The 140,947-nt window shown below is 41.4% G+C and overlaps 12 protein-coding genes and 1 long non-coding RNA gene across 17 annotated transcripts in view; 7 read left to right on the top strand and 6 right to left on the bottom strand.

The window, feature by feature from the left end:
* The first annotated feature begins 36,901 nt into the window (after positions 1-36,901).
* zc3h12aa (zinc finger CCCH-type containing 12Aa) lies at positions 36,902-44,417 on the top strand. The gene is made up of 6 exons (XM_076152739.1): positions 36,902-37,084; positions 37,620-38,062; positions 38,729-38,868; positions 40,407-40,641; positions 40,784-40,890; positions 41,061-44,417. Exons 2-6 carry the CDS (start codon positions 37,698-37,700, stop codon positions 42,092-42,094), a joined length of 1,881 nt encoding a protein of 626 aa, XP_076008854.1. The 5' UTR covers positions 36,902-37,084; positions 37,620-37,697; the 3' UTR covers positions 42,095-44,417.
* Positions 44,418-55,354: 10,937 nt separating this feature from the next.
* On the top strand, positions 55,355-70,954 carry inpp5b (inositol polyphosphate-5-phosphatase B). Of its 4 annotated transcripts, XM_076152674.1 has the most exons (23): positions 55,355-55,633; positions 56,076-56,155; positions 56,453-56,550; positions 56,676-56,705; positions 56,795-56,905; positions 58,340-58,483; positions 62,298-62,391; positions 62,882-63,052; positions 64,316-64,417; positions 64,679-64,793; positions 65,452-65,568; positions 65,928-66,115; positions 66,405-66,516; positions 66,619-66,728; positions 67,228-67,363; positions 67,646-67,756; positions 67,888-68,053; positions 68,318-68,553; positions 69,127-69,234; positions 69,707-69,791; positions 69,886-70,013; positions 70,128-70,239; positions 70,520-70,954. In XM_076152674.1, the coding sequence occupies exons 1-23, from the start codon at positions 55,577-55,579 to the stop codon at positions 70,627-70,629; spliced, it is 2,721 nt and encodes a 906-aa protein (XP_076008789.1). In that variant the 5' UTR covers positions 55,355-55,576; the 3' UTR covers positions 70,630-70,954. The 4 variants fall into 4 exon arrangements, with proteins under 4 accessions (XP_076008789.1, XP_076008790.1, XP_076008791.1 ...); XM_076152675.1 differs by lacking the exons at positions 55,355-55,633; positions 56,076-56,155; positions 56,453-56,550; positions 56,676-56,705; positions 56,795-56,905 and adding an exon at positions 57,650-57,991; XM_076152676.1 differs by lacking the exons at positions 55,355-55,633; positions 56,076-56,155; positions 56,453-56,550; ... (1 more) ...; positions 56,795-56,905; positions 58,340-58,483 and adding an exon at positions 59,236-59,346.
* Positions 70,955-71,231: 277 nt separating this feature from the next.
* Positions 71,232-82,789, top strand: mtf1 (metal-regulatory transcription factor 1). The gene is made up of 10 exons (XM_076152633.1): positions 71,232-71,318; positions 72,840-73,360; positions 75,727-75,965; positions 76,489-76,620; positions 76,857-76,930; positions 77,098-77,231; positions 77,465-77,542; positions 77,637-78,341; positions 78,664-78,733; positions 79,021-82,789. The coding sequence occupies exons 2-10, from the start codon at positions 72,905-72,907 to the stop codon at positions 79,521-79,523; spliced, it is 2,391 nt and encodes a 796-aa protein (XP_076008748.1). The 5' UTR covers positions 71,232-71,318; positions 72,840-72,904; the 3' UTR covers positions 79,524-82,789.
* Positions 82,790-82,837: 48 nt separating this feature from the next.
* On the bottom strand, positions 82,838-83,651 carry LOC143002464 (uncharacterized). The gene is made up of 4 exons (XR_012963801.1): positions 83,607-83,651; positions 83,200-83,255; positions 83,019-83,120; positions 82,838-82,941 (listed from the first exon to the last, which is right to left on the bottom strand). It is a non-coding gene; the product is annotated as an uncharacterized LOC143002464 (long non-coding RNA).
* Positions 83,652-84,135: 484 nt separating this feature from the next.
* yrdc (yrdC N(6)-threonylcarbamoyltransferase domain containing) lies at positions 84,136-87,101 on the top strand. Its single transcript, XM_076152741.1, has 6 exons — positions 84,136-84,359; positions 85,161-85,356; positions 85,444-85,558; positions 85,695-85,814; positions 85,918-86,048; positions 86,237-87,101. The coding sequence occupies exons 1-6, from the start codon at positions 84,209-84,211 to the stop codon at positions 86,304-86,306; spliced, it is 783 nt and encodes a 260-aa protein (XP_076008856.1). The 5' UTR covers positions 84,136-84,208; the 3' UTR covers positions 86,307-87,101.
* A 933-nt stretch (positions 87,102-88,034) lies between these two features.
* On the bottom strand, positions 88,035-96,680 carry LOC143002578 (glycoprotein endo-alpha-1,2-mannosidase-like protein). The gene is made up of 4 exons (XM_076152742.1): positions 95,864-96,680; positions 94,508-94,617; positions 89,587-89,663; positions 88,035-89,113 (listed from the first exon to the last, which is right to left on the bottom strand). The coding sequence occupies exons 1-4, from the start codon at positions 96,384-96,386 to the stop codon at positions 88,477-88,479; spliced, it is 1,347 nt and encodes a 448-aa protein (XP_076008857.1). The 5' UTR covers positions 96,387-96,680; the 3' UTR covers positions 88,035-88,476.
* A 3,454-nt stretch (positions 96,681-100,134) lies between these two features.
* lin28aa (lin-28 homolog Aa) lies at positions 100,135-107,967 on the top strand. The gene is made up of 4 exons (XM_076152731.1): positions 100,135-100,144; positions 101,048-101,220; positions 104,998-105,182; positions 107,748-107,967. Exons 1-4 carry the CDS (start codon positions 100,135-100,137, stop codon positions 107,965-107,967), a joined length of 588 nt encoding a protein of 195 aa, XP_076008846.1.
* Positions 107,968-111,663: 3,696 nt separating this feature from the next.
* mecr (mitochondrial trans-2-enoyl-CoA reductase) lies at positions 111,664-114,746 on the top strand. The gene is made up of 10 exons (XM_076152638.1): positions 111,664-112,005; positions 112,551-112,648; positions 112,850-112,981; positions 113,087-113,230; positions 113,469-113,571; positions 113,848-113,950; positions 114,035-114,108; positions 114,208-114,268; positions 114,355-114,427; positions 114,513-114,746. Exons 1-10 carry the CDS (start codon positions 111,797-111,799, stop codon positions 114,674-114,676), a joined length of 1,161 nt encoding a protein of 386 aa, XP_076008753.1. The 5' UTR covers positions 111,664-111,796; the 3' UTR covers positions 114,677-114,746.
* A 695-nt stretch (positions 114,747-115,441) lies between these two features.
* Positions 115,442-118,054, bottom strand: smpdl3b (sphingomyelin phosphodiesterase acid like 3B). Its single transcript, XM_076152595.1, has 8 exons — positions 117,690-118,054; positions 117,344-117,557; positions 116,998-117,089; positions 116,774-116,917; positions 116,455-116,624; positions 116,150-116,327; positions 115,904-116,037; positions 115,442-115,819 (listed from the first exon to the last, which is right to left on the bottom strand). Exons 1-8 carry the CDS (start codon positions 117,754-117,756, stop codon positions 115,442-115,444), a joined length of 1,377 nt encoding a protein of 458 aa, XP_076008710.1. The 5' UTR covers positions 117,757-118,054.
* Positions 118,055-118,786: 732 nt separating this feature from the next.
* LOC143002478 (nuclear inhibitor of protein phosphatase 1-like) lies at positions 118,787-132,050 on the top strand. The gene is made up of 16 exons (XM_076152596.1): positions 118,787-118,938; positions 119,119-119,210; positions 119,462-119,563; positions 120,025-120,138; positions 120,393-120,467; positions 121,339-121,455; positions 121,726-121,851; positions 122,065-122,159; positions 122,744-122,830; positions 127,916-127,951; positions 128,415-128,475; positions 128,740-128,893; positions 129,270-129,487; positions 129,681-129,825; positions 130,003-130,067; positions 130,195-132,050. Exons 1-16 carry the CDS (start codon positions 118,926-118,928, stop codon positions 130,546-130,548), a joined length of 1,854 nt encoding a protein of 617 aa, XP_076008711.1. The 5' UTR covers positions 118,787-118,925; the 3' UTR covers positions 130,549-132,050.
* Positions 123,308-126,774, bottom strand: themis2 (thymocyte selection associated family member 2). Its single transcript, XM_076152634.1, has 6 exons — positions 126,617-126,774; positions 126,275-126,415; positions 125,769-126,194; positions 124,432-125,657; positions 124,083-124,197; positions 123,308-123,942 (listed from the first exon to the last, which is right to left on the bottom strand). Exons 1-6 carry the CDS (start codon positions 126,720-126,722, stop codon positions 123,839-123,841), a joined length of 2,118 nt encoding a protein of 705 aa, XP_076008749.1. The 5' UTR covers positions 126,723-126,774; the 3' UTR covers positions 123,308-123,838.
* A 734-nt stretch (positions 132,051-132,784) lies between the features above and the next one.
* Positions 132,785-138,094, bottom strand: LOC143002505 (cytochrome P450 4B1-like). The gene is made up of 12 exons (XM_076152637.1): positions 136,908-138,094; positions 136,591-136,735; positions 136,451-136,495; positions 136,211-136,338; positions 135,970-136,094; positions 135,707-135,861; positions 135,413-135,519; positions 134,752-134,942; positions 134,525-134,658; positions 134,084-134,148; positions 133,767-133,849; positions 132,785-133,544 (listed from the first exon to the last, which is right to left on the bottom strand). The coding sequence occupies exons 1-12, from the start codon at positions 137,097-137,099 to the stop codon at positions 133,367-133,369; spliced, it is 1,548 nt and encodes a 515-aa protein (XP_076008752.1). The 5' UTR covers positions 137,100-138,094; the 3' UTR covers positions 132,785-133,366.
* Positions 138,095-138,198: 104 nt separating this feature from the next.
* The window catches only part of LOC143002503 (cytochrome P450 4B1-like), a 6,442-nt gene continuing 3,693 nt past the window's right edge, over positions 138,199-140,947 (bottom strand). For both annotated transcript variants that reach the window (XM_076152636.1, XM_076152635.1), the window contains exons 11-12: positions 140,894-140,947; positions 138,199-139,240 (exon numbers count right to left, since the gene is read on the bottom strand). The exon at positions 140,894-140,947 is cut by the window's right edge and continues 29 nt beyond it. In XM_076152636.1, coding sequence (XP_076008751.1) covers positions 139,063-139,240; positions 140,894-140,947 — 232 coding nt within the window. In that variant the 3' untranslated portion in view covers positions 138,199-139,062. The remainder of the gene's footprint in view (positions 139,241-140,893) is intronic.

Here is a 140,947-nt window from a genome sequence, read left to right on the forward strand (position 1 = left end):
CTCCTGGTGCTGAACCTGGTGTTACCTGTTCATGCTTGAATCCACGCTGTACAGCTACATTGCAGTATAAAGCATCATTCGCACGACACACAATGTAAGATTTGTTTTCATGGCTGCACTTTGTATTTATAAGTAAAATATGCCAGTTTGTAGATAACATATATGTTATAAAACTGTGCTACACATTATATATGCACATCCCCATGTGGCAGGCGTGCCTTCTGGCTCAATTCCCTGCAAGAATATGAATACAACACTGAAGAGACTAACATGGTAAATGTCTTTGTTTCTCTTCATCAGTTTGATCAAAATATTCTGAATCATGTGTTATTTTTGGAAAGTACCCATTGTTATTTTTCCAGTTGCTGGGTTCAAACTGGGAATGGAAGCATCAGTGTAGATAGTGAATACAATCCAGACCATTGGACGTTTCACTGGCCTCATGCTAGACATTTTATGATAAATCGAAGATAAAATAATATTTGCTCTGGAGGAGTCAGCAGATTAGTGATACTGAGTGTTTGGGAATGACTCATGATGGGGCTGTAAAACTGCCGCACAGTGCATAGTCGCCACACAGTTTAGTGGATTAAGGAGTGCCACAGGCACACTCACTTACACAACTGTGTCAACAACAGAAGCATCTCCCAAGACATTGGCTAAATCAATGCACTGCACGCTCTCTGGAACGCTTTAGAGGTTATGCAAATGAACAAGGCAGGGATGTGACATTTTGAAAGCCCTGGATGGATCACCTCTATTAGCAAAGGCTTTGACAGATCTTAAAAGGTACTTCCCTTTGCATGATGGGGTTTATTCTGCTCTCTCACTCTGCTTTCAACATGATTTGTGGTCAGAAGGGTCAGCGGTGATTTTATATAAAACAAACACTTCTATAGGGGGCCCCACCTATGAAATGGGAGCATGCAGCAAAGCCACTGTCAGAATTCAGGAAGCTGTGAGCAAATAACGGATTCCATGTTGCATCACACTGAACAAATGTAGCAAGAAACGAGGGTTACCGCAACTAAATCTGCTCTGCTTTCTTATCAAGCTATCATCACACAACAGCAATTCATGCAGATTATGCTCATGGAGTAGAAATGTCCTGAGCGGTTGATAGAGGGGCATTCCCACTGCAACAGTCAAAATTGTCACGACTCAAACATGCACCAGAATGCATGAACAAAGCGTCCAATTTACTGTTTCCATTTATAGGTGGACATTGTTTGCACAGCACCAGAATGACCTTGCAACCTTTGTTTAAATTGGATGCAGCACTTAACTCATGAGATGACAATAGACAAAGAGCACATTATTGTAGATGAGGCTGCAATTATCTGCCTAAAAGTCCTCAAACAGACGTACTCATGAAAGAGAAATGATTATGGTGCTTGCCGTTTCCAGTGTAGTTCCATCTAGATTAATGAACACACACTCAGTTGGGCATGTCTCTGTCCATCTCTGTTTACCGTGATGTACTGCATGTCATTGCTTGATCACTTAATTTGTATATTTTCATTATTGACATGGCAATTGAGTCCATTTTTACTTGCCTTTTACACTTTGCTTTATTATGTACAATTGTACTTTGTTCAATTAGATGGTGAGATCTGATTATAAGAAATTATCTCAGCATAATTGCATGAAATACATTCACTGTTCATTTATTTGGAATCAGTCAAGCACCTGCAACAATTTGACTATTCCCCTATACCTCTGTCTGAAATTCTAAGTTTAATTCTTAAATACTGGCTGAATTGAAACACTGAGGACTGGATCTCCTGGCTCAGCAGTGATCAGTTGTGATTGTTTGCCTCTTGGTACAGGAATCCATGTTGAAATGGCTGACAAAGCGGAAGAAAATACTAGTTTCCATGGTTTGAAGTGAGCATTGACTGAAATACTTGCCATCGCCTATAACTGCACCAATATGTGCAGATTATTTCTTTGAAAATACCTTTTCAAAGAGGATTCTGATGATATTTTCGATTAAGGAGGACACAGAGGCTGGTGAAATGTGGAATGTTGGGCAGCAGCATACAGCGAGTATCACCGTGGTTACAAACAGAGCAGGTAAGCACGTGTGCAGCACTGCAACCTGAGCTGTTTGCATGAAATTGCATTTAATGACCTCTACTGTTCTGAATGAACATTATCTGAATGTATGTTGTAATTGTTGGACACAGTATTCTAATAACTAATCACCATGAAGTGTTAAAAATAATAATAATAATAATAATAATAATAATAGAACACTAGCCATTTCTGAGTAATTTCAGGGATGCCAGAAGTCTTGCTTTAGTTTCTGCTTTCAGGTAATTGGAGGAAAGAGATCAGCAACAAAAACATGCAGTCACTATTATTACAAGGGGATATGAATAGTCTTTTCACTCAGAACAGAACGGGGGCGTGAGGTCATTAGGGACTTCCTGATACTTGTGACACGCGGGCTGACTCATAAATATTTAAACGATGTCACCAGATGAAAAGTCTAAAGGTGTGGCAGGTATTATTGAAGCTGCTTTGTATATCACACACCTCCTTTGTGTGTGCAGAGACAATGATGAGAGCAATCCTTTTTTCGTCCCTCCATCTGTCCATCCATCCATTCATCCATTCAAAGACAAAAAAAATGACTTAACGTTCACATTCACACTTCACCTCCATTTTCTGCACATCTTCAAACTATAGGTTGTAGCAAGATTCATGCAGAGAGATAACAAGCAAATCACTGCTTATCATGGCGTCCAATGTGCTAGAAATGTGCCCGTCTGAGTTTTAGGTTTATTTATCATCCAACTCGAACAATCCACAAAATAGGTCTACTTTTCAAGATATATTGAAGATTACACATTGCAAGCTGAATTCTCTGAGTACAGGCTTCTACACGGCCACTGTGTTGTGTTTCAATGTTAACACTGACCTAATTATGTACAGTAGTGACCTGAGCGGCACAGTCTCACCTGAAAGCTACCTGGACCAAAATACAACCTCCTACAAGCTTCACTGAGGCATACAGAGCTACATTCACCATCAAGGGCATCGTGTCACTGCAGGAAGCTGAGAGCACTTCTTATTATACCTCCATACATAGACTTTTTTCCATCCAGGAATTCCGCCCAGTGACCTTGTCAACCACTCTCTTCTCCATCCATTAGCCTGCCATCGTGCCATTAAATTGATGACCACTGCAACTACCCCACCTAGTGTTGTAACATAATGTGCTGTGATGTGAAGAACTGTATTTCTGTCATTTCTGTTTTTCACTGTCCATTCATAAATTGATCCCCATGTCTTCATCACGTCGTAGAGGACAATCGAGTCCTCTTCCAGGACGTCACACAAATCTCTATGTCAGAGTTTGACACCTAATCTAACCTTGTCCACCCTCCATTTCTCTTCACTGCTGGTTTAACAGACTATTATCTTTTTAGCATGCCTTAAAGCGTCTCTCCACCGCTTTCGGTCCAGGGAGCTTCCTGTATCTTATTGAGCGACTTCTCATCAAGACAGGATCCTTGGTTTGGCCATCGCTATGGGTGTCAGGATGCCCCATAAACCTTCAATGAGACATTTATTTCCTCTCTCCAGTAGCTTCCTGACCAAATCATGTCTTCCACAAGATTTCCACCTTTTTCACCAGTTTGTTTTCCATATGACTTGGCCTGAAAAGAGGCATGAGGCAGGACAAACAACAGGAATACTGCAGCTTCGTGTCAATGTGGTTTAGTGGCAATGATACAGCTCAGATCTGTGATTAATGTCTTCATATAGATTAGCGTGAGGAGTGTCCCTTGGATGCTTCATTGTTACTTATGTTGTGTTCTTTTCTTAATCACAATTCTCATATGTTGCTTCAGGTGAAAACAGCAATAAACTAAACGGACTGCACATGCATCATTTTAACCGCATCCCCTCTGGTGACAAATCTATTCCCACAAGCATTACCCAACATTAAATTAAGGTCGAAAAAAAGCACTAAAAATAACATGCATTTTAATTCCCTCTTGCTAGATTAATTTTCTAAATTAGCCAAACCATCATCCCTGTGTTTTTCTACCCTTGTTCCTACATAGCCTGAATGTGACTTTTAACATGAAGCTTTTCATAAATATAATGGATAATATTAAAGAGCAATGTTGGCTATCATTTCAGAACAATCTATTCATTTCACTCACAGGCTTTTTGGCTTTTGGTCCCACAGCAATGTTCAATACCTGTGTTACAGAGATGATGAAGTCATGTGTTCAAAATCGCATTAGCATGGCTTTGACCAGTTTTACATAACGCATCCCCGGATACCCCGACTCCCACTGGGATGGGAATGAAGCATAATGACTTCTGCAGCATCTTCCTGTTCTAAATATCCTCACTTTTTTTAATAAATGTGCAGTATTTATCATCTGGAATTCTACCACAAAGGGCTCAGTATATCACGGGGGGAAGAAGAGCGAAATGGCAAAGGGAGCACTGGAATGAATTATTTGCAGACAAATCTTTTATTCCAACAGTGAACACAGAAAACAAGTGTGCCAGCTCCCCCAGTAATTCAAGAGGTACTTTTCTTTTGTTCTTCCCTTTGTTTTCCATGCGAAAGAGGAAACAGAAGTTGCTAAATAAGCCCCCTGCCTTCCCCGTTTCCCCCAACAAGCTCCTCTCCTTTCACTCTGTCAGCCTCATTCAGGCACTAGATTACATGTTGTTTACAGTGACTTGTGTACAGAGTCAGGTTCATAATTTAAATTGCAACTGACAAAGTCCAAACATGGAGCTGGAAGGAGCAGACCCTCCCGTGTTTATTAAGTTTGCCAATTCAATAATTATCTGTTGTGGCCACATAATTGAGTTGACCTTATAGAATAACAAGAGGGGGGTGGCTGTGATGTGGCACACTGCTGCCATCCGTGACCCTCGCCTGCTTTGTTAGGACTGCATCCATCTTATTAAAACTTCATTAATGTCACTCTGTCGATATCTCATTCTGCATTTGTAGAAGCAAGTTATAGAGGAGGAAATACTAAGGCAGATGAACTGAAGGGATGTAAGAGAAAGCTCCTTTATCCAGCAGAGCTCAAGGACATTTGACTGCAGATTGATGCACCATATGATGACTGACAGCTCTAAATTAATTTACTGTATATTTGAATTAAATCACAATGCAAACATTTGTGCAGTGTGTTTAGTTTCCACTCAAAATGACTTGAACAGATGAGAAACATATAGCAAACCGCTCATTGAATAATGTACTGATGTCATTTTCTGACTTTCTTTACTTCAAAACTACACTGCAAAGACTGTTCACCAGTGAGCCACATTGCAGATGATATTTATGAGTGTTACCAAGTTGAGTTTCCTACACTAAGTTTTCAAACTGACTATCTTTTACTCCCATCCCCAATTCTCTAACCTTAACGCTGTTTCAGCTCCATGACTCAGCCAGACAATGGCGGAAGACTGCAGTATGAGTGGCTCCTGAGTGAACAGGTCTTCTGTTCTGTTCTGTTGTTCTTTAGTAAAGCGTGTTCACTCTGCCCGCTCGGTCTCTTGATCATGTGGAGCGTTGCATCAATCTGAGAGGTGCTGCGGTTTCTCCAGGAATGTTTCAAGGCCTTTCTTATTCCCCCACTTGGGCTTCAAGTGCAGGCTTGAATTATTGATGGCCCACAGGTGCAGACAATGCAGTAAATGATACATATCCAGCATCTAGTCATCTACACTGAGTTAAGAACTGTTTTTTAGAGAGTGCTGGGTTATATACAGCCTGAATGAGTGTGTTGAATACTGTAAATGACAAATATTAAAAGGAAGGTTTTTACTATGTAGACATTCACTTTGGGCATTTGTGATTTCTGCCAGCACAGAAACGTTTCTGATATTAAACTCTATTAAAGCATACACTGTACATACACTATACAGTTATACTGATCCAGAAAATACATTACTACATTATATTTCTGTATCATAGTTCCATTGTTATATTGTGTTTTGGCCACTACTTTACAAATTGATGTGGAGTTTTGTAATCTGTAATCTGTCATCTGTAATCTTGCCCTACGCAAGATTTTCCATATTGTCTCTGGGTCAGGAACTGTTGTTGCTGCGGGCCTGCAAAGCTTTTGATATTAGAATACACAATTAAACCTGATAGTATTTGTAAAAAAAAAAAGAAAAAAAAAAAGGATGGTGCAATCATGTGTAAGGAGGAAGCTGTTTTCTCTCCAAATAAGTTTAAATATGATTAATTAGTCAAATGTATTTCCCACTGTTTCTCTCTGGCATTTAGAGCTGCCCGTCTCCCACGATTCACACTTCCCCAAGGTCAATTCTACAAAAAAAAAAACTGAAATAACTGTAATATTTTGTAGCACTTGACGCATTTGTCCCTGTATGTTAACAAAGAACAGAGAAGTGCAGGTAGAAACATCTCAAGTGTTATTTCAAGGATCACAAATGTAAAGACGGAGTTTTGAAGCACATAATTGTATTGCTCGCGTGTGTGTGAGTGTGAGTGTGTGTGCATTGGCGCATCCTCACTTGCTCTTGGCAGGGCAGCCGAAACCAGACAGAGGAAGATGCAGTAAGGAAGAATTTACACTATAAAAAATAAGTGAATACTTTTGAATGTATAGATAATGCTGATTTATTTTGTTGCTCCTGCTGGACTCAGACTGCAGCAGGAGGAGCTGACATTGGCCAGAACAGAACTTTACACGACCCAAAGAGTTTAATCTACTGGTTTTCCTTTAAGTACCAGACCGAAAGAATTGTGGAATTGTGTGCGCTCATGGTTGTAAGTGTGTCTGTGTTTCCTTTGCTGTACTATGTGCTGCTGTGTGTATATCGACTATACTGGTTCTTTGCCGAGTGTGTGTGTATGTGTGAGTGGAGAGAAAGAAACAAGAGAGAGAGAGAGAGAGAGAGAGAGAGATCTTGAGATAGCTGGCATTGCTGCTGTCTCTGTTTGTTTGGCTTCAGGCTCCCAGACTGTCAGTGCAAGGACTGTGTAGTGAAACAAAACATGCTGTCATCTCCGTAACAAGTCTAGCCGCCGGGATTCAACACACACACACACCTCACCGAGACGAGGTGCTAAGGCACAGCCTCTAACTTTGCCCATCCTGGCTCCAGCAGTTGACACTTATGACCACAGCTGCCATGGGGATAGTGGATAACTGAGAAACACTCTTCTGTTTCTTCATATTAACTCAATATTTATGCAGCTGGGTTACTTTGTATCTGTACTTTACATGATGTAATCGTGACACAATGCTAACCCTGCATCTGCTTGGGAAATAGTTTGGGAGATAAGGCGTTATATAAGTTGACGTGGAGATAAACACAGTAATCAAAGAGGAGGTGAGTTCTTTTATGAATTGCATTTTTTCCCCTCTTCTACGTCAACTCTGTTTGTCTTTGCCCATCTGTTGTCTAAATGCCACGCTCCTTGAGGCAAATCAGCCCCGCTCTGTAAGCTGTTACAGACGGGAAGTCAAGCGCCTCTTTCAATTACTCTCTTATTGGCTTAGACCTCCCTCTGGACGGGCCAGGCCCAGTGTCAATCCTGCTGGTAATGAGAGGAGATCTCTCCCAACGGAGGAAGTGTCTCTTTGGGTTTACGTTACGTGTCCTCCCACTCTACCCCAACAAATAGGAAGGATAAGGGAGGAGTGTGTGGAGTGTATCCTCCACATGCAACATTTTCTGGGGGTCCAAGCCGCTTCAAAAAAACATATAATCCTTTGCTCAATCTCCAGCCGTCATCTGAATCAAATCTGATACCGACTGAGCACCAATTCTGGAGTCACATTTGACATTTTGTTCAACAAAGCACACTGGCCTTTGCTTGCCAGCTGTAGCTGGCCAGGGCTTAATGGTGCTATCGCGCAATAACACCAGTGCTGTTACCCGACAAAACTTTCTTTGCCTTTCCCCAACCATGGCAGGCATGTTATGTGTATGTGAGTATGTGAGTATGTGAGTATGTGTTGGTGTGTGTATTTCCTAGCCAGACAGCTGTGCACCAGCCCAGTGTGAAGGTCAGGGTACAGCCCGACGAGCAGCAGGAGATGTCACACCAGGACAAGCCATGGCAGCCATGCACAAAATTGCCTCAACAGATCACAGACCTTCACCCATCTGCTGTGACACCAGATTGGGGGGTTGCGGAGGGCCGAATTCAGCGGTCGGGCTAATAGCCCTCAGTGAGATCGCCACAGTGGCGTGTGGACTGATTTGTAAATTAAGTGTTTGGTCCTAGTGAGATTTGTGAATTAATGAAGTACAGTTGAAGTGCTCTGTGATTGTCATCAGGGTCACGCTGCTGATACAGGGTGACCTGTGCATGGTGATCACTGATTGCCCTTCAGCATGTTAACTGGCCTGTTTACACATTTAACTGCCATCCAACTATTACAAACCGGGAGTAAGCAAACACATTTTGAGATGTTACAAAGCTCAATGTGAAACAGGAAATCTGGAAATCCATATGCTGTCCTAAATAAAACATCTTCTGTCAAATAAACAATTTATTTGACAGATCCAGGTTCTTGTCTATACAATATCCAGATTTGTTATGAAATAGCTTTTTGCTCTACAGCCCTTTCAAAATAAGTGGTTGAATTGTGTATAAGTGGTTCTTTCTGATGAATTAAAGATCTAAAGGGACCAAAGTTGAGGAGGAAATACACTTGCTAAAGGCAACCCAAAGGCTATTTTTACTATAGCTTATTACTGATCTACAAAGTCAACATTAGTTATATCTTATTCACACTCATGTTAATGTGGTAACAAGGTTCTTCAAGTCTTTTGTGGCCTATTAGTGACCAACACGCCTTTCATTTCATTTTGTTCAAAGGTGATGACGTCTGCATTTACCCAGCAGCAGATTCAGGGCGTCATCACAGATGTGGGATAGTTGGTACACCACCCCTCATCCTGCTTTACTGCCTGTCTGAGGTCCCTTCTGGCAGGTTGGCAATAAGACCACCTGGCAGTTCACCTCGCAAACCACCTGTGATGTTTCTGAGGGAGGCAGTAAAAGAGAAACTGAACGACAAATGTTATTCTGTCTAGCTTACAAAATATAAAAATAGAGCTGTTTCGGGGTTTTTTTAAGGCTGAGGGATTGCCTAAATGCACTTTAAGACGACAGGTAGTATTTTTGTCATTAAGTGATGCCATGGAAACGGAATAAAAACATCATCCACTTTGAAGGATCTTCACAAATTCCAAAACGTGTAAACACAAACATCATCCAGTACACACACACATACACACACACATGCAGTACATCAGAAAAATGGAGATAGAAAACAAGAAGACTGAACTGACAAAGTGCAGTGACAAAGTTTCTGCGTCCAAGTTTAATTACATTCTCATAGCGGGGAAATTATAAAAGTGCTGACCTCTGAGAGAATTTGATGGCTTGCAGTCACACTGCATAGAATATGTATTATTATTATATACAGCTTTGAGATTGGTTGGGGGAGGGGTGAACTGAAAGTCTGTGAGCAAGCTCCTTTCTGTCGGCAGTTTCTATTTCTGTTTCCGTTCCTTGTGGCTGATGTGTCCCATCTTAGAGAAGTCAATCTTCCTCACAAAGGAGGAGCCTCCCTTCCCGGGGGACATCGTTTATTCATGTATCAGATTTATTTTTTGCTGCCACGGCCTCCCAGGATTCACACCGCATTTATTACAGGGGGGTAATGAAAATTGAATTCATATGGCGGAGACCCACATGCATTGTGTGACTGGGGTGCAACGTGAAGGTCTCCTCCCATCACTACAGCTGACTGCAAGCACAGCGCCAAAGTTGAGATAACATTTGCAGTTTAGAAAAAAAAAGTGGAAGTTTCCAAGGAGAAAAATGGTGTCAATTGGAAGTGAAGATGAATATTTAAGGGTGAAAAGTTTGTTTTTGTTGCTTTTTCTTTTCCAGTTGCAGTTTGCTGTGTGTGTATGATGGAGAGAGAGAAAGCGAAAAAGAGAACTGAAGGGAAAAAGCTCTGCCGCTGTTTGGCAATGGGTCATACATCAATATGAAATAATGGACTGTATTGATGGGACTACTGAACCACCAATCACCTCATATTTGTTCTATTCCAGACAGCACCACAACACGATTTTCAAAAGCTTCTATAATGAAAAAACAATCATTTCTACACGTGCTGTGATGGACTGCGCACGCTCTCTGGCCTGATTTGAAGTGCAATTACTATCAGCCATGTCAATACAGAAAAAAGTGTTTCAACCTCCAGCGATCATTACAGCACAGCGTTATTACAGACATATTCAGCTGCTCAATTCTGATGTAGATAGAATTTATTTTGTTTGATTGATAGAGTTTTAAAGACGTGGGTGAGCCTAAGGATGGCTGGAGGGATGACGGGTGATGGATGAATGATGATTATTCCATCAGCACACATTCTGGAATCTGTCTGTCCTCCCATCTGTCTGTCTGTCAGTCAGATAGTCGTCATCTGATTTGGATCAGGTTTGGCAGATATGCTACGGTATGTATCTAGTTTTTAGTTCTGCCTGATGGTGGCGCTGTCACCACTGTCACCACTGACATTTAAGTTTGGTAACATAATAACTTTTGAACTGTAAACAATAGAATATGTCCCTTGTATCCCTTGGGTCTTTGTGGGTCCTTTCATCTTGGGCCATTAATTGTCACAAAGTGTTACACAAACAATGTCTGGGCTTAGCTGGACAGTTTGTTGATTCCTTACTGTTTTTTGCTACAACTTGCTGCAAAGTTGAGTGGGCATGGCACATTCTACAAACTGCTACAGTATATATCCTGATGGGGACACTATAACAACAACGGTAACATTTGGTCCATGACTTATGAAACCTTTGGCACAAGTGAAGCTTCTCTCTAAATGCAATTTAAGTTTTTTGTGTGGTGTTAGATAAGAACAATGAACTTATGATAAATTGACACTCCGGTATAAAATTCACAAGGTCTGAGGCCAAGTGTGTATATTATGTTAACTGGGCATGAGCCTCAGTCACAACATGAGTGGTGTTGTTCACCTTGTGTACTCAATCTGGAGGACTAAACACCAGGGGGCAATTGCAGGGCTTATATATAAATCACCACTGCGCTGCGACGGGGCAACGTCCTCTGATTTAACTTAACATTATAAAGCGAACCTGGCAACAATGGAGGAGATCAGCATCTGACTCACACAACGCAAAAGAAACAGCAGCGCCCACAGAAATGGCACTGCCGTGAGGCCGTTAAACGAATCCCCCCATGGTCAGCCTCAGCTCTCAGCTTTCACTCATTCTGCTGTGTGTTTGCACTGCTGAGGTGACAAAAGTTGAAACGACTGATCCCATTGTTTCTGTGCACGTTAAACAAAAGCAGGATATAGATCCAATGCACACAAATGCATATTTAACATCATATATTTGATACAACTGGCCGCACAATTATGAAGTGGCTGCCGAGTTAGATAGTTAAAAATATCCCACTATAGAGACGCATCAGGCTGGGACAGGACATCAGCCACCTTTTCCACCAAAGGCTCTTAATCTCCGCCTGCTTCATCTTCATCCCTTTCCTTTCAACTCTCTGTGATCGTTTGTCTCCTTTACCTTGAGTATATTCTTCTTACATTCATCTCTGCGGTGCCTTGTGCTGTGCTGTGCTGTCCGCCTGACAGGTTGGCCTTTTTAAATGACTGTTTGTCATTGTAAGAGGCATCACGTTATTTGGCGGGACATTTGCCCTCAAGTAAGGAAGAAAAGGACAAGTGAATGAATCAGGAAAGAGGGGAGTGGTAGAGAAGGAAATGAAGAGAGGGGGAGGACATAGACGAGAGGGAGGGATAGGACAGAGAGAGCGGGGAAGAATGAAGGATGATTTGAAGAGATAGTGGTAAGAAGTAAATCCCCTCCTCCCTTTAAATGAGTGTGTGAGAAAACATTTTCCCACACCCGACTCAACACCACAATTATGAAAGCTAATCTCTGGGGTGAGTGTGTGACACAGTGATAACTTGTGCAGGTGGACTGAAATCCTACATCCTCCAGAGCAGTTGTAAAGCTACCTGATCTTATCAAACATACCTGATGGGTCTCTCTCTCTCCCTCTCTCTCTCTCTTTCTCTCTCCCCCTCTCTCTCTCTCCCCCTCCTTCTCTCTCTCTGTCATTTCTGTCTTACAAGCTCACTGCGCCTGGCCCCCACGCTCAGGCACTGCCGCGTGTACAGTTCACACTGCTGACAGTGCCAATTCATTAGTGTTCACTGACACGGAGCAGAACACTAAGTCATAACTCCACAAGATATTGCATTTCACTTTTTTTTCTACATCCTTGCTTTTCCGGGGTGGAAGAAGTCCTCAAGTTCTATATGGTAATATAGTAGAAATATGGAACACAATGGAAAAATACCACTGCATACTCCAAATACTGCATTCTGAATGCATTCTGACGTGTGTTGTGTTTTGTTTATGTCATTTTCCCTCATACGTATAGGCAATATAGCAGAAAGTGTGTGTTGAGTAAAAGAAGTTAGCCAAACCCATGGATCCTGAGCCCCTGAGCTGCCATGAAAGCGTCATATTTGATTTGTCCTTTACTTTTGTAACACGTTGACATCCACATGAAATGCACCAAAGCATTACAAAGGTTTCAAAATAGATCCTAAATGGAAAATAACATGAAATTCTGTGTAATATTGCCCCCTTTAAAAAGAAATACACACATTTTCAAAGCAATTGACACTCATGAGAAGTATCCATTACAAACAATGGGATACCAAAATACATGACTATATATTTTCATGCAAATTTCCAAAACAAAGAGGAGAGTAAAATGAAAGGTTGTGAAAAGGAAAAGGACAAAAGAGAGACAAATGGAAATAAGCCAAAATGGACAGAATAAGGCAAAGATATAACAATAAATGATCTGATACAAGTAGTGGAGGCAAAAGTACAATATATTTTAGTCAATATATTTAAAGCTCCAAAAAATCTCCCAAAATCTGAATAATGAAAAGCCAATCATTTAAACTGAAATTAAATAGTGTTCCATTTATGTTCCATTCATGTTCCATTCATTCACATCGATGGCCTAAATCTATTAGGTGGAGAATGAATGAGAATGTGAGCAAAACAAGCCAGAGCATCTGAACTGCTACAACCCCAAACACACCGCAGGCTCATTTGTGTGTAGCTGCCTTCCTCTGAGCCCTTTCAACACGTTAATTAAATTGGATCTGCCTCCTAATTATTCTAATTGATAAATTATAACTTGATCATGTCACATTAAGGCCCTGTAAATCTAAAATGCTCATTTGCTTGACAAATGCAGCAGTGTCTACCATGCATTTGAACTGAACATGGGAAAGATTTGGCCGCACCGTGGGGGACATACAGAGCATTCAACATTTTCAGCAGTGAGCAGTTGTTCAGGGTTGGATAATTATTTGTCTCCTTTCATCACCAGAAGTCCAATCAATTATAGCTCTTTTCATTTTCATTTCGCTAACTAATCGGGGAATTGGGGCTCCAGACTTTTTAATGCACATGTTGTAATTCTATCCAAGATGTACAAACCCACTCATTTCATTCTCACGGTGTGTTTGCTTCATTCGTGGAAATGGCAGAACCTGCAAATGGCTTATATTTGATGGCATTAGATATACTGAATGTGATGACAATGTGAATACACATGAACGGAGATCTTTGAGGTCATAGTTGCTGAGGCTGCTCACTACAACGAGGATTCACCGATGGAATGCACTGCTGTGAATAAAAAGAATGATGAGCTCCAATCAGCAGTTTAACAAAAGGCAATTGAGGCTGGTTGGTCTGTTGCCCTTTGCAAACACCAATTTAAAATAAGAATTGAATGAGCGATAGGCTTTCCCAAGATGTCTGCTCATCTTGTAGTCACCTTTGACCAACAACACGACCCACAGCGTGAACACGATTGCCTGCAGCTATGAACGCAGCACATGGAAAAAAATGAGTGGGCAGCTAAGCGCGTGTTTGTGTGAGTGTGTGTGTGAGAGAGAAGGAAAACAAGATTGAAAGAGACAGATCAGTTTGGGGATTATGAACCCTTAGAGACCTCAATAACAGCAGAGTGTGTGTTGGCTGTCGCAGAGACAAATGTGAGCGAAAACATTTGTATTTTTATTGAAACTGGTTTTCAGTGTTGAATGACAAAAAAAAAGCTGTGAAAATGTGACAAAACAATGAAAAATATCTCAGCAAATGTATCAATCCATCCATTCATCCATCCATTCATCCATCCATCCATCCATCCATCCATCCATTTATGGGTCACATTGCAGAAGCAACAGGCTAAGTAAGGTATTCTAGATGTCCCTCTCGCTCGCCCCCGTCATCTGATTGAGGATATTTCGTTTTTCCAGGCCAAATGTGACATATAATCCCTATGTGCATTCTGGATCTGCCCCATGCTTCCCTCCCAGCTGGATGAGCCCAGAATGTCATTGTTTGCCCGTGGACAGCAAAGAAAGAATCATATATGCCACCATCATCTTCTTCATCTGCTGTTCGGTTTCATGTTGAGTTTTTGAGCAAATTGCATTTCTTGCTGCCACTAATGATTTCCTCAGATGATATAATGGTTTTTGCATTAGTTTTATTTTATGATTTACTGAACTGTCTATAATGCAGATGATGGTGAACAAAGTGTTTGCGCAGGATTTAATATTTTTTGCCGCTCACTGCAAAATGATTGCATGATTTATATTCAGCATGTATCAAGTTCACAAGTCTGGAATGTCTCATGAACATCTTCTTAGAGAAATTGTGGATAGATGTCAGGATGTAAATTGTCTTTCCTTAAGTAAAGTGATGAATTTAGATCAGGGATAACAAATGTATCCACAGCGCTTTGAGTTTTGATTTCATCCCTTCCTCTACAAACTCATTCCAACGACGTAAATCTCACATGGTAGAGATTTGAGGCCAAGGACAATATTGAATAGCAAACTGAGGTGGAGTGACAGATTGATCTACCGTGAACATGATACAGATGTAACCACGCTATTCATCTTCTCACTCTGTCAGTGCATTAAGATGCAAGGTGTGTTTGCCATGCCCCGGTAAATAAGCTTTTATTGCTTTGAAGCCTCCGGGACTCATCTGAATATTTAAAATCCAGGGATGAGTACACTGATTTTGTAGCTTTGAACATCTCCCTCAGGTGCTGATGAGAATTTACACAAGTCAGGTTCAGTTGATCGTCATTAATCTTTGAAATGACAGGAAGAGATGTTAAATGAGGAGAGCGTGTCCATCTGAGTTATTGTATCTATAGAGGAAAGAGACAGACATTCATCTATCAAATGATTTATGCAAAAAGGAAACAATGTTATCGTTTCTAAGAGTTATCACTAAAAACGATAAAATTATGCTGTTTTTTCGCTCCATCCTTTTTGTGCTTCGGCTGTATATTTTTAAAAATAAACGCTGAAGTTACAGTCCAGTGTTGCACACCGAGCATGCATTTTCCAGCGATGGTGGGTTCAAAGCAAAATCAAAACCTCAATCCATCATTGAGTACCTTTATATCTCTGAAGAACCCACATGAACTGAGGTGGATATTGATCAGCATACAAGCACACACGGAACATCTGTGTGAGGTCAAGAAAAAAAAGATCCCTCCCAGGGACCTCCAATTCCCACAATCCCCAGTTAACCCAAACATCAGCACAAAGTGAAGCGGCTCTCAAGGTCAGAGCAGGCACCTCTACCTACATAAATCATGAGAGGAGTCATCACAAGAAAAACTCCAATGCCCATAAGCGTCACTCAGCCTCAGTGCTGTAAGCATTTTTTCCTGTTTCCTCACAAAGGCATCCATCAGATTCCTCTTTCCTTTTTACCCTCTACTCTTTCTTTTTCTGGTTTTTCATGATTCATAGGATTTCCCCTTCATGTGTGTTGCAAGCTATCCGGTAAAGGTGAATCTCCCCGTCTTTGTGTCGTTTCTAACTTCTATCTCTCTCGTTTGTCTGAAGCCCCCCTGTGGCTAAATGTTCACCTTGCCTGGAGCGGAGAGCCACTGCCATTAAAGCTTGGGCGACATTCAAAGGTGAAACTTTCCAAGGTTTACTGTCTTGAAAAGGAAAGCATGCAAAATAATTCAAAATTGCCAGGTTGTCTGTATTGGAGGTGTTTAAAAGAACACCCAGTAATCTTGTTGCTGTTGTGTATTCAGATGCACACAAGAGAACCAAAAAGTCTGCTGGGAAAATAACAAATAGAAAAATACATGATGTGTCTCTCTCTCACAGACATGAAGGCAGGATGAGTTATTCTATGCAGTATAGCTCAAAGCTCAAACTGCATACTGCCCAGTTTGAGACAAGACCAAAGTACAATTTAATCCAAATCCAAGTTTCTCCACAAACTGACCCAGAAAGTTGCAGGTGACATAAATGTCCTTTCATTGTCTGGCTCTATTGTGGCACAAAGGAATGTAAGTCTGTGTAAGTGAGATTGGAAAGTGGACTTTTAAGACTCGTATTTGAGCATCATTGTGATTCACAGCAGTATGATGTTGAAGATGTACTTTTCCTGTCTCGTCCGACCAGTTCGCTCATCACTGCATTGTATCTGGGCTTCACACTAAGGCCCATTTAGCGCTTCTTTCTCATGAGTCTTTGATGCACCTTTTGAGAGAAATGGCTAATTAAATAGTCAATACCTCTTGCAAGTCCTGGAAATTTGCTTATTATTGATCCACCCTCCATCTCTCCTGCTGTGAACCAGATGCATTTCTCTATTGATCTCACATCAGACTGTGCAGTGTACTGGCACAGTATTTTTAAATCTCAGGCTATTATGTATTGATTTGAAAAAAACTTTTCATTTTTTTCTTCAAAATACACACAACTTAGAGGTGAGTCACTTTCAGCTCAGAGACAATATCAGCCTGACAGCCACATTAATTGCCAAACTTGTAATTAGAAATTCATTCATTTCAATGAATGCACTCCAGGTGATATCACAATGTCTCTCTTCTCCTTACTAAAGGCTTCCCTGGCTTGTTTTCCAAATAAATTCTCTCCACAGTGTCATTTTTTGGGGGTGTTTGAAATGTTTGAACTTAACAGCCCCCTCAGTGTTAATCCATGTCTGATTTACATGAATTCTATACTGTATATGGCGCCTACATCAAGGTGCACCTATTGTGGTTTTGATATGGAGCTGTTTTGTTTATTTCTGTCAAGCGATAACCCTCTGCAGTCTTCTGGGTGTCAGAAGTTGAAATTACAAGACAAAGAGGACTGCCAACGTGCTGCAGCTGTCTTTTGACAGCTAAATGAAAAATAAATGGCAGCAACTCAAAATAAAATGCGGGGAGAGTGCAGACAAGATGTCCACCATTTTTAAATGACAGCATGGGCTCTGTCACTTACTCTTTCCGCTGTATTTCTGTTGTTGCTATGTTTTGAACAGGCCTGTATTTTGCTATTTTCTTCACTCTTCCTCTCTACACTGCACCGGTCTCTGTCAGCTTTTGTTTCGCTTTACATCCATCCTGCTTAACACTTCAATTCCAGCTTATCGCCAAGTAAGCAACTACAGCATGTGTAAAGCTCACAGTAATAAGGTGTTGTCAAGAGCTGTAACAAGGTTAACGTGTATAATCCAAGCTTCCTCTTGTTTCACACATATTTTTCTTCTTTTACTCTTTGATTGTAATTGGCCATTCATCTTTAAATGTACGCAAGAACTACGATCTTAATTACAAGATACTTATAACAGGATCCCATTTTTTAATATCTGACTCTCTGAAAATGATTCACTCCCTCTTTTCAGTGTTCTGTTAAAGCATAGAGTGAATAGTGTATGTATCAAAATCCCTCTGTATGAATATGCAATGGAAATACACAACCTCAACCATGATTATGATTCATGAATATGCATTTTTGAAATTGTGAGACTTCCACTTAGTTTGGGAATTTTAAAGATAAACTCATTGCAACTTTATTGGGGAAAACAATGGATAGAGCTGCAATTAGAGGAATGCAAAATAAAGACTGTCCCCTTCACTAAAAATTAAAATGTACACTTGAAAGCTTGCATTTATTTTTTCTTTCAATACCCATGTCTATTACTATTTCAAACAATAGCAACAATAGCAATAGTGATAGCAACAGACATAATGCAATGTTCCAGAATTCAAAGCTTACATAGGAGTGTTCAGTGTATTGATGATAACTACTTTTAATATAGGGCTATGCAATACAATCAGTGTGATTCAATGTTTTATAAGAAGTCGTGCAAATTCAGATTAACTTTTTAATTAAGAGTTACTATTGAATTGAACTTGCAATGAAATCTCTGCAATATTCCAGAATCCAAGTTCAAGCCAATTCAAGTGTTTTGTGTCTATCTATCTATGGGTTCATGTTTCTGCTGCGACACTGAGCAGAAGACACATTTTCCTAAGGAGACAACAAAGAATGTATTATCTTCCAAAATGCAAATTAACTTTTCTTGTAATGTATGTAAAAGTTAAGGAACACAACTGTATTATTCACAATTATACACAAATGACATTGCCAGAGATATTGCATGTTCACCTTTGTTGGCACAGAATGAAAGAACATATTGACATGTCTTGGTTGGTATTGGGTTTTTCTTTGTGGTCCATTTTTTGTATTCAATCTCAGAACAGATCAAATCTCCATCAAGGACTTCCAGGTTTCCTACGCTTTTTCTTAAATTTAATCGACCATGTATAGAGCAATTTATAGTTCTCATTTTGTTTATTTTTCTATGACTGAAAAGTAAAGAAAGAGCAAAAATAGTTCGACTAAACAAGTATTTTTGAAGACAGACCAAGAGACTAACAGTACAAGATATGAATTGTCTGCAGATCTTTTTGCAGCTCTCTCTCTCTCTCTCTCTCTCTCTCTCTCTCTGTCTCTCTCTCTCTCTCTCTCTCTCTCTTTCTCTGCATAAGTGAGTGAGAGACCGTGGCCGATACTGTGCCCAGGTGATGAATGACCAGCGGTGGATAAAGTACACCGCAATAACCTCCAGGCAATCCAGAGCACATTCGGGTACAGGCCAGCAAATTTATCATTCAATTGTCAGAGGGTTTTATCAAGTGTGCTTTCTCCCATGCCTTTTGATTTATTTTACAATTTATAACAGTCACTCTGAGTCAGCATTCGACAAGTGTCATTGCCACAGCAAACTTATTCACACAGAAGAAACGATTCTCAGCAGAATGGTTGTTGTCACATACAGGAAAAGATTAAAACAATGAATGATGACCCAAAACCAAAACCAATGATTGGCTGTGATGTAGGATTGTTCTTAATAATTTCAGTCAACAGTGGAATTAGTATGAGAGCCACAAAATAAATATTGGAGTGGTGCTGAGGCCAACAGTAAGCTACAAACTCCACAGCTGACCTTGCTCTCTCTCGTCTCTCTGCTTAGACGAGTGGAGTGCGTGGGATTGGGCTGCATGGTGTAGGAGGCCCAAACCCTGCTGAGCCCTGTGGGCTTTGAACACTCATCAGCACATTGAGTGCACTTCACTGTCTTGAACAGAAAATACATGCTCCCCCATTACACAAATGGGTTTACAGCAGTGGAAAAGTTGTCTCTGTAAACCGCTTGTTTATTTCTCTTTCACTGCTCCCTCTCTTGCTAATTGTTAATCATTTTCATTTTAATTGTGGTGGCGGGCCTGGACTTTCAATCTGCAGCACCAGGCCTCCCATGGTTCACCACAATGGTAATGTGCTGTTCGGTCTCCGTGTTTAGTCTTGTAGCAGCAGCCTGTCCCTCAGCAGCACTGTGCACAGCGTGCAGGCCGCTCTGAAGGGACATTACCAGGACAGCCTCTTGGAGGCGTAATATGTAAGCTGCTTCTCTCTGGAGGCAGGGAGTCTGTTTCCCTGTCGTGCCCGGATCTTGCATCTCTCTCTCTCAGGGGGCTTGGCAGTGCCCGTGTTGGGGTGGCAGTGATTGATGGTGCCCACTCCGTTTAACACACTGTGGAAACCCAGCAGCAGATGGGAATCTACACATGCACGCTTGGCTGCAAAGCCACACAACCTCAGGTCTTGGTGGTAGCTATCTGTGCCTCAGTACGTCATTATGCTGATGTACACATCAGTTGCTCATGCTGCCATCTCTCTGCATATAGATCATCTTCTTGAACATGTATCATCCAATATGGCGCACGTCAGAGCGAATGGTAACTACTGATTCAAACTACTGTATAACTCTTAACTATGTGGACATTTTTTCACCCATTTGATTTGCAAGTGTGACATTTAATGTATAATACTTGTGCACAACTATTACAGTACGCAGTGATTGAAGTATTATCACACTCCAGTCATGTAGTCTGGTGCCATCTCCAGACTGCATTTGTCCTGCAGGCTATCATTTCTTTATTCAATAGAAATTTGAAACACCATTACCTCCACAAGTTTAATTTGACATAATTGTCTTATCAACTTGAGAGGGATGTAGATGTTAATATCTTAAACATTCTAAAGTTATTTCCATGCAGCCAAGGATAGATATTTGAAGGTCTGTTGAAGTGGGATGAAGTTCCATTTAATTGGATTTTGATGTTCGGTGTTGTCATGGCACCCAGAGCCTTACACGTGAATTGAAGTACTGGTATGTACAATTGTGCAGGTCTGTGTGTATACATGTATGTGTGTATAAGACAGAATAAGAGGGAGAAGTAAGATCAAAAGGATGTGGAAGGGGAACAGAGACAGAGATACAGATAACTTGACGGGACAGGAAATGAGGTTCTACAGAAAGCGCTGGGTGATGGCAGTATAACCAGCAATATTGACTGATGAGAAATAAATGGACTTGACCATTTGTCACTATGGGCCCAGGCTACAGCTGGTTAAGTGGCCATAGTTCCCTTCACTAGTGGCAAGTGAAATTGTAGCCAAGAGGTTAAGTGCATGTGTAATGAAGGGACACAAAGTCCATCTGCATCTCAGTCTGCTCAGATGATTTGATGTGGCATGCGCGCTGTCTCATCTTCCCTCCAAAGGCAGCTTCATAAACCCTCAGATTAGTTTGACACACACATCGTTTGTGTGGGATGAGGAGCACAAACACAAAAAATATGGACAACATTTTTCTAGATACACATATTTAACCGTTGAACATTTCCACTTTAAAGCAACAACCTGCTACCCCAACAATTACACAAACTAGTGCCTTGCTCAAGGGCCTATAAGTAAATGTTGATGTTTATTCAATTTTATAATTCAGATTATCTTGGCCAATATGTGTTTCAAATCTATAACTCTACTTTGCTTCTTTCCTGTTTTGGAGGGTTGTTTTGTCTCCTTACCTTCACTATTCCATGTAAAGGTGGTTGATAAATATGCTGGGGGTCAATAACTACATTATTGAAAACTTTGAGTAGCATCATCACTGGGTTGTCATACAATGCAATGAAATACCTTCCGGCACATTCACAATTGCTCTACTGCCTTGTTTGCTCTTGAACCATTTTGAACGATCAATGTTTTTCATTTGGAACTTTGCAGGAACTCAGAAAGAGATCTCGTATGTTGGCCTTCATGCGTTCCCGCAGAATAACGTCTTTTATCCTTGCACTTGCCAGCCTTTAAGAATCAGCTGCATAAAATGCTGCTTGTAAGTAATTGCTCACTTTAATGTCCTTGTGCTGATTCACAACCAAAATACTGTCGCAAATCATAAAACTCACAAACATTACCATTGTTAGCTACATTATATGACCCAAAATATGTTAATGACTATTGAGATCAGGTGTTTCAGCCACACCAATTGCGGGTGCATAAAACCAAGCACATAGCCATGAGATCTCCTTAGACAAGTATTGCTAGTAGAATTTGTCCACTGAAGAGCTCTGGCACTGTCATAGGAAGTCACATTTGCAGCTACATCTGCCCTGGTAAGGCATCTGTCAGTGCTATTATGGTGAAGTGGAAGCATCTAGGAGTAACAAAAGCTCAGCCTCAAAGTGGTAGACCATGGGAACTCACCGGGCCGGGCTGAGTGCTGAAGAGCGTAGCTTAACAATCGCCTGCCCTCTGTTGTATCGCTCACTACAGAGTTCCAAAGTGCCACTGAAAGCAACATCAGCATATGAACTGCACATCTGGAGCTTCATGATATGGGTCTCCATGGCCAAGCAGCTGCACACAAGCCCCAGATCACAATGCGCAATGCCAAGTGCCGTCTGGAGTGGTGTAAAGCATGCCGCTACTGGATTCTAATAGTGAAAAGGTGTTCTCTGGAGTGATGAATCAGGCCTGTCAGGTGGATACCAAGAGAATGCTGCCTCCCATAGTGCCAACTGTAAAGTGTGGCCGAGGAGGGATAATGGTCGGGGCTGTTCTTCGGGGTTTGGACTCGGCCCTTTAGTTCCAGTGAAGGAGAATCTTAATGCTTCAGCACACAAAGACATTCCAGACAATTGTGTGCTTCCAACTTTGTGGAATCAGTTTGCAGGGTAAAGGGATAACTTCCCAGACAATTCTGACCAATCACAAATCAGTTTGCAAGAGCCTGCCGTCTGTTTGCTGTTAAGTGTTACTGTGTGAAGTCAAATCCAACCAAGGGCCAAGTGGAACAAAGCAAATAAACTACAGGTCTGAATACACCCTGAATATCTGGCTTATGTTAACGTTGCCTTACCAACTGATCTAGTCAACGTTTGTGATGATTGTAATCTTGATGACGTGTCAGAAAAATTGGAATGCCTAGTGACACAAGAAAATAAACAGTATTCTATGCATATTGTTTGTTTTGTTTGTCAATCTATTGCAAATATAAATGAAAAGAGTAAAAGTTGTGAATAATGGAACTGAAATTGTAGAATTTCCCACAAAATTCAGGAAATCAGTGACGTTGATTACAACACAAAAAGGTGAAATCCTGACGGGACAACAGCTCACAATTTACAATATCTTTATTCATTGTAATGCAAATGGAAACGTGGCTTGTGTGTATTTACAGCACACTAAAGAGTTCCTAAAGTAAGCTAGTTAAAAGATACTAAAGTTTTTTCCTTTGGTAGACAAGGACACTAAGTTTTACTATTAGAATGCCAAAGTAAATGATTCACCAAGAGAAAATGAATTGAAAATGAAATAATTGCTCGTCCCACTCTACAGTAACAGGGTTGTCGGTCTATAAATCCGGCCTGTTGCAGGAAATATTACGAGCAGCATAAGGCAAGATTAACCGTCCGTCCTGAGAAGTACCAAAATGAGTCACAGTTGTGTGTGAGTGTAAACACTAATATTGACATGGGGAGCTCTTGTAGTTTAACTGAGCACAAGGGAGCTGTAGCCAATCCAGTCTCTGCCCCTCTCTCTCACTCTCTCTCTCTCACACACACACTCACACACACACACATCCATCTAGGCTATGTCATACACTAGAAAGAGTGTGTGGGATGTGATGTAATTTGGCACATTTGCGTTTATCAAGTGACATCACTGTTTAGAATAGAAAAGTACTGTTATATTGTATTTATGTTGCTTGTATTCTTTTGATGAAGACGGTTGTTGAGAAATCAAATTGACTCTTGCTATTGACTGTGAATGATAGATTGTGACACTGTGCACGGGGCTCTGGTTGGAATCATGTTTTCAAATCAAATATAAGATGTCAAAAACAGATCAGGAAGCACTTCAGTGTTGTTTGTAGCCTTCAGATCCCACAACAATACTGACTGTAATCTAGAGCATCCAAATTTAGTCAAACGCAATTCAGGGTTAATCATCTCGGATGCACCGCACACACTCAAACATCTGTTAGATAAAGTGAGAGCATGATGGCTTGCATTGACAATTCATTTGCTCTTCAAATAAAGAGGGCGAAGAGTGGAATTACTTTGCAATCTCTGACTGGAGAAGAAACAATAATTCATTTTCTCTCCAAAGCTAAAAATAATGGTGGAGAAAAATTGGAGCTGATGAATTGTCCACAGTGCGTCTTACACCTGATTCAACAGTGGATCAAATCAGAATCCATTACGGCAAACTGGGCAGCTGTTCCTTTCTCATTTGCTTGTACAGTAAGAAAAAACTATTGTATTTGTTGTCAGAGCAGACTGGAGTTTCAAGAGCAGGGCAGCTGAGCACACAAAGGTATGAAGACTGTGTAAATGTTGTAGGTATTAACCTAGATCAAACGAAGGCTTATTGCTGGCCAAGCGATCTTAAGTGCCTCATAAAAATCTCAAATATTTGGACTTCAAATCTGTGGAGCTGCAGACATGAGATATCAGCTCTGCTGCACTACAACAGGCTTTTGTACTGTCTCTGGTGAGAGGATGTATTCCAGTCTATTCCATTTTGTTCTTGGCTGAAAGGTGCATCGTTGTAAACAGTTAGTTTGGAGGAACACGATGTATCTGAGACACGGTTAGAAAGCCGCTTTTGGAGGCTAATTCACGACTTTATGCCGTCATTATATCTAAACTGTTGTGTTATGGCGTAATTCTGTGTCTTTTGCATCTTCACTTTACTGTAAATGTGATTTCTTGTCATTTTAGCCTGTTGGATTTTTTTGTTATTATCTTTATATTCTCTCTTCTTATGTCCTTTTTTTATTAGTTGTAAAGCGTCTTTAAACATTTATAAAAGCATTCTAAACATAAAATGCATCCTGGCAATTGTATCTAGTAGTTGACTGACTGACTGTAACTGCTAATAACTATAACCAAGCCAGAAAAGTGAAGAGAGAGTAAAACAGACTTCACTCAAAAGTTTGAGACCTGTGGGGAAATGCATGGCCATTCATCTTTAATGTATCTCAACTTGTGCTCAGCGGCTCAGAGGCCTGACGATGGAGAACAGACAGAGTTGAACGAAGAATAGGAAAGGGAAAGGGAGAGTTTGGACGCAGAAAAGAGAGGACAAGGGGGCAGCTTACTGGGGAATAGGAGTATACTGTGAATGATTGATGAGCAGGCAGAGCTACTGGTGCATTCGCCAAACAATAAAAATGGACTAATCCATCCTTTTCAGTCCCTAAGGATCATATCACCACAGCCGTCACTGAGCTGGTGGAATTTTTGGACCTCTTCACTGTGTTCACTGACCACTTTTCAAGAAGCAAAAACACTGGAGGAGTCAGTGCCAAAATGGAATCCAGCCCACTGGCATCTCTCCATCACCTCCCTTTTCAATCTTGTTTTTTTTCTTTTCATTTCCCTCATCCTTCCCATTGCTAATACTGTCTGTCCGTCCATCTGGCTTTTTGTCTTTCCGTATACCTGTCCACCCGACTGTGGTTTGGTTAATTTGCCTGGATCAATCTGTTCTCCCCAATATGTCTATACTCATCTCCTGTGTCATTTCCCCCTTGACCACCCACTCTCACCAGTGTAATTTCCCCTCCAAACTCACCTTCGTTCATGCTGCATCCTGATTACCCTTTTCTCCCTCTTATCACTATTTTTCATAAGCTGTCAGTCCTTTTCAACAAACACAGAGTGACCCCTGTTGGTGGAATTTAAACTAACAGGCAGGCATTGCACATCATTCTCCACTCTGGGGGACATCAAGTGTGAAATCAGGCTGGCATTGGCTACACTGTGACAGACCCTCTGTCTCGGGGCCATATTTGCCCCCTTCTCTGCCTCCTCACTTGGGAAGTAGCACCAGTGAGCAGGCGAAGTTCGTCTTCTTGCTTCCTGTGTCTCTAGCGTTTCCTTTCTCTTTAACCAATTTATTAGAAGTCTCTAAATTTGGACGCTGTAGGGCAAACAGTGCCTCCATGTAGCAATGCAAGTGTATGAAAAATGGACAACAAGCCTAGAATACAGGAAAGAGTCTTTTCTCCCGGATTACTGCATTGCATGACATTGAACAAATGTCTAAACTCCCCCTAAGTTTAATTTTGATCATTTAAATGTCTCACTTGGATAAACCGTAATTGCATAATATATTATTTATTGCAAAACATTAGATAAACTGTAGCTTGTAGAACATATTATTGATTAGACTATAAGTGATCATGTCATCCTATGTTTGTTCAGTTTAAAGTCAAAACAGATGTGCCAGTGTATTGGCATGCCGTTGTGTGGGCCCAACATCTATCTCTACACAAATTTAAACTGATTACTTCCTTTTTGCTACACAGGGACAGCTGCCTGAGAAATGAAGTTAATATCATTGCATTTGTCTGCTGGAGCTCTTGGAAGTCAAAACAGGGAGAACAGAATCATCTTAAACTTGCTAAAATGCTTAAGTAATGACATAGCCAGTGGATATTTCCTTTGAAATGTGTGCAGTGCGCCCGCCGTCCAAGGTGTAATTGGCTTTCAGGGTAGAAAATGTCCCGAGTTTGACTTCTGGTTCAATTTGCTTAGAAAGGAACAGAATGAATAAGATGTATGCAGATGGGAATGTCAATATGGACTATACCATTTCTTTGATTTTTTTCTATAATTCTCTAATGGCATTGTGACATTGCTAGTTTGGTAAGATGAGACTCGCTTTGAGAATTGGATGGAATGTTTCAAATAGGTGATGAAAGCATGTCGCACATTCTACTGTATGATTGAGGGAATATTACTCCTTAAGGAAACTGGTGGAAAGATGCACATGCATGTAACAGGGATGTAATTGAATACAGATACATGCACGTTCATGGATCTGGACAAATACACTGTAAAAAAAAAAGAAAAAATCCTGTCAAATTTACAGTAAAACACAAGCAGCTGTGGTTGCCAGAATGTAACCATAAAATTAAGATGAAAACATAAAAGATATTGCAGTATAAAATAAGAATGATTGTAAACTCATTTCATATCAGTGAATCACATATAACAGGATTCAACAATAACAACAACATGGTTTCACTGTAAAAAAAAATTGCATTACAATGCTGCTATTACATTCAAAATCCCTGTACAATTTACATTTAATTTATGCTTCCGTACCATTCCAACCCATTCAGTTCCCTGGACATTGTTGTGGCGCTCAGTGGAGAATTAAGACAAATAAACTCTCACATGAGATTGATTCAGGGCTTGGTTGCTTTGTTAAACACAAATGAGAATGTCACATATCCAACATAAACGCTCACTCAGGGTGGCAACACAGCTACGCTAAGACTTAAAATGATAAACTATTACAATAACACATTTTTTTAGATTAATTGTAATAAGCTATAACTTCCAGGATAAAAGTTGAAATGCAGCATGCATTTTGAAACTTTGTATGCTTTTCTATCTCATTTTTATGAAGGAATATAGGAGTATATATGAATCAGCTGTTGCACATTGTCAAAGTTGCCAAAGCTGCCAAACTTGAGGTTCACCACTATTGAAATACATGCAGTACATCACACCCATAGATCCTGACCTGCCCTGAAAGCTTTGTTTCTTACTTCCAGAACACACTTGTGTACACAGTGCCTGTACTCAGAGAGACACATCCATGAAGAATGAGGCGAGCAAAGGTGTTTGACCAGCTCAGGCCTGATGCTGGCTGAGCCAACCTGAGCAGGCTTTACTGGAGGGGCCCTGATAGAGACAGAACCTAACATATTGTGCACAGTGGTGCTGCAGAAGGGAAGTGTAGAAGTGGAATGATGTGTTAATATCATGAAGTTGAGGTGTCGCAGCAGGATGCAGGATTTATTTAAATCCAATTCGAATATGAAGAATTACTGCACAGGTGCACAACAGGTTTGCAACCTAAGTGCACACAACTCATCAGACTCATGGTCTCTAATAAAATGAGTGAAAAGTCCAGGTAGACTGTGCAGTTGGTGTGATGATGATGATGAACTGCAGGTGTGGGTAATGATCCACAGCTGATTACTGGAAACGCTGGTGACTGAGGTGGTGTAGAGCGGCGTGATTGAGAGGAGGGGGCGGCGGATTAAAGCACTTCAAAATAGATCCCTACAAGAAAATAAGATTCTGCTTTCTATATTTCCTTCAAAACAGAAATATGGCTTTTGACTAATGCAACTCCAGATACAGATATTAATTTATATTTCAGGTATGCAAATATTAATGAAGATAGTGCTTTTGCTTCACACTTCTCGTAGATCATTTATTCAAATGGTGACCTTGATAGAAACATAACTGCATCTGGAGTCTCTACATGTGTTTGGTTCTATAGAGACTTCATGATCGTCATGATGGAACCGGCCACCCTCACACTCTACAATCAACTCATATGATTTATTTCAGATTCCATTTGATGAGCTTGACCCTTTGCCTCAGCCATAGACAAGACTGGGGTATGCAAGATTTAGATTTCGGAGGATAAAAGTGATTAAAGGTAATTGGGGAAATGTGTCAAGGTGGCTTGTTTAATTAGGCTGAACCAAGCATTCATTTAAATTTGCCTGAAAACAGCGTGGCGGGTAACTAACACTTCAGGGCTCGTATGTGTGGATGCAGAGCTGCTTTATTTACTTTGCAAAAATCCCTGTGATGACCCCTCGGGAAGATAATTAAGGTAGAATCACCATTTCATGCTTACGTGATGAGCATATCAAGACAATTACGCTATTCTGAAAAGGGAAATGGGGGCTTAGTGAAGGAGGAAATGCTGATAACCAGTGTTAAGCAGGTTTAAATTGTCCGACAGTTTTGAGTATTCAGATGCAGCTTATTCGCAGGTTGCCGCTTACATAGGGATAATTAGGTCCAGTGTATTAGCTGGAGGAGTGGGAGTGAAGGATTCAGTCAGCCAGTATGTTTTTTTTTGCTGTATTGTTGAGCACTTGAGCTCTTCCCCGATCCTGTCACTTGGGAACTAACAGAATGCTCTGCCCATCTGTTTTAGATTTGTCAGGCACATATTCATTGCCATTGATTTATGTGTCAGGTCATAGTCCTCCTTTGGCATTAATATATTCCATCATTTCCTCCGTATTCAGAAAGAAGGCAACCAATGAAGTGCTTGCTTGCCTCCTGCAAAGGTTGAATTGGGTCATATCGAAGACCCTGCAGGCCATTTCTCTTTGCATAAGTGTTCCTTGATACCTTGCCAGTTATTGTTCAATGCTGATACTGAAGCCAAGTTTTATGCAAACTGTTGCCCTTTTTTTCCATGGGAATAACTAAGAGCACATCCAACTAATATCTATGATATAAAAAATATTATTACCAGTTACACTCTGAAATGATGCCTGGCACGGTTGGAAGGGATCTGCTCCTCTGCAAAACAATCATGTTGTGAAAACACACCTAATCATAAAAATACGATTTCCCATGTTTTCTTGCATACGCACGTGTACACACGTGTACACACACACACACACACACAATGTATAATTGCAAAACTAAATTATAGTGACCATGGGGAAATATGAATTATTTTATGTGTGCTGTACTCATTTCACGCCTGATGGACTCTCACCTTTAACCAGGAGGTGCATGCCTCTCACTGCAGTTTCAGGCATGGGTATTCTAATAAAAGAATAATGGAAGCATTCTCCCTTTTTAATTGGACATTGTTAGAATGACATATCAATCCTGCTGCAGAGATGCCCTTTCCATGTATATTGTAATTGAAACGTTATTTCCCCCACAGTCTGCTATAGGGGGCTCAGACTGCTTATGCCAGGCACATCTGGACGGGCGGCTTGGTTACAGTTGTTGGTGTTGGTCGTGTCATCGTATCCGTTCATTTCTTATCAATCCTTACAAACAAATCTTGATGTCAGTTTGATTTATTCCTTCTCAATTTGCCTACTGTTGTATTGCAGTAAATGAATTGTTGCTTTATGTGTTTATGTGTTGCCATAACATACATTATAGCAACACATCAGTGATGTGACACATCTGCCTCCGTAGGAGTTATTTTCTACTGTTTCCATTTTCAAAAAGCTTTCTTTTCTATCAGGATTTTCCACAATTATGCAGAAATTCTGTTAAAGTGCCTGGCAAAGAAATTGCATAAAATTATGCCCCTATTAAGCCCTCAAAATAAAAAATTAAACCATGTGCCTAGCATTGTATAGTAAATATTTGGAGTGGAGAGAAAATTATGAATTGCTACCAGTGTTTAACCACTCGGAATTCCATTTCAGGTATTCATGCGGCGGAGCTGACAAGTGAACTGAAGCCGAGCAAATAAAAACTGGCAGACGTTGGATGAATGGCTGCATGTTTGGGCCACGATAAGGAAGAATTACATTTTTTACACACCACTGAGGAAAGGAAAACAAAGCCTGGTGCAGGGTTAAAAGCTCTATAAACTGTGGGAAAATAACCAAATGAAAATCAAGCATCGTTCTCTGATGCTGTAGCGGCTTGGGCCTTTTCCTCAGTGGAAGATATAAGTGATTTAAAGCTCATCAAAATCACACAAGATGGCCCCCAAAGCACACGTAGTAAAAACCATGATAGTGGTCCTAAGGGTGGGTAAGGTACTGTATCCATCTTTTGGGGGCGTTCCTAATGGAGCTATTACACAGTCGGTTGTCATATCCAAAGAACTTCATTAATCATGACAAGCAGGATAATGTTTCCTCATTTAACACTATAACCAGATCCACTTTCATTTCCCAGGATTGAATCCAACACTTGGAGCTATTTTATGGATTCCCACCAAGCCATGCGCCCATTGAAGACTTTTCTCTCATTTCCCGTCTTCCCCTGCTGAATGTCACCTTGAGACTTCATACAGTGATATTTTATGTATCTCTGGGAATCAGACAGAATTTGCAAGTCATAAAGAGGCGCAGCAGAGTGCCAGAAACCTGTGGCTAAAAAAGGCAGAGCAATTAATACTGATATTAGGTCACACTGAAGTGAAGGTGAAATGGTGGAGAAAGTTTCTGAATCCTCTACTCAAGTCAAGTCAAATTAGAAATATTGCTATAAATACTCCAGAAATGCATTCAAGAGTTCACTTTAACTTAGTTATCTCACTAAAGTATCAAGGATTAAAGAGAAATGTTCCATTACAGCTGTGAAATAATTTAATATAAGATATAACAAGAAATTAGCAAAGCATCAACGACTGAATGAAGGAAAGAAGGAAAGTCTGATGAAAATGAAAAGGCAAATAAACAAAGAAATTGATGAAGGCAGAAGCAAAAGGGTTTGTCCACACCCGATCCCTAGGCTCCATCTTCCATGGCAGACCCTCCACACCCCCGTCCTTGCAATTTCTTTCTCCCCAACTAACCTCCCACCACCCACATTGCCAAGCTGCCCCCTGCATCATCATCAACTTACCTGCTTACCTGGACTGCTCCCCCAACTACCTGCATGAACTGTTGGCTCAGTGTTGTGTTTTTATCCTCCCTCTTCCTCTCTCTCTCTCTCTCTCTCTCTCTCTCTCTCTCTCTCTCTCTCTCTCTCTCTCTCTCTCTCTCTTGTTTCTGTCCTGCATGTTGTTTCCTATTGCATGACTGTTTGTGTGTACTGCTTTGCATGCCTTTTTTCATACCTCTTTATAATCCCACTGTAAGTTCCTACTGCACACCAAGCCATATAGAGAGGGACTCTCTCTCAGAATTGCCTCACCCAAGGTTTCTTCCTACAAAAGAAGAAAAGGAGAAGAAAGAACAGTGAGGAAAGTGATGTTAGTAAGTGACATTTAATACGTTCATAATCTCTGAATCTGATAACCATGTTAGTAAAGTAAATTTGAAAAGTGTGAAATTGAAGTACAGCATTACTTGAAAGTACCTCCTCATATAGATGTTGGTGTGAGAAAAACGGTGCAGAGACACAAACGCTTGAGAGAAAGAAGAGATTCCATTTAATATGTGAGGACAACGAAGTGCACAAGCTTTATGTTTTCCAAGCCAGTTTGCAGCTCGGCTCCGGAAAGTCTACTCCCACTGGGTGTGAATCAGAATCTAACAGCTAATGGCAACAGACGCCCCATGGCAGTGCTACTGACAGCAAACTAATGCCCACACATGGAACACAAGAGCTGTCAACTCCCCACCATGACCCTATGGGTATAAACTGGCAAAAAAAAGAGAAAAATCGTCCTCTGGTTGAAATTGATGACTGCTATTTCTTTTCCCAATACCTCTTAAGCACACTGCAGCCTTTTAAACGAAATGCTCCAAGTCACATTTAGCACAGGAGAATTGAATATATGGAATGGGACAAAGATAGGGGATCGTATAGTCAGAAGGTTTTGAGATTTGAGTGTGTATATGAGCAAGTCTTCATGTTTGGAGATTCAAATCAGACTTTAAAACAAACAAGTCATTTTCTGCAGTGCTGATTTGTATTTGTATTGTTTTATTGAATTTGGATTCAATTGTTCTTAAAAGGTTGCACACTATAAGGATATCTTACTGGATAGGACAACATATTTTTGGCTGAATATAAATGCCTCATTTCACCAATTAATTCTACATGTTTTAATTGATGAAAAAGGTAATTGATAGGAGTGACTTGCAAAGTTACAAAATTGTGAGCTCAGCATTTTGAGGTTCTATGTGCCATTTTGTTTTTCAAAAAAAAATAGTGAAGCTCGTAAACTTACTCAGTGAAGGATGTTTTTGTTCTTCTGGGTTTATTTTTATATTTTTCAAATTTATGACTTTAATATTTTCAAAAGTTAAAAGCTGGTGAAGCTCAGTGTGATGTGGTGACAAAACTTTATAGCCTTGTATCTCAAAACGGGTCTGGCGCTAGAAAGAACCGTATAAAACTACTATCAATCAAAACTGTAAACATAAATACACTCGATTGTTGAGAGAGTTACAGGTTTTAGTGTCAAAATACAAAGACAATTTTTCAGTGAAACTTTGTACTGTTTCAGATTATTGAGTTTTAGTAATACAGTGTTGTGCACCTTCTAAGCCACTAGAGGGCAGTGCGTGTTTATGTATTTCTCAAGTTAGCTGTTTATTGATTATCTTTATTATTTGTCATCTTTTATCATATAAGTATCAGAATTGTGAAGGAATTGGGACGTATTTATACCAATATGCAAAAGATAGCTAGCAATACATTAACACAAATTGTTACACTAAGGTTCTGTTTAGTATTGCAAAGTTGTCTGAGAAGCCCTGAAAGTACCTGCATGTACCACCCTAAAGCAAGTTCATGGGTCAGTATAAGCCTGCAACGGTAGCGAGCGGCACTGTCAGTACAGTGCAACTGAGTCCACCTAGCTATGTGGGTCATCACCCCCACAATGCTAGAAGTAAGATACACTTTGTCAAAGAAAGTATAGGTTATATAGATTTGTCCACTGTGAATTTGAAGTTGAAAAAGGTGAAATGAAAGATTTGAATGCTGCATATGCTTTGAGTTCATCCAGGTTTCACACTTGAGTTTTCTGTAAACTGACCAAAAGCTAAGAATGTTTTCAGCTAGAAGTCATCATACAATGTGATTTTTGTTTTTCATCCTTTCATCCCATAATTTAGAAATCCAGGATGGCACAGGTCCAGAAATCTGCACTGGTAAATATAGTCACTGACAACTGAAACAGCAGCTCCGTCTGAACAACACACAGAGCATCGGTGCAATCTACCTTGAGCAGCACATGGTACAATGTGAGACCATCATGATTTTCAATTTTGATGCATGTTATTTTTCAGTGTTGCCCCCTCGGTATGGACATTGTATGACTGAATGATATAATATGGCAGAAACTCCAGATTCCTTCTCTGAGATCCCAGCAGAGGGTGAATTAATCATTACAGCCTCCCTTCCTATAAGTGAAGACAGAAAGCAACAGCTGGGGAGAGGAGCTTGGCTTTAAACAGTACAGACTGCAGGAGGTTCAGCCATCACTTCTTGTTGTGGATTCTGACATCAATAGTAATGAATACCTTGGAGCACTGCCTGACTGTGTGAGCATGAATTGCTATTGCACATGTGGCTGGGCAGCATCAGAGGGGTTTTTTGTTTGTGTGTCTTTGTGTGGGCTGCTGACCACGTCTGCAGTTCTGTGTGACCGAGTGTACCTGCTCTGTACCCGTTTGTCAGCATGCATTTCTGGGAGTGTGTGTGCCTTTGTTGGGGCAGATATGAGTAATATGCAGAATAACAGGTAGGACTAAATGACCTGGTCTGACAGGGATAATTAATCAGAACATTGTTGGTGCTCTTGGATCAGGCCGGGCCTTCATGCTGAGGTTACACCTGCGGGGGCCAGAGCTGCACAGGGATCCAATGCACCTACACACAATGATCTTTCTATGATCCGTGGTTGGCTGCCCCACTTTTATTTCAAGTGTGAAATAGAAGCAAGTGTTTGCATCAGTGTGTGTGTTCATATATACTCATTTAACAGCTTATTAGGTAGAAACCAGCGCAAACCAGGTCAATAGCCTTGGAATAAATTGGATATTTGTTAAAGCCTAGGGTCATTTTGTTATGGAGCTGGATTGCGTTGCAGTGACGTGTGTCTGTAATGTTCAGCTCCCCTTGTGTTTGTAAATTGCATGAACCATAGAGCTGAATGGAAAGAAAGAAGGGAAGATTTTAAACAGTAGATTTATTTAAAAATGTATTTCTTTATTTCACATACATGTGTTCATATTGCTGTTTTTATTAAGTTAAGATTGTGTAACTAACTTATTATGAATGCCCCTTTATTTGGCGGTTTCACAACACAGGGAATAAGCTGCCTAACTAATATCTTTAATAAATAAACAACAAACGCACTGGAACCTGTTAATTAACTGCTGACCAGTAGAGAGGATGACAAATTACTCTCATACATTCTAATTAGGAGAAGCCAAAACAAATTACTGTACATGATGTGTAGATAAATACAGCTGCTTCCAGTGTTTAACTTAAGAGCAGATGTCCATCAACTGCAAGCTATTGAAATTCTACTCCCACATGCAGCTTGGGGAATTCCTTTGTCGCTAATCAAAGGAGAACTAATTAAACACCAACTCAAAATCTGGGCCCTCTTGATTTTCCTGCTCTTTTGTCCAATTTCGTATCAATGCCACCATCCAGGCAGTTTGGAGCTATACCTACTCTGGAGTCACACACAATGCCAGGAGGTCTTTGCTTGCTGATCTATGTAGGACAAGCAGTGGGTTGTCTGAAGTAATAAATGAACAAGATGAATGTGGGGGATATGTTGATTTGAAAGCTCTTGTCAGAGAAGGTTTGTCGTCAGGCTGCACAAAGGGTGGAGCCGTCCTGCCTGATTTACTTTAGATTCAAACCATGGCTAAATTGGAAATCGTGAATCACTCTGACACCATTGGCGTAAGATGGATTACTTCAGTTACAGGCTGCCTTTTCTTTACTTTGCTTCTTTTTAAAGAAATCATACAAAAATTATTTTTTCTGACAGACAGCTGACCCATGCAGTCAATGAAAGGAATAGCAAAAAGGGGCCAGCACTACAAACCAGGTTTTATCAGCTCAGCACCGTCCCGACCACATCCAGCAGCTCTCAGCAGCACAATGAGCCTGGCTGAATATTTGATCAAGTGTCTCAGGTTTAACAAGCCCTGCCAAACTACACCTGCCTGGAGGAAGGAGATAGGCCTTTGAACAGGGGAATGTCTCCCCCAAGATGTTAAGGAAATATGCTTTTGATGTTCACATTAGCCAAACTGCACTAATCTCATCCAATCTTGGCCACTTGGATACACAGCGAGGTTGAAGATTTGCATTACAGAACAATAGCTTTCTGGATGCCAATAATGCCTTCCAGTATAACCCAACCATAAATTACAAAACAATACCCCCAGCCACAGCACAATATAAGCTAAATGGTGTGTTTACAGACTGAATTCAATAAAATAGTTTAGAGCTGTCTGTCATGCTGATTTTGCGGGGAAGTCTCGAAAAACTGATGGGTAGGGAACCTGTTCAATACTGTGGATGTGTGTGTGTGTGTGTGTGTGTGTGTGTGTGTGTGTGTGTGTGTGTGCGTGTGCGCGTGTGTGTGTTTGTCCTGTATACTTCTGTCTTTCTTTCTGTGCTCGGATCTGTGTGTGCTTGCCCCCTACTCATCGTCTCTGGCTGCAGCTCATTGCCCTGCAGTAATATCAGGCCCGGCGGACACCTGGGACCAGTGGTGTGGGCCCTCAGAGGAGGCAACCGCCTAGCAACTGGCCCTGATTACTTTGTCCACTCTCCGGAACTCAACTCTGTATATGCCATTAACCAACTCCACGCAGTGTGAGCCCAGCTCGACCATGCCATTAATCCTGTACACATAGGCTTGTGTACAAACACACCCACAACTCCACAACTTAACCGCCGGCCTGGTGAAGCCATAACCATCTTCCATGATCTCCCCTGGTGCGATGGTGAGAGATGAGCCTGTATGCGAAAGAACATGGAGCAAGAGTGACATCTAATGGGCAAATATGATACGGCAAAAGCTACTCTAGCCTCCTTCAATATATTTAACACACTGGACTGGAATAAAGAGCTACTCAAGTGTGTTTAAATTGAGGGTTTCCATTGTTTTGGGGACAGACTTCAATGTTATTGTCAGACCAAATTTACGTTACGAGTTACGATTCAGCAGAAAATATTAAACTTGTTCCTGTACAATATTTATCTGACGGCTGTGTGGTTGCTAGTTATAAGGGAAGTTAAGAAAGCCCCTTAAATAGGCGATTTGGTCATAAAGTACTGCTGTTGTGAGGTGGAAATCTCAATCTGCAGAATGTCATTCTAAAACTAACCCTTTTGATGACACAATCTATTTTGTGCGGTTTTGTGGTATGAATTATTTTTAATAACATGCAGGGACATAATAACATAATATAATATAATATAATATTATATAATATAATAAAGTTTGAATCCTAACTTTTCACAGCTCTTATTTAAGTATAGGATCTGAGCTCTTGCTAATTGTGATCATTTGCATAAACAAGCTCCATAATTAACGTAAGACAACAAAGAAGCGCTGTCTTGAGCCGCGGCTTGACTGACAGCTTATCTTCTCACATATATGCAAATGTTCTCCATGGCTCTGCCCTCAAGAGGAAGCGAGGAAGACATTATTTTCCAAGAGGGAGGCGCTAGGAAGTCACAAGCGTGTCAAAGTCACTGTACTTTGAAACAGTAACGATAGCCATGAATGAGCCGTGCTGACAAGTGGAACGAGAAAGAAGAACAGCTGAGAAACTGAAGGTGAGTTGTCGAAGTTGTCGATTTGTTGAAAGATAGTTGAAATGTCAGCTTGTAGCAGTTTGTACTGTATCTCCCTCGTTGCCGAGCCTTGTTACCTGTGATCAGGTACATTCTGTATTATTTCCTGAAGTACGGAGGGCGATTTTCCAGTCCGACGTACGTCTTTTACGTATATCCAACAAAGTCCGTGCGTAATGATCGCGCAGCTCGTGTTGATTATATTGATCCGAGGAAAAGAGCCTTTTGACCCGCCATTGCGTCTCTACTGTTACAGTCAGCTCAGCGTCCACCGACTGCAGTTTGGTTTGGTTAGTTTAGTTTACTGTAAAAAAATACATTTGACAGGGTTACCCACTTAAAACTGGTTAATATTGTGCAAACAGGACACGTTTATGCTGCTGTCACTGATGTATAACATGAAATGATTGCAGAAGTAGCCAAATGAAATTCACCAGGTATATATGTAAATATAAACAACTGAGTATTATTTAAATTGTCTAAAATATCTCTGTAATTCACTGTTGTTTCCTTTTAGTCAGTGAGTGTGAACCCGAGGCAATAAGTCTTCTATGCTACCGACCCAAGTGCAAAAAAGAAGGCCAGATGCTCCAGGATGGATCAGGCACGTTCCAGCCAGAGCTCGGCTTCAGTCCAGCTGGAAGCAGATAGTGAGGAACTCCAGCTCCAGGTCGACTTCTTCAGGAAACTAGGTTATTCTTCAGCAGAGGTGAAGGCTGCGCTGAGCAAGCTGGGCCTAAGCACAGACACCAACTCTGTGTTAGGAGAGCTGGTTAGGAACAGGGCCAGCGCTGCACCCAACGGACCCAATCCGGATAGTTACGAGAGGAGCGCCAGCCAAAAGGACCACCTGCCCCCTCCCAGTAGAGCCAACGGGCCCCTCAGAGACACAGCAGACAAGAGGAATACAAGCTCAGAATTGAAAGCTGTAGTCATCGATGGCAGTAATGTTGCAATGAGGTAAGAGCGATTGCCAAAGTTTGATGAAGTACTAATGAGATAATGGTTACTACAATTATAGATAAATTCAGCATAATTAGAAGGGCTTAAGGGTGTCTTAAGCATTCCCAAATCCAGCACAAAAGAAACACTTATTATGATTGTGCCGCTGTCATGTTATTGCAGGAAGCAAGACGGCTGTAAAAAGACACGTTCCGCATCGCCACACGTCATTGTCCTGTTGTGCTCGATCTCCGACCCTGAAACATGCGTCTTCATAAACTTCCTTGTCACTCGAGTTTTCCCAAAGGGCGTTTTCACCTGTCTGAGCATGTTTGTGTAAAAGCTCCTCATACACTGTATGCAAATTTTGGACACACCTCAGAATCTACGTAGAATCGGTGTTGATAAATGATGAGTTCATACAATGACACCGCCTGAGGGGAAGTTCACCCTGTGGGAACATTTCAAAAAGTGGATTGGTGACTAGAACACCTGCATTTTCACGTTTCCTTGACTAATATTCAAATTGAAGCAACCTGTATTTATTTCTGTGCATTTCATTCACTAGTATCTTTTTTCGACCACTTAGATTAAGTTATTATTGTAAATAAAAGTCATAGTATCATTAATGTTATTGTTATTACACAAATGAGTACTCATGTGCCCTCCTCTTCTTCTTTGCAGTCATGGCAACAAGGAAGTGTTCTCCTGTCGAGGTATACAGCTGGCAGTGAACTTCTTCCTGGACAGAGGTCATACCTCCATTATTGTGTTTGTCCCCTCTTGGCGCAAAGAGCAGCCCAGACCTGACGCTCCCATAGCAGGTAATCCAAAAGCAAGCACCGTCACGGTGATTTTTCTAGACCAGTTTAGTTACACATACATTTCTCTGAGAAAGATTAATATCAACAAATGCCGCTGTGTCAGGCAGCCTTTACAGTCGTAACCAGACGACTGTGTGGGTGTCGTGTGTTTCGAAAGATTAAGCTTATCTATACTTTAAGTTTGTTGTTTTTATGGCAAAACTAATTCTGGAGAGCGTTTTCAACACTGATGCAACATTTCATCATTGTGTGCACAAAAGCACATGCTGAACTAGAAGAGCCTTCAGTAGAGCACATACCTTCACCCAGTTCATAAATGACGTCAGATAGATAGTTAGAAGTATCTGACAGTAACTTTCAGTATATTTGGGTAAACAACTAAATACATTGTCAGGGCTTCACTACACCAGTAGAAAAATAGCTTCCAGCAAGATATGGTGCAAATAAAAGGATGCATCATCATCATCGCCTTGTGTTTCTGGCTTTCATGATTTCCCTCACAATGCTGGGTGGAGCAATGCAAAGGCTCTATTTTCAATATGCGTACAAGGAAGTTAGCAAAAAAAAAAACAAAGTAAGCCTAGCTTCATTCTTGGGAAACCTCAGATCAGGAAGTACAGCTGTGTTTTTTTCTTCTGTGCCTGCAACCATGTACTTTCACAGTGTACTAAGTGCTGACTGAGCAGTGAAGTGACACTTATACTGTGACTTACCTGACTTACATGTTATCTAACCTTGTTTTGAACAGCTTTCACTCTTATTGTCGTGTGCGGTTTGTTTGCTTTTGTTCACTTTGTACGCGCAGTAAGATGATTATTATACCGGTATTTACTGTGTTTGTACAGGTGTTGTACTGCCTATTGTGTCCAGTGACCGATTGCTGGGTCTCACTTCATGTTTCATAAAGCTTTGTGTCTTTTGTAGTTTGAACATTAGATTCTTGATTGCTATTTGTTTTTATTGAAGCAAACATTTTTCATGACATTGCACATAGGATATTTTGGAGATCATTCTTTATACAGAAAGAGGGGAAAAGGGAGAGAAAGAGATGGAGAGAAAGAAGAAGGTTGTATTATTATTACTATTGTTGTTGTTAAACTTTATACGTAGACCCTGAGGTAGAAGACAAGTAGATTGAAACTGAAACAGCCAGGCCACTGCCACTGGAGGTTGTCAGAACATGGCAGAGTAGTAACTAACCCTAGTACAAATCGCATCATAGGCTGTGGTAAAGAGAAGGAGAGACGAAAGAAACAAAAAAAAACAAAGAGAGGAGAGCCAACCCAACCCAACCCCGCAGTCACACAATCCCCGCGTCCATACAACCCCGTCCTGAACATTTCATTGAGAGTGATCAATATTTGCCACGTTATGTAATTTGTGTTATCATACAAACACCTCATGCTTCAATGATACACGTGACACGATAGGGTTTGTTTAACCAGAGATCTCATTAAAGGGTTATATTAAAAAAATGCACACCATCAACACTATCTTCCACGTTGATCAGAATAAAAGATGATTGCTTACACTTCCAGATCAACATGTCCTTATGGAACTTGAAAAAAAGAAGATAGTGGTCTTCACTCCATCCCGTCGTGTTGGGGGTAAGCGAGTGGTCTGCTACGACGACCGCTTCATCGTCAAGTTGGCGTATGAGTCCGACGGCGTGATCGTATCCAATGACACCTACCGTGACCTTCAAGGGGAAAGACCCGAGTGGAAGAAATGCATCGAGGAGAGGCTGCTCATGTATTCCTTTGTGAATGACAAGTAAGAAATGAGCCCATTTCTCTGCTAGAGCCTGCAAGATTGCTGTAGTATCTTAGGGGCTTTTATCACGGAAAGAGACCGTGTCATGATGGAAATGTAAATGATGGAAGTCAGACATCAGCCTGCTCTGTGTTCTGTCCAGGTTCATGCCTCCAGATGATCCGCTGGGTCGCCATGGCCCCAGTCTTGACAACTTCCTCAGGAAAAACCCTTTGCCTACAGAGCAAAAGAGGCAACTCTGTCCTTATGGTAAGATATGACTGCCACAGGGCTCATCATAGCCTTCAGTTATTCCTTTCTTAAAAAAACAATTACAGATTAATCCTTCTGTCATGCTGTTTTGAATTTTTACCACAGAAGAAATGTGATCCAGAATGCTCTAACCATCTGTTTCGGTGTTTCCTTTTTGTTTACTTTAGACAAAAAGTGCACGTATGGCATCAAATGTAAATTCTACCATCCAGAGCGGGCAAACCAGTCCTACCTGTCCTTGGCTGATGAATTGAGAGAGAAAGCCCAGATTTCCACAATAAAAGAGGAGAGAACCTCCAGGCTATCACCAAGTCACCTCCAGTCTGACCAGCTTAATGCCTATTCCCACAATGTAAAGTTTGACATGGAGCATATGATGGACCAGCAGAGTTCCCTGCATCCCTGTCAGGTTAGTGAGAATAAAATCCTTTACTGGGATGGACCCAGAAACACTCAGAATCATTTACATTTTGCCGCAGAAGACCAAAGTCAGAAAAAGTGGCCTGGCCCACAGCCGATGCCCAGTCACAACTATTCCAGCATCTCTCATGACTGCCTGGATTCTGGCCTTGGTTCTTATGAGAGCCAATACTCTGACATTTCCCATTTCCCCAGCAGCTCCCATAGGCCCAAGCATCAAACACAAAGCGCTGTGATTGGACCCAGATACACTTCAGTGCATTCTGAGAGAATTAGCCCCGTCCAATCCTGCAGTTGTTCCCATGTAGTGGCCTCAACAGATGACCAGCAACATCATAGTAACTCAAACTTGGAATCCAATTGTCACCCCAAATATGATACCTACCCTCCTCATATGTTCCCCCCTGTTATGCCACACCAGCACAGCCTTGCCAGCCATCTCCAGTATAGTGTAGCTCACCATCATCAGCAGAAGTACTGGTCAGATCCATTTCAGATGCTGCCCCAGAACAGATCAACCTCTAGTCTCCCCATGTCCCTTCATTCCTCACACCATTCCAGCCCTTATAAGGGTGATCAGTACAATTGCTGGGACCAACAACAGCCGTCCTCTGCTGCTCCAACCTTTGATCCCCAAAGGTTGGAGCTCCGTAAGAAACTGCAAGCCATCTTCAATCCCCATCAGGTGGATACAGTCATGAAAATGTTCCCACATCTGACAAATGCTGAGAAACTGGCTGCAGAGATCTTCAACCTCAAGACTCAGGGAGGAATATTCTGATGATTCTGGGATATTCTGTGTAAGAACTTTGTGTTCTCAATATTATCATTCTGCGGACCTCAGTTATGTCTTAAGTAAAGGTCTTTCTTGTATTGAAAAATTGTTTCATTTACGGAAGTGCAAAAAGCCTTCCTATGGATAAAAGATTAAGATAATCTTTCTGTTGTGTGACATTGTAGTCAAATATAAGCTTATCATCCTTGTTTCTCTAGAATAACAGATTTCTAGAGTTATGACTGTTGATGCATATTGTGTCAAATGTCATAGATTTTGTTCTTTGACCAAAATTAAGTTTTCTTTAAAAAAAAAGAATCATTATTTAAAGTATTACTATTTGTCATGACTTTCTCTTTGTCTCTATATTGGACGTTTCTTTTTACAGTAAAGCTTCGGTTTATTTCAGTATAACCAGTACTCATTCCTGCAGAGGATCTTTAATTACACACAGTATTTATAGTATAACAGGGAAACGGACAGAGACAGAGGCATCGACAAATATATGTGCCTCAGCCTTTTCCTGTTTATGCAATATCACTTCACAATAAGCTTTGCTGTAGCATAACTGTACCGTTTGAATGAAGATTGGATAACAATGGACTTTTTAGTATTGTCTCTGTTTTACTGGGACATCTGTCTATTACACACACATGTGTGCCTCAGTTGTGGTATAAGGTGGTGGACCAAATGGAATTTAGGTCTTTTTTTTCTCTTTTTTTTTGGAATTTAGTTCTCATGCACTCTGTCTTATCACTTTGTGAGGAATGTGAATTTGTATCGGTAAAATAAATATGTATATATATAAATAATAAAAATATCTGCAGGACTGCATCCACTGTCCCATAACTTAGCTTTAGCTTTATTATGAGCTAAAAATCAAATAACAACAAAGATTTCACAGACCTGCTCGCCAATTTGCCCCTGTACCCAAACAGAGTACAAATGTGTTTTTAAAACTATATGTACTATTCTACAGTTGACATTGAACAACTGGAACAAATCAGGGACCTTTTGTTTTTCAGGTGTTAAAGTGTCTCAGGGATAAAGGTCAGGCTGTGTTTGTGTTTGTGTGTGTGTGTGCGCGCGCACGTTATCTCCATGGCTATTCTGAGGTTACTGTTGGACAATAATTGTAATCTTCTAAATTTCAGTCAGTGTTTCTGGTCATTTATTGGATACGAATACAACATTCTATGGGGATAATGAAAATCACAGCACCAATGTCAATATTGAACTGATATAGATCTGAATGTACATATCCTGACCCCTGATGTTTGTCCTTATCTGACACTACATCCATGTGTTGTGATCTGTACTTTGACTCATGTGGCAGGTCTTACCCAATATGGTCATCCTCTCTCGCTAATCTGACAGAGTTGTTTCCAGTCCCCATTTTACCCATAAATCAAAACACGAGACACAATCTTTTGTACAGCTGCCTATAAATAACCAGTATGTGTATAACACAAAACATTTGAACAGGCATGGAACTGTCAGGAACTTAATAATAATAATAATAAACTGCATATATGCAATGCAATTCCCTGACATCAGAATAATTTGGGAAGTGGAATGAAAAAAACAGTACTCCAAAAAAAGTAAAGGATTAAGTTGTTGTCAAACATACTTGTTGAACAGTGAATATGCCAGGTTTTCTGCTGTCACGAAAATCATGGAAAAGTCATGGAAATGTTTTAAATGTTAACGTTAACACAACTCAGGTTTTTTATTCCCTTGAAATCTTCTCTCGTGCTGTCTTAACAAACCAACCATGACTAACTATGAGATTTTCTGTTTACACATTTACTGGTTTTGTTAATGTTCACTGGTCTGGAGCATGGTGGCAGTTACTAACTGGAGTGCACACCAGTAAAATGTACTTCTAATATCAGCTGGTAATCTGCCAAAAAATACAAATGATCACGAAAAGATAGTTGAAGACACAGAACATGCAAGTTTGTTTTCCTTCGTGTTGTAGTTCACACTTAGACTTATTTTTACAATGACATTGAAGCTGTAGTGGCTTTGGGTTAAGCTGGCTGACTGTCACTCAAAGAAAAGGAAATTGTGTTCACATTGCTTAACTGGTTCTTCACACCTACAAGCATTATTATTAAAATCTTGAAACCAAGCAAAGCTGACCTTTTGCTTATAGTCATGTGAGTCACTGTAAGCCTCAAATTCCTTGTACACAGCAAGAAGAACATTGGAACAATGTTAAATTAAGTACTGTAGTATATTATTGTGAGTAATACTTTTCTAGGCAGAGTATTTAAAGATACACATTCTATGCATGATTTGTTTGCGTTGAAATGTGTTCAAACACTTGGATTAGATCATTGACTTGATTTAACTGATACTGTTGTCTTCTTAAAGTTCCCTTGCATTGAAAGGGAAACCTAATAAGTTACGTCTCTGTTTTTATTATTCCCAAGTCATCAGTAGTTTGTTGAATGGTACAAAGGCACCATAGCCAGGTTTGCTGCAGAGGATAAAAACAGAAGAAACAGAGAGGTCATTTTGGGTTTAAAATATAAACTAGCAAGAAAACTATAAATTACAGAATGCACACATGAATGTGGATTACTCATTTCCAAAGTTGTTTGTGTGTCACGACACGGGTTTATGAACAAAAGCTAAAATGGGAAACAAGTCACATGGAATGGTATAATCTGATCCTAAAATTAGATTTGCAAATTTGCATGTTACGATCAGCATGTGAGAGATCAAGTCTAAATTTGAATTCCTAGCCATTGTGTAACTGTGAGATGCCAAGGGCCTGGAGAGTGACATCTTCATATGCAATGCTGTCATTTAACCCTTGCCTTGTGTAAACAATGAATTCACAGCTTTAAATTCAATTGGAATTGCATTCAAACATACACTTCCAAAGTCTATGCAGAGCGATTGCACAGTCTTCTTTGTCCACAAAATACCTGCTTAAGCTACTAAAACTATAGAATGTTGAAGTCATCCTCACTAACAGTGCATGTTTTTAATAACACTTGATATCAGGTTGCACATCCTCAGACAGTTCCGGAAGCTGCCTGTTGTTTGTCTCTACACAGTAAGGAAATGAGATCACTTACCATTCAAAGTAACTGTGTCCCCTGTGGTTGCCATCATGCAAGCCATGATCAGGTTTCTGCAGCTCCACCCCAAGGTAGACTTCTGGCTCCCCCTGTAGGTAACCCAGGAAACGGATTGTTCCTGTGCTGACGCGTCCAGACGGTAGCATGATCCTGACCTGGTGACCCAACTGCAGGTCCATAGGGGAGTGGGGTACAAAAACCCGGTGAGGCCCTGGGGAATTTTCTCTAGAACACACACTGAAGTCAGAGAGATGGTTCAATCATCACAAGCCGCACTGTTTAGGATTGCAATGATACATGAAACACTAACATGATGACAGCAGTTGAGGTATATACAGAACTGGGAACTGGGAACTGGGGAAATCATGCAGTGTTCTTCATTTGTAACTTCAAGTCATATACAGTATATGTCAATATTTTAGTTAGACCTAATACAAACACAAGCAATATTGGAATCTATTTTGAATGCTGTATGTATTGCAGTTGCAAATTCACTTTCATTTGATGACTAGGAATTATTAGATACATCCACATGTTGGAAAGATGAACTTATTCAATTTGTTATTCATGGTGTTAGTTAAGATCCCAAGCTTCACCTGGTGACTGGAGCCAGGGCAGAGAAGGGTCTGGAGCTCAGTGCTAAAGATGATGATAACTTCCTGAGTTGGTTGAGAGGTCTGGCGATACCGCCTGATAATTTCAGAATAGCAGTTTACATTATTATCTAATTTAAAGGTGTAAACAAATATCAAAATCAGAATTCTGAACTCACCTGAACACTCTTCAAATACTTCAGCATTGTCAAGTCCTGACTCTCCATCATCATAACTCAACACTTTCACCATTATTCCAACTTCTGAGGTCATCTGAGTAGAAGGAGATTTGTTATCAATAATGAAGAGATACACACAAACTCAAACAACACTCACCCACGTGTACATGCACACCTGACGGTATAACTCCTCCTGTCTTCTTTGCAGTTCTGTAAACCTCCTTTCCCATGATGCTCGTTCACAGGCTATCCTAGTCTTCAGAGACAGTACATCCTTCTCTGTCTTTGTCAGCCTTGTGTGAAGGGCGGTTGTTTGTTTGGGGCTCCCTGGTATGGCTGCTATCCTTTTATATTCAAAACCTGAAAAATTAAGTGAAACACATCAAACTGAACATATCTATCTGGATGGGGATTGTGGTATTGGTTTTGTTTTTTAATAAATTCTATTAAATGCTTACCAACAGGTTGTTTGATTTGGTGGTGTCTGGTCTTTGTAGTGCATTGCTCCCATTTCAAAAATGTGATTGTATTGTATGGACATATCTGCAGTGTGGAAAACAATATCACTTGTATTTGTGTGTTTTGCGTTCATCAACAGTGGTCAATGATGGACAAATTTCAACTCAAATGACAATTTTGATGTCCTTAACTCACCCAAAGGAACCTGCAGGTATAGAGTAGCCCCTGAAATGTCCATGTTAATACAGTCCACAGCATATATGCCATCATGTTACAGCATCTTCACCTCACATTGTTGAATTCTAACTGGGAAATTAATGTTAAAGTGATTATAATATTACTGCTCATATAGCCCCTCTCATTATGAGTGTATCAATGGTGATTATTGAATAAACTGTAATCTAATGATAGCAATGCTAGAAATTGCAAGAAAGACAATGGCTTTCTTACAAAAACACATACACATACACATGCAAGCTTGGATGGAAATTGGAACTGACCTTTGACAGACATTTGACCGATGGATATGAGGAAGTAATTCCCTGTGAAGTTCTGAGCAAACAGTTCCTGTTTCTGTTCAGCAGGCCAGTAACCTAGTCCATCATGAATGTAAAGTACACAGCACAAAGTCCATGTGAACAGTGCTGCTGACGACTGCTGGGTAGGTAAATCTTGCCTAATCTTCTTAGCCATGCTGTCACACAACCCAGCTGCATCCAGACTGTTTCATTCAGTCTACAGAGTCCCATCTATAACCCATGTGATGAATGTTCCAAATGCAATACAAAGTTATCCCTGCTGGACTGCAGGAGGTTTAAAGAATGAATGTGTGTCTTTCATTGACTTCTCTGAAGTTTGAAGTCTGTTTGAATATTAGAATATAAATGGCATTTCATAGCTGATTTTCCATTAGAAATGCAAATCTGTTCATTGTGCTGATCAGTATCAATGTGAATGTTACCCACACACATGTTGATATGTGTAAGACATTGGCTGAGCATAGCTTTGGAAGCACAGCTGATATAAATTGTGTTTTTCCCCCAATAAACCTCAAAACCCATGTGAATTTTTGGCACAGTGTAAACAAACATCAAAACATGCAGCTGGACTTCTGTCACCTGAGTTGCTCAGGATCTTTTGTGTTGAATTCAAGAATTCTACGTTCTTGAGGCCACAAAGAGGTTATTGTAGTGGGTGGGGGCTTTATGCCTGGCAGAGAGAGGAGGGGTTTGATTTCACATTGTGTTGAACAGAAACCAATCACCTCACAGGCACTGAAATCTCATCCCTACCTGTACAGGCCCAGAAAGGCTTAATCCAGGCAACTATGTTAGTAAATCTTTAAATGCTGGGTGCACATTTTAAATGAACCATTATCAAAGCAACTTAACACTCCATTGTGTTATAATTATAATAATTTTTCCTGTTGCAGTAATTATTATGAGACAAGGAATCATATTTGGGTGGATTTAGCATGTCATTTGTAGTCTCTCACCTTCATCAAAACTCATCAGCATGCAAAGGGAAATTCCTGTTTAAAATGAGTCCTGGTTGATTTGATGGACTGGTATGTGCTTGCTCTCAACACATCTTTCTGACAATATGCTATAATTCTAGGAAAATGCATCGATTCTTTGGCATCACTTGTAGCACCGCCCAACAGCAGCAGGTAGCCCCCTCCTTTCTCACTGGCTGAAGAGTTCTGGCTGAGAGTTTCTACTTATGAGGTTGCCACTAGAGAACTGTCAGTGGGAAAAGGAGGGGGTGGGATGGGGGAGGGGGACCAATAGAGAGTGAGAACACCACAAAGAGAGAGCTCATTCACTTCAACCGCAGCTGACACAGACCCTGCAATGTCTCCTAAGAGTGCATCACAGGTGAGCAGTGTTTTGTAGGAATATTAGCGATTATAAATGATTCATATTGTGCACTGGACTTAGTCTAAACTACAGTATAGAAGAGGTTTGGAATTTGTGTAAAGGGAATCACTACGTGAAAGTCATAAACAGTGAGTACCGCTAAGGTCAGGCGGGGACTAACTGAAATGTTTTGACTGTTCTGTCGTGAGTAATAGTGTATTGAATATTAATATTCATTTGCTTACCAAATCATATTTTACAGAAACCGATCACAATTAATTAATTCATATTAGTTGTGTTTTTTATCAATTGATCCACTGAAAATGTACATCTACTATTTTACAAATTGATTAACAAAGCAATGTCAGGTTTTCTTCTTGCAGCATGAAGTTACTTTCTAAATGTAGAATTCCTTTTCGTCCAGATTGTAGTAAGTGTCATTTGATTTACAGTATATTTATATAGGATTTTCTGATGTGCCACAATATTCTAAGAAAATTACAAAAAATATAGATTTCAAATCCTCATATAATCGGTGAGTAGAATCTGAAAAGTCAAGTTTAAAGTTATTTCAGACAGACAGAATGATGGCCTGATTTTGAGCACATTTAGGAAATACAATGAAAGGGAGTGAAACTTTCATCTTCCATTTGAAATTCATATTTTGACCTGGGTTTTAAAATGGCCACTGTTGTCACCCAGTTTCCAGGGTGTAGAGCCCATAGGAGGCTGAGCTGGGATCCAAGGGAGAGGGGAAAAAACAAGCCATGCCGCTTAGTGATGCTCCCAAGGGGCTGAGCGAGGAACAAACACATTTTAATTGTGTTCAACCACTGCTCAGGCACTTCATGATAGAATTGTGTGGTACTTCATCGAACTAACCTTAGTGGGGATGTGATCATAGCCAAAATTGATCTTAATGCACAAACTACAGCTCTGAACTGCAGCTCCTTTTCTGTTGACTCATCCAAACAATTATCAGATCAGTTTCATCAGAACAATTAGACAATTGTTAAAAAAGAAGAGAACACAGATGACCCTGGTCTCACAGATCAAAAGAATTGTCCAGGTGGACAGGCATGAATGGACACGGTTGTAAGTCAGCTACCTATTGACATGCATAAACAGCTTTGATTGTGTCTAACATCCATCATATAGCTCTAATATCAACACACAAATGGAAGTTTGTTACTGGTCAAGAAATTCTGCAAAATGAGGTCATTTTGTCTCTGCAAAGCATTCATTTGTATTATTAATTTGTTGTGGTTAACAATGTTTGTTAACCCTTTCACGCTTGTTTGACAGCTGATATCATTACACAGTGGACAAAGAAGTGTCTCCCTTTCTGCCAACACGATAATGGCCTCCACTGGTTTTACAAAAGGTATGAGTGATATGTTCAAAATTGATGCTGGGGTTTATATCATTTGTGCAGAGTGAGTTACAAATTACTACTTTATTTACTAAGCAGGTAGTCATTTACAATCATACTCAAACACACTTCAGTAGGTCACATGGGCTGCAAGCTGAGATCATCTATGTATGATGTAGCCTCTTCCAACCACTAGGCCAGAGGCCACCTTGCTGCCTCATTATAATGTGCCTGTATCTTAATATACCTCTATACCACATATGCAATCTACACCAACTCTCTGACATGTAATGTAATGATAGTAATAGAAATCATTGCAATACATAAGTATTCTGGGAAAAAGTTTGGGAAAAAGTTTGGGAAAGTGCACAGATTGAATTCGAAGAACCAGATGAAGCAGACTGAAGGGTCGATATGAAAAAAAACTGCTGGGCGGGAGGTCAGCAAGGAGGCAGATGGTGAGCAGGATGCAAAAACAACAATATGTTTGTAAATCAGGCACCTGAAATAAACTCTAGCACTAAAAACATTGAAACCAAGGAATTCCCCTGTCACTGTACCACATGAAAAGCAAAGATGTCATACTGTATCTCTCTCATTAATAGAATCGTGACACAATACATGTTGGCATGGTTACTCCACACCAGTGATGCACACACTGACACACCCATATACACAGGGTGATCAAAATTATTACTGCATACCCTAATAACTGAAGTTTTTTTTCATTTAGTTAAATGGCAATGTATTACAAAGTTCAAATTGTACTGTTGTAAATGTATTTTCCATTGCAGCTAATATTATGTTTGATGACAGAAGAGTTCAGTCTTTATTTAATTTTGTAACCTATACTCCATTTTTGCTTTCATACCCTAAATTGTACTTCCCAAAATATTTACACAGGTATCCTATTACTCCTCCTTTTGGAACTACTTCTACCATCAGCATCAATAGCCCCCGTCACGTCTGCCACCGTCACGTCTGCCACCGGCGCGTCTGCTACTGCTATGTCTACCCCCCCCATGTCTACCACCGCTATGTCTACTACAGCTATGTCTACCCCCGCCATGTCTACCTCCGCCGGGTCTACCACCGCCATGTCTACCACCGCTATGTCTACCACCTCCGGGTCTACCACCGCTATGTCTACTACAGCTATGTCTACCCCCGCCATGTCTACCTCCGCCGGGTCTACCACCGCCATGTCTACCACCTCCGGGTCTACCACCGCCGGGTCTACCACTCCCATGTCTACCACCATCGGGCCTACCAACTCCACCACTTCATCTTGGGCCACTACCAATTCTACAGGTATATTGTCTTTACTGTAAATAGAAGAAAACAATTGATGTTTTGTTGTAAGTCTGGTCGTGACACATGTCCTTTTGACCAGTAGGTGGTACTTCCTTGAACTCAACGAGCATGGTAAGGCATTCATATAGAATCTTAACAATATCATAACTATATATGTTAACTATATGTGTTCCTTATTCCTCGCTCTTCCTTGTTACTTGACCCTTTCATGTTTATTCCCTCTCTTTCAAATACAGATATCCTGCCCATCTTTCACCTGTAACTACTCAGACTGTTACTCTATGTACAACAGTCAGATTGCTACTCCATGTGCCCCTGGTGTTGCCTGTTGTCAGGTGGGAATCAACTGATGCTGACAAACTATTAGAGTATTCGAATGTATGTATTGCTTTTAAATTCATTTTATATCATGCAATTTAATAATGTATTCTCTATGTCTCCCTGTCATGTATCAGCTGTTAAGGCAGACAGACAAAGTCTACATTGCGAGCTGCATGGACTACTGTGCTCAGAGCTGTTACAATGCCTCTCAAACCAACTGCTCTGTGGGGTGCTGCAATTCTACAGGGTGCCTCAACAGTTCTTTTGCATCCATGATGATGGTGGGTATGGCACCATCAACAACAGCAACAGCAACAACAAAAGGTAGATAGACTCATTCCTCATCTCCACCACTAGGCTCAGATTGGTTTATTTAATTTATTATCCCCAAATACATTCAAGGGGCAGACGGAGATCTTTGCAAGCACTTGACATGTCCATTTTCATTGTTTTCATCCTCCTCAGGGTCTGCAGTAACTACTCAAAGTGTCACCACAGCAGCTACCACCAAACCCCAAACAAGTGCAGACACAGTAAGGGCAAGAGGGTGTGTGTGGGGACGTGTGTTTGGGTGTCTGCTGTCATGTGTGTATGTGGTGAAAGAGAGGGGTGACTCATTCCTTCCTTGTTTCCTCTTGCCTTGATTTTTGCACAATCGCAAAACTGGGATCTGTTGTGAGATTAGTGTCATCTTTAGACCTGGCGTGATACAATCACTCATGTCTGTCTTGTCTGTCTGGTCTGTCTCTGAGTACATTTCTGGTTTCTCTTTAAGGGAAACAAATGCCATTTAGGAGTATGTAGTGACAAGGTGGACTGCTACAAAGCCTTCGCCCTAGCAAAACTCCAATCATGTTCCTCAACACATACTCACTGTCAGGTAAGAAATGCCAAACACATGAAAAGACACAGCCCACCTTACTTAAAACCAAGATTCCTCATATGATCATGGTAACAAGTGATATATCCTCACCACCGATTCTGCTATGTGTTATTTAAGACAAGTATTTTAAACCCTAGACATGTAGTTAGACCTGTTATGTAGTCTTTGGTTTTTCTGTCAGACCAAGGAGCGCACCAGCTAATTTTACTAATCAGTGCACCTTCAAACAGAGAGGAATATAATCAGCTGGTTTCGTGTTTGGTTGGACTGAGAATCAGCAGAATGTTGGCCTCTCCAGGTTTGAGGCTTCTAATCTAAATAGTGATGTTTCAATCAACAGTTGAGAATTTGTGTGTTGAATTAAAATCAATTCTATAACTTGGGGGCATTTGCTTAAATAAGGTTAAAGAAATGGCTGTCGTCCTCAGCACTGACGTGAAGTAACTGGTGTAAAATCAGTGGATTGCCTGTTTAATTTCATATTTAGGGCCAGATTTACTAATCATGACACAAAATACCATCCTGCAAATGTTATCGTTAGCCTAAATCTGGACCCATAGACTTCAAACCACTTATAGATTCCATGCATCCCTCTTCTCACATGTCCTCAATGCCTTTGCAGCTGAAAATGGAAACTGTTGGTGGCAAGGTGAAATGGACAGCAGGTTGCTCCACCAACTGTGCTTCCAAACCTGGGTGCGTCGCTGCAGGGACAACATCATGCCATCTAGAGTGCTGTACCGCCACCAAGACCTCTTGCTTATTGCTGACTGGCAAGCTGAATGGCTTCTCCTTTGCCACTAGAGGTCAACCAGTCAACACAGAATTGATTGCACTGTTAGTTTCCTTCCTTGCTATAGGTTTGTTGATGTGAATCACAGACACACACAAACACATTGCTGAGCCAGTGTGTGGGTCACAGGGAAAGTAGAGCTTTGCTGACTCAGATTAAAGCTTATACATGTTAATAATACTTTATCTACACCTGTTTATCGCACTGGTTTTGTGTCACATGTCAGCATATACTGTACGAATGAGTGCATGAAAAGCTTCCGTTAAATTGTGAAAGCTTGTTTTTCTTTCTTTCTTTCTTTCTTTCTTTCTTTCTTTGAAGAAATAACCCAATTGTTTTTGTACTTCTGGTTCAAGACCAACGCTACATGGCTTTGAACAGTATTTACAATATACATGAATAGGGTATATGAATGAAAAAGATATGAATATGAATTCAGGACCAACACGTCGGATGAAGCTTTGTCAATCCCCTACCAAACAAAGAAAACAAAAAAAAAGATTAAACGTTGTTATTATTTTTAGCTATAACCTTGCTCAAACCTGTGATTGATCTGTTTAATGCTCTGTTATAGACGTTTCTAATAGTGGAGATTTTGACTCATTGTGGCAAGAAAAGCACAGACAGATGGCTTCAGTCCATTTCGATGTATACGTAAGCCATGCCACTGAGCCAACACGCACAATTAGGCCTCTGGCTCTGTGACACAGAAATGGAAGGTGGAGGCCCTGTGAATACGTACTATATGAGCTCAATAAGTCAAAATATTTGCTCTGAGAAAGATCTATTTCCAAGCTGTTTTGTTTTTCTGAAAGGATTTGCTGAACAGATTTAGTTTCCCCATTCACACTGATTATGATTGTATACAACCTTTACTTTTGAATGAGTGACGGAAACTGTATGTGGCATGCCTAACACATATTTACAGATGTTCTATATTCATATCCTTTCCTAGATTTTCGTAAATACAAGCCATTGCGAGCAGCTATGACTCTGTACGCACTTTAGGAAAAATGAATCAGCTGAGCTGTTACAGAGTATGAATGAAGGTTTGTTGAAGTGTTCCGGGAGATGAGATTATATAATGCAATGTGCAATACAATACTTTTTGGCATCATTTTGTCTGTTTTGTGAATCACGAGATGGCCGCCTATACTGTAAGGATTGTTAACCTTATTTTATTTTATAATGATACCATGTAAATATAACATGAAATCATTGTAACAGAATTGGGTTGATTTATATTGCTCTTGTCTTGTACAAAATGATAACTGTGCCTGAAAATATAATATACATATATCATTCAATATTAAAAACTTTATAGAGACTTTAACTGGAATCCAGTTTGTACTTAAGACGTGTATTTATTTCAATAAGACCTAAATCATTTTCTAGATCAGGACCAGCCAGACACACTCTGGCCAATTTCCAGCAAATATCCTTAGAAAGGTCATCAATACTCCTGCATTACCAGGAAGATGGTGATTTAAAATAATTTGGAGCTTAGAATGAAATATGCAGATGAAGGCACGTTGTAAAGATAACACATCTTTGTTAGGCTTCCTCAGATTTACACAATCCCCAGTCTGTGGATTTGGGCTGCTATGCTTGGAGGTAGTCATGTCTCATTCCAGTCATTCCAGCTCTGCCACTACCAAACTAAGTAGGGATTCTTCTGAGCACATTATACACTTTGTTGTATTGCTGTTGTGTTTGGTATAAGGCATGTTGTCCTTCGAATTTGCCATTTGTCTTCCATAAAGGTTACTGTATACGCACTGCATATGGTGGCATTTATTCTTACACAGAGGAAGCCTTTGTTCAGCCCTACAAATCCTCCCACTGAGAGTTCTGTGCATGTAGCTGATGGTGCCATTGCTCTTGCGAAGGCTTTTGTCACCTTTTCCTCTGGGGATTGTCCCTGACAAAAATTGAAATTAATACGTAACCTGTCAACCTGTCCCTGGGCAAATATGCAACATAAAGGCCCTGGAAGAGTTCAGGTGTGGACCACAAGAGACACTGAGCTACTTTCCTCTAAAAGCTTTTTCACTTCAATTTAAATAATTGATTTCCAGGGTTTTCAAAAATGTTATTAAAACAGCTTTGGCTTTAAATGGGGCAAATACTGTTGATGTTTTAAGGTGGAAATCAGACCTATTTTGGCTCATTCGCAATGACTAAAACCATAAAGTGTTACACATCTGTTATATTCATTATGTTTTCAATATATTTTCCCTTTGCATTACTTCATCTAAGTGTATAATCATAACCACTGCTCATCAGATCTCCAAGAATATCAGGAGCACCTGCAGAAATCAGAATAAATGTCTATTGTAGACCTAATCCCACCCAATCTGCACCGATGACAGCCTACATGTGACGTCACATGGGTTCACAGAGTAACCCAGAATCAGTGCGTGGCAGCCTGGGTCGGGCTGGTCCAGCAGAGGAAAGAGAAACCAGCTGGACAGAGATGTCAGACTGCATGGAACCGTTAAATGCCCCCTCTTGTGACTTTGCACTTGGCCTGAGAGAGAAGTAACTCGCGGAAAACGATTCGGAGGTGTGGAAGTAACTTTGGAAGCAAGACGTTGGAGCAGAAGTTGAAGTCTTCAGTATGGATCAGTCCGTCGCAATTCAAGAAACTTTGGGAAAGAGCGAGAATTGCGTCATAGTATCTTTTGTAACTCGCGCTGTCTTGAGTTTGACGGATTTCTGCATCAAGTTGAAGTAACTCGAACCGTGTTTAGTTCCATTTCGCTGCAGCTCATGTGCGACTGGGGCGAGGCCTGTAAAATGAGTCTCTGCCACATGGTTTTTATCTCTTTGAGAATCTGCTTAACATACTTGTGCTTTTATTTCGTCGCTGCCGTGTATTAAACACGCACTTTTCGTTGTTACAACACATTCAGTCGGGTGGGACTTCCAGGGTGGGATTTGTGCCAACTGTTGCAGTAAGACCTGTCATCCACACGATGGCAGCTTTGTCTCACAAACTCCAGATTTCAGATTGCTCTCAACACAAAAATAGTTTGAAATTAATATAGAATGTACAGTTGCACATTTTGTGTCTTTATTTCACGGATACGCACACTCCTTAACTAAGCTGCGAACATGCTGTCCAAAGTGATATCCTATTTGACAACATCTCTGAAAGCAAACTGCTGGGATTGGTGGAGTCGGCAAAAGAACATGCGTGAGTCCTTTTCATATTAAAACATTAAATGTATGCATTGATCCAATTTTGTCCTGGGGGTTGGGGGAACAATATTAGGTCTATCTTACATTGTAACACAGTCTAAGACAACACCAAACCTCTGCCTCAAAGATTGCTTAAAATTGCATCACTACGTGTCAGACTCACTAACAGAATGTATTACAGAGGAGCTGCATTCCTGGCATAATGTTGTACAGATGTTGTTTTGTCTGACCATTGTTCATTCACACTGGTTGTAGTAATATTTTTAATTGTGTTGTGTTTAATCTCTTGCAGAATTTTTATTTACACCCATCGCAGGATGGCTATCACTGCTGATGATGTGTCTCTGGAGGACATCATACCTATCTCCCTGGACTTTGCTGTTGTGGAGGGTAAGCACTTTTATACATACTCACAAAGGGGTAATGCTTTTCAGATGTTATTGTTAAAATAAAGACTTAGTATAGTAAGCAGTCTAAATTTCCCTAATGCATTTCCTATGTTGCAATCCCCTTAGTTTCTTCACCAGAGGAACTTGCCGTTGTTGGTAAGTTGTCTTCCTTTCCATCACAGCATATTGACCTTATGCCACTTTACACACCCACAGCATGAAACTGAACACGTGTCTTGCTCTAGGTGCCGATACTAGAGTGAGAGTCAGCTACCAGCAGGAGGAGATAGAGCTCAGACTCCCATTTGGCTCCCACTCAAGACTCTTCCTCAGTGAGGTCAACAAAGCCTGGAGTGGTAGGTCAGGCTGATCGGTTTCCATGAGGTTATTTGGTAAATGCTTTTATTTTGGGCTCTGGTACTATGAAAAAGAATGAATGGCTATTTAATTGTGATTTGAGCAATATCACAAATGCTCTCAATTTCTCAAGTCCTCAACGAAGGCTGTCAATTATTTGGATCTGGATGACGCCATTTATGACAAAGATCAGTAAATGGTGGATAGTCACAACACATGATGATGTTGTGACCTTTGTGATGATGGTTTGTGTTTTCATTGGTTGTTGTCTTGTAGTGCAGAAAGAGACAGTGTATGTAATCTATCAATCTTGCTCTGGCCTGATGCTTTTTTTAGTTGTCTTAGCTTAAGGCTAGCTTTTTTTCTTAGTCATTAACATAATTTATTTGTTTTTTTGGGGGTTTTATTTTGGTTTTGCCATGGAAATGAGTACCAGACAAGGAGGAAATGCAAATAACATCCTCCCACTGTCCCTGAGGGAAACCTGTTTAGCCAGTCAAAGTGACAGTATGTGTCAAACCAGAAAATACTCATATTTACAATACTGACTTTATATTAGAGAGTGGAAAGTTGATTGTAAAAAAAAAAAAAAGTGATTCCAAGTTCCTCCGAAGTTAGAGCTTCATAAGTGGTGCTGCCTCCTCATCGGTCAGTATGTGAGGCCTGGCTGAGAGAGAGAGATAGAGAGAGGAAGACAAAGGGGTGGAGTTTTAACTGTTCCGTTGAGTATTTCTCTCTTCTCACAGAAAAACATTTGCTTAAGACAGACAAGCTGAAAAAGGAGCTTTTTACTTCCACTTTCATACCCTTTTAAAACTCTTTTACATTCTTCTTTGTGACTCATATAATGGATTTTTTTGCCACATGGAAGGATGCTGTGCCCTTTATTTTGGTAGGAGCACGTCATTTCTGGCACAAACCCTCTAGTTTACACAGTGGAAACCACGTGTGATGATGGGCAGTGCATCATATGTCACTTGTGTTTCATGTTTGTGGCATTCTCGAGAGCAACCACACAACCTATTGAGCAATACCAGAGATGGCAAGTTTAAATAACTTCAGAAAAACTGCTAGAAATAATCAAGGTAAGCCGATTGTTGTTGTAATGTAACATCTTACACGTCGTCTTAGTAAAGGCATTCAAGCGTGTGCAATGAGTTCTAGGGATCCACTTTGTTTTACGTGACTTTAATAGCAAGAATTAACAGGTTGCCGAAACCCGTCATTGTCTTAACAACAGTCAAGTCAACACTTAAACCACATGTTCCTGTTTCTACTATTGATCAGTATTGTTGAGCTGAAATTATTCTCTTCTTCTTCTTGTGACTCCTCAGCCAAATTCAAAGTTCAGATCATTGCAAACTTCACTTTACTCTAGCTTCGCTTTCACACACCATCGGTTTTCATCCTCTTACTTTCTTGTCTTTCTTTAGATGTTTGTAAGGCGACTTCACAAGCACCAAAGTTTGAGTGGGTCAGCAAGTACCACAAATCCACTGGAGGCGAAGGAGTTGTCAAACAGGCCCTCGCACCCTTGGGAACAACACTATCTAAACTCAACCAACAGAGGAAAACAGGTTTGCCATCATATAACTGTTTGTTGAAGACCACAATCAGGTTCTATATTTCCAGAGGCATAACCCAAATAGGATCTACAGTACCAGCCTGTATCCAGGTTTAGACAGGGACTGTAGTTTGTTTCCAAATGTGCACTTGCATTCTTTCTTCATTCTTTCTCACACTGATAACATTACACTGAATAGTTGCGTCGTAAAAATAGGCAGTTTTGCAATTACTACTTCCTTTGATGACAAACGGCCAAATGCACATGCAAAGATTATTGCGCTTGGTTACCAAATGTAGAAATAGAGCGAAGGAGATCATTATTTGTGTTTTATCTTGCACTGCAATACTTTTCTACGAGTTTCATGTAAGCTTATGCAGTATGTTTGCAAATAGAGCTACACTTTAGGTTAGGTTTGATGCTTTCTGAGCTTTACAGTGAGCAGATGTTGTAATTAGTTCAACTCCTCTTCCCTTAAATGAAGAATTAGCTTGCAAGAGGTCATAATGATGTGGAAAACAAACACGAACTAGAGTCTATGTTTCTCATCATTACGATCCGTCCTTCAAACTAAGGAAATCAAATAGGCGGCGACCTTATTTGCTCTTCAGATATCAGACACTTGTGTAAAGAAAACTGTCTGTTGACTTCGAGTTTATTAATCGTCAGCGAAATGAGCCAACATCGTGAACTTGTTCGCACCCACCGCAGGTTGCCGCGGGTCTGACTGAGCCTCTGCGGCAGGAGGAGGCAGTAAACCCCGCCTCTCCTGCTAGCATGGGGCAGGTCTGAACGCTGGACGCTGCTGCTCCCTCCCGGTGCTCAGAATGCATGGGGGCGGATCGGGGGAGATGTCTACCGTGATGGGAGAATCTGGTACGGGGACAAGATTTCTACGTTTCTTCGTTATGCGGTGTAGTGGAGGCGGTGTAGTGGAAGACGGCGGAGATTATTTACCACCCCATCCTCTCGTAGCTTCTTGGCTAATGCTAGCGAGTTATGCCCGTTTGAATGTTGTCGCTTTTTAGTCGAGGAAGCTAATTTTTAGCACGATAGCTCGAAGGCCAGTGTTGAGCAGGTTTGAGAGTGTTACTCGTTACTCGTTTGTTTAAATCCTCGTTGTATTAATTATGTTATGTTATGTAAAATTTTGTGCTTTAGTTACATTTTTATTACTCGCTAGTAGACTAAGGCTAATGTTAGTGTTTAGCATTGTCAGTGTTGATGGTTGCTGTTAAACCGGGACACACCTGTTGTAGTAGGTAGGTGGTGCGGTAGTTATTACCGTAATAACACGGAGTTAACTCAGAATTACTATAATGCGCAATGGCTTGTTTAAAAATTTTTGAAACGTCAATGATCGCTTTCTGCTAATCCTCATGGGGAACTTGACCTCATGGCTTGTGTACTTAATGTTGAGCACTTTCCAACCTGACCAGAAGCTGTTTAACGATAATTTATTCTCTTTCAACACAATTTGCTCAGCTTCTAATAAGACAATCTTAAACATTATACATACAATCTGACCCCCCTTTGCTTTATTGCTAAGGGATTTTTGTGAGGGATTTGTTGACCTTTGTGCAGCGTCGGTGAGATGTTAGTGACGAGTCATGTTATGGTTGTAGTAATATCTCTGCCATCTCGCTGATAATCTGATGTTGATGTGGAATTTGCCCTTAGCTGTTATATTAAACACAATTATAGATGCAATGTTACATTCAACTCATTGGTTAATATGCCAGGTAACACTTGAACTGCACTCATTCGGGATACAGTTTGGCACCTGAGTTCTTGTAGTACCAGACTGTATTTTACCACAAAAAGATAGTACTGGATAAGTCATTGAGAACACTGAAGTTTACTAACTTGTAGCCAATGGAAAGAGTCTTGATGGACTTGATACAGGACTTCAGCCGGGAAGGTACAGTTGTAAACAGTCATTGTCTCCAAAGTGTGTGTAATTTTACAAAGCCCTTTATGATGATAGGTGCTGATGTCATTTTAGTATTCTCCTAAAGGTTTTGTCTTTCCAGTTTACTGATTTCCTCAGACTACCTAACTAATATACAGTATTTATTTTATTTTTTTCCTGTTATCTTTTTATCTTTTTTGTCTACTGGGAACATCTCTGGCAGGTAATACCCTAAAGAGCTATTTGATCGTCCAGCACTGCAATCGGGTTCGGATGAGGACAACAACGACACTCTAGATTTAAGTTACTTGTGTGTTTAAACCAGGCTGGCAGCTGTGTCACTGCTTTACACACGAGAGAGATCTCAATTTAGTCGTTATAGGATTGTGTGCGCACAGGGAGAGTTTAGCCTTGGATGCAGCATTCCTAAGCACTCCTTTCCAGAGCATTTCACGTTTTGGTGGGAGTTTTCTCAGTCAAACAAAGGGCTGTCCCATTTCCTTTTCCTGTCCACTCTAATGTACAGACACTCTGGCAGATAATGTATCCAAAAAAGGGAAGGCTCAACAATGAAAAACAACTTCTACCAGATTAAAATATCAGTAATTCTTTAATTTATATTAGGAATATTTATTTCATATTAGGAATAAGAGCTCTCCTTTGCAGCATGAACTTCAAGGCAAACAGCAGAAGTGCACGTCAGCATTTAATATGCAACAAAAAGCGACTAAGGTGCTGTGAAAAGCAGATTTTGTGTTGTGCCATTGCCAACAACCACATGATACATATCACATTACATTTTGAATACTAGGGATGTTCTACAACTTGGCACATTTAGATTTACATATTTTACACATTTTCTGCTGTCAGGATTGGCGACACCATGCATCTCAGGTTTGACTTCCTCTGCCTTTTAGATATTAATGACCTTTATTCATTTTGTATCACATGGATGTATTACCTGGTTTGGCAAAGAGAATCAGAACATGTTACAGATTGTTATCTCATCTTTGTAGACACATTTCAGCCGGGCACAAACTTAGCAGGCTGCTGAGACATCACTAGAATGCAGAGTGCTGTACTCTCGCAGAATGTATCTTATCTTGTGGTTCGAGAGTTCCTGATCAGATGTTGTTTGTGGCCCGCTGTAGCTTTATAGAGTTCAATTTCCTGTTTAAAGTTCATGCTTTCCCTTTCAGAAGAATCAACTGTGCTCTTTGCACGGCGACAGGAAACAGAGGCCATGCTGTCTCATACCTCACACTCGCCCATTAAATAAAACTACTTAGCATGCAGTAACTGTAACCTGCTGCAACGGACGGTCTCAGTCAATTGACCGCAACCAACGATCTCTTACCTTGTGCTTTTAACGATTGCTTGTGCATATGTGTTATTATGTGTTTTTGTTTTTATTCTTGGTCTTATCACTTTAGTAGATTCAGGGGTGGAAGTATTGGTTGGCTCATGGCGGTGTTTTATCTCATTACATTACATTACATTACGATCATTTAGCAGACGCTTTTATCCAAAGCGACTTACAATAAGTGTGTTCAACAAAGGTAGATAAAAGAACTTCAGGTCACAAGAAATCGTAAGCGCATTTCCTTCCTAAACCAACAGCTAAGAGCATAACTAGAGCTAGAGTAGAAGTGCAATAAGTTAGGTACTATGATGAATGAGAAAAAAGGACAGATTGGAAATGATTATGATGATCATTAGGATGGAATCAGTTTGATCATGTAGACTAGCAGTTCTACCAGCAGCCAACAGATACCCAGTGACATCTGATGTGCATGTTGGCCCATCAGAAGTCCTTTTACAACAGCTATATTGCAGCCATCTGATCTAACCATCATTTGAATACATTGTATATATACTTAATTCATCTTCCCCTCTCTCTCTCCTGTCCAAACAGAGAAACCATCAGACAAAAAGGGATCTTTAGAAAGGGACAAGGGTTCCAACAGCGGCACACAGAAGTCTAGAACTCAACTCTCCGGCCCAGAGAGGTGAGGTATTTTTAGCTGCCCAATAACATGCACTTCTACGCAGCGGTGGAAAGAGTTCTAGAAAATCATGTTTAATCATACACACTGTTAACTCACTCCTGGGGGCTCTGTGTTTGATTTGATTCCTCACTTTAAATGAGTTCTCTTCAGTTCCTCTCCAACCTCGAGGCCACTGCTGCTATGCTCAGAAGGAATGTCTGTGCTGTAAGATTGGGCTAAATGAAAAGTAGGTTCCCTAAAAAAAGGTCCCGGCGCCCAGACATACTGCCTTTCTTCCTCTGCTGTCTGCCCCATTTTATGCTGATGTCAGAAGTAACGTTTCAGCAGATACAGAAGTGTCACTGGGAGCAAAGTGTCACGTCTCTTTTATGGCATAATTATGGCCTTATGCTTTCCATCGAGCACTGAGCTCACACATTTGTGACAAATGGTTCTGTTTCTGCCATTGACTCCACCTCCTGACCCCCCCCTCCCCCCTCTTGTGGTTTAGTCAGCTCATTGCCAGCCGAGAGGGCCGGGATGACCTGGTGCGCTCCTCTAGCCACACCCTGTCCAACAAAGCTCAGATACTGGCCATGCCACAGTTCGGCTTGCGTGACAACCTCATCAAGTGTGAGCTGCTGAAGAGTGAGGATGTTTACACTTACCTGGAACGCTTCAGGTATGTTACCATCAACTCTTTTCTCTGTCCAATATGCTGTGTACTTGGTGCATTGTCTTTGGTCCTGTGACGCAGACACATAACTATTTACAGTATAGAGTTTAGCAAATGTACAAAAACCTATGACACACTAATGTTTCTGCACACAGTTCCTTTTCCAGTTATGTGACTATGCTTTTGGTGTGTCTATGTTGATGCTGTCACATCAGAGTTCATCTGATTCAGAGGTGTGTGATGTTGTGTCTGGAAATACAGAAAAAGTTATTACATGAACCAAACTCCAAGTCATGTCTCCTTGTTCTTCATACACAACACACTGTAGTTGCACAGTACATACTGTACTGAGAGTCATCGTGTAAAGGACAGTATCTTACATGCACTCAAATGGACAGTGCATGATATACCAAGGGCAATATCATACATAGCATCATAGTTTAACATCCAGAATTAGTATTCTCAGGGTTTGAATATAGGAGCAAGGTTATGATATTTCACACCATACAGCTGTGTTGACTGCACTCTGCTGACCCCGTTCGAATCCAAAATAGTTCCTAAAACTCAACTGCAAAGCAGTGTGGGCTGGAAAGATGTGAGCCTACAGAGTTGCTGTGGCCACAGTTTGGGTCCTAGAAGCGTTATGTAAAAAGAATGAGTCAACATATATTTACGTAGCGCTATGCTGAATTAAGCACGACCGTTTCAGTGTCTCACAATGCATCATCCTGCTGTCTTCACACAAACTCCAGCTCTGGAAACAAGAGTGTCAGTTGTGGGTGATTTGCACTGATGAATAGTTTGTTATTTCTTAGGGTTTTGTGTATAACTTGGAAATGACTTGGACAACCAAGCATTTGCTAAAGAAAGCTCAATGAATGAAGAAATACGTTGTAGCTTTAGACCACAGTGCCCCCTGCTGTATGCATGGAAATCCAAGGTGATTCCCAGAGTTTGTTTGGAAGGGATGTGTTTGAATTTGCAATATGAAACGGAATAACAGCTGTGCGTTTGTATTTGCATTGCCATGAGAAAAAGAGCAGTCACGCTCAGCAAGCCTATCCTGGATAAATAAAGGTCATCTAGGCAGAACGCTTGCCGTCTGTAGATGGACGTCACAAATTCATGATTTTCCTCTCGCCTGACACAGGACACAGACTTTCTTAAACGACGCACACATTTATCAGCACACCCTGGAGTTGGGAAGCACTTGTCTCTCATTCGTCTCCTTTATGCCCCACTCTTCATCTCTCTCCATTCTTTATTCAGCCTTTTCCTTGGCACATACAATGTGAACGGCCAGACTCCAAAGGAAAGCCTCCGACCATGGCTGAGCTGCACCCCTAACCCTCCTGACATGTACTGTGTGGGGTAAGTCACATCTTCCCTGCTGTCCTATAGCCTTGCCATTCTCTACTTGACACAGATAGACAGACAGACAGACACGCACACCACAAACCACAGACAGACGTCTGCAGCTACTCACTCTGTTCTGGGGGAACATTTTTTCATTAATCCTGCCTACATTTCAGTTAACTCCTTTGGTGTTGAAGAATGAAAAAGTATACTGATTATCTTAAAAGTCCTGATCACAAACATAGTAATGAACTCATTTGCTTTTGTCCTTCATAGTTTCCAGGAGCTTGACCTCAGCAAAGAGGCCTTCTTTTTCAGCGACACCCCCAAAGAGGTGGAGTGGATGAAGGCTGTGTCTGAGGCCTTGCATCCAGATGCCAAGTATGCCTTAGTAAGGAAATCTCTTTCTTAATCCACTTTCTTAATACTGTATATGTTTGAAATGTACATCATACCCCTCTAGTTAATATTCAACATATAGACAGTCAAAGGTATTGCAATAACTTGTAACCAAGTGTGCTTGATTTGACAGTGTCGTGCTGGCAATAGTTTGCAGAACACTTACTATTGTTACATGGCTGATTACACAGTATCACCAATTACTGTGAAGTAGTTGGCGGTGCTGCTGTTAATTGGTTGAGCTCAGTGAGGCAGGCGTCTATATTTAAGTTACTTGTTTTTCCTCTCTCAGTCTCTCAGTTAGTCGCGCTCAACCGCTTCCTCTTCCTCAAACTGCTGACTCTGCTGTATTAAGTTCCGCTCTCTTGTTTGGCCTGTGTTCTTCAGCCATTTTAGCAGATAAAAAGTGTAAGCATATTATCACATATGCTTTTGAATCTAGATAATGTCACATCATTTCGCAGGCAACTGTTAGTGCGCTCAATAAAGCACACTTGGCTGCTCTGTAACCCAATTAATAAATATATATATATATACTAAAATTGACATTTTATCAAAATGCCCACAGATTGCATCTTATGTTAATTCTGTGTCTTGTAACTCTGTGTACTTTTACTCTCTCAACACGTATGTCTAATCTTTTGCTACAGGTAAAGTTGGTTCGCCTGGTGGGCATTATGCTGATCTTCTACGTGAAGAGTGATCTTGCAGCGTTCATTTCTGAAGTGGAGGCTGAGTCTGTTGGCACAGGCATCATGGGACGGATGGTAAGAGCCCAATCGACAATGCCAGAAACAAAAGACCTCGTTCACAACCAGAAGCAGTCTTGTACCTTGAAGCCTTGACTGCTTCCTCAGTGAGAGCCTTTGTAATGTCGATTCATCTTCTGCTGCAGACCGAGAGGCTACTCTATATTTTTCACAAAGTACAATTGGAAATATGCAGAGTATCAAAAAATTTTGCATGATCTTGAATTACTGCCAAGCATAACAACGTTGCTTTTTGTTCCTGGTCCCTTTTGCAGCACTCTTGTTTGGCTTATTCAACAGATTGCTTGAGAGATTGAGAGTTTTTTCCTCCTTTTCACAACAAAGTCCACCCGTCTGAATTACTTCTTCTTTTGCAGGGAAACAAAGGTGCAGTGGCGATCCGTTTCCGCTTCCACAACTCTGATATCTGCGTGGTCAACTCTCACCTAGCCGCCCACATCGAAGAATACGAACGACGTAATCAGGACTATAAGGATATTTGCAGCCGTCTCCTATTTCGTCACCTGGATCCCACCCAGATCCCACTCACCATCATGAAGCACGAGTACGAAGCTGGCACCACACACATACAATAGATGTAGCAGTTTGTTTAGACAGGCTTTAGGGCACAATGAACTTCTCCTTACAAAGTTTTTGCAAGACAAACCTTCGATCATAACTATAACTGTTGAGCTTTTTTATAATTAAATATATGCAGGATAGTGCTTGGATTAGGAGACAATGTTTGTGGTGGTTAAATGTGATTCTCATTCATCATAATGTCTGTAAATCTTATCCATATCTTTCTTTCTTTCTTATCTTCATGCTTCTTCTTTTGTGCACTCCCCCACCAGCGCTGTTCTATGGATTGGAGACCTCAACTATAGAATCAGCGACCTTGACGTTGAAAATGTAAAGGATCTAATCAGTAAGAAGGACTTTGAAACACTTCACAATTACGACCAGGTAAACCCGGTGCTGTTCAGCTCTTTCCCACTTTTTTTAAATAAGCCTTTTGTTGTTGCTGCGCATGAGTCGTGACGCTGACAGCTGCTTGTGCTCCTCCAGCTTAAGAGGCAGATCGATAATGAAGCGGTGTTTGTTGGCTTCGTGGAAGGAGAGATTGATTTCCAGCCCACCTACAAATATGACACAGGGTCTGACATGTGGGATACAAGGTAATCGCATTCAAAGTCCCGTCTGTAAATAGCAGAGACTAGAGGGTCGGGTTTCAGCATACGTACCTGGAAGCGTTTTAGTGTCTAAAAATGTCTAAAAGCCTTTATTTCAGTCTGTTTATCTCTGCCCCAAATCACTGGCTTAGTACAATTCAAGGCATGGCAATGATACAGTGCAAAAATAGAATCTTGTGCTGGCATTTTTGCCATATTGTTGACGCAAACACTCAGCAGTCCAACCTCCCAAAGTTCCCGTTAATAAATGCTGTAGTGGCTCCAGCTCTTGTCCAAGGGTGCTGGTCTGTGATTGTTCTTGTCTGAAAAGTGTGCGTCCCCACAGGGATCTATCACAAAATACGCCTTATAAGTAAGTTCTGTAATATAGATGTAAATGTCTGCAGAAAAAAAGTGCAAGTTCCGCATTATAATTGATGCTTATGGAACTAAAACATAAATAAATGGTGGGAGCATTCATGTCTGTCATTTTCTTTTCATCAAGTGAAAAATGTCGTGCGCCAGCGTGGTGTGACCGGATCCTGTGGAGGGGGAAGAACATCAATCAACAGCATTACCAGAGTCACATGGCTCTGAAAACCAGTGACCACAAGCCAGTCAGTTCCCTGCTTGACATGGGGGTAAGAGATTCAGCCTTTGTACTTGAATGTCTTTTTTGTGGATTTGCACACAATGAGAAGATAGTGGACCTCGTTTTTGAACATCTCATCTACTGACAGAGAATCAATGAAAATGCCTTGGCATGCAGCTTTATCTGGTGGCTTCACATGAACATTGTACTAGATTTAGTTGATTAAGTTGTTAAGGAAAAAGTGCAGGAATGTATCAATGCAATGTAGTTTTTTTGCTTTGTTGCTTTTCTTAATTTCTATTATGTCTTTGACCTCTGTCCTCTCCTACAGATCAAACGAGTGAACGACGAGATCTACAAGAAGACCTTTGAAGAGATTGTTCGCAACATTGACAAGATGGAGAATGAGTGCATTCCATCTGTAACCTTGTCTGAGCGAGAGGTAAGTCTGCACCTTCAGGCCTATTATAATGTTATGGGACCTATACCCTTCTGATATACAATAAACTGCTTGTGAGTGAGTAAACCATAATTTGCCAATAAATGGAAAATCCATCCTCTCTCCTTTTTCAGTTCCACTTTAAGGAAGTGAAGTTCATGCAGCACCGAGCAGAGACTTTGACCCTCCTCAATGACGGGCAGGTCCCATGTCAGTTTGAGTTCATCCAGAAACCGAATGAGCCAACTTACTGTAAGCCATGGCTTACAGCCAGCCCTTCCAAAGGCTTCATCGCTCAGGGTGAGTCGCATCCACAGTCACACATCAATGCAGGCGCCACAGATATCAGTTTAACAAAGTATCAGTGTCGGTAAAGGGAGAAAAAGCTTGTTGAAGATGCCACAATCCCATCCCAGTGGTCAATGGTTGTGGGGGAAATTTCAGAACTATCTGGCAGATGCTTGTGTTTGCTTATATTGACCTTAGTATTCTGTATGATATAATACTCAGTTCACTCACCCCCTTACTTTGTTTGTGCATGTCTCATGTCTGCATGTCATCTAGGTGCTCGTGTGGACATTGAACTGGAGGTTTTTGTGAACCGATCGACAGCACCTGAACTCGCCTGTGGTCAGCAACAGATCGAGGACATCCTGGTGCTCCACCTGGAGCGTGGCAAGGACTACTTCATCTCGGTGTCAGGAAACTACCTGCCCAGCTGCTATGGCACCCCCATCCGTACACTGTGCCAGCTGAGGGAGCCCATCCGGGACACGTCCCAAGAGACGCTCCTACAGCTGGTTAGTGCTGCCAGGCGCAAACCAGGGACGACTCCCTCGAAGTACCATCTCTTCTTTCAGGGTTCTTCCATAGGGCACAGTATAATAAGATTAATTCTAGTTTAACCACGAGTCATACTGTAAGTGCCAAGAGGCAGGTATAAAAATAATTTAATAAAAAAAACTTAAATTTACCTAAATAAATAGGTAAACATTGCGTACAAAGGTGTTCACAAGAGAGTTTTTAACAGTCTTTAATCTAATGTAAAAACCCAGAGGGACACAGTCATTAGTCATTACACCTCCCACTGGAAGGGCTGAGCATGAGGTTGTTAGTGTTTATGTTAGTGGTGCCCTTTAATGCTGATTTCCATTCTCGGTTTTTGTATTTTTTCTTGCTAAACAATATCTGAATCGTAGAAATGATATCTAATGTTTAATGTATTACCTTGGCCTCGTCCTGTTTGCTCTGCTATTGTAAATTGATGCGGTGATATCCTCACTTCACACATGCTCCTAAGTGTAGCTTTTTGTGATTGATTCAATTTAGACAGATGTGAGACAATGTTTTCTCTGTTTTGTTCCTGGCAACAGGCAGAAATGTCAGGAAACGAGAGTCCAGCAAGCGCTGAGAACCCTCTAGACATTCCTAAAGAACTCTGGATGATGGTGGATCACTTGTTTCGCAATTCCCTGAGACAGGTCAGAAAATTGACGTGGAGCATCCATTAACACAATATTTAACATTATACTATCCTAGTGTCCGTTTTGTATTTCTTTCAAGTTTCATTTCCTTAAAAGTGAATTGCGGAACTCTTTTTTTTTTGACTTAGCTATATGTTCCTTACACGAACAAATGTATAGCAGCTACTGCACACCACAGCAATTTATCAATTTAAAGTCTAAAGTTTTGATGTTTCAAATATATTTAGGTTTCAGCAACCAAGACACTGGAAGAATAATGTTGTTTTCCTTGTCAGATTTGTAGAACCTGTGGGTTGCTGGTGATGGGATAATTGATTTTGAAAGACTGAAATAGGTTATTATTCATGTCTACCTGCTTTACCCCTGAATGCTCAAGGGGAATTTTGGTCAGGCCAAGTGAACCTGAATAGCATTTAAGCGGCTTATCTTTTTATTATATTCTTACAGTGATGTTTCTCTCTGTTTGCAGGAAGACATATTTCAGCAACCTGGGCTCCGAACTGAATTTGCAGAAATAAGGGATTGCCTTGACACTGGCATGCCCGATTCTCTCCGTATCCTTTTTCTAACTGTCGCACACACATTTGGAGAATATATTAAAAATCATATTTCCATCCGGTTGTTATACCTTTGACTGTGACTGTGTAGCGGGCAGTAACCACTCGGTGGCAGAGGCCTTGCTCCTTTTCCTTGATGCTCTGCCAGAGCCTGTGGTTCCATATTCCTTTTACCAGCAGTGCCTCGAATACTGCGCCAGTGCCAGTCAGTGTGAGAAGGTCAGTCAGAGAGGACATCAACCAAGGAATCATGTCACCATTCATCTGGTATAGTCGGTTTTGAAATGATACAAGTTCATCTGAGCTTTATTGTTTGTTTGTTTTTATCTTAAGGTTATTTCCATGCTACCTCAGTGCCATCAAAACGTGTTCAACTATTTAGCTGCTTTTCTCAGAGAGCTGTTGAAAAATTCTGCCAACAATCACCTGGATATCAACATCTTGGGTATGAAAAGGAAGCAGGGGGTCCTTACTCTCCTTCTCTCTTATTAGATATCATTTTCTGTACCATTCAGTTAACTAAACAGGTAAAGAGAACCTAATATATTAAGCAGTATGTAATGGTAGTATAATGGTATTTTGAAACATTGATTGTGTTAATTTCCTGTCACATTCCTTTTAATATGAAAAAAAACTATCTACTACATCTAGCATTGTGTTGGAGAACACAAAGGGACTCTTTTGTTCAGGTGTGCTGCTTGAATCCTGTATTTTTTTCATGACAGCCACCATCTTTGCTGCCTTGCTCCTGAGATCACCGATGAAGCAAGATCTCACAGAAAAGAGGAAGACTCAGGAGTTCTTTCAGCACTTCCTGATCCAAGGCTCATCTTAGACGGAGGAATCCTCCTTCGTCTCCTTCCGTTTATGCTGAATAGTGAACACTACACTGTACAGACCAGTATTTGAAATAAACTGTAATATTTCCTATATTTCTAGATGGCTCTTTGTATAGATATGGATAGTATGATTAGTGAAAAGCCTTATTTGATTTGAAGCCTTCTGTTTGATAGCAATGTTTGTGATCTGTTGATGCACAGCTTTTCTTGTATATCACAGAGCAGCTGTAGAGAGCTAACCATTTAAATGTATGTATCATGTCTTTTATTTAAAAAAGAAATGTGCCATGTCACAACAGCTGATCGTTTTATATAAAAAGGCTTTGAAAGAAACCTGGAATGTGTTGGCCTTGGTTTTTAGATTCGTTTTATTTTTACTTTCTTAGTGCAAGAAGATCAAACTAAGTGATGTGAATGAATGTGTGTGTGTGTGTAGTGTTATTACAATTTGCCATATCGTGAAACATACCCACGCCATTTAAAAGAGTGATTGGCGTCATAAACGAGTTAATACAATGAACGCCGAGGAGCATCAAGGCCATTAGTTGGAATATTTAATTGATTTCCCACAATTCAACACGAGTGGTTATGAGGCTGTGACGTAGTTGGGTATCCTAGGGAGGGGAGAGGAAGAAAGTGCTAAACATTCAAAGCATAGGGTTAAAGATTCATCCTGTCTACATAGGTAAATACGCTTTAACGTCATCTGCTTTTATTAGATTGGTTTTTGTGTTTGCTCTGTTTGTTCGCCAGGTTGCAAAATGAGACTTGTTATCCTCGATCTGTGGAAGATACCTGATGTAAACTGGCTAACATTAGCACCCTTGCTACTTAACCTATAAGCTAAATAACGTTATTGCTAGTAGCAGGCTAAGCTAAGCTATATACTCTCCGAAATTGGGCATACTGTTTGCTTCATTGTTTATATTTTTGAAGCTACGTGAGGTAGAGGGAATATACTTGAGCTCTGTTGATGTCTCTACAGCCAAGTGCCTTTACGAGTGTGGATAATGAGCATGTCAGAGACGTGTTAGCTGTTAGCACTTGGATAGAATAAACGAAGGGAAGGATAGGTTGGTAGCCGTTAGCTAGCGACCTGTATGGGCAGTAACGCTGTGACCGAAGATGGATTCTGTGCTGGAGCATCGGGGCAGTAATGGCCAGTGTGTCGCTACTCTGCCTGTAAATATCGAGACTGCTAAACGACCTCAGTGTGGTGACATTAACATGCCGCACTGTCTGTCTGTCAAACGGAGGGGACGTAGCCAGCGCTGCGTGTTTGACAGGGCCACTGCTGCCTCATATTATGATCAGTGTAACACACTGACGAAGAAAGTTTGTGTCTGTGTGTGTGCGTGACGTGTTTGGTGTCCAACAGAAGGTTTGATGGCGCTTAATTGAATTGTTTGCACGTTATTTCTTAGTCGAAATGAGCGCTGTTGTCTCGTGACTTTATCTCTCATCGATTCCAGAAAGTTCTCGATCTCGCTGTTTCCTCCCCCAAGCAGGCTCCATGTGGGTTATTCTTATTTATTTTTTTAAAGATATTGTGATGTTAAAGAGACTGTTAGAGTTCATCTTCTCTCTTTATTGTCACGCTTTTTCCAGAGCAGACAAGTGTGTTACGCTTATGGTCCAACCCTTTGCGCAGACATAACATTTGATTGCGAAACAGGAATGTGTCTCCCTTTTTATGTAATACAAACAATAATAATGTTGTTGATATATCAGCAAAAACCGTGTTTGTATGGCGCCTTTCATTCAAAGAGGTAGACCAAATTGACATGACACAAAAAGCAAGGAGGAGAAGCTAAGAATATTACATATCTGACTTCAAATTTTGTATTCTATGTTCCAGTAGTGTTCTACAATATATTGGGATAAAAACTGGAAAGCCTAACCTGTTTTCATACAGAGTTTGATTGAATAGCCAAGGGGGACACCATGGACTGATAGTGTTTAAGATGGAATACAAAATAACAAACTAATAACAGTCTTGGACAATTACAACACAGGCTGTTTCAAACTTTACAAAGAAGAGTCTTTAAAGTCATCCCTGAAAGGTGCAGGTAGCCAGTGATGTTTTCATCAGGGCAAGCAGATGAATGCATTTCCTGTTAAGACAGTATATGCATTTTATAGAGGCTTTATCCAGTTGTTCAATAAGAGGAAGGACAAATAATCATGCCGCCTGCTGCTTTTTCAGGTGGTAACGTTGACGGTGTAAGTGTGCAGTCCTTCTCGCTAAGGGAAGTGAGGCAGCTGGGAACAATGAGTGAGAATGGCCCTCATACGGAGGCGCCCATGTACTTTGAGGTAGAGGTGGATCATCTGGAGCGGGATGAGGAAGAAGAGGACGACAAGATCCACTTCGACAAAGACGACGACGACCTGATTGCCGGGCCCTCGTCCTCGTCCGGTCGGGTGTATGACCGCACCACGGTTCTCATCGAGCGGGACCCCATCCGGCTGGATGAGGAGGGCGAGGAGGAGGTCCACTGTGGAGGGGACGAAGACGGAGTCACGTTTCTAACTGAAGGGGAAGGGGATGGAGACGAGGAAGAGGCGTTGGCCTTTATGACGGACCCTGATGGGTATGTGCATCACACCATTTCACCAGACCAGATTCAGTTCACAATAAATCCGGGCTCCACCCCGATGCCGCGCAACATCGAGGGGGCCACGCTGACGCTGCACTCCGAGTGCCCAGAGACCAAGCAGAGAGAGGTGAGCCTGAACACATCTACATGCTGCCATGCAGCTGCTGAAATACTGCTGTGCTTGTTTCTTGTTGCCAATGCAGACCTGGAGTCAGCAGAGACGATGACAGATGTTTAAGACACTTTGTTTACTTTAGTTCTTACAAAGAAACGTCATGCATTAAAGGTCAGACAATAAGTTTTCAGATATGTTAAAGTTCATACTGTATAAGGAAGAACATATTTCCTAAGGTTGCAGGTGATTATTATTGCCTGTTCAAGTTGAAGAAGCTGCTTGGTTTGTTGTTGTAATCCTTCTGGCAGCTCCCTGTCATTCCGGCCTACTTCTCAACAGAGCCTCATGTTGTTAGGGTGGACAAGGGTCAAGCAATGGGCCGCGGGTTTACTTCCCCCTAGATGAGCTCACGAGTGAAACGGACACATTTGCAAGAAGCCACTGTTTGTACAAATCAAGCCATGGCTGTGTTGATTATATGCTGCCCACTGCCCCGAGTTATGTTGCTCCGTAATCTGCTCCTGTTTTGAACTTATTAGATGACAGAATGAAATCACAGGTCCCAAAGCTGTGTGTGTGATTGTGTTGCATTTTGGTGTGAGATCTGCCTCTGTGTATTGTCCCCATAGTTAAGATGAGGAGGAGAGTTGAGACTGTGTGTTTGCTGCTGTGTGTTTGGCTCTCTATTGGAAAGCAAAGCAGTTACTCCACATTATTATTCCAATTCACTTAATGGATGTGTTTTGCTCTCGAATCGTGCAATGCTGCCACGATTTAGGTTTGTTTGATTTGTTGTGCCAAATGTTGAGTGTGCTCCTAAATTTGGATTATTGCTCTTAAAGTTTTAAGAATGGATCAGTGTTGCCTGGAAATGGAAAAGGTTAGCGTGGGGCCCCGAGGGGGAAGCCAGTGAAGTCGGGTTTCTGTTTAGTTTGTTTCTGGCTTATCCACTCTCCACTATTGTGTAATTGTTAGCCCTCTCCGTTTCTGTGGTTGGGTTTTTATACTAAATTGTCAGTGCGTGGTTCAGTGTTCACTTTGAGGATCTGGCATAATAAATGCTGCTGTCCCAAACATTTCACTCTCAAAGCAAGTATGAGTAGTGTTTGAAATACTCCACTATCTGTGAAAATGAATAAAAAACCAGATTCACTGAAGTTCCTCTTTTTTGGAAGTTTCAGTCAAGCGCGTTAACCTTTTGATGCATTTTCACTGCCTTCTGTTGAAACCACTGAAAAGCTAATAAAGTTAAAGCTAAAGTAAAATATCACCACGTCCCTGAATTCATACCTCAGTTCAATCAAAGATTATGCAATTGCAGAGAATGCTGGTGAAGTAAGGCAGCTATCCATGTTAGTAACAGTTTCCAAGTCGCGATGGAGAAAGGCGAGTGTGTCTCACAGTGTTGCTATTTATTCCCCCCGACGTTAAGAAATGACATCACAGCTTTTTCCCCAATCTGTTCAAATCTTCGCGTAGAATTGGTGTGTTGAGGTGGCAAGATGAATGAATATTGAAGCTTTGCACCTGTAGAGGTTTCCCCAAAGTGCCATCTGCTGTCCACGCCTGACATTCTAGTCCTCAAGTTGTTGTTTACGTTTACTTTTCATACAAAGGGGGTTGAAAATGCATTCCTTTCTATTCCACACAATCACAAACTACTACATGCCATCACTACCTTTAGCTTCCTGCTTTATCATCTGTCTTGTTATATAGCTGACAGCTCAAATATGCAGGGAACCCCCGATTTTGATATCACCGGCCCAGTGTGCGTTCCTTTATTTTGGTACTCGTGTCTGTGGAGATGTAGCGTTATAAGATTAGTGTTCTCTCCTTTTTTTCTGTGCCGTATCCCTAAGAGGATCAGCTCAATCATTGACAGGAATAACATTTGCGGTGCGTGGAGCTTGTCTTTGTGCAGCGGGCCTACCCACAGCCTCCTCCACCCAGCTTTGTGCTCCGACAATACCGGGGAGCGTTTTTTTTGTAAGAAGGACCTGCTTTTATTCACACAGCCCCGGGGCTTCTGTGTGAGAACAGAGCGCCACAGCTGGGCTTTGCTGCAGTAAAATAGAATTAGATGGATGTATTGCATCAGGGAGAGTCATCATCGCTGTTCTTCTGCGCTCACCCTGTCCGTGTGCCTGACAGGTGGCCGAGTCACTAAGTACAAGTCCCATCTGAAAGGTCACGCTGATGCTGTGTGTCACATCGCTGCATGGAGATGTTTGTTATTTCTCAGCTGAATTCATCCACCGATCCCTTGATTGATAATAAAGAAATGTAACTTGACACATCTATGAACTTGTTATCTGTCGTCTTTATTTAGTTGTAACTCTGTGTTCCTTCCCCTCCTCTCCTGTGCGGTGTTCTCTCAGGTGAAGCGTTACCAGTGCACTTTTGAGGGCTGCACAAGGACCTACAGCACAGCGGGCAACCTGAGGACACACCAGAAAACACACCGGGGGGAGTACACCTTCGTCTGTAATCAGCAGGGCTGTGGAAAAGCCTTCCTCACCTCGTACAGTCTCAAGATCCACGTCCGTGTCCACACCAAGGAGAAGCCCTTTGAGTGTGACGTGCAAGGCTGTGAGAAGGCCTTCAACACTCTTTACAGGTCAGCGTTCCTTTGACCAATCTCTACTGTATACGCGTTTGTACTTTGTAGAGTATTCTCAAATTAGATGTTGTTTCATCTGAAGCGATTCCACACCAGCCCCTCCGGTTGGTATCCCTTGAGTTGCTATGACAACATGCCTTTGAGGCGCTCGGTGGAGCCGTGTGCTACGTCACCTCACTGTCAGATGCTGTTACTCGGGGCAACCGAGCGATGACACATATTGTAGGTTTTTTCCCTTTGTAATAAGATGACTGTATGGACACAAAGCGTACGTTTACCTGACTCATCTGCAGACCTCTGTGCTGTCGGCTTTCTCTGCTTCCTTTGCTTATCGCCGACCCTTAGATTGCTGTCGTCTTTATGAGGAGTTATGACTTTGGTCTGCCCTTGCATATGCTTTCCAGACATTGTAAAATGAATCTTATCTGAAATCAACACTTGGCATTTAGCGGCACTGTGCTGTTTGTTTGTCTCACTTAGTCTCCCATTGTGGTTTAATTAAGGGCACTTTTCACTGCAGGCTAAAAGCACACCAGAGACTTCATACAGGCAAGACGTTCAACTGTGAATCGGAGGGATGCACAAAGTACTTTACCACCCTCAGTGACCTGAGGAAGCACATTCGCACACACACTGGGGAGAAGCCATTCCGGTGAGCATTGCTCTCACACTGGGCTTTCATCTCTCCCTAGAGGAGAAGGCTCTGTGTTATCAACACATGTTCTTAAACAGCTCTCTTAGTCTCCTCTCATGTTTGTTTGTTTGTTTGTTTGTTTGTTTGTTTGTATGTTCAGATACTTGTAGATTGAACAAGGAAACAATTTTTTTGTTGTTTAATCGTTTTTTTCCTTGCGCAATCCCTGACATGATTTCTATCTTTGCTTGAAGATGTGACCACGATGGCTGCGGCAAAGCTTTTGCTGCAAGTCATCACCTAAAAACACACGTACGAACACACACAGGTAAATGTAACTAACTCTCTTTTCGTTTGACTTATGGCATGTTAATTCTCCACATCTCCACTCGCCTGCATTTATTTACTATATTTATGTAGCATGTCAAACTCAGACCTTCCAGTCTCTGTTCAGCTTCTTAATTCTTCCCCACGCCGTCTTTGCTCTTACTCTAGGGGAGAAGCCATTCAACTGTCCCAGTGATGGCTGTGAGAAGACTTTCAGCAGCCAGTACAGTCTGAAGAGTCACATCCGGGGTCACGACAAAGGCCAACCGTTCAGCGTCACCCTCACCCATCCACTCTCTGAAGTGAGTCGGTGCAGAAACTTTATATATATATATATAATTGTATGAAGGTGTCATGGGGATAAATATTGGCACCTTAATCATTTTGTAGAAACTGTAAACTGTTTTAAACATTGTTGAAACAATCTTCATTCTTGAGATCTTCTTGACTGCCTGAATCTTTTTTGCATGACTCGGCACTGGATCCCAATTGCAATGGCAGGTTTTAATTAATACCTATTCATCTGTAATTACAGGATGCAAATCACTCGCTGTGCCTCAGTGACTTAAGCCTAATTTCTACAGACTCGGACCTCAGAGAGAACATTCATAATGTAAGTTTTATAGGTCTGATATGCTCGATAATAATTCAGATAATAGATCACATCATGCATTTACTGAATGCTCTGGTCATTTTTTGTGTTTCAGGCTCAGAATCTGGACATCAACAATGTGATCCCTGTGAAAATATTTGAGTTCATGTTCCAGAGTCCTGAAAATAGCATCAGTCAAGATGAACCCTTCAGCCTCAGGGCCTCCATCCAGCCAGGAGTTACTGATGGCTCGCCCCTCCTCTCCTTCTCTCTCAGTCCTACCTCCTCATCCTCTTGTTCACACACAGCTGCAGTTTTAGAAGCCCCTTCGCAGCTCAGCCAGACCTCGACATCGCAAACTCCCGCTCCTGCCGTTGTCACCCCCACAGAGCCGGCCCCCTTCATCCAACTTACAGTCACCCAGCAGATCCCTGATGGGGCTACCAGTACTTCGACTGCCCAAGCCCCAAACCCCAAGCACTATGTGGCACTGCCACCCACATTCCTGCAGTCGGATGGCTCTACACAGGCAGCTACCCTAGCACCATCGATTGTCTCTGCTCCTCCTCCAGTGGCTCCAGCACTGACCGCAGCAGCACCAGGCGCTGCAGCAGCAGCAAGTACAACAGATGCTCTGTCGGCTGTGGCTCCACCTGTGCCTTTGGCCACCAACCCTGCCCCGATCTCTGGCCCTGGTCTGGCTCCCATCACCATAGCTCCCACCCAGAACCTGCTGCAGCCCAGCTTGGTCATGTCTGACCAGAACTTACAGTGGATCCTCAGTAGTGCTGCCAACAGCCAGCAGAATACAGAGCAAGCAGTGAGTAGAGCTCCCATGCCTTCATATTAGCACAGGAATGCAGGCGTATTACCTGGAGCGAGATGACTTCATCTGTCTGTGCCACTTTTCTAACACAAACACATTTCTATGTAAAGTATGAGAGTTAAAGTATTGCTGAGTGGTCAGCATGGGCTCTGTGTTTTACAGCTAGAGCACAAAAGGTAAAGGCCTTGTAAAACACACATATCCAACCCCATCCATCTGTCCATTCTCCCATATCGGACCTAAATCAAGTCAATAATCCAGTGTAGTGTGTCACCAGTCTTGTCTTTGTCCTTTAACTGTTTTTGCTTCTTCACAGCCACATCAAGGAGCTTCAAAAGTGGAAAAAGTTTTTTTCACTACTGCAATACCAGTTGGAGGAAATGGAGGTAAGTGAGCCACAATTAAAACAGATGCAATCAACAAGTTCAATACATCTCAGATACACCCAATAGCTTCCAGGAGGTTAATAGAGGCAACTCCATGTTGATTAGTACATTTAGAGTAAAGTGACGACACACTTACCTGCCAGCAGCGTACTTAGCTGAATTCATCAGATGTTTAGATTTATGCCTACATTGTTCACTCTGCTTTTACAGGATTGAATCCCATTAAAAATACATTTACAAGATTACAAACAAGAAATGTGGAACTGGAACATTGTTTTGTCTTTCAGGCAGTTCTGTCCAGCAGATTGGCCTCAGCCTGCCAGTCATCATCATCAAACAAGAGGAGTCCTGCCAGTGCCACTGCGCCTGTAGGGACGCTCCTAAAGACAAAAGCTCAAAGAGCACCGCCACCTCCCCCGCTCCTGTGGCAGCACAGCCGCGGCCCCCTGAGCCCCCCACTCCTCCCCCGCAGCCACAGCCCCAGCCCCCAGAGCCTCCGCAGCCCCCTGCCACCTCGTCGTCATCATGCTGCCTCTCAGAGTCTTCCTCCAAGCTTGGCACGGTCAGCTTGGAGGCAGCCTCTCCCTCTTCCTCCTCCGCTCAGACCTTTCCCACTGCACTGAGCAGCACTGCCAGCAACCCTCCACCGTCTGACGGGTTAGCCAATATGGACGTCTCAGACTTCCTCTCCCTGCAGAGCCCCGAGACGGCGGCCAATATAGAGGCGCTGCTTCTCGTGGCAGATGAGTTCAACATGGCTGCTGAGTGCAACAACAATAGTAACCCTTAGAGGAGCCGTCCCTGAACTTGCCAGTCTTGCGCCCGCCACGTGTTTGTGTGTTGCACCCACTCATCCACAGGCATTAATCCCACCCACATCCTGAATTTCCTGTCCTCACTGACGGCCTCTTCTGTGTGCTGTGCGCATCGACCCGTGTACCTGCAGTGCATTCTGTTCCGTGTGACATTCTGTAACATCCAGATGGAGCTCTGAATCTCTTTCCAATGATAGTATTTCATTTTGTAATAAGCAGCATTGGTGTGCTTCTTATTTGTTAACAAGCTCAACGGTAAGCGCTGCCGGAAAAAGGCAGTTGAACCATTATTGTGAAAACAATTAGCAAGCTTGACATAATAATAATCCCACGATAACTATTCTGAGTTGCCTGAGTGTTGTCCAAGCACTGATACTGAGAGAATAGATGGATATGCCTGGTGGAAGGTCACGTACCTGAGCAGGAACAAAAACTTGAGTTGTCTGTATCGATGTACTGTACTTAAAAAAGTCCCTAACAAATAGTTAAGGTGGTATGCAACTGACCAGAATGCACTGTATATGAGAGGAATATGGCAAAGTGCTATCAAGCATCATTCCCAGTAAGAGATTTAAGGCTTGTTTATCCCCATTGCTTTGTATGGCCTTCATACAATGCCAAGATATGAAGTAATTTCCAGCTTGTTTCTAGTTTAACGAGTGTAGTTCAGAAAATGTGATTCACTTTTTTTTTTACTACTTCTTTTTACATTTGTTGACTAATTAAGAGAAGAACCTGTGATCGGATCTGCCTGCCTTTAAGTGAAATTCAGTCGATACATCAATAAGTTGCCTATAACTTTATATTTAAATTGTACATGTTAATTTATTTCAATGTTTGATTCTTTCATTATACTGGTATTACTGTTTTCTTCAAGATAGCAGAAAGAAATCTTTGTAAGTATTAATTTATTCCAGTTACTTTTTTGTCTGTTTTTGAAGTTTAGCTACTTTGATTGTTGCTGAGTTGCTTTCCTCTCTTCCAAGAACGTAATGGGGGTCGGATAAGACGTTCCTGTAATAACTGCACAGAAAAGAAAATCATCCTCTGGGATCCACTCGTTCCACAAAATGAAACATTAACTACTGTCAACATCGCATGTTTTATAGGATTATGACCCACTCAGGGATGCATCAGTCATAAATGATCCTGGTTCTTTAATCTCTCATCAGACATGGATTTTCTAACCAGATGCCCCAGACTTGCAGTGGCCCTGAGTTTTGCTGCACTCTTCCCTGCTTATTGCACACTAACTTGTTCAAAGAGTAAATCAGACGACTTGTTAGCTGAGGTGCGGCACCACTACAGACTTGATTTGTATACAACTGCTGTAAAGTAGCATTTAAAAAAATGGCGTGTCCTGGTGACAGTGTAGTGTAAATACAGTGCGTTTGTTAGTGTAAACTTCTTTAGAAAAACTGGTAGATTGTTCTAGAATTTGTATTTTTGTATAGACTTTTGAATTACTAACTCAGAGATTGGAGCAAATGTATATCCCTCTATCTTTGCATTCTTCTCCCAGGCTGGCAGTGACATTTATGCAGAGGAGTTTGCGGGTGTTTTTTCTGTTGACTTACACAAGCGATTCACTTTCTGTACAATTCACAAATAACTATACGCAACACATAGCCTCCTGCTCAGAGTATAATTTAACAGTATTGTTTCAATGGGACACAATGCAATTATCATCATTATGCCCTGTATACTATCAAGTGTAGAGATACTTGGCCTTACCACATAAGTCATTTATAAGCCTCCTTGCCTTGACAGTCTCTGCTTTGCCTGCCATTGATATGTTGATGTGCATCGTTCTCATTGAGTCTCAGTCAATAGCAGCAGATGACAGTAAGGCAAAACATTTAGGGTTTCCTCTCTATTGTTTTCCAGCATTCATCTTAGTTTGGTAGTTATGGATATGCAGCACTGAATAATGTACTGTTATGCATATGAAGGTGATGTAGTTCTGTTTCAGTTCCAGATTAATGTATCAAAGCAAATAGAAAAGTCTCCAATGTGTGTGTGTCTGTGTGTGTGTGAGGCTTAGTCATAGTTTGAAGCAGTGGAGCTTTTCTTTGAGTCACAGGTGCCATGAAGACAAATAGCAGATACCTTGAAAAAAAAAAAAAAGGCTGCAGTCACATTTACCTGCCAAATTCATTTCATATACACAAGGTATCAGCAGTGTCCAGACCTTTTGAAGTTAGCTCCATTTGAATAACTGAATCATTAGTGTGAATTATTGCCAGGAGGCACCCTCACTGTCACTACTTTATACTGTACATCAGTTCCATGCATACTGTCAAGGATACAACTATGCAATTTCTGAGTGTGGCATTCACTGACGTCAAGAAAAAGTATAATTACTCCATGAAATATGCTATAATACAACCCAATTTGCAAATTCACAGAGGGCATGGTGGCAAAACAAAATGCTTTTCCAATGCATTCACATTAAGCATGCTGTGATGTTCAACTCCAAATTGTATTTCATAGATCACTTCAAGTGTAGTGAATCTGGGCTTTGTACTGTGTCGGGTACGTTTCACATGTATTGTGACCATTATTTTCCTCCTCAGGCTGTTTCTGCCTCCAAGGTAACTGCTTCAAAACCAACTGGATATGCTTAAAGAGTATTTAGTGAATGATTCTGTTTTAAGAATTGTTTTGGTCAATTGTAAGCAGCTGTTTTTCCATTTGGGCTCACTCCATCCTTTATTCATTTCAACCTTTCACGGGGCATAAGGATAGTTTGTCGGTCCATCTTTACTAATCAAAGTCAAACTGCGCAAAAATCAAGCACTGGTTTAGCCTTTAGTATTTCAATTTGAATGCTGCCGATGTTTGTTTGTAAAATCACAAAGCAACGTGGCGTTTGATTGGAGGCCCAGGTTTGTTCTGCTACGTTTACCTGCAATGGTTAAACTATCAGCAAATCACAGATGGTGACATTTGTTTGGAAGCAGAAGGTTTTCAATGGGCAAATGCAAAGCTGGAGTGCTTTGGAAATGAGAGCCAAAATTTCCTCAGCATTTTCTAAAACGGACAGTATGAGGAAACTATTATGCTTCCAAAGAAATGTCTGTAACACCCAAAGAGTGATGAATTGTTAAGGATTTGTATTTTTTAAGAGAATGTATAATGTGAAAAATGTTTGCTTATGCTTGTTTTGTATAAAGTAATATAAATAACTTTTTGAATGGAGAGCAATATAATACTAATAAAACCTTATCCTTGTCACTGACGCGTTGCTTCCTCCTATCTTTGTGTTCAGGTCAGTAATAACAGTGGATCTTAAAATAATGATTTATTCATCTGAAATTTAAAGGGAAAAATCATGCGTTCCAATCCTGGTCACATCTACATTGGTAGGGAAACATCCTGGAGAGCTTTCTTCTGTTGGATGTAAAAGGAAAAGTTACAATTGGTCTAAGACTAGTAGTTTAAAAAAGGGAGTAGGAGTGGGACTTTACCTCTAAAACAGTGCTCAGGTCTTGCAAGTCCTTCAAAACCGCATTGCACAGGGTGATCTTCTCAGACAGGGTCATGAGTCTGTCCTCAACTTCCTCCTGGAGCTGGAGGACACAAACCATCACTACTGAGTAAGAAGACAATCCAGCAACAAAAAGGCACAAACTGTGAATTGCGGGTGACCTGTTTGACTGATGAGATGTCAATAGTCCCCTGAGCCATTGCGTCTTCTTTACAATCTGCAACACCAGCCAGAAAAACAAATATGAGTAAGACTCACAGGCACAAATAACATAAGGCCAGACAGCTCGGTACAATAACATTTTGCATTGCAATTCAATATCATTGATCATCTCACTGATACTAAAGACAATAATAAAGATGAACTAATCATAGACAAAGAACACATTTAAGTTTCTTAATTCACAGCTAATTGTAATTTCACATGCTTTAAGAGACTTGAGCTTCACTTGTAAGTCAAGCGGAAGGCAGAGTTAAAAGAATGGATGCTTACAGATTAAAACACATTGTCATAATAACATTCCTAACCTCTAACCCTTATTCCACAGTTTGTTTGTTTTTTGTATTACCTGCCTCCGCCATGACCCAGGTGCACTTCTTGTGGGACTCTCTCTCGCTGAGGCTTATGAGCAGTTGCATACAGGTGATATAACTTTACACTAATGAGAGTTTAAGGAGAGCAGCAGCCAGGTGTCATTAGCTCTCACAAGCTGTAGCCAGTAAAGAAATACAATCTGCTTGAAACTTAAAATAAACTGCATCATTCATTTAAAATGTCCAAAACACAACCAAATTCACTGTGCTGAAACACAATATGTATGCGTATGTATGTGTCATGAATTATTAATGGTTGTGGAGTTGAGGGTCTTAAATTGTTTGTACTGTGCAGTTTTATTTTGTACAATTATGTTACATAAAGTTCTTAAAAAGGTTTTTTTTATAATCTCTCCTCATTTGTGGTGTTCCTTAATCTTAAATTTGAAAAATAAATAAAATCGTTTTTTTTTTAAACCCCTGGCTCTTACAATCACTACTGAAAGAACGCTGCGTACAGTTAAATGTGTACTGTCTCTTTAAGAAATGCAGCGTCATAATTTATGGGCGTAACCCGGAAGTTATTCCAGTGATTTCGTCAGACGGAAACATGTTGTTCGGTGTTTAGCTTCGCTCTATGAAGTCCGTCCGTAACGTCGCAGTGACATTCATCCGATCCACAGTTTGTGTACAGAGAGCAGAAATGTGTAAAGAGGTGAAGACCAAAGTGCTGCGTTTGTCCCCGCAGACCTGCAATGGACCGAGTGTCCGGCATGAGGACCGAACAGGTTGGTCAGTCCGTCCCTGCTCTAGTAGTCTATGTGGACACGCAGTCTGTGTTTTCATTCAGTGAGAATGACTCTTACATAATAAAAGACTAAGGCAGGAAGTCAAATTTACAGTGTGTAATATTAAGGATATACAAAGTACCTGCTCTTACCACTAGGGGTCTACATGAATAGTGCTCAAAGTTCTTGGCTGGTAAAACAAATCAATCGATTTAAAGTCAATTATTGAATTATTATTAAAATTATGACGCAAAACTGCTGGTTCCACCTTCAGTAACATGATGATGACTTTTCTGGGTTGTTTTGTTTGTAATGTTTTATTTTGATTGAATGATTTATTGATGAGCATGGACTGATTATAGTAAATGTTATCAGATATGCAACCACGAATCTGATGAGCCTTTGTGTGAGGCGTTGTTTTAACATTTACTATCTGTTGTTATTTCATAGTTTGATTACAGTTGAAATTGTTTTTCAAATGTTATTGCTATCTGTTTGAATAAAGTTATTATTTGTATAGAAAATTTGGCAAATTTGGCTTTATTTTCAGCTGTGTGCCACAATTTAGATGAATCTGTTTAGTAACAAAATTGTGATTTATGAGAGTTTGAAAAATCGTAAAATTTGGGACAACATGAATGAGCTTCAAAACATTTTTTAAATATCACTGAACATTTTGAATAAATGGAACCATCACTGCTCCAGTACCAATTAAAATATTAAATTCTATGTCCTGTGATGACTTCCTTTCTTCATACAATGACTTTTTATGCCTTTACCTTCCTTGCTTGTGGTCTGTAGAAGGCAATGCAGTCTTGACATGCACCATGAACGTCCTGAAGGAGGGCCACGTGGTCGGCGTGCCCACAGACACCATCTACGGCCTGGCATGTCTGGCCCAGAACACCAAGGCCATCAGGAAAATCTATGACATCAAAGGTCGAAACGGACAGAAACCGCTGGCAATCTGCGTGGGCGAAATTCGGGATATATTTAAGTAAGTGAGTCTGTGTGTTCTTACTGGAATCAGATGAAGAGTTTGATCTCAAATCGGGTGCTGATGAAACATTTATTGTGTATACAGGTACTGTAAGGTGAAGGTGAAAGAAGAGCTGCTGGCTGATCTGCTGCCTGGCCCCGTCACTCTGGTGTTTGAAAGGAATGAGATACTGAACACAGAACTCAACCCCTTTACTTCAGTAAGACTACAGCTGAATACTACCTGACATATAGATACATGTTAACACACTTGCATAAATAAGCCGAAAACTGGTTCACTGTATAGATTAAAGAATACCTATTAGCTGTTTGTTTACATGATCGTGTTCCCTCCAGCTCGTAGGCGTCCGTATCCCAGATCATGCCTTTATGAGGCGCCTCTGCCAGATGTGTGGGGAGCCGCTCGCACTCACAAGCGCCAACATCAGCTCACACACCAGCACTTTGGCTGTCCATGTAAGTGGAGCTGTAGTCTGTGTATGTGTGAAAGAGTATGAAAACGTTTGCCGAGTGATAGATCTTCTATATGGCTGTTTGTATGTGTGTTTGCCCACTGAAGGAGTTTGAGGAGCTCTGGCCCAGACTGGCAGTGGTGGTGGATGGAGGACCAATAGGAGATGAGAGCCGCCTCGGGTCTACAGTCGTGGATCTATCAGTGCAGGGGAAATATCGCATCATCAGACCCGGGTGGTGAGTTTGGGCTCAGTAGACTCTCATCTACTGCTGTTACATACCATAAATGATGAAAGAACAAAGATCATCCACCACAGAGATCATAAAATATATATATATATATATATATATACACTCCTTTTATAGATTCTAAGTAAATGAGTCATGTATATTTGGTGAATGCTCCTCTCCTCGTCTGCGTGCAGTGCACTTTCTTCAACGCTGGAGGTGCTGGAGCATAAATACGGACTGTCAGTGGACTCTGCAGAAGCGTGACCTCTAAACTCTGGCACGCGGCACCACACGCTGAGACGCACAACCAGCTTTGGCCTGGAGCTTCTTCTCAAATGATGACTCGCCTCTGTATTCCCATGGAAACGTTTCAATGAAGTCTGCGAAGTCCTAAGCTTTAAGGCTGGAGCAACTCGACTTTGCTCTCCCTGATTGCTGACTTTGTCCCGGTGAGTTATCTGCCATTATAAGTGTGTGTCATGGGAAGGTTGTGGGATAGCAAACTAAGCCAGATCTCTATTTTTTGGTTGTTTATTTTATTTATGACGGTCATCTATATTAAAGCCTCTGCACTGATCTTTTAGCTGTCAAAGCGGCACGGTTTCTATGGACGATGAGTTTTTATTCAGACTAAATTAAAGGGACAAACATTCTTTCACTTCATTTTGATCACATTTTTTATTGTAGTGCCATCATTTTTATGGAAAAATATAGATATCCCATTTATTACATGACACACGTCATATACATGCATATCTAATAAAGGAATAGTTTAAACCTTACACTCAATCAAGTACTGACACGCTTTAGTAACATTATTTGAACTGTTTGTGTAAAATACCTCAACTTTACCATTTTGGAAATATATATCTAGTACTTGCGGGGGGGGGGGGGGTTTGTTGGTTTGCATAGTGGACCAAGTTGATGTATAATTTAATATTCAACTACGTTTTACTTTCACAATCATGTACATTTTGGGTGATGGTTTGTACAACCTGGGCACAGCCACAATAAAAACTGAATATCTTCCTCCCTGAGGTGTAAGAAACCATTTCAGAAGTGCATTGCTGCAATCATTATTTTTACATTTCTGAACTTTACTCATAATTAATTCTTAATGGAGTGTGAAATCGACTGAGTTAGATGTTGCGTGTTTAAAAATAGAACAAACCACATGGAAGTGTGTATGTCCACAGTGAATGTTTAACTACAAAAGGGAACATTTTGATGGGATGAGAAAAGAATCAATGAGGTTTACATATTTTATATCATTTGAAATACAGCTCTTGTGTAACTCATTAGAAGTTTTCACCAGTAATGAAACTCCTCTTTGCTTGTTGCTGAACCCCTTTCCTCCATAATTTTAACGACCCCCTAGACATGCGTAAAGAGAAGATCAATATGATTAGTATCCCAATCTCTTTAACAGCCCGCAGTAAATAAAACCAAACCGTAGAAGTGTCCATCAAAGCCCCGTCTGTTCTAATCACTCCAATTTAACTGCCGAGAGACTATTAAATATAGTTTGTGGTTTCACAGATAGGGGGAGTGTGTGAGCCGTCCTGCATTGAGGGAATGTCGATAGAGATCCACCGACTATAGACACTCCAACATCACCGCCCTCTAGTAAATTAAGCATTTGAGTACAAGTAAACAAACACAATTGTAAAAACTCTGAGTCACGTAGTAAAAGACCTGTTCCCATTTCCCAACAAGGCATAAATTCAATGAAATGTCCTCGTTACTTTAACAGTAAGCCATATGGTCTTTCCAGGTAAATGTCCATCCGCATGCCAGGTCTTCCTCAGAATTTCAAAGCATTGCCAGGACAGATGGGATACACACTATAATCCCTCCAGCATCTTCCGGTTCCATCCCATGATCTTCTCTTTGTGGGATGTGACCTGAACAGATCAGGTGCATCTAGGCAGCATTGTAAATTTATCATAATATATTATATTATATGTTTTATCAGTTAAGATTTGTCTCAACCTTGCAACCCAAATATGAAGTATAACCTGTGGACATTACCTTTTTCCTTCCCTATACTTTAAACATCATTTTCCCTGCCCCCTAGTGGTATAAACACCATGTTGGTGCACTAGAAAACATAGCAGACAGGAAAAAAGGTGTTTTACCCTTTGTGTTCATTCACCTCACCTTTTTTCTTTTATAGGTTTTATACTTATTAATCCCAAATAGCAAGGACAAATGAAAAATGCATACAAGATAAATGTCATGGGGCTCAGGAGGAGTTAAATAATGAATAAAACCATTAGTCACTTTTAAACTTATAAAGCCTTTATCCTTTTAAATTGTGTCTTATAAGAAAGTAGTAACGCAAGTCTTTATACAGTCATCGCTCATCTGTACACATCAGGTTTGACTCTCCACAGGTACAGGCGTTTCCGTCTCTCCTCACTTGGATGATAGTTCACATGAGCCATTGTGCCTTCTCTTTGTTAAACTGTTCAACCCAGCGGCGGGTCAGCTCTAGGTAGTGATCTGGCCCGTGTGGCTGGTAGTCTAAATACACACGGGTCACCGTCTTTTTGGGCGCCGCCCTCTCTATCTGTGTCCCCTCATGCCATTCATTGAAAGACGTTATGGTGACAATATCAGGCCGAACATTCAGCGCCGCCTGCAGGGCTGTCTCGTAGTAACGGCCGTTGACGCGGTTACGTGAGTTGTGGTTGTTCCACGGCCGAATGCTGGTGTCGATGTAACCGGGGCCCACGCTGGGGATGAAGAGGAGATTGTTGCCATCACAGAAGGCCTTTATGGTCTTCCAGTTCTGGTGAGAGGAGCCGAAAGAAAAACCATTGGAGGCAAAGTATGAGTACATGCCATCGAAGCCCCCTGCCAGGATGTCGTGCTTGTGTCGCTCCTCAACAATCAGGGCGATGAAGACGGCGTCATAGGCTGAGCCACGCAAGCTGTGGGAGCCAGTGGGAGTAAGAAGTTCAGACCAGGATTCTGGAGGCGTTAGGTAAGAGTCATAGATGTAGAATAGAGGAAGACTCTTTCCTGTGCTGGAGGTGAACTTGTAGAAGGCCCCATGGTCACTGTATCTGTAAATAATACAATCAAACATGAGTAGTCAATTAACCAATTAATCAATATCCATTTCCATGATTTTTAATTGTATAAATCATTTAATGCTTAACAATAAGCTTTGGACTGCGGCTGAAATTGTAAAGTTTGTCCTTAAGGTGAGACTAATGAAAAAGCCATGATGTCATTGATCAAAATGATCTGTCCTTTGGGAGCATGACAAACATACTAGCATTGTATCTACGTTTGAGTGAAAAATTTGCCGATTTGGAAATGATTCTTTCTCTGGGGACCATGACCACACACAACACATTTAAAGGGATTTCTTCAACCATTTCTGGAAATAATGTATTTCAAAGGGAATCCTACAGAAACCCATTACTATACTATATAATAAAATAAGTTAAAAGTAATAGTAGTAGTAATATATTTGGAAGTGGATACATTTATTAACTATAACTCTTTCAGCAATGTTGAGCCTTGTGTGTACCTGTCAATGATGTACTTGACATTCTCATGGACACTCTGGTCATTTCGTCCTCTGTATGGTTGGATATGAAATGCCACCTAGGAAAATGTAGGAAGAACACACACACACACGTTTCTATTCATCATCATTAGAAATGCCACAGTCAGCAATTACAGACGACCTTAGCAAGTATTGATTGAAACTTGGTGGCTTGCTCTCCAGGGAGACTTCTTGTTTCAAGTTTGGGAAGTTTCCAAGTGTGAATCACATTACGGTCACCTGCTTATTGGGCCCTCCTGCTATCAATTACATCCTTCCAAGACAAGTTATGTGTGCAGCCTTTTCACTTCTTTAATTGAGTTTTCCGATAACTTGTGGATAAAAACATTAGCATTGACTAAGGCCACAAGGGCGGCGTACAAGAGTGATGAGCTTCTCCCGCAGGATGTGACTGTAAACAAACATTTCCACTCCGTTTAATTTCCCTGACAAATCCTCTCACACTATGTGACCAGAGACATTTTTCACCCCCACTGCTTCCCCTCTAGAGAGGTTTGTAACAGCCACTTAATGGCCACATTAGAGCTGGTTATTTGTCATTGGATGAGCAAAAGCAGCAGAATAACATGGGAGCTGAAGTGAAACACACACACACACACACACACACACACGGAATACTTTAGCTGAATTTGTCTTTTACAATATTACAGCCGGAGAATTCTGTGACTTTGAATAATACATGATCACAGTGAAACACTGTTCTTACTTAGCAACAGACACCTAAGGGAGCAACATGAAGGAAAGTGGCTGTAACGTTTGGCTGAATGAATCCGAGTCAGTAAACTTCACATAAAGTAGAATGTTGGCGGCAAACTGACTTCTTTCAACGCTGAAGATGAAATGATTCAGCCTCTGTGTTCTTTTGTCTTTTCTACTTCAACTTCCCCCCCCCCTCCTCTGTTCATAAAAACACAACAGCAGAGGAAGTAACACACCACGAGTACATATGAGTAACACATCTGAACTCTTGGCTTTTATTGCATAAACACAGAAAGCTCTCCATCTTCCCTCCTGTTCAGATTTAGATCTTTGCCTTCTTTCTGTTGCTAAATAAACTATAGCCACCACCAAATCCTTCCCTGCATCAATCGTACGCCTCTGTGTTAGTCTGCATTAGTGTAAAAAATACAATTTTACTATCTAACTTAACTTTCTTTATAAGATGTATGCCTGTTGTCCATTACAATAATGAACTGTGTTGCGAGTAAATAATGTTTTGGATTCAGGACTGTTGGCAGCAGTGAGAGTGTCTATGACATTGGCCATGAGGGAACTAATGGATTAAGGTAATGTTGGGGAAAAGGCCGTCGCTGAGCAAATACTTTCAAACTGCAAATCTGTATCGGTGAAATGTCAGCTGATGGCAACAAAAACAGAATGTGCTAATGTTACTAATGGAGATGCTAAGTGCATTTATGTGCAACATTTTGATGGCGAAATATCGGTTTGAGCAAAGATCGCAGAGAAAAATCCTGTCAGGCCCAATAAATCACTGGTGTTTATGAAGCCATAACTCGCTGGGCCTCTTTAATGTACCGGCTCAATCTGCTGCTGTAAAATGACAGCAGATATTGAATATATTTTGAAAAAACTGTTGTGGATTAGAGGATCTGAGGCCTCGTGATAATCCTCCACAGGGAGAAAGAAACTGTCACAGGCATGCAGGATACTAGAATAGCCAGCTCATATCCCACACACACACACACACACACGCACGCTTCTGTTACTCTGTGGTAAATTAGAGGTAAATGAGACAAAGTGAAAGCATTTCAGTATCTCATAAACACTGACAGCACGAGCCTGGAACACCTCCAACATGATATATGCTGAGCAGAGTGGTCTGAATGCATCCATGTATGCAGACACTAAGTGAGCCAACACAAAGTATGGAATAAAGATCCAGATCTTTAATGTTGTTATGACAATTACATCAATTTTAACAAGCTTGAGCGTATTTTTTATGCAAGGTTGTCAAGTTGACTTTGTTGTCACAGCCAGTGCACCCATACACACCAATGGATGACCCAGTGAAACGACTGATGGCATCATTGGGCGCCTATGGGCCACGTCCCTCTCAGTCTGCAGCTTCATGGCCTACTTACTGGATAGAAGTTTTACAGCCCCTCAGGGTTCAGATGGTCCAGAGAGGCAAAGTGAGTCATGGGACCCGTGATGCACACCCTCCCCCTCCCCCTCCCCTCCCCTCTGATGCCTCGCTGCCTCCTGCACACAGCCAGCGTCCACGCCCCTCCATCCAAGCTGAAACACCCCCAGCCTCCCGTGGGCAAAAAGCCCTGTTTCTGCTGCGGAGGGTTTCTGGCTCCATACGATCTGCCAACTCTTTACACAATGCACAATACATGGAGCGTGTGTGGGCAAGCTGCTGAGATATTCCTCATCTTATATAAATGGAAAGTACACTGCTTTTCTTTTCAGTGTAACCCAAACAAGGGTCAGCGAGTTTTTTAGCTGAGTAGTGTGGGTTTGTTGGTCTGATTTGTTTTTCACTTAGCTGGCAAGTTAGCACGACTCGGACAATGGAAATCCCATTTCTGTCAATTGCAATGATTTGAATCGTTTGTCTCCATCTATTCCCTGCCTGCAAATCATTTATAATTATGTCAGATGTGTATTTGACTGTATATGCTTTATATGAACCTCTATATTAGACCATATGGAGGCACACATATGCAGCCTGACAGATGGGGATCATATCACTCTCACAGAATATGGGCCAAACGTGTGAGTAGAGGTGTGTTAGAGCATTTCTTCTAATCCTCCAGTCTCTCAGGCATTTCCTTCTCTTATCTCTGCATTGTCGTCTCAAACTGCTCTTATTCTTATTTAGTGGAACCTTTATCGCATCAGCTGGTCTCTTTGCTACTAACAGCAGATTGCAGGGATTTCTGTTTGCATCACTCCCGTCTAGAAAATGTCTTTAAAGCCGTAAATGATCAGAGCCAAAGTTATGTAAGAAGATGCACTGGAAATAAGAAATGTCCTGTACTGAGGGAGTGGGAGGAGTTCAGAAAAACAGAAATATGGGAAAAAAGACATTTAGAAACACATCGTCTCGTATTCTGAAGCGTTCCTCTGGCTGCTGGTTGATCATTTTCTCCACATGCCTTCATAAGATAAGCAGCTCCTTCATATTGGAACCAGAATGAGTCATGTGTTGAATGCATGTCAAAGGGTGTTTCCCCGCTCATATGTGCTTTTTATAATGAAATTGCCATGCTTGATGGCTCATTGTTGGCATTCCTTTCAGTATGTTAGTGTTTCTCATGACAGAATTGGATTCGTGCATGTCTAATCTCTGCTCTCTTGTGTCATAGAGATGCATTTACTTCTTTTCCCTGCAGCCAAACTGCAGACGAAACAAATGTGATATCAGATCTGACAGGCAAAGGCGTCGCCGAAACCCCTGCGCCCGGCGAACCGGCCGCCTCTCATCACACACGTTCACAGAGACGACAGGCCGGACGTGTCTCGCATCGCTGCTGGGAAATGAATTATCCTTTTTCTTTACATCACCACATACAAATGCAATCTAGTTAATGAATCAGGCCATCATCGTCACACTTCCAGTTCATTTGCTGCCCGTCTGTCCTTGCAGATTTCTTTAGAAAGTCGCAGGAATAACTTACAGAAGCCGACCCATCGCTCATATCAGTGATTTGCAAGGAGCCCCTCCAGGTCATCGTATCCAGCTTGTGTCACTTTTGCTTATTTTGCTTTTATACTGAGGATTAATGTGCCACTGCTCCTTGGCCCAACTTACATTTCAGCTGGGCCGCTTTAATTTATTTAAACGTGTAGTGTGCCGAGCAAATTCTGTCAATAAATAATTGATGGCGCCTACCTTAAGAGAGGAACCTCTTACAAGCCTTTGTCTCTCATCCTGTCATTTCTCATTCCTACAGACAAGAGGCTCGCCGGTCCCTGAGCAGTGTTTAATGCACACCTGAACACATGCAAGCACTCGGTTGATTTATTCATTAACTATTTTACGAGTTGCTTAGTTGATGTACGTAGCTATAAAAGACAATTTGATCAAATGCCAAATATTCAACAGTTCCAGCTTTTGATAGATTAAGGCTTTTAAGCTGTTGTATAGGGAAAGTGAGCAAAATAGTACTCTCTCTCTCTCTCTCTCTCTCTCTCTCTCTCTCTCCCCCCTCCCTCTTCTTATCTTCCTGCAGAGCTTCTACCATTAAATGTATTGGGATTCGTCTCTGTAAAAGTTTTATAAGCCTTTTGATCCAGTAACAGGAGTCAGTGGGACTGAAACCTGGGTGCCAGTTGTTTTCTCCGATGTGCCATTTTTCCGACCTAATTGGCAATTACCTTCTGCAACACCCAACCCCCACCCCGCACTCCCGCACGTCTGTCCAACCCACACTTCCTGTTGATGTCATCCCATAATTTCCCATCAATCAACCGATCTTTGACCTGTTTTTGCTCCAATGTCCAAGATGTCACTGTAGCTGTGACTTTACACATGGTCTCCAGCAGCTCCAGCACTTCTCTCTCCTGTCCCTCCATGAGTAACTGTATAAGCCCTGTACCTTCCTCACACAACATGTCATCATGCATAGTCTGGCAGCCATTCAGAAGTAGATCAATACATCTCTACAATGATTTAGGATTGTACTTTTAAAGTTAAAGCCCTGGAGAGTTCAGTGGAGTGAAGGTAACAGTTGAGCTACTTCAATATTACAACCCAGCAACTGTGTCAGCGTTATTGTACTGAGCGTGTGCAGAAGTGTCCAGATTCATTAGTAAGGTAAGTGTTTCTATACTTTTAAAGACCCACTGTAGCGTCTATGTCCTCTCTATGGGTGGAAATACACCAACTAACCCTTCCTTGATGTGTCCATACCTTGAGGTTGTGTCTATATGCAGCGTCCAGTAGAGCTGGAACCAAGTCCTCAACGGGTTCCCCATTGTCGTCGGCCAGGCCAGGAGGATACCAGGAGAGAACCAGAACCCCTGCAGACACAGAGCAGCTCTCAGGTCTGATTATTGATTATCTCGCACCAATGCGATCAAATACCAACAGAGAGCAATGGGATCTCTGAAATGCAGCATCAACTCAACTGGAAATTGAAGCAAACCTATGCAGTAGCTTGCAGTGCTCCAAGGTGAGAGTTGTAAGTTTTCACACAGCAGTAACACTTAATGCACATACGTACACACACACAGCCTGTTGTGTAATAAAAACGTTCGAAGCCTTTGAGTGACCACAATCAATTCAACAAGATTTATGGGACACTTCTCCATTAGTGAAGTGTAATGGAAGGACTTGTGTGACTGGGCACAGACAGACAGACAGACAGACAGTCAGTCAGTCAGTGTGCTGTCTGCAGAGAATCTACTCTCCCCATACTTGCCATTATGTGTTTTTTTTTTTTTATTTGATTGATACAAACACATCTCAGCCCCCTATTACTTCTGCACAACTCGAGTGTGTGCCATCTCATAAATTTGAGGAGAGGAATGTTCTTACCCCCTGATGCTGGCTGAGAAATGACTGTAAGAGACTGCGACAGACATCAGATAGGCACTAAAAGCTCAGTCATTATACTTGTGTCTATTTGGGGACTATTGGATTACAATATTCAATTTTGTTTGTGTGTATTACATGGCCGTTGCTATTCATTTCATTTACAGCCCCCATTTGAACAAGCGGAGACTCTACCTTTGACTTTTAGCTTTCTCTCTTCCTCTAGTGTCTAATTACATTGATTTGTTGTTAACTAAGCAAGGTGAGCCGCCGCCTGTCTTCCATCTGTCTCTGTCTGTGTGTCCTCAGAGGGACCAATGATCCCAGTCATCACCTCCTGGCTGCCTTATCAAGTTAGCAGGAGACACCCAGGCTGTCACTCAACACCAAGCTACAGGCTCCATCTGTCATATAGAGGAGACACTCGAGCCTTATTTATATTTCATAAACAGAACCGCTCTGCTCACAATGAATCTAAACCTTATAGCTACATGTATGAGACCAAAAGGAAACACTTTTGGTATTAAAGCAAGTATTGTGAATGTAAAGTTGCTTGTTTGTTTGTATTTGACAGAAGAAGCTGCTTTGCTCGGATACCATGTGGAGCTGTCCAACACGGCGTGGTGCTGAAATGGTTCTGTCCCCTTCTCAGGTCCGCATGCAGGACAAGCTGGACTCCTGCTGCTCAAAATAACATCACTCAAGTCCCTAAACATCTCAATCAGCTGTTACCTGCTGCAGAAGCTCCGATCTGCTCCATGTGGGACTCCAACACGTCCGGGTCTCTGGAGCTGTACGGGTTCAGTTCAGGGTAGAAACTGGAGCCAATGTCCTCCGGTGGCATGTGCCTGCCTCTCGGGTAGCTGGACGCGATCTTGGGGTCCCAGTGTGGGACGAGGACGTGGTCCCAGTGGATGTATTTGCCGTCCATATGCGGGGTCCCGTACCAGGCGTAGTAGAAGATGTGAACATCGTAAAATATAGTTCCCTCGGGGCCGGAGTTGGACAAAACTGCTTTGGTGTGGCTGCCGGCCGGGCGGGCTTGACCCGGGAACGCCGTGGAGTGGTGGGACACGGAGCGGCGGCGGTCCAGCTTCCCCCCGGCTGCGATCATGGGCAGGAAGTCCAAGCCGCCCGGAGCCAGATCCGAGAACCCGTCAGCGGGCTTCAGAGTCTTCAAACCCATCATGGTCGCGAAGACGAAGAGAGTGAAGAGAAGCAGAGCGATGCACGCTTTCTTCCGCAACCGTGCCATGTTTTTCGGGGGAGTTAAAGTGAGTCTGGGTGAGATTTTAGGAACCAGGAGCGCAAATGAAGCCCAGTCACCTCACAGTCTATCGGCTGTCTGGTCCTGTGTGCGGGTCATGGCAGCTCCACATCACACACGGCGCCGCGTCCCCCTGCTGCGTGACTTGTGAAGCTCTCGCTACATGATTGCAGAGGCGACTACATGACGCAGCTGAACGTGGCTGTGGGATTCCCAAGTTTCTTCTGCAGGATCATTGTTTTGCTTTGTGCTGAGCTGTTGCGTGTTACGACAACCAACAACCACAAGCTCAATTCTGCTCCATCTAATAACAACGATCCAATATTCTCTCTGGAGCTCCTGCAGAAAGTGTAAGAAGCGAAAAGGTTCTGCTTTTATCCCGGTGTTCTGTCTGACTCCATAGGATTCCAGGCTCTGGTTGGTTGGTTGCTGTTTAGTGCAGTTCTGTAAGAGGCGGGACCAGCGCGGAACCAACTGCTGAAAAACTGGACTCAAGAGTAACTATACTTCATAGATAGTAAAAGTCCAACATCCTAAATCTTAATGTGAAATATTTTATATCTTGTAAGTGTGAAGAGCAAAGGTAGCCAGATTACGTAATGTTTAATCTGCATTCTAAAGTTTCAAAATGATCAATTAATCCATCCATCCATCAACTGTGGAAATGAGGAGAGACCAAAGGAAAGAGAACAATATCTCCCAAAATATAAACTTTGTACACCAAATACGTTAGATGAAACTCATTGTAATTATTTTCCAGCAGTAATTTATACCCCTAACAGTTATTAGTCCACTATTAGTAGATATAAAAACAGATAAGAACGCTGCTACAGCTCCAGGAGGAAGCAGCGAGAAAGAACATTGTTCCAATCTCGCCCTCAATCCCCAAGAAGTAATAATAATATGCAGTATATCAGGGCTATTAGAGTGCATTTCAGTCTACAGCTGGACTTAATAATATGATGCTGAGTCTACATCCATGATGCATTATTCTGAGCTCACTGTTTTCTCAAGTATTATTGCAATAAAAAGCTCAGTTAGTTCAAACCTGGCAGTAAAATCTGATAAGGACACCAAGTGATCTTTCTCCTCCTCTTCAGCCTGTTTCACGCCACGTAACTTCAGTCATTATTGATTCTATGGTGAGTCTTCGTTTGATTGCCCACCCTACACTCCGAAATAAGCATTACACTGACATCTAGTGGTCATTTCATATATCGCATGCCTCGCCAATGCTGCCACACATTGTGACACCCGAGATGCCCCCGGACTAGGAACCGGGAATTCGATATACTATGGTAGTAATAATAATAATAATAATGATGATGATGATGATAATAATAATAATAATACAACTGTATGTAATTTAACGATATTTCTCAGTTTATAAAACGAAATTAAATAATGTTGTGTCATTGTACCCATGTTGAGGCACGCGCTTCCTTATTGTTCTCCTTCGTCACTGCAGCACAGAGCTCGAAGACAAAACAACTGCTCCAGTTGGTTTTGTTTCGTTAGTACTTCTTCTTCAAAATAGCAATCATATATTTCTTTCAATACAAGTTTTCGAAGCAGGACTTTTGGGTGCCTGTAAATTGAACTTATAGTTGAATTTGTTTTATTTTAAAGAATAAATCGAAAGAACAAGACACTTTTCTTTTCTTTTTTTTTTACTTTATTGATCCAAATAAGCAGCCATTCTTTTTGATGAAGTCATTGAAACACAGGGGTGGGGTGATAGATAAATAAATAACTGTATATAGACATTGCGTTTAACAAAAACATTTCTAAATTTCGATCGAAAACTTGGACGAAGTAACACGAGAACGCCTCGTATAAATCCGTAAGAATTCGTGTATGTATTTTACGACGCGGATGAGGAGCGGCTAGTGACGTCACACAGATGGTAGCCCTCATTGTGAAATGTAGGAACAGAAGTGTTTGGCTTCCCGTCGAAGATAACAAGAGGCATGACCTGTTTACTCCGTCACATCTCATTGTTTTACCATTGTGATTATTTGCCAACTGAGTCAGTTAGTGTAAAGGAAATTCTCTCTATGAATGAAACTATAGAGCATATGATGATTGATTCGTGTTGGCTTTAACATTTAGCTTTAAATGGTGTTGCATTATCATCTAAAACTCTGACACACAGTTACTTGTGTCATTTTGAATATACACCTTACTTGTGTGCTCGTTCGAATTTCCAATATGTAACAATAACGATAGGAAAAGAAGAAGAGCAGAAAGAAAATGTGATGTATGAATCGTTTTGGCAAGAGAAACCAGCAGTCAATAAAAACGAATGATCACTCCTGCTTCTGGATACTTGAATACTCAAATCTGATCTCCTTTTTTAAGATTAAACATTTGAAAATAACATAATAATGAAAACAATGTTTTATCTTTTGTAATTCCTGTAGTTCCTTTAACCAAACTAATGAAAATGATGTGTGTGTGTGTGTGTGTGTGTGTGTGTGTGTGTGTGTGTGTGTGTGTGCGTGCGTGCGTGCGTGCTTGTGTGTTTTTTTTCGTTACTATTCACTCTTTTGAAATCCCCCCAACTACTATTGTGTTATTTTTAACGACGACAACAACAACAACAACAACAACAACAACAATAATAATAATAATATTATTAATAATAAATGTTTCCTCTTTTTATCATGACTGTAATTATATTTGGATTTAATCTTGCACTTCAGGCTTTGGGGAGAAAAAAAATCACTTTCCTTGTGTATCTGTGATGCATCCATCATTCCACAAGGACAAGAGTCAACAGTCAGCTTAACATGATGCGATCAATCACTATTGATCCATGAATTCGTTTGACCAGCTTGGCTTGTTTTGGTGGTTTCACTCCTTTCTCTTGGTCAGTTTGGAAACTCTTTGTATCCGCACAGTCCCCTCTGTTGTGTGCTTCTAATGGAACACTCGCCATGTGTGTGTGTGACTGTTACAGAATTAGCTGCTCCTCTGAGGAAGGCCCCCCCCCCCCCCCCCCCCCATGTGCCATAACCAAATTACCATTACAAACCTTTAAGGTGTGTTAGAGCAACATAACAAACAGGGAATCAAATGCTGAATCACGCGTTAAATTGAAATACAGCGAGATAAAATGCTTTTTGAAAACATTTAGTATATTTATATTGGAAAGAAAAATCGTTACTATGACTGCACAGTTCACATTTAAGGCTCCACTTGATTTCCCTAAATCCCTTTTCCACCTTAAGGTCCATTTGAATCATGTATAGCGAGAAAAGCAAACGAGTGAAACGAATTGATGTATTCTTTTTCAATTTGTGGCCATAATTGAATCAATATAGGTAAAATCACAAACAAATACTAATTTCACCGTAGGACTGCAATTGTATACAAATTGATCGCAATGTAAACACACTACTGAGCACTGTAGCGTTCAAAAATGGCAATATTATTGCATTTTTATGATGATTTTTGGTTGGGAGTGAGTCTTCACTTCCCACCTTTGGTCCCTTCCATCACACAATATGCAAAACAAAATATCCTTAGGGACTATAAATGTGAATCACGTGGACATGACCGAGCGTATGTGTGAGGGGGGGGGGGGGGTGTTGCATGAGAAATGGTCATTTGTATTGACCAGGCAGAAGCTGATCAATGCTGGAGAGGACAGAGAGAGAGGGAGAAGAAGAAGAGGGTGGAATAGACCACAGCAGCAGTGAAGAGTGGGACCAAACTCAGGAGGCTCTGCAACATGGCAGAAGGTATGTTGGATCTTCTTTTAAAGGTGGAGTGTGTGTGTGGGGGGTGTTATCTCTGGAAGTGCTTTCTGGAAGAGCTGTGGGGGGTGGTGGTGGTTTCCTTGCATTGTCTTTGAGATTTCGGGGGGATTCTTCAGCAAATTCTGCCCGCTGACCCCCCACCCCTCATTGTTTAGGGGGGGAATATGTTGCCAGCCCCCTTTTGTTTACCTCCCCTCTCCCGCTTTCCCTCTCGCTGCGCCGCTTCTTTGCTTCTCACTGCACTTTTCACGAAAGTGGCAATCTGCTTGGATTACCCTCAGTTTTAGAGGCGAAAAGAACAGGGACACTGTAGCTTGGGTGCTGATTTGGACCTCAAGGCAGAAGCGAAGATCATGGGCTCTGTTTCCAACCAGGAATTCCCAGGTTGAGTAACTTCCAAAAACTGCCTTTACTTTTGCTGGTGGACGGTTAATTAAGTCGTTTTCCGGAGAAGTGTCTGTGTGATTTGTAATGGGGGGGCATTTAAGCGCTTTATTCACACGGGAGTTGTGTAATCCATGTGTGTATCACTGCATTAGCTGCCCCGACATCGTGAAAAATCCCCGAAACCACTCGCATGTGTTTGGGAATGTATTGAATATTGACTTTAAATTAGAAATCTCTTAAATACGCGCGTTTCTGTGCGGTTTCGGCGAGATTGTAATCGAAATTAAGACAATTATCGCGTGTAAATCCTGTTACCGACGTGATGCTTTCAATGGATCCAAGATAACGACGTAATCAATGCATTGGGAAACCAAACCTTAATGGAATTGTATGATTGTTGATGTTCTTTTGGAGACGCGCGTGCACTTTGTCCTTGAACATCGCTATGTTTCCTGTATAATATCTCTTCCTTAATTTAACAAATTGGACGTTTTGCAGGAGTGTGTAAGACCGAGGAAGATGAGGGACCGAGCACTGAGGAGGACTCGCAGTGTTTCCACGGGGACGGCGTGTGCAAGTGGTTCAATGTCCGCATGGGCTTCGGGTTCCTGTCCATGAACAGCCGGGAGGGAGAGCAGCTGGACGAGCCGGTGGATGTGTTCGTCCACCAGGTATGTCTCGCGTCTCTTTGTTTCCAACTTTCAACTGCCGCCGTGAACGCAACTGTAGCTGTGGTGTTGATGAAGTTGTACCGATTTTGCACGAATCTGAACATTCTTACCCGAGAAACCAGCTTCTCCTTTAAGTCAAATGAACCCAATTTATCTACCATTAAATTACCAGTGAATTCATTTGACTAGTAGCTCTGAAGTCATTCAACCGGTGAAGCCACAAAAGGCTCCTCAAGCCATCTGATCCAAACCTTAATTGCAAATATCTAGAAATGCGTTTGCAGGTAGTAAGAGGCGTTTAATGTTTGAGTTGATATTAATATGAACATGGAGTCTTGCTGGTGTAGTGGGTGTTGCTCCCTAAGGGGAACACGTGTTGCAGCAGAGGGGAGCTTCCCTCTTGGTTTCTCCTGGAGACACACTCACTGAAATGAATAGTGGGGTTATATCAGGTTGTTACTGTTGCTTGCTTCAGTTTATATACTGACACGTTTGAATAAAAGGTGACACAAAGTGAGCCACACAAACTAACTGGACTGGGTTATTGAAACATAAGTGAGCATGATTAGTCAGTAGTGTTTTGCTCATGCTGTCTGTTTGATGATTAGATACATTCCCCACATTTTAATTCATAACTTCAACAAGGCTCAAGGCCATCACATACTTTTGAAAAGCAGCTGATGGGTTTGCTGTTATCTAGCAAAGAAGGTGGAGTTAATTGATTCCCTCTATCAGACGGGTTTTATAGTCTTTATTCATGGGGTTTGTGTTTTCGTCTCCGACTGAAGACAAAAGAGAAGTACTCAGCTCACCCAGGTTTCCCTTGTATACCGGTAGTGCAGGCTGGGGTGGGTGTGAGGGGGGAAGGGGGTCTTTTCCCTCTTGAGTTCTCATGTGAGTGAACGCCTCCATTGCTGTCTGATAAGATAAAGGCTTAGCATCTGAATGAGAGGAGTCCCTGCTAGCTGCTCATTCACCTCAAGGTTCCTGTCATAAAGTGATTAAAGGCTCCTTGCAGGCTGCCCGATCCCCCGGTGTGTGTGTGTGTGTGTGTGTGTGTGTGTGTGTGTGTGTGTGTGTGTGTGTGTGTGTGTGTGTGTGTGTGTGTGTGTGTGTGTGTGTGTGTGTGAGTCAGTGATGTTTTACTAGTTCCAGAGAGGAAAGGAAGGTTTTATTTTATTTAAATATCCTTGTCAACCCATCAGCCCTCCAAGACCCCCAGCTGTGGAGCCATGTGGCTACCAAAGTACAGATCCTTTTTGAAGGCTTGACTTCTCTGAGATTTTCATGCTCTGATCAAACCCTCAAAATGGGGTTTTGCTCCCAAAAGCTTCCTGCTGCTTGTTAACAATTGACACTTCACAAGCTGTTGTTCTCAATCTCCTGTACCCCTGTAATGGGTGATATGTCTATTATTGGAACGATAACACATGATTTAGTTATTTAGCAATGACTCTCATTGCAAATGTAACAGCCAGTTCAACAAAAACTTTAATTTTCCCTCTCCAAATTATAAAAAGGTCAATTTGATTGATCAACAAAAAAATCCTTTATCCATTTGCAATCTGAGTGCAAGTATATAGATACAAAACAAGATGTCAAAGAGCAGATATAGTGCTAAGCCTCAGAAATACAGACCCTGTCCAATTCTTTCCTTTAGCCACTGTCTTCATATTGTAGCCACTTATCAAATGCAGAAGAAAAGCGTAACCAATTACTTCGTTTCCTCTCCCATCACTAGAAAAGATTGAAGCACGCGTCTCAATGATGGATGTACGGGGTTATTGCAACAGCGAGGCCTTGGCCTTAAAATTAGTGGCCGCGTGTCAAGGAAAATTAACTCCCAGGGTTCGCTGGCCTTTGTGCAGGTGGACAATAGAGCCAAGCATCCGAATGAAGCACTCCCCTCGGCCGTGACTGAGCTCGTCTTTGTCTCAGCAGCGGTCCTGCTATTGTCCCTCGCTGCTGTGATGTCTTTCTCGGCCCCACTCAGGGACAGAGCTCCCGTGCCCAGCACAAGACCGGCCGTCTCTACGGCTCTGCATAAGATTCCTTGCAGTAAAGGAAGTATGTAAGCTGTCTGTAAATAACTCACTTTGGGATGCGGGCGTGTGGCTGGTGATGGCCTGTTACGGGGGTGGGGAAGGTCACACGTGGGAGAGGAAGTGGGTTAACGGTCACCAAGGAGGAGGCCCAGTTGAATCAGTGTTCCATGAACCTCCATGTTGCCACGCTCGTTTCATGTAGCACCACTCATGTTTCAGTAATGCTGAGAGAGTTTGAAACAAATGTTCCTTTATGAGCGAACATCACAGGGTTAGAGAAGGTGGCACTGTGCATTTGGTGATGAAACCAAGTGTTATCATCTAAAAGGTGTTGGTGATTTGAGCCCGACGCCCTGAACAATGGAAATAGTTCTAACTGAAGGAACCTCCAGCCTTGTGCCGGATCAATCCGGAACTCCTCAACGCTCAATTTCTTGTGGTCGTGCTAAGCGCTGAAGCACTGGTTGCCTTTGTTAGATGTGAATTCACTAGTGTGCATGAAAGAGTGAAGATAACCATAATAATTATCAAATTAAACAGGTGTCATCAAAGATCCTGGCGGTTAATCTCGCTCTCTCCGACTAAGGGATTTTTCGAGAGGGGTTTCCCTCCTTAACAGAGTCGCTCTGTCTGCGGGTTTGATCCTTGACGCATGCCACACCTTCTCTCCACTCCTTCTCTCTGAGGTTCATCTGCAGGATACTAAAGCTCTCGACAGAAACGTCAGCGAGGTCACAGCAGGTGAACATGCAGTCGGACATGTACGCAAACTTGAATAATCAAACAGAGAGATTGATTATTGGCACATAGCTGATTGATTCAGCGCCACATGCTCGATTGATTGATTGATTGCTGAAACTGGTTAGCTCCTTTCACCCAACTAGCTACAAAATGAAATTGCCGTGTTTGAACCAGTTTTCCCTTTAATCCCAAAAGCATGTTGTCTATTCAGAAACTGATATCAAAGAGAGATATCAATCATTCTGACCATCCGTGCTTTCCCCCAACTTTTATCTTGCATGTCTCTCTGCCAAACAACTATCCGAGGAATGTCACCCTGACCCCCAACCTCCCAACATTACAAGCCCCATTCCCCTTCTCACCCCACCCCCAACCCCAGCGCTAACCCCTGCATCCTGCAGTTGAGGTTAGTGGTGGTGGTGGTCAGTGTGTTAGTGGAGCTTTGTGATGTGGGTGGGAAGAGTGATGGGGGTGGGGGCAGCAATGTGGAATGCTGTTCCTCCGGAGGGGGGATGGGTTGAATGTTATATTCGTCAGGTTTACCATTCAAACACAGTAAAAAAAAAAAAAAAAAAAAAGACAAAGCAGCATTACGAAAGTGTGCCTTTGTGCAGCACAGTGAGTAGAAACCTTTGCACAGAGCCAACAGCAAACTTTGTAGCCTTTGTTCATTTATCAGGTGAGGCACAATGATCACCTTAAAATTCCTCATACCTGATAAGTCTTATTTGGCGGGGCGGGGGTTGTTTGCATGGGTCATAGTCTCCCAAGCCTGACAATGATGTGGCTTTGATCTCCTTTCATATTAAGCCATGTATAATAAAAAAATGTTGTTGCAAATATTGTATAGGTTTTCCAATTGTATTCTGTGTGCCAGTGATGGAGGTAGAAAAATCTCCATCAATCCTGTGCTGTATCATCGCACAACTAACTGAGAGTTCCTGAAGGAATAACATTGTGACGCTCAATCTTCTCCTCTTGCTTTGTTCAGAGCAAGTTGCACATGGAAGGCTTCCGCAGCCTGAAGGAGGGCGAGGCTGTTGAGTTCACCTTCAAGAAGTCGTCCAAGGGCCTGGAGTCCCAGAGAGTGACAGGACCCGGTGGCAGCCACTGTGTGGGCAGTGAGAGGAGACCCAAAGGCAAGAAGGTCCAGAAACGACGATCTAAAGGAGACAGGTAAGCAAGAGTGAACTTTCCTTATTAAAAATGAACTGAATTGAGCATAATTCACCCGGAGGTACGTGTTGTGGAATATACCATTGTCAGGTGAAATGTGAAAACCAGTGTTGTGCATTATGCCATAGCCTCAACGTGGTGCTGTCTAATGGTGCACCTCATTATTTTGACCCTGCAGCATCGGAGGTATAAGCCATCAATAGCAGAGGCAGTTTTGCAGAAAATCAAACTGCTGACCTAGAAATACACAATCAAATGACCCTTTAGCTGATGCTCATGCCAGCATTGCAACATAGTTTCACTACAATGTGAAAGTAAACATGGGAGCTAAGAGGATTTAAAACAAAACCTTTTAATTAAGGGAATGCGTCTTTTTTAATAATACAATTTTGAAATGTAAAATGGTAAATTACATCATAACAGCAGCTCAGTAGCCACAAACACTCATCGTTGGGGTCCAGTTTGGATCGGATATACAATGGTGTTTTAGTTTCTCCTTTTTTTTTTTTCATCCCCTCTCTCGCTCTCTGGACCCCAACCCCCATCCCTAGTCCAAGCAAGGGTCACACCAGCAGGCTTGACGTGTGACCTGGATCAATAACTGTTTAAATCTGCAGGCCCCTAGTGAATTCACACACCCCCCGAATCTGAAAACCTCTTCCACAAATGTGATTTGTAGCTCCTGCACCCAAGAAGGAACTCAAAAGGATCTCATATCAAATTGCATAACCGTTCATCAAGACCAGTCAGGAGTTGTGTTGGTTATTCCAGTTCTTGTTCTATGACTTGAGAATTGGGAAATCACGCAAAAGCCAAAGTGAGTTGTACAATTCCCCGAACCAGTTTCTGCATAAGTTAAATAAACACAATGATAGTTGATGTTTCTGAGATCTGAGGTTTCCTCAAGTGGAACCAAAAGTGCCTGCCAGTAGAAGACAAAAGAGCTAAGGAGGCAGATTTTGGAGTCATTCCTTGAATATCAATATAATGCAGGGTTAGAGGTGTATCAACTTCACCCTCTTGTCAGTTGTGATTAGAGCCAGAGAGTAGTCAGTGTAAGAACAGAGATCATTACTGCCTCAAAGAGTCCTGGGAGGCCCGCTGTGGCTCAATAAATCTCCCTGGAGCTCACAGATCCATTCAGAAAGTATTGGTCCCCTCTAGCATATTTCATTATGCAACAGTGAAAGCTGTTTTATAGTTTTATTCATGTTTGATTAATGCCTTTCAGTAGATTTGTATATAATCAGTGATCGAACGTAAACAATATTCTTCTCTATTGCTATTAGAAGTTCTGGATTTGCGTTTGTCAACCGGTTGCACATTAAAGCACCAAAGTGAGCCAGTTGTCCTTCATAGACCACCTTTGTGCGTGTGTGTGTGTGTATATGACTGAGCGAGGGGAAAAAGCTCCTGTCCATTTAATTGATAACAGATGCAAGAGCCCGAGCACGGAGGTGAAAGGTCACCGTTGCTGTGGCAACAGCGTATGAGTAAATGCAAAAGAGCAGGGGGCTGGGGTGGGACTTGGGGTTAGAGAATTGAGGAGGGGTTGGGGGTGGGGTCAGGGTTCAGAGGTCATTACTGCAGCTTTTTTAGACAAAGGGACCACTTCCCTTTCCCTCCACTTGCTCCCTGATTGATGCAGATGTGGAGAGCTTCTGTGATGGTGAAGACCTTGACACCACCCCAAACGGCCGTTGGTACAAAGGCGCACTGACCCCTCGGCAGCCGCCCTGTCCAAACCTCATCTGCCGCTACAATCTCCGCAGTGACACAAACAAACCACCGCACGCCCACTATCCATCTGTCTTCCGCCTCTGCGCGCGTGGCCATTCTATAGATTATTTGTTTGAATAGAGGATTTTGAATCGCACCCCTGATGGCTGCTGCCGACCCCTCATGGTGTCGACTTCTGTAGTTCAATGCCGATCAAATGGATGTGTCGCTTTGATACAAAGGAGTGCAGCAGGGAGCCTAATTTCAGCATTGACAAACTGATTGGCTGTTACAATGATACCTTGAAGTGATATGAGGGTTGACAAACATGCCATAGGAGCCCTGTCTCTCTGCAGTCGGGTTGCTGATGATTTACAAACGTTACACAGTTTGTCTGAAATGTTTCTAATAAGAGGATTTCACAAGTTTTGACCAACCAAGCACAATACAACTGGAGCGTGGTTATTCCTCCATGTGTCCTCTTTGCACTGATGTAAGGGTGACCTGGAATGCCCTTGCTGTATTAAGTATTAGTCCAAGTGCTATATTGCCACCTAGTGGTGATCAGGTAGTACTTGCACACCAGTTTTCAGTTGAGATAAGTGATGGTTGTGCGGATTCAATGTTAAGTAAGATAAGTTGACTATCTTGCAGGAGAGGTTAATAAGATCAAAAATAGTTTAGGAGGATTCTGTGGCTGTTTTGATTCTTTCTGTAGTAAATATTTTAATTACTGTGCTGTTTCACAAGCCCAAACAGGGCTATTGGCTTATAATCGAAAGGTACATTTTGCTTGGCATGTCTCGCTTAGTAAACATTTTGCTTGATTTCTTTGTGGTCTTGTAGGTGCTACAACTGTGGAGGCCTGGACCACCATGCCAAAGAGTGCAAGCTGCCCCCCCAGCCCAAGAAGTGCCATTTCTGCCAGAGCATTGACCACATGGTTGCCAATTGCCCAATCAAAGCACAGCAGTCTTCACCAGGTTCTCAGGGAAAGCCGTCCTCCTTAAAAGGGGACGAGGAGGAGCACAGCCACATGGCACCGCCTCCCGAGACCTCCGACTGAACGCGGAAGCGTGCAACAAAGAAGCCAAAGGAAGCACAGAGGCCAATCAAAGTGCTTTAATCCTTTTCCATCTATTGAAGCTGCTTTTGGAACTACCTCAGGTTGAAAGAAAATTTGCTCATGAAGAATGTTTCTGAAGTTTTTTTTTTCCCATATGGTGTAACACTCAGGAATACTGCTATACTATTGCACTCAGGACGCTCTCATATTGTATTAATCACCGCTGTAGGGGTTTGAGATTGTGGTAAACAATGCCACGTCACAGATTGTTTTGATACCTTTTTGTAGAATCTGCATTTTGTTTTTCTGGGATACAGTGCCTCTCCTTTGGGCATTACCACTCGAGCCTGTTAAAGCATATAACTTCACTTTTGCTGCCTTACCATTTAGTCTCCTTCCTGACTGTTACACCTCGCTATCCGACAAGACAGAGACGTGGCAGTGAGTACCTCTGTAATGAATGTTAGTTTGCATATCGCATGGGGAACGGGGCTGGAGTGGGAGGGGACGGAGGGGGAAAACACAGGGGACGGGTTTTTAGGGTATAGCTATAGGCAATGTATTGGCATCTGTCAATATCGCAATTGACCATCCAGATTTCCTGGGGCCAAATGAATGTCAGACCAGATGTTGTCGCCAGCTCTTGGTCAGAGCAGTATATGTCTCATTTCATTGTTTTTGTTGTTACTGCACGGTCTACCTCATTGGGTGCATGTTTGGACGGCTACTAACGCTATCATCTTAACCACTGATGGTGAACCAAATATTCTCTGCTTGGAGTGCAGCTTTGGAGATTGTGATGTGAACTGGGATTGAATCAGATCCGCTTTGCACTACATTAATTTCACAGGATTGTAGGTAGTCGCTTCCATATCTTGGAAGTACTGGAAGCATCACTTTAATCAAAGGCCCACTTGCAGTACACTCATGTTTTAGCTGTGGGGTGAAATACTGTTGCCTCCAAATGGAATTCCAACCAATGTGATGTTATACTCTTTTAGTAGGATACTTGATCTGGACTGGAGTTACCGAGGGGTCCAGCTAGCTCTCCTCTTGATACTTGAATAAACTGAGGCAGAATCAGATATGATGTTGCCAGTGGGAAGGCTGGTGTTTTTGTTTTCATCCAGTGTGATCCATTCCTAGGTAGTTATTTAAGACTTTACCTCCTAATAACCCTTAGTAGGGTGATAGTTCAGGAACACCAAGCCTGCACGGAGGAGCATGTAGATCTAGCTAGCTAATCAGCGTTTTACTCCCGTTTTACAGGAGAAGCTGACAAGACTTTTACACCCAATTAATATATATGTAAAATTATTCTAAAGCCTTTTAAAATATCATACTAATTTATTTTCATCCAAGTGTGCTACAGCTTCTCCTTTTGCTCCTGTTGAAGCCCTCTCAGCAATGAATGTTCTACTAGACATCAGAAAACTGCCAAATGTTCATTCAAAGCTACATTTGACTTGAGAATATATTTGCGTAACATATTTCTTAACATCAAGTCACTCATATTGAGGTCATCAATATAGACCTTCAAAACGTTTGTTTTGTCAAATCAGTGTCCTAACAATAATCCAGTGCAGTAAAACGCAATGCAATAGTGATATTGCAATACGAGAACAGGTGCATAGTATTATGATGACTGACACAACTGTGAGTTTGATTTATTTCCTTTGCCTTGTATTTTTTTTGTTTCTATTTTTGTGCACAATGGAGTCTTCCAAAAAGGCCCTTTGTGAAACCTATATCTATGCCAAAACCAATGCAATGTTATTCTGCACTAATCATGTGTAAGATACATTAACTTGTTTTATATCCAGTTTACTCTTCTTTTCTTTAGTATATGTTCCATATTTTGTGTTTTTTTTGTGTGTGTTTTTTTTCATTCATAGACAACATACAGTCAGTTTACGGTGGAAGAAATACCAGAACCTCCACTCACTCTCAGACTCATCTCAGGAATTGTCAATCTGAAAACTCAGGGAATGCTTCAGATTGATTTGTTGGGAGTCGATGAGTGTTCATTTAAGACTTTTGAATGACTTGAAACAGTAAAAATGACCCTTCTTATTCATAAAAATACAAAAAATGCAAAGAAGAGTTTATCGATTGAGACGTGGAAGCTGTTTGACTTTTCATGCTCATGCACCCAGTCTGATGATGATCATTATAGTCTCTCTTCTTTTACATGATATGAAGAATATGTGCTGATATTATTGAATTTTTTTCCTCTATAATCTTTGTAGATGGGGATGTAGTAGAATATTATAAACAGATTGGGGCTAGTAGTATATAATCCAGGGTTGTCTCATCTCAACACACTAGCCAATATGTGGTGTTCCAGACTATCAATGCTTATGACAAAAAGAATGTGTCATGGATGACTCAACACGTCAGAAAATCTTGTTTCATACCGATTCATACTCACTCGGGAAATGAAAGGAGAGAAGAGGTTGTGGAAGCTAGTGCTCTGACTAGTTGGAATAGTTTTTTATGTTGAATTTGTCACTTTTGATTGCAGTGCCAGTAGGATCCTCTAACTTGAATGCAGTTCAGTCTTTCTATTGAAAAAGGGACACGCACAAAGAGGACTTCTGTTTGTTTATGTCATCTATTACCGTTTTAAAAGTCTCTGAAACCAATGAATACCTCAATTTTGACATCTGCTGTTTAGATCATGTGTCTGACAGCAGAAAACTTGTTTGTTCTTTTAGTTTGTTTGTTTTTGTTGCATAGCTCCGTTGTACTTTGTTTCTTCATTGCATCATTTAAGAAAAAGTCCATGACAGACATTCTGATCACAGCAAACTTGTTTGACTCCTCAGTGGTGTGTTATTGTGATTTGATTGTTGGGTGTTAGATGGGTTAGATATACCTTGAAAATCCAAGGACTATGTGCTTGAAGTACATCAAAGCAGATTGTATCACAGTTTACTCTCTGCTTTGTGTGCTCACAATGGTACATCTTGTTTGTTATCAGCCATTTAATTTTGTGGTGTATCTTATCGGGTAAAGGGCTGAAGTTACTTCCAAAAATGTGCATTTATTACTGTTGAATGTATCAAAGTTTATGCCATAAAATTACATTTAACTTGATCTCAGGCGATTTCATGGCTAGTTTGTCAATGGTGAGCAGCATGTAGGCTATTCAAAGTATTACTGTGATTATGTTTCTAAATGTAAAGATCTGCTCCATTTTTCCTAATAAATGTGTTAAAATTCATGTCTTGTCATGTTTTCATTCCAATAGTGACTGTAGAATAGTCTAAAGACCATTGATTTCATACAATGTTTGTGTAAAATCGAGTAATTCATGATTTTTGCATACATAAGTATATGATGTGACAATGAGGCAATTCCTCCTTCAATCTTGTCGTTCTTATTGTATTTTAAAGTGGATGTTGGTTGTTTTTGTAATGATGATTTGATAGGGTTGAACTTAGAACTATACTGTTTCTGCATTTTAGTTTTCAGCAAAATGGGAAGCATGAGAGCTCCGGCTTTCACACACACATAATGAAACTAAAAGTCATGAATTTGCAGTGAATTATAGTGCAGAGTCAGAATGGAAGGAAAATCTTATCTATTCCTGTTTCTGCCTCCCACCCCCAAGTGACATTTGGCCAATAACAACGTATTACTGCCATTTTCCACTGGGGGCGCTGCTGTTTATTTACAACCTCGACAGACTCATGGGTAAAATCCAATATGGTCGCGAGAAGTACATCCCGCTCACCTTGCAGGACTCAACATTTGGAACTGTAGATACTTTTGTATTGAACAGATGTTGTTTGGTTACAAGTTGGCGGTGAAATAAAGCGTCGTTATGTGGCTCCCGCTGCACACCGTCTGTTTCAGAAGCCAGAGAAGCTGCAGGAGCTTCAGTTCTCTGCTCACACTGAGACAGCACAGAGCTAAAGTTCATGCCCACGTTAGCGTCCATGTGAAGCGTTTGAGTCTCTCAGCCGCACTTTCAGCACACAGATGCTCAGCGCTCCTGTACAGAAACCACGGAGACCCCACACAAGTCATCCAGTAAGACCGGCGAGATTTAGGTGCAAGTGTGTAGCTGTAAAAGACGAGCAAACAATGGTGACTGATGCTAGGATGGTGATGATGTTTATTTGATTAAAAGTAGAAATACCGCAACATAAATTCACTGAATTATCTAGTAATTTTAACTACAAGGATTGAAGTAGTTGGTGTGATGCTTGATTCCTACTTGTATTTGATTTCTATTGATATTTCCTTCGTAATCGTTGTTTCCCTTAGCATGCATTTTACCATTTGATTTAAAAATCATGAACAATTATTTAAACCTGTGCTGTGCCTGTTATTATAATTCTTAATTACATATTATATTACCTTGAGCTACGTTGCCAAGAAGAAGTGGTCATAAATGTAATTGCAGATAAATGGGGTTATACCTGAATCTGTGATTGACATCTGTACCACAATAAATAATAATAATTGATTATAACAGTATTGCTCAATTAATTTTCTGACCCTGGTGTATTTGGTTAACAATTTAATGTTTCCAACACACGTCTGTAACTTTCACATAATAAATATTCTACCAGGTTGGAGGACTTGGATCTCCCCTCCATAGGTCCAAAGGATGTCCTGGTTAAAATACTGGCAGCCCCAATCAACCCATCAGACATCAACATGATTCAAGGTAGTCATTTTGTCAGTTAGATATTTATTTCCATCATTTCCACATCAAACAAAAGATTCACAAATCATTTCACACTGCAGAGATAAACTACTTAGGTATCAAATGATTTTTATATACTGTGTAGTATTGACACATTTTGATCAGTACCACCATAGTACTACATTTAGATGGAAAATTGGTTGATTATCTATCTTTTTACAGGTACATATGCTATCCTGCCCGACCTCCCAGCTGTAGGAGGCAACGAGGGTGTGGCCGAGGTCATAGAAGTGGGCAGCCAGGTGAATTCCCTCAAAGCAGGAGACTGGGTCATTCCGAAAGATGCTGGTCTCGGTACTGCCTGAATTATTAACTAAAATCTGCAGTTTAAGATTGTTTCAGACATTTTTAGATCATCCAGCGTGAGATCTGATTGGGTTTCTTTCCTTTTCTGCTAAGGGACATGGAGGACAGCAGCAGTACTGGCAGAGGATGATGTCATCTCACTGCCTAATGACGTTCCTATTCTGTCTGCTGCCACAATGGGAGTCAACCCCTGCACTGCCTTCAGGATGCTCTCTGACTTTGAAGATCTCAAGCCAGGTAATTATTTTTCACACACAGGGGACAAATGTCTGTTTACCCTCTTCAGCCATTCTCAGCAGATGGCATCACTTTCATTACAAATGCACAATCATAGAGATAGGAAATTTGTCCAGCAGAAGTTTCTGTACATTACCCAAAGCGCCCAAAATGATTTTTGACTTGAGTTTTGAACCATAAAGTAGCTATTTCAAAATGACTTAATGACAGGAAACATTCAAAGCTGTTTTCCTTCCAGGTGATACTGTGATCCAGAATGCAGCCAACAGTGGAGTTGGACAGGCTGTGATACAGATTGCTGCTGCAAGGGGAATAAACACTATCAACGTTGTCCGAGACAGGTGAACAGTCACACCACACAAGTGACTCTCCATTACGTCTTAGCTCTTGTCTGTCAATCAGTAACTGCTTAGACCCTGGCTCTCTTTCCCCGTCTCCACCAAGTGAATCAAGTCCTTTCAGCAGACAGGAGAGTTTTAGTCATTGGCTGGGGTTATCAGCCAGTCCCTGAAGGCCATCCAAGTGTGATAGTAATGTCTTTTTGTGGAAAGGCAATTGAGATACATAACAATTTATGACTGTCATGAACTTGCTGGTTGTGTTTTTTTCTTTTACAGGCCAGAGTTCACAGAGCTCAGTGAGAGGCTGAAGGCCATAGGTGCCAATCATGTGATCAAAGAGGAGACGCTAAGGCGGCCTGAGGTTAAGGAATTGTTCAAGGTGCCTTAAATATACAATTATGTGGATTTGTCAATGTGTGAATAAATGTAAAAATATATAATTCATTATTTTTGTTTGTTTAAGATATGTCCAAAGCCTAAATTGGCTCTGAATGGAGTCGGGGGCAAGAGCGCAACAGAACTGCTTCGCCATCTACAGTGAGGACGCTGCTTTTCCTTGTTCCATATGTGAGACCCAGTCATTATTAGAGCTCCGGCTTTTACCTGAGAATTTATAATATTTCCCATTGATTCCAGGGTGGGAGGATCCATGGTGACATACGGAGGGATGGCCAAACAGCCTGTTACTGTCCCAGTGGTAAGATGGAACCTGTATACTTCCTAGGACACATTTTACCAAACTAATTTATCACTCTGTCCCTTATGAAACATTACTTTTTCTAGAGTGCTCTTATTTTCAAAGACGTGAAGCTACGAGGGTTTTGGGTCACACAGTGGAAGAAAGATCATTCACATGGTGAGTTGGCATACATCAGATCAACGTGTCCAAATGAGTCTTTTCAAATAGATTTCATGAGATATTCTCCTTAATTCCCCCGTAGATGAAAGTGCATTCAGAGCCATGCTGGATGAACTTTGCTCCCTCATCCGACAGGGAAAGCTGACAGCCCCTGCCTGCACAGAGGTGGGCATCCAAGAGTACCGCAAAGCTCTGGACGCAGCCATGCAGCCTTACACCTCAGCTAAACAGGTCCTGGTCATGTGAACTGACTGAGGTCTCAGCATTACTTCACTGTCATGGTCATAGCGTATGAACATTAAAAACTGCCACATTATTGTTGACGCCTCAGTCAAATATCTTGTTCAAGCTCATATTAAATATATGTCCTCACAGCAGGCTCAAAGTCCAGTATCTATCATCAGCTACAGTCACACTTTGAATTCTCCTGAATTTACTGACTGTAATCAAATACTCATTAAATCCTTATATGATAGTGACTAACAGGAAACAATTTAAGACCTAGATAATACACTTTTATCTGCTATGGTTGGCAACATGTAGCTCTACTTTGCAATTATATGTACTTTAACTACTGCAATTCATATGACTTATTGGCAGGTTTGTTGTTCTGGTACCTCTTACAGTAACATTTCGGATTGTTTTCCTAGGATTCATTAAATAGATGCAGTATAATTCTACAGGAGTGAGAGACATTTGACAAAGTTCCCAGGATGGATTTGTTTCCAGATTATAACAATTGCATGGGACGCACATCAGCATCTCAAAGATACAAAGCCACAACGTGGTTTGTCTGTGTAGCATTCATTCACCTAGTGTCAGTGAAACAAAGGTACAGAAGCCACACCAAGGAATTTTGAGGCCAAAGGTTGTTTTCCTTGCTTGTAAATTACATTTGGTGCATTACATAGGGAAATTATACAAGGTATATAATTTAAAACATGAAGACACTGCACAGGATGTCACATGGTGTCATTTCGATCCAGTTCTTGAAAACTGAATGTTAAAGTGTCAGATTATATTTTGTGTTACCATATTGGACAGTATCAGACTTACAGCCACAGTGAGGACGGGCAGCAAACCTCCATGAGTAAAGACTGCTGCTTTCCCCAGACAGGATTTATAGCTGTGGAAGTCCACCTCTCTGGCTGCACACAAATGTTCAACACGGCAAGTAGCGTTACACTCCGTCAAGTCGTAGCTGACGGAGTTAAATTCATAATATTTCTGTAGGTAGTGGGTGTTGTTAGTCATACGCTCCAGAACCTGATGCATGGAGGCCACGCAAGCATCTTGTACTCCGAAGCTCTCTGTGAGGCGGTACTCCTCCTCCCAAAGGGGCTTGGCTACATTTGCTTGGGTCAGGTTCAGATAATAGGTCACCACATCCTGAGAGTGTTGCAATGATGAAATATTTATAAATGGAACATATTTAAAGGAAATATAGTGTACATTGACTGGCTGTTGACTTACTTTGACCAAAAGTGTTTTAGTGTCGTATTCAAAGACACGGATCCCAGGGTTGTTGGCTCCATCCTGGACTCCGGGCAGTGTTGTTTTCCACGGTGTGACTCCTGGACTGAGGAACATTACACTGATTGGAAAGCCTGGTTAAAAGAAAAGAAAAGGTCATGCCCCCTGGTTAAAGCCCGGTGTCACCTTTTACGTCTCTTGTGAATCTTCCGCCACAGTAGTATTATCACAATAGGACGACTGTACCTGAGTCATAGAACATGCGGAAGCTATCAGTATGATGATGGCCAAAGAACTGTCCATGTATGACTGAATGATGTTTCTGAATTAGCTCCAAGTATTTAGCGTTGAACTTTGGTGTGAACCACGGCTTCCCTCTCTTCTTCTCAAAGAAACCTGGGGGAACGTGGCCAATTATGTACACCTGGTAGATAAGGGAAGAGGTAGCACAAAACACCAGGCATAGATGGTGAGTGGTGCACATACAGCAAACGAAGATGCCCACTGCAAAGACTCATTAGGCTCTAAGGGCAGTAGATGGAATCTCTTGCCTTCTCCTTGTTGTTGGCTGCCTTTGTAAGAACCCAATCGATCCAGGCAAACTGCTCCGCAGGGTCTTCCAAGTCCTTGGTCTCATTGTTCTGGTCATAGTACAGGTTAGTGTTGAGGACCAGCATCCTCAAACCTGTTTGATTCAGGAGCTTCTCAGTGTAATATCCACCTAAACAAAGAATAAAATGTATGACACAACCAGACTTGTTTTCAAATGTATGTGATTGAGCAATGTAGGAATCTACATAACTGCCTCTTCAACCACAAGGCCTACTAAGTGGTGCAACATCTCTATCTATCAGAGGAGGATGTATATACCCTTTTTAAAGGTTTTCAGTGATTCTGGATCCAACCAATCCCGCCACAGTTCTGCTATCTGGTCGTAGATGGGGTTTTGAGTTGCGGGTAGCTGGCTTTTTGGGTGGTAGTCATGGTTTCCCAGTGCAGAATACACTGTTGTGTCTAAAAAGGTGACAATAGAGGACGTCATCACCCATGAAATTTTAATTACTATCAAGAGTAAATCAATGTTCACCACTTACTTGGAAAGACCAGCTTTATGCTTTGAGTGAGGTTACGGATAATGTCGACCACTTTCTTCTCTCCCAGATCGGGTACATGTGGTGTGTCATCACTGAACAATAAAAAGCAGATATGTTGTTATTGTTGTTTATGTAGAAATATGTATGCTTACATGTGGCTGTGAGAGTCGTAGTGGAGTAAGGGCAAAAATCATGTAATGAGCAAGATAGGTCTGGAGGCTTTAGTATCTTATAAACAAGATAAACACTGAGAAACAGAGATAAACTCAACTAAGCATTTTATACAAATGGATTGACATGAGGCTTTAAACAGAGTTGTGCAATAAACTTTAAGCCAGTTACGTACCCCGTCCAAACAATGAAGTCCGGATCCGCTAGAATATCCTTCATGGCATACAGACAGGAGTGAATGAGATCCCATGGTGAGTCACAAGCATAATCTCCAAACTTTCCTGCGTTGGTTGCTGGTCTTTTACCACTGGATTCACACACACTCTGAGGGTCATTGTTGACATTGTATGATGGGTCCAAGTGCAGATCTGTGATATGCCAGAAGTTCCCTGGGGAAGGAAAGTGCACATAAAGTTGCCACATGCACTATTCCTTAAAAATTTAAAGAGACTGATTAAATGTATTGTCAAATTGATGATCCTAAATGATGGTAGCCTGTTAAAAGCTACAAGTTAGGCTACCTGACAGTGCATGGAGCTCTTTAAAAAGCAAGCAGGACAGGAGCAGAAGATTCTTCATTGCAAACATGTTGAAGTCTGAGGAAGCACGACTCTCCCAGCTTTTTATCTTTCAGTCATGTCCAGGTTTGTGAGGCAAGTATATAAAGGAGGAAACAAGATAAGATTAAGCCGGCTCTGACGGAATGATGTGTTGGCTTTAGCCTACATGAAAAGACACAGACTATTTATAGCTTGTTTGGTAGCCGATTATGTTACATTTTAAAATACAAAGATAATTCATGGATAACTCATGGAAGGCCTTGTGGTAAGGCGACACTAATCTATATAGGTAAATATACATGTTTTAAATTCTGTGTGTGTGTGTGTGTGTGTGTGTGTGTAAATATGTAAATGTGTATTAAAACGTATTTTGAGAGAATACAACTGTATTTCTGTCTTGGTGGTACTCCAAAGCCCACGTGTGTTTGTGAAAACTAGTACCTCATGAGTATTTAGGTTAGGAAATGTGAATATTTACTCACATCTTGCAAAACCGTCTTTATTTACTTTACTGTTGAAAATTAAATTTAAAGGTAGTAGTAGTCTAGGCCATTAGAGAAGTAGCCTATAGGTATAAAGTATGTCGTTTATGACCATTAATAAATAACTGGGACTAGTATGCACATTTAATACGTGTACATCATATCGCCAAAGTAAAAATTAAATTAGAAATGCAAAGTAATCTAAAGATATTAATTTATGTTGTGCACACCCTCGCAAACAACAATTTCGCATTGGTTGGTTGTCGGCATCTTTGGCAAGATTTATCCAATTCCACTTGAAGGCAGCAAAACAGACCAACTAATTTAGACCTGAATTATGCCTGCTAGGGAATTGACAGACGTATTACACCGCGAGCCTTATATAATCATCACAATATCAGTTAAATAGATGTCTAAGTTACACATACAGCATTGTTGTTTATGCATTTCATATCATTTCTGATTCATTGGTTGAATTTTTTATACGTAGGTCGCGGTGTTAGAAATCCTTTAAGACTGCACCAAGGGCATAAGCTGACTCCACACTGAGGTTTCGCGGGACTTGTGCACCGCGCAGGCGCACAGCACTGAATGTGGCGCGCGGGACTTCGCAAGGAAGAAGTTGTCATACTTGTGTGTTTTATTCTGCGGCCTTCTTAAAGGGATTCATCTCCAATTCGTACATTTCTAAAATTTCACACAGGCCGCCAAGAAAATGTGGAACCAGGGTGAGTTTATGACAACGCCATTACCTTCCTAAAGTAGCTAGTTCGGCTTGTTGACATTGTTTGATATCACTAGCATGCCGAATGGCCTCTTTGTTTACTGTTGTGTATTAATTCCCGTCAGCAGAGTTAGTCAATTAGTTTGAAATAAGAAGAATAACGCATGAAGTTGCTTGTTTTCAGGAGGAGGCTTCACCGAGACCAGTATGGTTGGATACAACCAGTCTCCAGGAGGTTTTGCGTCTCCTGCTTTATCTCAAGGAGGGGAAAAGAAGGTGATGAACACTCAGCAGCTTCATCATTATTACATGGAAGTTACAAAACAAATAGTAAACATGACATCATAGCTTCAATGCCAGCACAACATGTCACTATTCAGCTAAACTTTTAACACTTGACCTATATATGTAACCTGCCCCTGAACTTAGCTTATCTCCTTAAATATCTGTGCGCATATTATTGTTTGTTGACACACACTGATGAAGGATTATGAGCGAGTCTGTTAACGTGTGATTGTGTTTTACAGAGAAGTCGTGCCACTCAGATAATTCCATGCACAGTCTCACAGCTGATGTCTGCTACTCAGGCTGAGGAGACCTTCAAAGTAGGAGAGGTGGAGGTTACACAGGTAAGATGAGGCAAAGTAGTCCATTGTGAAAACATCATAGAAAATATTATATTATCCATGCAATAGATAGCGTTGTAAATGAATGTCATAGGTATTCACAATGTTAATGATAATGTATGTATAGAATTTGATAGCGTGGCTCAGGGTATTTGATCTTTTGTAGGAATATCTGAGTGGCTGGAATCTGCACTTTAACACAGCTTGAAAATCATAGAATTATCCTTTTATTTCTTGAGTCTTGGCCTTCTTTACAATGTAAGATTTATAGATTACTCCTCATGTTTTCAAGTTTAAAGTTCTCTCTCTCTCTCTCTCTCTCTCTCTCTCTCTCCCTACCTCCTCTCAACCGTTGAACTTGACTCATGAAAAGTATTGTTGAAACCTATAGAATGTACTGTATATAATCATTACATTGTCTTGATCTCAGTGTTGAATCGGTGTGTGTGTGTTCTGTGTCTCAGGTGACCATCGTGGGTATTATCAGAAGCACAGACAAATCCATGACCAACATCCAGTACAAAGTTGATGACATGACAGCTGCTCCCATGGATGTGAAGCAATGGGTGGACACAGAGGTGAGCCGGCTGCTTTGGAACCTCACACAAGCCGCTGTTATTTCTTTAGAATGTAGCAATTTTGAAATATTCCGCAGTTGTAATTAATGTAAAAACCCTCACTATAAATCCATAGCTCTTTGTGAAGCTGATGATGTTTGTGTTTACATTGTGAGAGAGGTTAGTAGTTCACAGTGCTGTTATACAGGATCTTCTGCTCCTCTCCCCTATGTGATTGACCCATTAGTCATTTTGTGATTTTTGGTTTTGTTTAGGACCCCGGTGTGGACAGCGCAGTCGTGCCCCCAGGCACCTACGTCAAAGTCTCTGGGAACCTGCGCGCCTTTCAGGTGGTTTCAATGCCCAAAGAGCCTCTCCATTGTGGCAAAAGCTGAGAGAGGAAACGCTCCATCGTTACGGTTTTGCATTGTTTGCCAGAGATCATTTTCCTGGCATCTCGAGAAAGTAGTTTTTCTCTAGGACTCAAGACAACAACTTCTTACATGACGCACCATAAGTATATAAAACGAACAAAAAGTTCGGAAATTTGTGATTGGTAGATTACAGTATTTCTCTGTTGTAACAATGCTTCTTGGCAATACATTTTATACCGTTGGAAAGCCTGTTTAGTTCCCTTTTAATTGGTTCCCCATTTGTAAGGAAAATGCATTTGTGGGCTGAGCAGCACAGCTGAGTATGTGGGTTGCGCTCATGAAAAATTACCAAATCTTCTCTGCCAATGCCAAACAGCTTATTCTGCTGTTGCTATTGACTCTTGTTTGGTGGATTGGATGATTGATATGATTGGTATATCAGTAATAGTGTATTTTCTGTAGCAAGGCATAAAGCTATTTCACCCTTTTTCAAACCTGTATTGAAAACAAAAGTAAACCACTGATAAATACAGTATGATCCTGCTCTTCTGCCGTTGCTTCAGGATGATCATTCCAGCAGTGTTTAGACTGGCAGCAGTATTGTTCTATCTGAAAAATTACTTTGCTTTTCTCAAGAAGTAAAACTGAATATCTGTAGTTCAACTGACTGTATAAAGGTATTGTTTGACACCTGTTGCATTAGAGGATGTGGTTGATCGCTGGTCCGACACTCACAGAAAGCAGGCAGGATGTATCGAAATAAAGGGCAGCCTTTCTCAGAGCTGTGCACACGTTGTTGTTCCTCTGTAAACTCTTACTCATCACTCTTTGCATGTTGTCTCCTAAGAATCAGAGATCTGTGGTTGCCTTCAGCATCAGGCCCCTGGGGGACATGAATGAAATGACATCGCACATACTGGAAGTAGTCCAAGCACATATGGCACTCAACAAATCTCAGACAGCGGTAAGAACCCCTTCAGCTGCACGGCTATGCCACTTTCTAGCAGAAGTGTTGAGAATAGTCATCGTCAGTTCGTATGGTTGGCTGTAATCTGAAAATATTGCACTTTGAAGATGATGACAAGTTGGTGCTGCAATATCTGAAACTATCTGTCTCAGTGGACAACTGCTACCTTATTTGGGTATAAAGTGGTTTCAGGCATGGTTATTTACATAAATCATTGTGGTCATACACGACCATGTCAATGCTTTGGTTTCTGTTCTTCTTCTGCAGGGTGCTGGAGGCGGAATGAGCAGTAGCATGCTAGTATCACGGCCTGGCATGGGGAGAGACACGGGAGGAAGCTATGCAGGCGCTAATGACATGGTCAACAATGGGTTAAATCCAAGTCAAAATCAGGTAGACATGCACAAGGGTTGTATAAGCATAATTGCTTGTGCTGTGTCATTCTCATCAATTTGTCAGTTGGTCACCCTCTTTACTTCCCGTTTGTATACTGTGCTATAACTAAGTATAGAGACTGTCTTCCATTGCACAATGCCTCTGTTTCTACAAAGACAAACTCACTTGTTGATGTGTGGGTCTCGGTACACCCGTGTTGTTGTTTTGAAGGTGCTGAGCCTGATAAAAGGCTGCCCAGACGCTCAGGGCATCAGTATCCAGGACCTGAAGCAGAGACTCGGAGGAATGACTCTGTCTGTCATCAAGTAAGTGACCTCATCATGTCCTCGCCACCTAGTTCACCAAGGCTGAATTAATGTTGGGCGAGACTAAGAGGCTTGAGTGATAAATTCTGAGCCCAACCCATAAAGATACCAGAGTGTGTGAGATGAACATTTGTTGCAGTAATCATGACCCCCATGTCCTCGCCGCCTAGTTCACCATCGAAAACACCAACGCTGAATTAATGTTGGGCGAGACTAAGAGGCTTGAGTGATAAATTCTGAGCCCAACCGATAAAGATACCCGAGTGTGTGAGATGAACATTTGTTGCAGTAATCATGACCCCCATGTCCTCTCATTTCCTGCTGGACCACAAATATGCGCGTCACAGTCTGCAAAATATAGACACCGTGTGCATCAAACAACACTATCAAGAAACACCCACATTGATATCGGCTTCAACAAGCTGTTTCTGTATTCTGTCACCTTTGTGTATCCTAGATGACATCATCACTAAACAACCTGTGACAGTTATGAAAAGCAGGGGTTGGAAATGACTGAGTTGAAAATGTGTAATTTTTGTAACGCTTGCTGTTTGTTAAGAATGTTTCTCTATGTGCTCTGACAGGCAAGCAGTGGATTTCCTTTGTAATGAAGGCCACATCTTTTCCACCATCGACGAAGACCACTATAAATCAACAGATAACGATGACTAGCGCCCTCCCTACTTGTTTCCACTTGTTATCACACAATTCAGTGCGTTACCAGATTACCAGATTAGGAGATAACCTGGCAACAGTTATTATCACAGATTTATTAATTTAAAAGTGTAAATCGCAACCTTATTCCTCTCATTGCTGTAGTGCCCAATGCAGTCCTGAATCATCCTCTGTTAAGGCTTTATGGTTGATGTTGAAGAACTTTATAATTTAGGTTGTCTTGCTCCTGAGGTTGCGTCTACCAGCGATTCATACTAATCTGTATTTCTCCCTCTCCATTGTAAAACACTTTGTAATTTTAAAGATGACAACACAAGTACTTAGTTTGTAACCTTTGTAACCAACCTTTTCCAAAATAAAAGGATTCTTCAGAAACTAATATTGGTGTATTCTCTACAAAATTTTTGTTTCATTGTTTTTCAAATATGTCTGTCTTTGCACTTTGTTGAGTTACAGCCAGTAAGTAAAACGAATTGAAAATACAAACATTTTTATTCAAAGCAATTTGGAAAATACAGATCAGAAAGAGGATGAACAGATCTGTGCATTCAGATAAAATATGTATAATTACAGCACATTTTTACTCGGGGCAGAGAATAATAAGCATAAACAAATTATTAAAAAACAAAACTATTATGCCAGAAAACAAAAGCTACATCTCCCTAAGCTAATTTGTGTTATATCTTAAACCCTCAAATGGATTCTACCCTCAAACATGTCTAACCTGTCAGCTAAGTTTCATTGAAATCCATTACTAACTTTGTCAGACTTGTGACTTGTGACCTAGTCCTGCTGACCAACACAAACACAAACACAGACACACATGACCGATAACCTCCTTGGCAGAGGTGATAAAAATTGTGAATACAAGTTGTTTACGTGCATTATATCATAGAGTATACAGTATACTATAGGTTAAACAACTCTTCATGACATCATGCTCACCTTTACGTTCAGCTGTTGCTATCCCTGAGCAATACCACCGTTACAGCAACACAGCATGTTTAAAACAGGAAATTCTCTTGTACTTTCCGGACCATTTCTGGCATATCCACAGTTTCATAGTCATGGTCACTGTCCACATCTGTTGAGACATCATGGAGCATCACTGTAGGAAAAGAGGGGCAAATGAATAGAGCATTATTGTGATATTCCCTTTCTGTACATTCTGTGTTTTGGTTTTTTAAATAATGGTATCCTGCATGGCGAATTCAGCTAAATATGAATATACGTTATGAAGTGTTTCACCAGTTTTCTTTGATTCCGGCGCTTTCACATAGGTGTTTGGTAGAGCGATGCCACTTCTCCTTTCTACTTCATGCTTTCGAGGTGCGATGGGTGGAGGTGAAGCATCTAAAGTAGCCTGAAAAGTAACAGGAAGTCAAACGTACATTTTACATTTGATATTCAACTTATTTCCTGTTGCAAAAAGTGGAAGCAGTGGAACTCTTGCTTTTTGCATGAATGTTATTGTGTGACGGTGACTATTCACACAATGGTGGATAACAATATAACTAAAGGCATATTTTACTGAGAAGGATACACTAAAGATTCTAAATTGCTCTTGGAAATGAAGTGTAAGGAGAACAAGACTTACTGGGGGTAGGGGAGCTGGTGGCCTCTTTTTGCATAAGGTCAAACTATCAAACTCCTTGGTGGGGGTGCAGATTTGTCGTGTAGGAGTCGGTGGATGTTTGGCGTTGTCTGTCTTGGACGATTTCTTTTTGGTGGATTTTTTGGATGTTTTCTTGGAAGAACTTGAAGATGACATATTTCTCTTGGGTGGTCGAGGTGGAGGGCTCTCGCTTGAGTCACCCTGTTTGCAAAATTCATAGTAGAACGCTTCTGTCACCTCAGTAACTGTATCCACCTGAAACTTAGGGGGTTGATCGCTGGGCCATGGTAAGGGGTCTTGTGTGAAACACACAGACATAGAGAGGCGCTGGACTGGGATCTGGAAACAGTGTTCAGGCCTGTTTGGAAGGCTCGCCTTGATAGTGGGCTCAATCATGGCCCCCTCTAATCTGAGACAGGCAAGCCCAACCAGAGGATCTGACTCGAGTTCAGCGTCCCGGGCGACCACCTTAACATCCTGTGGCCAAGTAAACTCCTTACCTAAGTCCCTGAGTCTGTACTTCTTGCTTTCAGTTAACTTCTCCACAAAGTGACACTGCATGTGCAAAGGTAGAGCAAGCTCCTCTTTCTGTTCTTCCTGTTTGACTTCATCTTCCTCATCATCGTCACCTTCATCCGGTTCTTGGAGAGGCTGACAAATGAGAGCCTCAACGCTCTGGTTCTGTCCATCGCTGGCTCCACAAGGCAACCAGACCCTTTCACAGCGTAAAACCTCAAGTTGTTCCCCCACACTGAGAGCAGGCACACCCTCCTCCTCCTCGTCTTCACTGTTCCTTGTTACACTGACCCTGAGACCTGGTGATTTCATTAAAGCGACGTACAGCTCGTACACAGAGTTAAACTCTCTTGGCCTCCTCCGAAATCGTCCATTGTATTCCTGCGAAATCAGGAAATACTGCTTTGCCTTCCTGCCCTTTATGCTGGAAGCCAGAACCATGGCTGATGTTCCTTTTCCGTGGAGAAAGAGCAGCTGGCCAATCTTAAGTTCAGGTAGCCAGTTACACTTCAACAGAGACCGGCTCTCTGGGCCTTCCAGTACCTCTGCTACTGTGGGGAAAGACTCGTCTGGCTGGGAAAGCACCTCTGTCAGAGTAAGTGGGATGTCAAAATGCAAATCCTTAAACAGTTCAGTGACATCAACTACCTCGACCTCTAAGCTGGAAGGGAACTTCAACACGTTCTTCCTCACTGTGTAAAAAAAAGGGGAGAAACTTTATGAGACTAAAGTGGTGGTGATGTCATTCAAGAAGATATGAAAGCCTTTGCAAAAACGACATGTGTATTGTGCAGATAACTCACAGTGCATGATGGCATGGACCTGGTATATGGGACTGAGGAGCAGCGGGCGTTCACTCATTGCCCTTTTGTCGAAGTGAAACCGACGGCTACGAAGGAGGGGTGAGGTCATGATCTCCTGTAGAGAGAAGCTCTCCTCACTCTTGCACTCGTAAAACTCCCCCCGGCTGGACAGAGGAATACACACTTCAGCTGATGCTCCCTGTTGTCCCTGAACGTGGCAGCGTACCTGGCTCTCCTCTCCTTCATGCTGCTCTACAGACAGCACCGTCAATACTGTGTCAGCCCCCAGTGTAAAATTGTCAATGGTCATTTTAGAGTGGCAGGTGAAAATAAATGGAAGGCAGGAATTCAGAGCCACAGGCCTTAGACTCAACATCTCCTCTAGCGAAGTGTATGGCATCTCATCTGAAGCCAGCTTGAACACGCCTGGGAGACAGAAAGGTTTCATGAGCTAGTTGAGACATTAGCGTTCCGTTAGAAGAATCCTCCATATAGCTGAGGCCTACCTGTGTGATCGATCGGCAGTTCAAACTTCTCATTGTTGCTGATGTCTTCACAAGACACTGATAGAAGCTCGATATCAATGACTTTTATTAGATCCCCGTTGGAGAAGCAAACTTCACAACCAGAGAGTTCATATATGGACCCTGAAATAGAAAGTGAATGATGGAGCAAAGAAAGAACACCCGATGGTTGGGAGCTACTGACATGTACTGTACATTTGGGTCAGGTTTGGGTTTATACAAGGGATAAGCCACAGAAAATACCACATGTATACAATGCAGATATGTTACAATGTATAGAAATTAGACCTCATTATACCAAAATGTTAAATCTGAAAGGCCTACCTTGGAAGTACACTCCAGAACAAACTTGTAAAACCTTTGGCAGACAGATTTTATCCAATGATGCAATATAGTCTTGAAGAGGCAATACAGACGCAGTGCCTGCCATCACTGCTGCCTCACTGCTGCCTCGCTGCACTGCACTGTGAAGTAAAGACAGCCAGCAAGCGTGAAGAAGTACAAAAAGTACAAAAACCACAAGAGCAAATGAGGAAGTTGTGTGCACAATGCTTGCATTCCCACGTTGAGGCTCTGTGATATGACGTATGAGAGCAAATCATTGGTTTTGCATTACTCAAGGAATCTTAAACTAATCAGAAATAGAGTGTGGTTTGTATTAATGTTGGGCGATGTGTGAATACATGCGTACTCCATTCCCATGTGTATTGAAACTTTGTCTGTAGGCTTTACAGGGTGAGCTAGATGAACACACTTTCCACGTTGATGAAAGATGACTAATATTTTCTGAAAGAGTGACCATGACTATGTGCTGAGAGAGGCAGCTGTAACATCTATGTGGGGGTAACGTGATTCCTATTGAGTTTTTGCTAAGCGGATGCATATACTCAGGTTGTTGGTGAGTTGATCAGGATGTACATACCAGTAAAGGCGGTGTGCGTGCATTATTTGCTGGTTTCAGACCACAGTTGTGGCAGGTTATAGTCAGTCAATCATGCTATTTATTATTCAGCCTCCTCAGCGTTTCATATTTAACAAAAGAGGAAATAGGTGGAACTGGTGCTACAAAATAGATGATCTTATAATGAGAGATCTTGAAATAAGGATGAACACGCACATGTTTTTCAAGAGATTATTTTGAATATGACTTTTTTTATTATGGATTTTTTTTTCTTTTTGTGCAGATAAGAGGTAGACATGTACTGATTACTTACCTAAAATATTCAGCCATTAAATCAGAAAAGAGACACCTTCCAGTCCAGTGAGAGGCAGTGAGAGGTAAATAAAATACAACCACATGAATAAAGGAAAATCAATTACTTTCTACTTCTTACAGAATTATAGATGTGCTCATTATCTTGCCTAAATATTCCCAACACTTCCTTATCAAAGTCAATTTGAGGTAAATTATTAAAAATACTTTTTCTTATGACTTATATAGAATTTATTTTGAGTACAAATGGAGATTCAATTCAATCGCTGCTGGAATTGTGCTGAAATGTTGTTGCGGGAAATGTGAGCTAAATGTTGCCACTAAAAGACTACAACTCCCAAGAATCCACTGGTTTACCCGACATGCAGTTGGGCCATGAGAAGATGAGGCAAGATGGCGACTAAAATAAGCAAAGACAGTCCCCCTCCTTTTGATTGTCCATCATGGTGAGCAAATGCACACGCTGAAGTTATAATTCTCTCTTTTTAATGCAGCGGCACAAGTTAATGGTGACGCAAATTCCGACAACGCTAACTTTAATCAAGCCTACGCCTGTGCTTACTGCAGCTAACGTTAGCATGTGGGCTAGCTGGCTAACCCGGTAACATGACCGATAGAGGCATCCTGAGCTGGATCCAAGCAACAGAAGCTATTAAATGTTACATTATAATGCCATTTTTAAACAAGAAAGGGTCTATGTTCACGTAATTGTTACTTCTCCTATATTCATTAGCTATTATCTTGGCGTTTAGTCAGTATGTGAACTGTTATGAGATGTTTTATGAGATGAATAAATGTAAAGACAAAAGTTGTACCTCAATTAAATTTGTTGTTGTTTTTAATCAGCTTTTCACACAGTTATTTTAGTTACTTCTAGAGAGGACCATAACGTCATCTGTTTGCTTTCAGGGCAGGTAAGCCGCCTGCAGGTCTCCATCTAGACGTGATGAAGGGAGACAAACTAGTAGAGGTAAAAACAAGTGTACACACAAATGAGAATATTATAATGACCTGATCAGGAAATGCACCAGATACAAGTCCGACAGTCCGCCCCAGCTGATGTGTTGCACATTGGGGGTCGTTACCATGGCTGCACGGCTTCAAACGGTGCCAAAGCAAATCTCAGCCCCTGAGATTTAAGCTTTTCAGTGGAGAGCAACACTGTTGAGTTATGGCTCAGAGGCACAGACGCATGACCCGACTGTATTCACACTCAAACTGTCTCCTCTCATAGAAACTGATCATAGATGAGAAGAAGTTCTACCTGTTTGGGAGGAATCCGGACTGGTGTGATTTTACCATCGACCATCAGTCGTGCTCACGTGTGCACGCCGCGCTGGTCTACCACAAACACCTGAAACGGGTCTTTCTCATAGACCTCAACAGCAGTAAGACCACGTTTACACACGTTTCTGTTGATTTCAACGTTTTTATTAAAGAATCCCTGGCCCGATGGAATAATATACATACTGTACTTGATTTCAGTACTTCTTAATAGTACTAGTTTAGAGTCTTTTTACTTTTTATCTTTGATTTTAAGTGAACCCCATTGAATAAGGCTGAATTGCTCGGCTCGTGTTCTGCTTTAAAGAACTGAAACATTGGTGTCTAAATATGTATGGCTTATTTATTCAGTGACTAAATGCATTTGCAGCCATTGTGAATGTTCCAGTCAGTTCCATCACATACGAGGAAGTCTTAAATTTGATGTGTAATTTGCCCCAAACGCCGCCAACATGTACCTGTGTGCCCCTCTGATCTCAGCACATGGTACCTACCTTGGACACATTCGCCTGGAGCCACACAAGCCACAACAGGTTCCTATAGATTCCACGATATCTTTTGGGGCTTCGACGCGGACCTACACCATCAGAGAGAAGCCGCAGACCCAAGGCAGCGCCGGCACCGGGGACAGCAAGACGGGAGAGGACAAGGAGCTCAAAGGACTGCTTGGACTACCGGAGGAAGAGACGGAGCTAGAAGTACATTTACTGAGTGTTTGATAATAATTATGAGATAGAAGAGATCAGACACGGCAACTACCAGCTGCTTAATTACTCATTCACAATCAGCAATATGCAAAGTGGGCCTTCAGTTGCCCACTATGCATTTGTTTACGTTTCCCTATAGATATCTGATTGTTGTTTACATCTTCTTATGTCTGCATTGTGACAGAATCTGACAGAGTTCAACACGGCTCACAATAAGCGCATTACCCTCCTGACAATTGAAGAGGGCAACCTGGAGATTCAGAGGCCTAAGAGGAAGAGGAGGAACTCCAGGGTCACCTTCAGTGAAGAGGACTCCATTATTAACCCAGGTACATACTTGAATAGGTAGCGTAGGAAACGATACACATATGTAGCACAGTGCAGCTCCTCCACATGAAGGAATTGCATTTCTCAGGCTGTCACACATGGACACACAGTGTGTTTCATTACATAACTCCAAAATGAAGCAGAGGATGAATCTTGGTCTGTATTGTAAACATTTCCAGAGGACATCGACCCTTCAGTGGGACGCTTCAGGAATATGGTGCAGACTGCCGTCATCCCCATGAAGGTGAGCTTTGTTTTTGTCTTTTCAAAATATCTGATTCAGTTTCATGATGGCGTAAGTGACTCAGCAGACCTGTGTGCAGAGTGTACGGCTCGTACAGTTAGGGCTAAGTCTTTCTTTGTGGCTGTAGAAACGAAGGTCTGAGGGCTACAACACTCTGGGTCTCGACGACATGACATCGAAGCGCATGCACGGCTACAGCCTGAGCAGCGGCCTCTACGGAGACCTGCCCCCCACCAGCCACGAGAACCAGCCAACGGGAGCCCCGGGAAGCGCTTCCATCCAGGGAGGGCTCCCTCTGCCGTTCCCTAACCCAGCACCAGAGGTGGACCTGGCCCCGGAAGCTCCCCAGCCCCCCGTCACCCTCAACCCCACCCCCGTCACGGCCCCCTACCTCCCAGAGACCCACAACGAGCCACGCAAAAAGAAGTACGCCAAAGAAGCTTGGCCGGGAAAGAAACCCACCCCGTCACTACTCATCTAAGCGAGCCCCCCTTCCAGCTGCTGACTCTCAGGTTACCAGCAGACACATCAGGGACTGTGACCTGGCAGAGATGGAGTCATCTACTTCTCAGACTAAGACTATTTTTTTCTATATAGTTGTCTCATTCTGTTGTCCTTTCAAAACGGTAATTCCTCGTAGTCAGTCACACGGCGGCGTCGCCAGCACACCGGGGCGGTACATTCGCCGCAAAAACTAAACATCTTGTCCGCAACTTAAATTGAAAGAAACCTAACTTAACAGGCGTTAGGTGAGCGCCTGTGCCCCCAGAACGTGGTGTTTGTGTCGGACTACAGGGATATGAAGCGTCACCGAGTTGTGTTTTTTTTGATGTGTTGGATGTAAAGTTGTATTTTTTTCTACTAAACAAATATTTCAGCATTTTTTCACTCAGTAAATACTGAATGGCAAAAAATACTTTTATATAAGGGGTTTTACTTGTTGGAAAGAGACAAAGGTCAGAGTATGTAGACATGAGATCTGTTTCTATCAAAACATGGGGCTGTTTTTAAAAAAGAATATGTCCAAACATTAAACGAGATGATGTGATTCAAAGCCTTGTTTTGTACGGTCGAACGTTTTCATTTGAAATGCGAGAGACCAACATCATGGTATTAAACGTCTTCATTCAACTGCCGCCCACATTTGTCCTCCAAGCTATTAGACGATGACTTGAGTAATTGCATAAGGCTGTAGGACACTAGGTGGCGCTCTCTCCTGTCACGTTGCCCTTATTTGTTTGACTGTTTCTATCATATTTATCTTTGATTGTCATTTTTGCCCCCCCCCCCGCCAGTATTTGCAAATACCAAATTACTGAGAGTGAAGTTTTGGGAAATATCTCGGATATTCTATTAAGTGAAAAGCTACAAAAACAGGATGTGGATTTTTGTAAAACAGGATTCTGGTTGAGTAAAATGCAGGTGAAAGCAGCTTTTTGAGTTGATTGTGTTGTAATAGTCATCTTAACATTTGTTCACATGCTACACAGCAGAGTCCAGTTTACACATCATACTGTTTTGTATGTACTGAGGCTGAGGAAATGCTCTCCTCACACTCAGTAGCACAAACACCTATCAAATGTCATCTACTGCGTCGATGCCTCCTTCTTTTCAAATCTGTAAAGTTATTTTTGTTAGTTAATTGGGTGGAAATTGTATTGAAAATTAATGATATAAAAATTAACTAAATTCCGACCCAGCACGTCATATTATCCTCGTTTTCTATCACACGCACGTTCTGTGCAGCTCTCACCACAAGAGGTCCTCATTGTCTCAAAACGGAAGCGCACAGCCTCCTCTGGTTACATGACACAACCTTTAGAAACACTGGAATAAGGTGAAATTTACTTTATACCGGTCTGCTGCTCTTCAGAAAATCTGGTGTTTGTTTAATTTCTCTAAATCAGTAAAACATTTAATTATGAGCCTTTTATGAAGTGAAGAGGTGGAGATGCGAAAGCAAATAAAAGATGTTCCACTGTGCTGTTGACTGTGGCCCCAACTTTTTGTCCTTGTTGGTGTGTGTGTGTGTGTGTGTGTATTTTGTAATCATGAAATTGTAAACAAAAATAAAATACGTTTGACTCATAACTCTTCAATGTACGCATCAGTGATCAACAACCCTAACAAGCTACATGCTATATTTCCATTTTAAACCAAAGAGTTGTGTTGATAAAACCGAGTTCATTATCTGAACAAGTACAAACATGATCCAGACTGATCAATTCTTGAGCACAAACTGCACTTTACACCATAGCTGGACTATTGTTTGCAGGTGAACAGTAACCAGATATGCAGGATTTTTGAAACGGGTTTAACCTCATCTATGTGTAACAAAAGGGAGAGCAAACTTTAACAGAGGTCGCTTTTGCTACAGTGAGAGAAGAGTTTGAGTCTCAGCAAGCTTACTTTGGGGTTTTGGGACTATCAATTGCAGACTTAAATCCATATCTTAATAGAACTGACACTTTGCGTTCGATTTTTGCTGCAACATATGATTCTAAATAACGAAAAGATTACAGGTAGCCGCCGGAGAGTCCATTGTCAACAAACTGGACTGGACTGTGTCGGTGGAGGCCAGTGTTGGTGCGGGTTGAGGGTAACGGACAACTCTGATCGTTGTGGAATACAGGGTCGCCCTCTCACTCCATGACGTGCTGGTTTAACAGTTATATTGTAATTTTGCTCTGACAACAATGAGGAACGAGGCGAAAATCTCTTATGGTATAGTCACACATTTATTAATGGCTGAGCATTATACTCCTGGTTTTCCATACATCATCTGTCCTCACCTGTATCTCTTTCACCGTGACCTTGTAATGTCTACACGTCTGCCTGTCTACTCTGTCTAATCCCTTCACTGAAGTCATCGTTGCCTCGTGGCTCCTACTGACCGAGACAATATCAAACGCCTATTAAGAGATTTGAGGTCAGAAATGTGTGCTTCAAGCATGGCAAATATTTATTTATAATTATGAAGAATAAACCAACATATACGTAAGATATAGGAACAAGCACACATGATTATATGATGAACGAACACACAATAACCTACACATTTCCCCTCGCAGCCTGTCAGGCTGAAAGGAAGTGAACATGACGCAGACAAAATTAATGATACCCCTTAGAAATGATAATAAACAATTGGATTGTAGTGATGTTTCATTCAGTCGATTTTCTTTCATTATTGTCACAGGCTTTTAATCGGTCATTCAGCCTGATATAGATATACACTTGTCATGTTTCATTATTGAACTATGCATTCCTTTCTTTGTTGCGTGTGATTTAGTTGTTTCACCTTAAAGGTAGGGGTCCACAGGTTTGATCTTGATGTGGATACCATTGATAGAACGAAGCACCAATTGAGGAAAAATTTGGGGTTTCCTTGTTGGGTCCTCTATCAGCTCGTATCGCTTGAGTGTCAGGGCTGTGACAATCTTCATCTCATTCATGGCAAAGGTCTGACCAATGCAGTTCCTGGGGGAGGTAAGGAAATAAAATAATCACACAAGGTAATGTGTGAATTTGTTATAATGAAGAATGCACCAGATCAAAAGCAAAGTAAGATTGCCGTGACTTATAGACGGGTGTGGACAAAGATTTGATCATCCTTACCATCATGCAAGTAAATGGCTCTAAACAGAGAATTGTGCAGTCTAGTTAGTGTAAACTAGTGATTATAGTGTCAAGTGAGCAAACCTGGAGCCAGCTGAGAAAGGCACAAAAGCATGTGGTGACCTCCTGGCAACATTCTCTGGTAGGAAACGAAGTGGATCATAGACCTTTTGAAGACACATGAAAGAAAAACAAACATCAACTCAGTTAAACTGATTTGCAGCTGTGTGTGAAACAGAAGAGACCTGATGCAATACTTATACTACTACTATTATGTCACTGTTTGTATATAGCCAGACTTAAGAAGTGGGTGAGGGTTCATCTTCTATCATGACAAGAAAGCATGGTGAATACACTATAGATTCATTTTGTCATGTGCTCACTTCTACCCTGTCACTTACATCAGGGTTCTCCCAGACAGTTTCATTCCTGTGGGTTGCAAAGATACTTGCTCCAACAATACAACCTGATAAAAAGAACAACACAAAAACAGCTTCAAATTATGTTTGGAATATGTAAAGGATTATGAAAGGGTATGGATATTACAATATATGAAAATGTAATAAGTTCTATCATACCCTTTAGTTTTCACACAATACTGCAAAGCTACTGTTACTACTTTATATGCACTGTGCTATGGTGACTTAGTAAACCTAAATGAAAAGGAGAGCTAAAGAGCAAAGCAACATAAGACATAATCAATTGATGTGATACGTTACTTTAATGTATGTTGTAAAAGTGTTTATACCATGTAATGCTTAACTATACGACAATCCTTAACTGCCAAACAAACATTAACTGAGACATCACAGTTTAAAATGATACTAAAATACACCAATGACCTTCAGGTACAGTCCTTCCATCAAAAAAGGTCATGGGTTTGGTCAATTTTCGGGATATTCCTGGTACAGGAGGGTAAAGACGGAGAGATTCCTTTATACACATTGTGGTGTAGGGGATTTTGCTGAGATCCTCCCTAGAAATAAGAGGCAGACAGGGTATCAGTGTTGTCAATCATAATCAGAAGCAATGTCCTTGATAACAAAAGGGTTAAAACACAAAGGCTCACCACTCCATGGTGTCCTTGCCATCCAAAGCCTGAAGGATCTCATCCCGGCAGATCTTTTGGTGTTCTGGGTGGCAGGCCAAAGAATAGAGGATGAAAGAGATGCCACTGGCTGTGGTGTCATGGCCCTCGAACATGAAGGTGTCCACTTCTGCTCGTATGTCTTCATCTGACAAACCCTGCTGCTGCTCGTCCTGAAATGAATACAGTGATGAGTACAACCATGTAACAATAACACACACAACAACCATTATAGCCTGCACAGCATCATCAATGCTAACCATGTTGTGCAGAAAAAGCATAATCTTACATGTGCCAAGGAGCAAAAAAGCCACAAAATCTACAGTAAAAAAATCCCCAAACTCTCTATGGCTGTTGGGGATGGTTGAGGTGATGGATGGTTGATGGTTGAGCTATGTGGACTTGCAATACACTGGACCTATTAGTATATTGGTCCGTAATTTGTCTCATCATTAACCTCTCCAGGATGTGGAATGCCTCATGGGCTGTTCCTAGGCCCATTCGTTTTCCTTGGGAGCAATGCTACCAATGTTGAATCTGAGCATGTCTACAGTACTATGCACATGGCACACACAAGTATGGTGAGTCAAAATGTCAGATCAGCCAATTAAGAAACCAGTGAATTTGTGATAACATAACATACCTTTGCCTTGAGGAGAATGTCCAGAAAGTCTAAGTATCTCTTGCTCTGTACGTGTCCCAGCTCCTTCTCTTCCATCAGTGCTTCTTTCCTCTTTCGCACGACTTCCTCTACAGAAGCAGTAATGGGAAACCGGTCACTGCATGGTTACTCGCACTTCACACTAGTAATAAAGCTGTGTGTAAAACGTCAACCCTTCAATCTCATTCAGAGGCTTACTAAGACTCTGTGGTATCTGATTTTGTAATAGCGCACATTGCAATCACTGACTTTGCCGTCACGCATTCAGGAGCTTACCTGTATGATTATGAGCCACCCTGCAAGCTTTTCTAAATCGGAATCCATGTGGGCTGAGATGGAAAATGATGTCGCTGTGGTATGGAAAGGTTCTAACCCGCTTAATAGTCAAATTACTGAGCTCATACACGGCCTTGATGTATGCATTTGTTCCCCTGAAATGAAAACATAGATTGACAAGCTAAATTCCCTCCACTTAACAATTCAGGTACTACTAACAACTTCAATTATGAACGCTGAATGTCCTAGAATAACTGACTGACCCCTCGTTCTGACAGTTGCTGTTGCTGCTGAAGGCACATTTCATGATGCTGTCCAGCGTCATGAGGCTCACATGTTCAAACAATTCAAATGACTCATTGGTTTCAGCAAAAGTTTCACATTTGTCCTGTAAACAGCAGTAGAAGAGAGATTGTTATCTTTGAGAAATTGTCACTGAGACAGCCTCATGTTTGGTTAGGTAATTATTGAAAAGAAAAATCCTAATGGCTTTTGTAGACATACCAGCATAGTATTAGCAGAATCAGCCATCAGTTTGACATAAGGTTTTAAGACATCATAATGGAAACCTGGAGTCAGGAGCCTCCTGTGACGAAACCACTTCTGACCCTTTGACACCAATAAACCTTCACCTGAAGAAAAAAAGAAAGAAAGAAAGAAAGAAAGAAAGAGAGAATGTGTCTAAAATATATGGGTGTGATAAATGAGCCATGTATAGTTTGTATGAGAAATGTTTCATCTTACCGATCCAAGGTAAAACAAATTCATACCCCAAATTGCCTTTGGGCTCTGTTAGGGAACAAAAAAAGCCACAAAGTGTAATCATATGTGTAGCCTAATCTCTACAAAACACACTAAGAGTCATAACTACATAAAACACACACCTGTTGATGAGAGCAAAGTCTTGACATAATTTGGATGATGAAGGTTGAGTACTGTAGTAAAAGGACCAAACCACAAGGGGAAAGCATAAGGGAACTGTTTCCCCCAGTTCACCATCTTGTCCATATCTGTCCCATCGCGTTTAAACTTTGAGAGGAAAACATAAATAAATAAATGTATTCGGTTGAAGTTGTCTGAACTCACTACGGATTACATCATTGTGTGTTGTTTGCCTAACCGGAAGCAGAATAGAAAGCAACAACAACAACAACAACAACAACAACATGTCCCAGTTGCGCATCACTGTGTCCTTGCTTACCTCCCTGACATTCCCGAAAAGCCAGTGTCCATCCGGCCCGGGGAAACAACTCAGATTCAGCTGCAAACGCTTCCTTTTCCCGATCAACGCCATTAGTTTGAAGACAATCACAGCGAAACAAACAAGTGCAAAAATGTGACGCCAGTGGAGCCAGTCCGGCCGAAATCTTCCCACATCTCGGAGTAATTCCATCCCGGTTTGTGAGCGTGGGACGTGGAGTGAAGGGATTCCGGAGTGTGTGTGTGTGTTTGTGTGTGTGTGTTTGTGTGTGTGTGTGAGGCGCTAAAAGGTCACGGCGCTTATGTAGGTGGCTGGTCGAGTGACACATCGAGTGTTTTGGCAGGTGGGAGGAGAATCCGCTCCAGAGTGACTGCCTTCGGCAATGGAGTCGTGCGGGCTTTGTTTCCACAGTTACACTTTAGCCAAGTGTGTTTGTGTTTGTCATGGTGATGATGATGACGATGATGATGATGATCCTCATGGTGATGAAGCTTCACCCCTCAGGGCGTGTTGTTCAGGAGATAACAAGCCGATTTTGGAGAATCTTGCAAAGACGGATTTTAAATAGAGATTGTACATTTAATTTTTTCTTCAATTTTCAAAGTTATCCAAAGTAATGCACTAGCTGGAATTGTTGATGATAAAGAAATAGAAATGTGCCTGCCATTTGAAAAGTATGAAATAAAAGACCAAAGCCAATGACAAAAGCATATATCCAAAATGGGTGTTTTTAATTAATCAGTTGTTCCTTCTTCACTGCCTTCGTAAAACAAATTTTTCTTTTAGGCTGCTTTGATGAAGATGGCATAATTGTTTTCCAGGCATTATTACCATACATATTTTAAAATAGTCATAAGTTTAGTCATAAAATACGAAATATATATATAGCATAATTTGGACAAATCTACTTTGATGGACTGAGACATAGACCCACCAGCTCATTTGCATTTACTTAGCATCTCGTCTTTAATTCCTACTTGTGGAAGTATATCCTGAATGATCTTTCCTACAAGAGATTGCTGTTTTCTATAAGCTGCAATGAACAGGTGCAGAGGCATGCATGGATATACTATGTGTGACGGTCAGTTAAAAACCCCTTAGAAAACCCTAGAAAACCCATGATTTTATTTGCTGTTGGTGGTAAAAGAAAAGACTAACACAAACAAGAGTTGTATACTTCCAAAATGTGAAAGGCTGGAGATGAAATCAATAACAGATGTTAAATTTTTGGCTTTTGGTGTGTGCAGAAAAAACCCAAAACCACATAACTCAGACTCATAAATCTGTACTGGGTTAACAGCAGAGATTTAATCTGGCTGCATAGCAAAGGGCTGTACTCTTAATTTCCCACATCACATGTTTTTACAAGATGAAATCAAGGTCAGTTGCTTTTATATAAAGTTGGCTTACAAAAGTGATCTAAAGGGCACAAACTGCATGTTTACATCTTTAAAGACATTCATATTACACAACATAACATATTACATACACAAACCAGACTTCGAAGGACGACTTTGAGCCTGTTTCAACCGAGTTTATGCAATACACCTCAATGAGACTCACAGTGTGTCAGTGAAATTGGTTAATATTTAAGTAAAGATGTAAAAGGATCCAAGTTTTACACCGCTACCCTGAGCTGGCCCAATATGCATTCAAGCAGACAGCAGCACCTTCTCAGTATTGATTGACTCTAGTGACCTTACATCTACTTTACTGCTGCACTCTGTGAAGAGTTTATGCTAAACTTGTAAACTCTTCCCATGGTGGCAGTAAACTTAAGCACTGTTAGGTCTTGTTTAAAGGCGTACAAGGCTTGAACCTTGATACTACTGAACAAGTGGCAAGCACACTGTGCATGCTAAAGTGTGCTTAAAGATTTGAACTGTTGCAAGCTTGAAATTTTAAATTAAAGGCCAATGAAGGCATGCAGAATGAAGAGCTCATCGGCAAAAACAAATCACCAAATCTTAATTTTCAAAGTCAGATATCATCCTTATCAAGATTCCAATAAAACTATATTCTATACTGCATTATCTATTGTCTGCTTCTGTATCAGTATAAACATACACCCATTTTGGATATTACATTAAGACTTGCATGTGTTATTATTGAATTATGCATTTTTCTTTACTGTCTGTGATTTAGTCATTTCCCCTTACAAATGGGGGGCCACAGGTTTGATCTTGATGTGGATTCCATTGAGAGAGCGAAGCACCAGTTTAGGAATAAGTTTGGGTTTCCTAGTCGGGTCTTCCATCAGCTCATATTTCTTCAGTGTCTGGGCTATGACTATTTTCATCTCATTCATGGCAAAGTTCTGACCAATGCAGTTCCTGAAAGAGAAAAACAGTTGTAGTGAATATTGGAACATCAGAATGGCTGATGATAATCTTCTTTGCATGTATTAATGCTGATGGTGGAGAAATATAGATTCTGTCAGAGATCAAATTAGGCTTCTTAAATATGAGTTGTGATTGACAAGTTTGACTCAGAGAGCGAGATCATGGGAAACACAACAACAAGCAACAATGGCTGTTACTCAGAAAGAGCTAGTGGATGATGTCTGTTAGTTTGTAGTTTGTATTTTAGTTCACCTAGTTCCAATCAGAGGTGAACTGTGACATCTCTTATCAGCTGCCCACACCAGATAAGAATCTGGTAGGCAGTTTCTCACCATGAACAATGTATGTTAATCACTCTGACAATGTATGACCTCCACTGCACTCTTACAACATGGGTGGGTCATCACATGTTGGGCTTTACAGGCTGACACAGCAATTGTCCATACCAAGCCCTCAAGGGCGAACAATTGTCATTGAGAGCTGATCCAATACTTCATCACCGATTTCTTCTCCATTATAAACAATGCAAGCTCTAACAGTGACCTATGCTTTGCTGCTTAATCTGTTGATGTATAGCGGAAATGACTTCTCAATACATTGGCTTTCTGCATCAAATCTGACCGCTCCAGCTTTGCTCTTTCTTCGTCAAAAATATAACTAGTAATTGCAGTCGAGTCTGGTTTGAGTCATACCTCAGGGGGGAAATATAATGTGGACAAGGTTTTGTGCTGTGAGGAGAAACTAATGAGCAAGCATTGCACAGAAACAAACTCACACAGTTGTCAAATGCTGCTCGACAGGAAAACCTGTTCAGGCTACCTGAGGGCAGCATTTCCACTTTCCAGCTCTGCAATCGGATGTTGGGTATGTTTAACAGGGGAAAATGTGAACTCTCACCGCTCTTGCCTGCTGATTGTTTAGCAGGAGCGGTGTTAGTCACAAGCCGTGCACAGCCCATCGTACAAAAGGGAAATTGCTTTTTCACTACAAACTGAGGAACCAACTACTCTTTCGAAACGCAACACAATGCCAATGTTTATATATACTGAAGGGGTTAAATTATCAAATAATCCAATAAACTTCAACTTTAGTGCAAAAATCCAGTTTATGCTGATGTTTATGTTATGCTATATGTGTCTGTGTCTAAAGAAGCTGGCTGGGAGTAATGGCTCTTATCCTGGTGGTTGCTCAGGAGTGCCACAGTTTGGCAGTTTTGAGGACTTTAGTTTCTTTGTATAGCAGAACAAAAGCACTTTTCCATTTCCATTTGCACAATATGTAACCCAACCGGTCAAGGCAGATGGCCGCCCGACTACAGCCCAGTTCTGCCTGAGGTTTCCCAAATTTTATTTTTTTGCCAAGTGCTTGTTCATGGGGGAACGTTGGGCTGCTTTAACTTCTTTTTCTGTGATTTTGCCGTTATATAAATAAAGTTGAAATGAATAAATGAACAGAACTGCAGCATGAACTGGTGAACTTGCACAGTCAAACATTTATATGCCTCGAAGTCATTTTATGTTCAACAAATGCAAATTTTCCTACAGGAAGTTGCCAGGCTAAATGTGCGCACAATTCAGGATAAAGTTACCTTGTCTAGTTTGCTGAAATAGTGGATGAGTTACATGGTGTCAAGTGTAAACAAACCTGGGGCCTGCGGAAAAAGGCACAAAAGCATGTGGTGATCTGTTGAAAGTGTTC

Source organism: Genypterus blacodes, unplaced genomic scaffold (assembly GCF_046128005.1).
Source record: "Genypterus blacodes isolate CSIRO-AG114 ecotype Tasmania unplaced genomic scaffold, CSIRO-AGI_Gbla_v1 ptg000057l_1, whole genome shotgun sequence".
In the NCBI taxonomy this organism is placed as follows: domain Eukaryota; kingdom Metazoa; phylum Chordata; class Actinopteri; order Ophidiiformes; family Ophidiidae; genus Genypterus; species Genypterus blacodes.

Bases quoted from the DNA above. Each gene is read 5' to 3' on its own strand.
- mtf1 (XM_076152633.1), top strand. From the start codon at position 72,905: ATGAGTGAGAATGGCCCTCATACGGAGGCGCCCATGTACTTTGAGGTA. The intron at 76,621-76,856 runs GTGAGCATTGCT...CTTTGCTTGAAG, and splicing joins ACTGGGGAGAAGCCATTCCG to ATGTGACCACGATGGCTGCG. The intron at 77,232-77,464 runs GTGAGTCGGTGC...CTGTAATTACAG, and splicing joins TCACCCATCCACTCTCTGAA to GATGCAAATCACTCGCTGTG.
- smpdl3b (XM_076152595.1), bottom strand. From the start codon at position 117,756: ATGTTTGCAATGAAGAATCTTCTGCTCCTGTCCTGCTTGCTTTTTAAA. The intron at 116,038-116,149 runs GTACAGTCGTCC...TCTTTTAACCAG, and splicing joins CCGCATGTTCTATGACTCAG to GCTTTCCAATCAGTGTAATG. The intron at 115,820-115,903 runs GTAAGTCAACAG...CAACACTCTCAG, and splicing joins CTAAAACACTTTTGGTCAAA to GATGTGGTGACCTATTATCT.
- inpp5b (XM_076152674.1), top strand. From the start codon at position 55,577: ATGGATCAGTCCGTCGCAATTCAAGAAACTTTGGGAAAGAGCGAGAAT. The intron at 66,729-67,227 runs GTAATCGCATTC...CTTTTCATCAAG, and splicing joins TCTGACATGTGGGATACAAG to TGAAAAATGTCGTGCGCCAG. The intron at 69,235-69,706 runs GTCAGAAAATTG...CTCTGTTTGCAG, and splicing joins TTCGCAATTCCCTGAGACAG to GAAGACATATTTCAGCAACC.
- mecr (XM_076152638.1), top strand. From the start codon at position 111,797: ATGTGGCTCCCGCTGCACACCGTCTGTTTCAGAAGCCAGAGAAGCTGC. The intron at 112,006-112,550 runs GTAAGACCGGCG...ATATTCTACCAG, and splicing joins GACCCCACACAAGTCATCCA to GTTGGAGGACTTGGATCTCC. The intron at 112,649-112,849 runs GTAGTCATTTTG...ATCTTTTTACAG, and splicing joins AGACATCAACATGATTCAAG to GTACATATGCTATCCTGCCC.
- themis2 (XM_076152634.1), bottom strand. From the start codon at position 126,722: ATGGCAGGCACTGCGTCTGTATTGCCTCTTCAAGACTATATTGCATCA. The intron at 126,195-126,274 runs GTAGGCCTCAGC...TCTGTCTCCCAG, and splicing joins ACTGCCGATCGATCACACAG to GCGTGTTCAAGCTGGCTTCA. The intron at 123,943-124,082 runs GTGAAACACTTC...CTTTTCCTACAG, and splicing joins GCCGGAATCAAAGAAAACTG to TGATGCTCCATGATGTCTCA.
- LOC143002505 (XM_076152637.1), bottom strand. From the start codon at position 137,099: ATGGAATTACTCCGAGATGTGGGAAGATTTCGGCCGGACTGGCTCCAC. The intron at 136,496-136,590 runs GTGTGTGTTTTA...GTTCCCTAACAG, and splicing joins GACTTTGCTCTCATCAACAG to AGCCCAAAGGCAATTTGGGG. The intron at 134,943-135,412 runs GTATGTTATGTT...TATTCATTTCAG, and splicing joins ACATTCTCCTCAAGGCAAAG to GACGAGCAGCAGCAGGGTTT.
- zc3h12aa (XM_076152739.1), top strand. From the start codon at position 37,698: ATGGATCAGGCACGTTCCAGCCAGAGCTCGGCTTCAGTCCAGCTGGAA. The intron at 38,063-38,728 runs GTAAGAGCGATT...TCTTCTTTGCAG, and splicing joins GGCAGTAATGTTGCAATGAG to TCATGGCAACAAGGAAGTGT. The intron at 40,891-41,060 runs GTAAGATATGAC...TGTTTACTTTAG, and splicing joins GAGGCAACTCTGTCCTTATG to ACAAAAAGTGCACGTATGGC.
- lin28aa (XM_076152731.1), top strand. The intron at 101,221-104,997 runs GTATGTCTCGCG...TGCTTTGTTCAG, and splicing joins TGGATGTGTTCGTCCACCAG to AGCAAGTTGCACATGGAAGG. The intron at 105,183-107,747 runs GTAAGCAAGAGT...GTGGTCTTGTAG, and splicing joins CGACGATCTAAAGGAGACAG to GTGCTACAACTGTGGAGGCC.
- LOC143002578 (XM_076152742.1), bottom strand. From the start codon at position 96,386: ATGGCACGGTTGCGGAAGAAAGCGTGCATCGCTCTGCTTCTCTTCACT. The intron at 89,664-94,507 runs GTATGGACACAT...ACATTTTCCTAG, and splicing joins CATATAGACACAACCTCAAG to GTGGCATTTCATATCCAACC. The intron at 89,114-89,586 runs GTACACACAAGG...TATTATTTACAG, and splicing joins GTCAAGTACATCATTGACAG to ATACAGTGACCATGGGGCCT.
- LOC143002478 (XM_076152596.1), top strand. The intron at 127,952-128,414 runs GTGAGCAAATGC...GTTTGCTTTCAG, and splicing joins CCTTTTGATTGTCCATCATG to GGCAGGTAAGCCGCCTGCAG. The intron at 130,068-130,194 runs GTGAGCTTTGTT...TTGTGGCTGTAG, and splicing joins CTGCCGTCATCCCCATGAAG to AAACGAAGGTCTGAGGGCTA.
- yrdc (XM_076152741.1), top strand. From the start codon at position 84,209: ATGAAGTCCGTCCGTAACGTCGCAGTGACATTCATCCGATCCACAGTT. The intron at 85,357-85,443 runs GTAAGTGAGTCT...TTGTGTATACAG, and splicing joins GAAATTCGGGATATATTTAA to GTACTGTAAGGTGAAGGTGA. The intron at 86,049-86,236 runs GTGAGTTTGGGC...GTCTGCGTGCAG, and splicing joins CGCATCATCAGACCCGGGTG to TGCACTTTCTTCAACGCTGG.